The 143275-nt window shown below is 49.7% G+C and overlaps 1 protein-coding gene and 1 long non-coding RNA gene across 3 annotated transcripts; both read right to left on the bottom strand.

The window, feature by feature from the left end:
* Positions 1-9343: 9343 nt before the first annotated feature.
* On the bottom strand, positions 9344-11759 carry LOC122221386. The gene is made up of 2 exons (XR_006203179.1): positions 11687-11759; positions 9344-9543 (listed from the first exon to the last, which is right to left on the bottom strand). It is a non-coding gene; the product is annotated as an uncharacterized LOC122221386 (long non-coding RNA).
* A 14623-nt stretch (positions 11760-26382) lies between these two features.
* Positions 26383-68209, bottom strand: JDP2 (Jun dimerization protein 2). 2 transcript variants are annotated; one of them, XM_042943833.1, is made up of 4 exons: positions 68151-68209; positions 57878-58101; positions 37173-37277; positions 26383-30622 (listed from the first exon to the last, which is right to left on the bottom strand). In XM_042943833.1, the coding sequence occupies exons 1-4, from the start codon at positions 68155-68157 to the stop codon at positions 30437-30439; spliced, it is 522 nt and encodes a 173-aa protein (XP_042799767.1). In that variant the 5' UTR covers positions 68158-68209; the 3' UTR covers positions 26383-30436. The 2 variants fall into 2 exon arrangements, with proteins under 2 accessions (XP_042799767.1, XP_042799768.1); XM_042943834.1 differs by lacking the exon at positions 68151-68209 and adding an exon at positions 67057-67134.
* Positions 68210-143275: the final 75066 nt, after the last annotated feature.

Below are 143275 nucleotides of genomic sequence, written 5' to 3'. Positions count from 1 at the left end.
CACCTGCTTTGGCAATGTGGTGTAGCAGAGGGAGCCAAGAACTTAGAATCAGTCACCGGGGACCCAGTTCTGCCTCTGCCACCAGCTAGCTGTGTGACCTTGAGGGTGCCATCCGTCAGCTACATCTATGGGCTGCGGAAGCTCGATCTGCAGGGAGACGTTGGTGGAGCCTTAAAACTTGGAGCCTGTGAAAGTTTTTGTCTCCAACTCCTTGGAATTTCTGTAGAATATAAAGTTTGTGCCAGACAGTTCTTTTCCCCACCGCCTTGTTGTGAATTGTTTCAAGCTGAAAAATGCAATATGTACATTGGTTGAGAGCGTGAGCTTTGAGGCTGCAACTTGTCCATGCTCGGAGGTCTCTTCTCATTGTAGAATGATCTAGAATGGACTGACCGGCTGTTTCCTATGGCATCACAGGCTTTGCAAAAGGAGAAGGCCTTTGGTCCTTCCCACACCTGGGAGTGTATCAGCTCTGGAGGAAGCAAGTAACATCCGTGTTTTCCCAGCTACATCTGGACCCTGACTGGCATTATGGCACAAGGCTCTACAGTTCTGGAAAATTTGAGACGGCAGCCTCTATTGCTGGTACCAGGACGGTTGCCAAACTTGGAATTCTAATGTTAAATAAATCCCAATAATGATAACACGGGTCTGTTTGGACCATCGTGGGACTGGAAATCTTCCAACTTCCATTACTTTCATGTGCAAAGAAAGAGGAGAACAGAGGTCCTAAGTATTTTCAAATATCTTGAAGAGAAAGAGGGGTGCCGGGGTGGCTCGGTCGGTTAAGCGTTCGACTCTTGATTTCAGCTCAGGTCGTGATCTCGCGGTTTGTGAGCTCGAGCCCCCCCGCATCGGGCTCTGAGCTGGTGGCACGGGGCCTGCTTGGGATTCTCTCCCTCTCCCTCCCTCTCTCTGCCCCTCCCTCTCTCTCTTTCTCTCTCTCTTTCTCTTCCTCTCTCAAAAGAAATAAACTCTAAAAAATAAAGGAGGAAGAGGGGAAGTGGGAAGTGAAGAAGAAGGGGAAGGGACAGGAGGAGAAGAAATAGGTGATAGGGGAGAAGGGAGGTGGGAACGAAGAAGAAAACGACACCGAAGTCGGAGACAAAGAAAGCAATCGCTAACCCGTCTGGACGGAGCAGTGCCTCTAATACGGTACCAAGGCAACCTCACGCACCTGGGCCCTTGAACTGATGATGTCGCTGCTTTCTGGGCCCCTAGATAAAATCTCAAGGTGTGAAATGTCACACGTCAGCAAACCGGAGGAGCCTTGAAAGTCTACTCAAAGGGGTGCTACCTGATACCCTTGAGCTATCTCTTCTGTCCATCTCTGCACAGACTTAATTTGAAATCATGTTCAATGAAATCAAGAACGTTTTACTATAACCCCCCAAAAAAACAAGGTGTGGGGGAGGATGTAGATTCAGACAGACAGAATGGAATCACAGCTGTGCCACCCGTGAACTCTGTGACTTTGGGCAAATTAGTTCACGCTTCAGCACCTTTGTCCTGCCCACCTGGAAAGTAAGGATATTACCAGTGTAGACACCTTGCAGCCGATTGGAGGGTTCCGTGAGATTTTGCACTCGGTGCACTCGGGGGCAGGGCAGCTATTGCCACCGGTAACGGAACCACCGGCAACATCCTGTCTCTTTTGTCTGGAATTGACTGGGTGGCCCCAAGGGCAGGGCCCTGTCACGGTCATCACGGCACCCACGAGAGTGCCCGGCACAGTCCTGGCACACAGCATCCACCCGCTGGCCCGAACGGATGGAGCCCTGGACCAAACTGCCCACCCCCCCTTAAGGGCCTCCGATGTAGACTTTGAGGGGGTGAAGAGCAGTTATGTCATGTGACGCGTCCCAAGAGCAAACGTCCAGGGACCTCCCGGTTCCCTCCCCAGAGCCAAGAATGACAGAACTCCACGACTGGTCAGTTTTGCAGGCTGCGTTGCACTAATGGGGGAACTGAGCCCAAGAGAGGAGCCGGGCCTTGTCGGTGTGGACCGTCTTGAGTCTTTTTTTTTTTTTTAATTTTTTTTAACGTTTATTTCTTTTTGAGACAGAGAGAGACAGAGCATGAACGGGGGAGGGGCAGAGAGAGAGGGAGACACAGAATCGGAAGCAGGCTCCAGGCTCTGAGCCATCAGCCCAGAGCCCGACCGCGAGATCGTGACCTGAGCTGAAGTCGGACGCTCAACCGACTGAGCCACCCAGGTGCCCCGTCTTGAGTCTTAAAGTCTATATCGATATATTGTTTTCTTTTTCCCATTAGCCTCCTGGACATGCCTGCTCTCCCGCGGACCTTAGGTAGACAGGAAACGCAATTCAAACACCTGCAACACACATCAATCCTGGGAGACTCTGGCTCCGCGGCAGGCCCACTTTAAATCCGAAAGAGCCCCCAGCAGCCCCTGTTCCAGCTCAGCCTCTCGCCCCTGCAGAGATGCACCCAGCAGCACTTTCCCAACGCCGCCCCTTCTCTGCAGCATGAAATCCTGGTTCGCTTCTCCAAGAGCACAGAGCAAGCGGGCAGCTGCCCTGAGGGTCCCAGGAGCTTTAAGTTTTCCTTCTTAGATGATCACGGCAATGGGGAGAGAAGGTGGCGGAACCCGCATTTGAAGAAAGGCCACCTCAGCGTGTCCTGCCACTGTCCATTCCGGCCAGCAGAGGCCTCCGCTGCAACGAGGCCCCCCTCATGCCCAGCAAAATCTTCCCAGGTGGAAATGAACATGTGGGTGCCCTGTGCCCGCTAGGCGCAGAAGGGTGGGGCACGCGTGCACCTGCTAATGCCAGTCTTTAAGAGCTGATCACATAAGATAGTTCCCTGTGGCCGGACTTCGAGTAAGCAGTTCCAGTTTTCCTTCTCACGTTAACACATACAAAGAGTTGAAAACTGCTAATAGGGCAGAAGTACGTATAATGCAAACCAAAGAGATGCTTCTGGAAATAATAATCGCAGCTACCATTTGCTGAGCGCCTACTGTGTGCCAGGCTCTTTACAGTCATGACCTCATCGCAGGCTCCAGCCACCCCGCCAGGCGGGCGCTGACACAATCCTGCCGCCCAGATGAGGAGACCGGAACTTGCTTGACATCACACAATTGTCAAGGAAGAAAAAGAAAGTTAATACCATGAGTGCAGCAGAACTGTATTCAACGATGAAGACGGGATGGAGGAAGCCCAGAAAAATGAAAGCAGTTGGTTTGATGGGATGGTAAGGTCACGGGGATTTTTTTTCCTCCTTGGCAAACATGTCTGTTGTCTTCGTGAAGGGGCGTGCTGTCCTACGGGGTGGAGAAGTTGATGCGACCATCTCAGACGCGGCCGCGGGGAAGCCTGTGGGAAGGGGCTGTGCACCATCAGCCTGGTGATGAAGGCCCCGGCTGCCCATCACCCCTTCCCTCCAGGCCACCTACCCGCACTTTCTCAGCAGCTTTGTCGATTGCTGAGTCTGTACAGGGACAGTTTGGGGGAAACCCCTTCTCCAGCTCAGATTGGCTTTGGTTCTTTTTCAAACTTACTGCAAATTTGTTCCCTTGGAGCCTGGAACCTAGGGGGGTTTTTCCCTTCCCTTTTATGAATCAGCACAGAATTGGCCTGTGTGGGCCAGAGAAGCTTCTGGAATACAAATCTTGCGGAGGTCCTGGTGCTCTTCGGCCTACAGACTCTCCCTCCTGCCTCGGATTCACTGGCCAGGGGTTGCTTCAGCCAGGCTCCCAGCTGCCTCTGGTCTCCAGAAGCCTGGGCCCAGAGACAAGCTTCCCAGGCCCCTGATTCCAGAAGCAACATGCAAGGTTTCTATTATCCATTTGCATTCTGGCAGCAGGGAAACTGTGATCCTCCTCCCCACAAACTCAGCTTCCCCTGGGGCGTCGTGAGACATACGAGGGCCTTCTCTTCAAGAAGATTCCTTAGCCAAGTGATCCCAAAGTACATCCTCCCTTTCCACCCTCCCCCAGGCTCAAGGCCCCCCACCCCCAGAAACCCAATGCACTTGCCCTTGTTCAGGTAGCTGATGTAACACATTGCCCCTCTGAGGGTATTTTGTGTCATCGAACTCTCAGAGCCACCCAGGGTGTCTGGGTTCAATGAACCCATTTCATAGATGAGCTCATGGAGGCTCAGAACCATAAAGTAATGGGTCAAGGCCACCAGCCAGAGGCGCCAGGCGGGGATTCTTGCCCCATCACCATGCTGGACCATCCCCCTCTGTCTTGTTAAATTGGGTTTTTCATATAAGGGCAGTTGTATTGGGACTGTGGCTTTTGTTCATGGATGCTACCTTCTTCTTAACGCCAGGCTGTGGGAGGGGATTTATAGCACAGAAGAGGATAAGGAATGAGTCCGAGGGGCTGGAGCTGAAAAAGGGTCTGGGAACCCCAAGAAGAGGGGCCATGAGTTAATCACAGCCCCCTCCTCAATTCCCAATCTCCACTGTAGGCCAGCCACTGAGGGACAGTGACGGGGAAAAGACAAAAAAGATCAATATAAAAAATGCCAAATAGCGTCCTAAAATAAAGACTTGGCTTGTAAGGAAGAAACACTCATCTTGTTATTTCCAGAGTTATTGTCAATGATCTGATATCCCCTTGACTTGGTTTCTCTCTGTTACTTAAGTTTCTTTCTCTTACTGTATTCATTTTGTAAGCTACTGCAAAGTTTCTGGAGAAGTGGATAGGATAGAAACAGTAAACAAATGAATGCGATGCATTTTATCGTGATGGTGGTGGTTTGTTTCCTAGGTTCAAAACCAGCCCCTGTAGGGTACACATACTGGAACCGACAGGGAGGAGACGTCTGTGTGGGGTTCTCCTCCGGGGCAGGTGCAGAGACACAGACAACCTGTGACCACACTCAGTGTCTCGGTTCCACTCTTGAAGAACAGACACCCCAACCTCAACCTCAGAGGGCTTTCCAGCCCTGTTCCCGTCCATGGTTCTGAAACTCGGTGGTGACCACTCCCACCCACATCCTCTGCCCCCTCCGCCACTTGCCCCCATGCATCGTCCATTCAACAACCATTGAGCACCTGCCGTGTGCTAGGCTCCGTATAAAAATTGGGAATTCAGCTGTGATGGACACTGGCCGAATGCAGCCCACAGAATAACGGAAGAACAGGGGAGTTAATAATTCTGTGAAATGAATGCCACACGAGAGGACGTATGGAGGAGGGGCACCCAATCGAGACCTGAGGGGTCAAGATTTCCTACCAGGGGAATCAAAATTTAAACCAAGGCCACAAGAATGTTTAAGACTTAAGTCAGGTGTGGCAGAGACCGGCTGGCAAGGCGTATTTCCCCTGCCTTCAGACATAGGGCAAGACTACATTTCCCAGCCTCCCTTGTGACTGAGCTTATGGTAATGAACTATGGACAGAGTTGATAAGCACCACTTTCAAGCCTGGTTCATGTTCTTTGCTCCCTCACCAGCTTAATGCAGAGGACTCCAAAGCCCCAGGTGAGAACAGAACCACTAGATGGAAGGAACCTGGGTCTCTAAATCACCATGTGGAAGGCCCTCCCACCCAATGGGAAAGCCCTCATGAGTGACCACACACATGAGAAAAAGAAAGTTCTATTGTGGAAAGCCATGGAGTTTGGGGTTTGTGTTACAGCAACTGGTGGTCCCCTAATGTATAATCAAGTAGGAGTGAGAGAGTAGTCTAGAGAAAAATATTCACAAAACCAACCTACTGTTTGGAGATAGCAGTCAACCAAATAGACAGGAAAGAACAGAGGCTAGAGCCAAACTGATGGGATTGAACTCATGTTCTGTATTTCCTAGCTGTGTGGTCTTGGGTGAATCACTTAACCTCTCTGAATATCAATGTCCTCAATTGTGAAATGAAGATAATAACACCTTTCTCGAAGGGTTGCAGTGACTACTAAACAGTACCTAGAATGGTTCCTAATACATGGAAGGCTTCACAGATAATAAATCCCTTACTCCTAACTATATGCATTCTTAGAATGACATTTAACTAATAATATGCTTTGGTAGCTGGTAACAGTAACAATAATAATAAACACTGAGAACTAATTATGTTCCAGGAAATGACCTAATCATTCGTATGTATTAATTAATTCCATCCTTACAGCCCTACGAACGAGGCAGTACTTTGCCCCCAATCTTACAAAGGAGGAAACTGAAGCACAGAGATGTTAAGGGATGTGTTCAAGGTTAACAGCTGATAAGTGACAGAGCCTGGTAAATCCAGGCAGACATGGGTACAATTCCCATGCTACGGTTGAGAACAGAGAGGTAACACGATTTGCTTAAAGCCACACAGTCTCAAAGTGTCCCGGGCTGGGGGCCCTAGACACGGTACTTGTGATTCTGGTAGAGAGCAGAGCAGCATTCTCGGACCGTGAGAAGCACCTTCCTTTTGCAGGCAGGCTGGTGGCTTTGGTAGTAACGATGTTGACCAAAACCAGACTGCTTCGGTCAACTGTGGGAAAGTAGCAGGTGAGCACACTCCAGAGCCTGTCCAGTGATGATGAAACGCAGGCCCTCCAGCCGTGAAATTAAGGCTGAGGGGCTTTGGTTTTTACCAAAATGACATTTCCACGAGAGCCTTAACGTAAACTGGAGCAAACTTTATTGACTTTAAAAGGATATTCCATCTTGGGGGGGGGGGGGGGGGGGGGCGGGGAGAGAAGGAACAGTTCTTTTTTTCTTTTAATTTTTTTTTTTTTACATTTATCTATTTTTGATAGAGAGAGACAGAGCACAAGTGGGGGAGGGGCAGAGAGAGAAGGAGACACCGAATCTGAAGCGGGCTCCAGGCTGTCAGCACAGAGCCCGACGCGGGGCTCGAACTCACCAGCCGTGAGATCGTGACCCGAGACGAAGTTGGATGCCTAACCGACTGAGCCACCCAGGCGCCCCAGGAAGGAACAGTTCTAAGAGATGGAACTTCAGAGCGGGCAAACCTAAAGAAGTTAACTGCCCCCCAAGAAGTGGGGTGGGTTGTTGGACTTGCTGAAGTCCCACATGACCACCAGAGGGCAGCAAAGACATTGGTCAGAGAAGGCAGAGGCCCGCGTGAGGCTCTTCCAGGGATAGAAAGATGAGAGGTGAACAGGCGAAATGAGAAAGGGCGCCCTCATCACTCAAGGAGCATTTCCTAGACTCGGGATCCTCGCCATTTAAAGTAGAACCGGCTTTGAACTTGCTCTTCAGATCAGCTAACTAACGCAAGGTAATTGTAGAAAAATCAGAAAATACAGAAACATAGTCCAGCAAACCACTATAATGCCACCACCCAGAGAAAACTGCTGTGGCTTAACATTTTAATGACTATCTTTCTGGATAGATGTAGAAATCGATGTAGGTTTAGATGCAGAACAACCTATAGATTGACATTTTAAAAATTTTTTAAAATTTTTTTTAATTTTATTTTTGAGAATGCATGCACACACACACACACACACACACACACACAGAGGCATGAGTGGGGGAGAGGCAGAGAGACAGGGAGACAGAATCTGAAGCAGGCTCCAGGCACAGAGCCCGACGTGGGGCTCGAACTCAGGGACCATGAGATCATGACCTGAGCCAAAGTCAAATGCTTAACTGACTGAGTCACCCAGGCGCCCAGATTTACATATTTTTTGACTTCATGAAATTGATAGCAGTCAGTATATACATATTGGCGGCCCTTTTAAAAAAATTCAACAACAACAGCAGCAAAAATATGCGTGGCCATATATGTATGGCATTCTTTCGCCCAGCGTCTCTCACTCGCTCCAAGGCCAGTTCCCCTGCACCTACACAGGGGTCAGGGGATGGGCCCAGTGAGGGCTGGCTGGGCAGGAGCAGTGTGCTCTGAGGTCCACCGGCCCGTCTGCTAGGTCTTTCACAGCCCTGAAATCTTGGGGGAAGGGAGTTGTGGAGTTTTCTAGCTAAAAAAGCCTCCGTTCAGGGAGCAGGTGCTCAGAGTTCGTTGAATTTCATCAAAATGAGTCACACTGAAGGTGTGAAGGAGTGAGGTTTAAGGAGCTATCGCTTCCTGCTTCCACACCGCGCTTCATCACTTGCCCCAGACGGAGACACCGTGGTGGTGGGAGTCCAGGCAGGAGCCAGGGACATGTCTGTTCCCTCCGCATGCAAAGCCTCTACACCATTTCTTTGTCTTCGGGTGTGGTCACTCTCTCCGAAGAAAATCATCGCCTCCTTGCTCTGCAACCCCCTTGATCATTGTTAAACCGGCTTCACACCTGAGAAACCCACTGAAAGTGCAGTGGTGCTTGAATTGAGTCTTAAGGAAGACACAGGTGTTCCCCAGGTGAAGCGGGCGGGGGCCGGAAACTGCACCAGCTGGATTTATAAGCCACACTTTCATAATTCACAGCGCTAGATGGGACACCACTGATCCCCTGAGGGAATTCTCTTGGCATGTGCTTTGGAGTGAGACAAATCTAGTTTTGAATCGGCTTCATCACTTCCTACTTGGGTGTCCTTGAGCAAGTCACAGACCCTGGTTATTCTAGGGTACGGTCAAGGTGGTAGCGTTGGGCCCGTTGCGGAGGAAGCGCCACCGTTCAGCCTGGCCGGCGTGTAGGACGAGCCGGCAGAGCTGGAGGGGACCCGGAGGCCTGGCTTCAAGGAGGGAGCCTCGAGTGCCGCACCAGGATTAAGTAAGGGTTAAATCATGCAATGCTATGACATACGATCCGTTGTAACCGATCTCACAAGGGTGATGGTAAAAAGCAACAAAATGAATTTGAGCGAAGTCTTTGTCAACTGGAAATGTACGTCACTGGCATCGTTCTCGTGTATCTCGCTGACCGTGAAGGGCTCTCAGGTGCAGCCTGGAGGGTTTCCCACATGCCTCTTCATCCTGGTCATGCCCAAGCAGCACTCCCAGTGAGCAGCACTCTCAGCTCCACTGTGGTCACACTCGCAGCTCAAAGGGTGTTTCTTTTTTTTTTTTTTTATTTTTTCTTTTTAGCATTTATTTTTGAGAGACAGAGACAGAGCGTGAGCAGGGGAGGGGCAGAGAGAGAGAGGGAGACACAGAATGAGAAGCCGGCTCCAGTCTCCGAGCTGTCCGAACAGAGCCCGACGCGAGGCTTGAACCCACAAATCGGGAGATCATGACCTGAGCCCAAGTCGGACGCTTAACCACTGAGCCACCCAGGTACCCCTCAAAGGTGTTTCTTAACCTCTTTCTGGCACGCCTAAGAACAGCCACGCTGGGGTGGGGTGCAGAAGATAGACCAGTAGGAGGAAAGGTAAGATGGCCTTCGTCCCGGAAGGTGGGGACATCCCGGTGCTGAGTAGGGAGACAGTGGTCAGAGGCCAAATCTCCCCCGACCTCAGTGCACCCAGACACTCACCTGCTCGGTCCGTGTTGACCACTGAGCCGGAGCGTTTTGCTCACGCCTCTGCCGCAGTGGATGGTCCATCTGGCTTCCGTGCTAGTGTTGGGAGACAGCACGCACGACATGTGGGTTGCACACTGAATCCTGCCCCCGTCCCCAGCCAGTTCATCACGGTGGGCAAGCGATGTCAACATTCTGCGTCTCAGTGGCCTTGCCTGGAAGTGAAAATAATCTTATTTACTAATCCTTAGTTCATTAAGAGACTTAAACGAGATAAACAAGCACTTCCTACAGCTAAGCTCGAATTACTGTTACTAATAATAATTGTTTCCCTTTATATCTCTTCCACTGGATTCCTTAGGGGACCAGAATTCTATCATATTCCACATCCTATGATAAGCACATGGACAGTGCCTGGGGTTCATGATACTTTTTGGAGGCCATGAAAATATTTTAATTTCTTTGAAGATCCGAAGGAAAACTGAACATAACCCGGCCTGGGTTATAGTTGTCTTTATATCAATACACTTGTAAAAATATAATTAAAAAAATTTTTTTAATCTTTATTTATTTTTGAGAGAGAGAGAGAGACCGAGCGCACGCAGGAGAGGAACAGAGAGAGAGGGACACACAGAATCCGAAACAGGCTCCAGGCTCCGAGCTGTCAGCACAGAGCCCGACGCGGGGTTCGAACTCCTGAACCGTGAGATCATGACCTGAGCTGAAGTTGGATGCTTAACTGACTGAGCCACCCAGGCGCCCCTAAATTTTGAATCTATATTTGTAATGGGAGAAGGAACCACAAAGGCAAAATGCTTCGGGCCCTGCTGAGTCTCCACGCGGCCCTGAGCACAGGGGCTGGAAGTGAGGCAGATCCGGTGTGAGTTTCGGCCGCACCACTCGGCTAAGATCTTGGCCTAGAGAACGGTGCTTCATTTCCCTGAGCCTGACTTCTCCATCTGAAGAAAGGGCTATCTGATAAATCCTACCTCCTAGGTCATTGAATTCCACCCTCCCCTCCCTGTTTTTAATCACTCACTACATCTCTAATTAGGTATTCAATGCCTGTCTTTTCCCACTAAGCTGTCCGTTCCACAAGGGCAGGAATTGTATCTAACTTCGAGGTTCCTACACATAACCTCAACGATGTTTTAACTGTGTGCCCTCCGTTGTTCTAAATGCTTTCAGTGTGCGACATCAGTTATGAAGGGTGTGAAGGGTGTTAGCCCCATTTCACAGATGAAGAAACTAAGGCAAAGCGGTTACGTGAGTGGCCCCAAATCACACAGTAGGAAGTGTGTGCGTATGTTGTGGGGGGAGGTGTCAGGATTTGTACACCAGGCCCCGAGGAAGACGCCCTTCACTGTGGTTCTGATAAACCGAAATGAAGATTTATGTCTGAGTAGGTGGCTGTGAAATTGAGGAGGCGAGGGTCATTAGGGAGAAGCCTTCCCAGCAGACAAACATTTCCCATTCGTGAAGGGGGGAAAGTTAAGGTGGATTATCTGACCACATCAAGCACAACAGTGATTCTCCCCTACAACTGATGAAAGGCTCAGTCACCCTGGGAAGTCCGGTCAAGTCAGCTCCGTTCTCTCTAAAGTAGGGAAAATAACAAGCCCAGAGAGGGCTCCCCAGAGTTCAAGCTTTGTCCAGCCTCTTGCCGAATGGAACAGATGCCTCTCAACTCCCTGCCTGCTTGCTCTGTGCAGCTCTCATGCAGACAGAGGAATCGGGTTTTTATAACAATGTTTATATTATCCTCATAATGATTACTTTTATTTTTATTATATTTATCTTTTCTGATGACAAAATAAAAAACATCTTCATCTCAGAAAAATTGGAAAATTCTAATTCATAGGCACACAAAATAAGTGAAAGGCACTGATCACCTCACAACACAGGAATAATCTTATTTCATATTTTGACCTATTTGGGGCACCTGGGTGGCTCAGTCGGCTAAGAGTCTGACTCTTGGTTTTGGCTCAGGTCACGATCTCACAGTTCGTGAGATCGAGCCCCATGTTGGGGTCTGTGCAGACAACGTGGAGCCTGCTTGGGATTCTCTCTCTCCCCCCCCCTCTCTCTCTCTGACCCTCTTGCGCTCACACTCTCTCTCTCTTTCGCTCAAAATAAATAAACACTAAAAAAATATTTCGATATATTTCTTCCTGGTCTTTTTTTCATTGTGTATGAATGCATATTTCCCCCTGCAATATTGATATCATATATAATGCATGTTTTGTAAACATTTTGGTAAAAGCTTTAAGAAAAATAATCAATAAAATAATGACAAGTATTGTTACTATAATTAAAACATGTGAAATAAAACGTAAATTTGGGGTTAGCATTCCTTACTTCCTTCTAGATATCCACGGCTGTCGTCATGCACACGAAACAGGCAACAGGTTGTCCAAAGTGAGACCTTTGGCTCTTATTCTGTCTCAGGAATTTACAGACTTGATCTTGGTTGCTGCCACATGGGAGAAGAATCCCAGAAGTTCCATGGTGTAGCAGACACAAGTTAGCGGCTCAGCACACCCTTTTCCCTTTCCTTCTGCTGCCATAACTCGACTCTATTTCCCAGCCTCTCCATGATTAGTGTGACCACGGGACTGAATTCTGGCCAATGAAATGCAGGTGGAAAGGTGTATTAAGTATCTATTGCCGTGTAACAAATGATCCCAAAGGTTAACAGTTTAAAACCACGAACAATTATTATCTCACACAGCTTCTGAGAGTCGGGAACCCAGGAGGGGCTTCCCTAGACGGTTCCGGCTCAGGGTCTCTCTCTTACAAGGTTGCAGTCAGTCTATTGCTGGGGCTATAGTCTCTGAAGATCTGACTGACCTGGAGATTCTCCAGTGACTGCTGGCAGGGTGCTCTGGTTCGTCACCACTTGGGCTCCTTCACAGGCCTGCTGAAGACATGGCTTCCCTCAGACTGAAGGATCAGAGAGACAGAGAGACACAGAGAGAGAGAGACAGCACCTAGACGGAAGCTGTGTAGACTTTTTACAACCGAATGGTGAATCTGCCCATCACTTCTACATTCTATTTGTCAGAAGTGAGTAACCAAGTCCAGCCCACGTTCAAAAGGAAGAGAATTAGGCTCTACTTCTTTCTTTGGCGGGGGAGGGGGGAGTGGGCAGAGAGAGGAAGACACAGCATCTGAAGCAGGCTCCAGGCTCTGAGCTGTCAGGACAGAGCCTGATGTGGGGCTTGAACCCAAGAACTGTGAGATCATGATCCTGAGCCGAAGGGGGACGCTCAACGGACTGAGCCACCCTGGTGCCCCAAGGCTCTACATATTGATACCAAAGAATCTGTGGATATCTCTCAAAACCACCATAATCTGCTACACATCACTTGTGGCATCAAAACCCCTGTGCGGTGCTCCCCTCTCTCTCTCTTTCCCCATCTGCTGGCTGAATGGGAAGGCCTCTAAAATCCTAGAGGAGGAGAGGGCCACAAAAAAAGAAGGGACCTGGATCCCTAAGTGAGGACACAGAGGAGAGCTCCAGACTCTGCGGCCACAAGGGTTTTAAAAGAGGAGAACTGGGGACGCCCGGGTGGCTCAGTCGGTTAAGCGTCCGACTTCAGCTCAGGTCATGATCTCACGGCTTGTGGGTTTGAGCCCTGCATCAGGCTCTGCACTGACGGTGTGGAGCCTGCTTGGGATTCTCTCTCTCTCTCCCTCTCTCTCTCTCTCTGCCCCTGTCCCACTAGCCTTCTCTCTCTCCCAAAACAAATAAATAAACATTAAAAAAAAATATGAAAGAGGAAAATTGAACTCTTCCTAAATTTAGCCATTGAGATGTGGACATAACCTGTTTGAGCACCTAAGTAGCACCTAATGTAGGAGATTTGTTTTATTTCCTTAGGCTTTGCCTGTAGGTGTATGTTCAATGAGATAACGGTCTTCTTTCAAAAAAATAGAATCACCTTGGAGAAATGATCCCTTTCACTGTGCAGAGAGCCCTGATCCCAGAGAGTAGTAATCGCATCCTTTGTGGCTTGGAGAGAGACGGTAAGAGACCCAAGGCACGGAAACCCAGGGGACAGTCGGGTACCAGAGCAGGTGCAGAGAAACGAAGAGAAAGACAGTTTAGGAGGTCTGCAGTGAGTACAGCGAAACCCTAATAGGAATGTGAGTGTCTGAGCACAGCGTTACCACGGAGCACGTCCCCACCCTCCTAAAATACATAAAAAAGAAGGCAGGAGAGACAGATCAAGAGCAAAGGGAAGTGATTTGTCCACATCCTCATTTGAGAGAATGTATGCTATGGAAATAAATACACGAATACACAAAGGCACATATATATGAGGTTATTCACTGTGGCCAGGTTTATAATAGCAGGTGAGGGACGGCGGTAGGGGGGCTGGGGACTTAAATACCCATCAGTAGGGGAATGGCTGAAGAGAGGACGTACCATGGTGCGTTGTGCGGGTTCATTCTAGCAGGCCTGGATTTGGCACGAGCTGATTTACCGAAAGAAAAGATGTTCATACGTATTGCAGACCCCTGGTCAAGGCATCACGGGCGCTGATCAATAGTGTAATTTTATTACCATGGGCCCGAGGAGTTTCGGGATGGTTTTTATCAGCTTGTCAGCTGTGCTTGTTTTTATTTTTACTTTTTTCGGCATTATTTACTGATAACAGTGAAATTAATGATCAGTACCTGGTGTTGGAGAGACCCCTGGAGGTCTCTGCAGCTGGGGCTGGTAACACAGAAAGAAATATGTCCGTATGGCTGGCAGAGAATGAGAAGCCCATGTGGAAACGCCAGGTGGGGCTTCCTAGTTCTAAGGTGTTCTGTGACACATCTGTGACCCAAAAGAGAAGGAGCATCCGTGTGGCTCTTACAGGGGAGGGCAATTGATGCGCATACCTGGCCTGTCTGGGGACCCCTGCGGTTTTGCTTTACTGCTTGCAAGGATTTTCCTGCAATAAACTGCTGATTTGCAAGCATCGTCAGTTGGGTTCTAGTGAATCTTCTTTGCAATCAAACTCCACCCGAGGGTCACTGGTAGTGCCCATAGGACGTGACGGTAAACAGCCACGGTTTCCGAGAAAGGGTTAGATCTACGGCCTGGAGAGAGGCCCGTAACGTAAAGTGAAATAAGCAAGTTGCAAACTAATATAGGATGTAAAACGTGACTTCATTTTTATTTTTTTAATGTGTGGTGTTGTAGCTAGCTACATACCGAAACACGTAGAAATTGAGGGGGAAGAATCAGGAAGCATGCGCACCAGATAATAAACAATGGCTGGGCACCTGGGTGGCTCTGTTGGTTGAGTGTCTGACTCTTGGTTTCAGCTCAGGTCATGATCCCAGGGTCATGGGATCGAGCCCTGCGTCGGGCTCCATGCTGAATATGGAGCCTGCTTGAAATTCTCTCTCTCTCTCCCTCTGCTCCTCTCCCCTGCTCACACTCTCTCTCTCTCTCTCTAAAATAATACATTAATTTATTAAACAATGGTTCCTTATTGGGGATGTGTAGAGTGGGGGAATGAAATGAGCCGTAATGTCTACTTCTTACTTTATGTGATTTTCTTTAAAGGTAGAATTATACATTTTTTTAAATTAATAGACCTTTAAAAAAAACTTTCAAGTATGCAGAAAAGTCGAGCAGAAGGTACAGACTATATTCCCTCTTCCCCCCACGCCATACCTCCTCCCCAACAGTTTCCACCATTATTAATCTCTCGCATTAGTTTAGTGCATCTATTACAATTGATAAACCAACCTTATTATTATTTTTTTTAACGTTTATTTATTTTTGAGACAGAGAGAGACAGAGCATGAACGGGGGAGGAGCAGAGAGAGAGGGAGACACAGAATCGGAAGCAGGCTCCAGGCTCCGGGCCATCAGCCCAGAGCCCGATGCGGGGCTCGAACTCACGGACCGTGAGATCGTGACCTGAGCTGAAGTCGGACGCTTAACCGACTGAGCCACCCAGGCGCCCCCCAACCTTATTATTAATTAAAGTCTGTCACTTACATGAGAGTTCGCCCTGTGTTATACAGAGCTATGGGTTTTGACAAATGTGCAATGTTATCTATGCACCGTTTTCCACCATTTCAGCATCATGAGGATAGTTCCCCACCCTAATAACCCCCTGTGCCCCCACCTCTTCATCCCTCCCTCCCCCCTCCCCTCCCCCCACCCAGGCAACCACTAATTCTTTACTTTTCCTATACTTTTGCCTTTTCCAGAATGTCATATAACGGAAACAACATGCGACCCAGCCCTTGCACACTGGCTTCTTTCACTCAGTGACATGCATTCAAAGTTCCTCCAGGTCTTTTCATGGCTTCACAGCTCATTGCTTTGTGTTGTGAGAAAATATCCCATCATCCGGATGGACCACAATTTGCTTATCCATTTACCCGTTGGAGGACATCTTGGTTACTTTCCATTTTTGGCAGTCGTGAAGAAAGCCGCTATAAACTTTGGGGTGGACATAAGTTTTCAACTCGTTTGGGTAGATATTAAGGAGTGCAGTTGCTGGGTTGTGGGGTATGTTCAGCTTTGTAAGAAACCGTCAAACTCTCTTCCAGAGACTCACCGGTCTGCACTCCCACCAGCAGTGAATGACAGTTCTTGCTCCATATCGCCGTCAGGATTTGGTGGGATCAGTATTTTGGATTTCGGCATCTAATAGATGTGTAGTGGTATCTCAGTGTTTTAAACTGGGATTCCCCAGTGACATACGATGTTGGCATCTTCTATGGTTGTTTGCTATCTGTATATCTTCTTGGATGAGGTGTCAGTTCAAATCTTTTGTCCCTTTAAAAAAAATGTTTTTAATGTTTTATTTATCCTTGAGAGAGAGAGAGAGAGAGAGAGAGAGGGCATGAGCAGGGGAGAGGCAGAGCAAGAGAGGGACGCAGGATCCAAAATAGGCTCCAGGCTCCGAGCTGTCAGCACAGAGCCCGAAGTTGGGCTTGAACTCACAAGCAGGGAGATCATGACCTGAGCTGAAGTCGGACGCTCAACCGACTGAGCCACCCAGATGCCCCTTGTCCATTTTTAAAATAGTTTTTGTGTGTGTGTTATAGTTGAGTTTTGAGAGTTCTTTGTACATTTTGGATACAAGTCCTTTTTCAGGTATGTGTTTTGCAAATATTTTCTCCCAGTTTGTGGCTTGTCTTTTTGTTCTCTTCAATTATAGATTCTTTAAACACTTTTTTGTGTGTTTTCCAAGTAAATGTTTAAGTAAAGAAGATGAAGGTGAACGGGAATGACTTTAGCCCCCTGGAGTTCTAGGAGTTCTAGTACTAATTCCTAGAGAGGAGGAATTGGCCACAAAGTGAAATCCACACCTATGTATTATACAGGAAAGCTTGGTGTGCGAGCATAATTCGTTTCGGAAGCATGCTTGTAATCCAAAGCACTTGTATATCAAAGCATATTTCCCAATAGGAAATAATGGAAACTCAGATGATTCATTCCAAAACCCCAAAACGTTCACATAAAAATGATTATAATACTGTGATATAATACAAAATAATCAAGAAAATACAAAATATACATTAACCTGCACTTACCTTTGAAAACCTTCGTGGCTGGTGCGAGGGAGACGAGAGAGGAGGGTTTTTGTGTAGGACAACTTTCACTATCCCTAACAGAATCACAGCTATCTATTGGCTCAACAGAATCTTCCGCATGGGACCATTTAAAAAAATTTTTTTTTAAGATTTATCCATTTCTCAGAGACAGAGAGACAGAGCGTGAGCAGGGGAGAGGCAGAGAGAGAGAGGGAGACACAGAATCTGAAACAGGCTCCAGGCTCTGAGCTGTCCGCACAGAACCCGATGCGGGGCTTGAACTCTCGGACCGCGAGATCATGACCTGAGCCGAAGTCGGACGCTTAGCCCACTGAGCCACCCAGGTGCGCCTGCATGGGACCATTTTTACGCTCACATGGATAGTGATTACAGTACAGTATAAATAAACTCTTGTATACTGTATCCGATGTAACTGGCAGTAAGGCAGCAAAGGGTCTAGATCTGCAAGCAACTTGACCTAGAATGAAGCAGGGCTTTCCTAAGCTCACTCTTGTATGGAAAAGCAAAGGACTGTCCCTGGGTGCTTTGAAGTGACTAAAAATACACTAGTGCCAGTTGTGGGCACCTTCCAACGTTCTGAAAAGTCACTGATTTCTGCCAAACACCGTGGCCTGAGACCGAGCATCTGACCGTGGGAGGCCATCACCCACAATCTCTCAGAGAGAGAGAGAGAGAGAGAGAGAAGAACCATTGGCTCAGTTGTGATCATGTGACATTCGGCATCTTGTACTGCTCGCATCGCAAGGCATCACTCGTTTCTCAAGTTGAAATTTGTTAGAAATGTTTCCTCGTCTTGCGGAGCACTCACAGAACAAGTGACTCATAATCCAAGGTCTTGCCATACTTGTAAACAGTTTTCGTACCAATGTAACTCAATTATTAAATCCCATGAATTGTTTACGATGAAAGAAAACCCCATTTTTGTAAGGCCTAGTGAAAGGACAGCAGTCCAGTATGGAGCAGGGGCAGAAACTGTGGACTCCAGGGGACCCGCGTGGGCCATCTGCTCCTCGGTGGGGAGCCCAGTCAGTGATGGAGGCCAACCCCAGGGGGCTGCGGGACCCCCATCTACCTGATGCAGAGTGGGGTACCTGACCAGCGCCGCAGATCTGTGCCCCCAGAAAGTGAAAGTTTTTCGAGATCTTATTTCATGAGACCCACAGCGGTGACCTTGGACTCACCCCCTCCCCCCTTCCCTTTCTAATGAGGGAAGGGAAGTCTCTAGAGCACGGGCCAGGAGCTGCTTCAGAAATGCAAAAGTTCAGCTACTTGAAGGGAATGCGTTTGAAGGAAGTCTCTCCTGTGCCTTCAAAGAGGAGCAGAGCTTTTTCAGAAACCCTGTATAAAGGCGGAGTTCAGAAGCTCTGGGCCCTGGGCCCTGAGGAGGCTTCTTCCCAGGCGGTGTAATGCAAATCCGGCTTAATGGAAGGGTGGACTGAGTCTTTATTTCAAGCAAAGAAAGGCAGAGGAAGGAGAATAATAATACCCTTCATATTTGGGCTATAAATACCACAGTACTAAGGCTGGAAGGGAAGGATGTAGGGTCTGCAGGGAGCTTGAATCTGCTGTATTTGTCAGGGTTCGTCGGGGTTTCTTCTCACGGGGAAGAACCATGGAAGCTGGAATTGAGTGCAGTTAATGGGCACCAATTAGAAAAGCCTCCAAGGGGCGCCTGGGTGGCTCAGTCGGTTAAGCGTCCGACTTCAGCTCAGGTCACGATCTCGCGGCCGGTGAGTTCGAGCCCCGCGTCGGGCTCTGGGCTGATGGCTCAGAGCCTGGAGCCTGCTTCCGGTTCTGTGTCTCCTTCTCTCTCTGCCCCTCCCCCGTTCATGCTCTGTCTCTCTCTGTCTCAAAAATAAATAAATGTTAAAAAAAATTAAAAAAAAAAAAAAAAAAAGAAAAGCCTCCAAGGACACAGCCACCACCGCAGGGCAGCCCGTTGGCCACCTAAGAGAGGCAATGACAAGATGGCTGAGAAGAAGGCTGCCTGGGTGGCTCAGTCAGTTAAGCGTCAGACTTCGGCTCAGGTCAAGATCTCAGGGTTCATGAGTTTGATCTCTGAGTCAGGCTCTGTGATGACAGCTCGGAGCCTGGAGCCTGCTTCGGATTCTGTGTCTCCCTCTCTCTCTGCCCCTGTGCTGCTCGTGCTCTGTCTCTCTCTCTCTCTCAAAAACAAATAAACATTAAAAAATTTAAAAAAGAATAAAACATTTTTAAAAATTAAAAAAAAAAAAAAGATGGCTGAGAAGAAAGTGCTCATGGACCCTCAGCTTGAGGGTCAGGGTAGCTGTCAGAGATCAAAATACTGACCTGAGAGCTACTTTGGGGGAGGAAAATGATAAGATGGCCATTGAACCTTGGTGTATGCCCAGCCAAAATGGGGTTTTATTTTCCCTCAGGAGGAAAGGGCGCAGCTCGAGGGTCATCCAGACTGAGATGGACTCTCCCTACCTGTTATTCTGTCTCCCCAAGGAACGGGGGCCTCTTTACAGGCCGGGCTTTTGTGTGAGGTCTATATTTGTCTTCCAGCCTGGCTCGGTAAACGTTACTTGGATTGAACCCCGTGGTGCTAACTGCCTCAGTTTCCTCATCAGTAAAACGGGACTTAAAGCTGTAACACCCACGAGAGCACGTATCTCTCCTTTCGTCCATTGGTGAACATGCCATCTGCTACAAGGGTGGAGAGATGTCTATGTATTTATTTATTTTTATCTTTTTTTTTTTGAGAGAGAGAGCATGGAGGGCGAGGGGGCAGAGGGAGAAGGAGAGAGAATCTTAAGCAGGCTCCACACTCAGCGCGGAGCCTGACGCAGGACTCGATCCCACGACCCTGGGATCATGACCTGAGCTGAAATCAAGAGTCGGACACTCAACCAACTGAGCTGCCCAGGCATCCCAGCAATGTCTTTTCTACAGCCAAGTCACACGAGTCTGTGAGCCTTTATAATCATTACCTGAGCTTTAACTCAAAAAAAACAAAAAAAAAAAACTGTACCGGGATATGAAAATTAAAGTTTGACTGAAACACCAAAGCACAAGAGACGTGAAGCCACATCGCCACATCAGCATGTTCAGGCTTTAGAAGTTTTCAAGAGTGGGTTCCATGATGACTGAACCCTTCTCCAGCTGGAGGGCATGAAAAGGGTTCCAGATGTGGAGAGCTGGGGAGAGCATTTACGGCACCATTTCTTTGGCTAGAGGTGTTGGGGTGTGAAGTTCCTCGCCCTCTGCCAGGCAGGAAGGAGGGGACGCTGCCCCGTTCCCTAGGACCAAGTGAGGGGAAGCCGCCATGGGACCCCATGAAGAAGGGGCCGTGCTAGGCCAGGTCTATATGCCCTGAGCGTCTCTGGGGCAGGGCATGACCGGGAGCTTCCCAAGACCGGTGTGGGCTGGTGTAGCTTGCCTGGGTCTGCCAGGTAAGGCCATCTAGAAAACGCTGGGATGTACCAGAAAGAAGCTAGAGGTAAGACAGTCTTCTGGGCCTGAGGAGAGTGAAACATCTGTCCTAGGGGCGCCTGGGTGGCGCAGTCGGTTAAGCGTCCGACTTCAGCCAGGTCACGATCTCACAGTCCGTGAGTTCGAGCCCCGCGTCAGGCTCTGGGCTGACGGCTCGGAGCCTGGAGCCTGTTTCCGATTCTGTGTCTCCCTCTCTCTCTGCCCCTCCCCCGTTCATGCTCTGTCTCTCTCTGTCCCAAAAATAAATAAAAAAACGTTGAAAAAAAAAATAAAAAATAAAAAAAAAAAGAAACATCTGTCCAGGTGGATGGTCATGCGGGGGAGAGGTCCCTGGAGACAGACACCTCGGAAGGACCCAGAAAAGAACTAACGTAAGAATCAGCTTTAAAATTTGCTAGGACTGGCATGCCCAAAGCCAGCTTAGAACTCTAACGGTCCAAGGGCATTAGGCCATTCCCACCCCCTTCAGCACTGCTCCTAACCTCCTGTTCCATCCCCAGGAGGGGCCAGAGACTGGCCAGTCAGCTCAGGGTAGAGGAAGAGAGAAGAGACACCCAGTTCTCCCTCTGGCTGCAGGCTGTCAGCCTGTAGCGGGCCTGTGCTGGCGACGGGAGGAGATGTGAACATCAAAACTTTGGGGTTTTGGTTTTATCTTAGACTGGACCTCCTAATTAACAGATGGAGACTTAGAAGGACACAGGGCCATCTCTTACCAGAGAGGGAACACAAGGGTCCCAGGTCTGCTAGAAGGCAAGGCAAGGTGATCCTCACTGGGTTACATTTCACAGGGACTGTGGGAGATAACACCTAAAATTATATTTTAATTTATTAAATGCACATGGGCTGTGCATTCAAAATAACCAGCACCCGGGGTTCCGGGTGGCTGAGCGTCCGACTTCGGCTCAGGTCATGATCTCGCGGTTCATGGGTTCGAGCCCCATGTCGGGCTGACGGCTCGGAGCCTGGAGCCTGCTTCAGACTCTGTGTCTCCCTCTCTCTCTGCCCCTCCCCAGCTGGTGCTCTGTCTGTCTCTCTCTCAAAAACAAATAAACATGAAAAACAACAACCACAAAACAGCCAACACCTTACGCACCGTGGAAACCTCTAGCTCCACTGGGTGATATGGTGGCAGAGCATATGTTGACCCGGTTCTAGAGGCAGACCAGTTTGTGCCACGTCTGTACCCACTCAAGACTGGCAGCTTTCCGAGTCACTGAGAAATGCGTTGGAGCAAATATTCCCAAGTGAGATGTAGAGGTTTCCTCCAAGATCCAAAGAGGTTCCCTAGGTCCGGGGCCTCTTTCTCAGTGGTGGGGTGCAAGGTGCAGTTACCTGTCCTTTGTCTGGAAGGGGCTGCTTTGGAATGCCCCAGAGCACAGGACCCTACAAACTCCACCCATGTGGCAGGCACCTGAACCCTCATGGTGTTTTTCTGGTGCTCATGCGCCTCCCTAGGGCATCCAGAGCTCGGGCCACTTCCTGCCCTGCAGGTCTTATGAGCCTCACGCCATCAGTATCATGTGAGCAGTTGGGTTCTATGGGGAGGCACAAAGATCAAACCTCTTGAAGATCATCTTCTGAAGGGGAGCTGGAGAGTTGATACGCCCCCTGGCCAGACAGCGAATGCTCTCTCTGCCTCCTTCGTGGTAAAAGTGAGCTGCTTTTGATTCTCTTTAGCGATGGGAATTCAGAAGAATGCATCTACCAGTTAATAGCTGCTTACCAAACGCCAGGGGGCTGTGTCATCTACTCTAACAACGCTAACACATCAAACGTGGCACGGAGTATCAGTTAAGTTTGCAGTAGCCCCCCACTGTCCCCCACAATCTGTCTGGTCTTCACAGGGACCAGAGAAATGAGTAAATCCCACAGGAATAGGCTAGGGGCCTCGGCCACCACCTTTCGCCCTTTACGTCTTCAAAGATGGCGCGATTCCCTGCAGTGGCTCCTAGGACATAGTGTCATTTCTGATTCACTAACTTGGAGGGGGGGGGGGTGGGACAGTTTCAGGCACTTTCACTCAGCTTTTCCTATCAAAATGCTCTTATCCATCAGACGCTGGGTAAAGAGCTACAGGGAAGGTCTGTGGGCCCACTGAACCCACTGACAGGCAGACCCTGGCCAGAATACCTTCGATCTCCTGGCCTGACTGAACCCATCTCTAGCCAGAGGAGCATCTAGCATTGCAGATGCTCTGGCATCACTGTCACCACATACCCGGAGTGCTAATGGGGAAATTGGATGCAACGGGCCTCGAAAGACGTGAGAATTCCCCTTTCCCTAGTGACTCGTTACCCTTTAGGAGGGTTCCCGAATGTTTTACTGAGTATGGGTTATGGTGATGCAGGTTTCTCCACAAGGAAACACACCTGCCCTTCAGTCCGTGGATTCCAGCTCTGTGAACTGACTGAGATCTAGAAAGTGGATGAGGAGCCTTGCCGTCCATGATGCCAGCTACTAGCCTTCTGGCTTCTACCATTCTGGAACTCCATAATCCCCACGGATGCTAGGGAGCCCCAGTTCTACGGCAGGATCTCGTCCTGTCAACCCTGACCCATTCAGAGCTTCTCCAGGATGCTAGTGGCCTCGTTGCTCAGGTGAACATTCCTCTGGCCCTCCTGAGGAGCATGGTCAGGTGATGGGGCCTCCAGCCTCACATAACAAACCCATTTGAACATGGCCTCCTCCCCGGACCTTCTGAGCCCTTCCTTAATTCTCTGCCAAGGCCATTTCAGCATCTCTACCTCGCTTACTGTAGGTTCAGGCCATGAGGAAGCTTCAAGGAGCATGACCGGCAGTGTCCTAAGGAAAACTCCGGGTGTCGGTGTCATGGCTTTGAGCCCGGAGTCACAAGCAAGTGCTCCCCCGGACAACGCTCCCCTTTCCAGACCCACACCCAGGGTTGGTCCACCACCCTCAGGGCGCAATCATTCCCATACGCCTCCGCTGGTGCCTGTGAATCCATTATCAGCCAGGTCCTGTAGTTCCTTCCGCAAATAAGTAAGTAATCTCTTTGTGGAGCGGTGACTAGTTCTCCTACTCAGACTGTCCTGATACGGGATCCTGTCTCTCCGCCTGGTGGTATCGACTGTGGCAGAGGGGGATCCTGACGCTAAACATCGTGCTACAGGGTCCCTGCTTCGGGTGCAACCTCACAGGGTCTCCAAGCACAGGGAGGCTGCTCCACTCTAGGAGGGGCTTCAAGGGTTTCGTGTACTCAGATGCGCCCATTCCAGATCCTTCTTCCCTTTAGGACACTGACTTTGTTTTTCATTATTTATTTATTTATTTATTTTTAAAAATTTAATGCTTATTTATTTTTGAGAGAGAGAGACAGACAGACAGACAGAGAGACAGGGTGTGAGAGTGGGGGAAAGGCAGAGAGAGAGAGGGAGACATAGGATCCGAAGCAGGCTTCAGGCTCCGAGCTGTCAGCACAGAGCCCGACGCGGGGCTCACACTTGTGAACCACGAGATCATGACCTAAGCCAAAGTCGGACGCTTAACCGACTGAGCCACCCGGGCGCCCCTGACTTTATTTTATTTTCTTAAGTTTATTTATTTATTTTGAGACAGAGAGAGAGCGTGGGAGGGGCAGAGAGAGAATCCCAAGAAGGCTCTGCACGGTGAACGCAGAGCCCGACTGGGGCGGGGCTTGACCTCAGGAACCATAAGATCGTGACCTGAGCCGAAATCAACAGCAGGACACTTAGCCAACTGAGCCACCCAGGCACCCGTCTGCAGGTCACTTCTACAGGTCTTGCTTCATCCTGCAAGACCTTTTGAGGAGCCTCAGGAAACACATCCTAGAACTCTCCGCCTGAAGGATGAGAGGAGAAAGCATCTATCCATTGTCCCCTCCCCCCAACTAGTCAATGGAGACCCTACAGGCATCGACTCCCCTAAGTTTCCACGTTGCATATGTGAATGCCGAGGGGATCACCAGGGATGTCTCCCAGGACAGGAAGTGGGAAGATATACGATGTGACCGTCGGGGAGAGGGGGAAGCATCCGTTTGTACCTGTGTGAGGTTGTTCACACCTGTTCAGTCCTGGTCATGCGATAGAACTGGAGTCTGAGGATTTTATTTATTTATTTTTAAACATTGACTTTTTTTTTTTTTAATTTTTAAAATGTTTCTTTACTCTTGAGAGAGAGAGAGCAGGGAAGGGGCAGAGAGGGAGGGAGACAGAGGATCCGAAGCCGGCTCTGTGCTGATAGCAGCAAGCCCGATGCGGGGCTCGAACTCACAAACCGCGAGATCATGACCGGAGCTGAAGTTGGACATGTAACCAACTGAGCCAGTCGGGCACCTTGGAGTTTGAGGATTTTAAATGGGGCCCAAAACAGGTGCCCAGTACCATCCACCCGGGTGAGTACCGTCCTTCAGAGCAGCAGAGGCTCATACTTAAATGTTAGCTTCACTGCAAGTGGTCCAAAGCATTACTACTCATTTCTTCAGGAATTACCCTCAAAACAGTACAGAAACCAATCAAGAGGGACACCTGGCTGGCATAGTTGGTAGAGCACGTGACTCTTCCTCTCAGGGTCATGAGTTCAAGCCCACATTGGCATAGAGCCTACTTAAAAAAAGAAAGAAAGAAAGAAAGAAAGAAAGAGAGAGAGAAAGAAACTCAGTGTCTTACATATTTAAACTTTTAAGCCAAAACAGTATGCCCAGCTTAATTAACATTGTCATTAACCATAATTTAGCTGCTCCCAAGAAAGATGATTTGCCGGTACGGAGAAGAAGCTCTTGCCAAAATTACAGAAATGTAGCATAAAGGAGTAGGACCGGCATCGATCTCATTACTTCAGGCTTAGTCCCACCTTAGACGCATACGTGTGTGTGTCTGTGTATCTTCGTGTGTATCTGAGTGCTGTGTTTGTCTGTGTCTATGTTGTATCACATATCTGTGAGTATATCTGTGACTTTGTGTGTGTGTGTGTATGCGTGTGTGTGTGTTGTGCGTGTTGACCATCTGCTCCGTGCCGACCACAGAGAAGGCCCCGAGCGGAGACTCTGTCCTCGCGACGCTTCCGGGGAAAACAGCCTACCTGGCTAGGGAGTGAGGAAGCCGCAAGAACCTCCAACTCTTAAACTCCTCTTGAAGTAGGTGGAGTAATGGCCTCCCAAAGATGGAACCTGTGAATATATTATGTCACACGGCAAGGGGGAATTAAGCTTGCATATGAAACTTAAGTTGCAAATCAGCTGACCTTAAAATAAGATTATCCTTCTTAGCCAGGTGGGCCCAATATAATCACAAGGGTCCTTAAAAAATGAACGGAAGGAGGCAGAAGAGTTGGTGTCAGAGTGATGTGATGTGAGAAAGACTCAAGCAGCCACTGCTGGCTTTAAAGATGGAAGGAGCCACGAACCAAGGAATGTGGGCAGCCTTCATAACTTAGGGCTAGAAAATAGATTTTCCCCTATCAGAGCCTGCCGACACCTCTATTTAACCCAGCGAGACCCATTTCGGACTTCTGATCTCTAGAACTTCAAGATATCAAAATTTGTGTTGCTTTAAGCCACTAAAACTATGGTAATTTGTTACGGTAACAACAGGAAATGAATATGCCTGGGAAAATTGCATTCACGTCTTTCAAATGCTCCACCTTTGCTTTGCTTCTAGTCTTAGCTTAAAGGTGCAGGGGATTGCATTTGACGTAGGGGTTGGCTTGTGAAGTCAACATTTAAGGAGAAAATATGGAGTCCATATTAACCTTGAAAATGCCTGTAATTGCTCATTTTGTGGAGAGAAGGGGCCACTGAAAAGAGCCGATCAACATTCTCCAAGGTGCCCTCACCCTTAGGCGCCCTCACCCCAGGGCTTGGGCCTACTGATCACAAGGGCCAGCTAAACAAATCACACCCTTTGAATTGTCTCTTTCTCTCCCTCCAGGCATTTAATTAATTTGCACCAATTCAAAGAGCATATGCTGTAACTCCATTGCAATTTCAGATTTTGTTCCTATTTCCTGAGTTTGCTAAGGGAAGAATGAAAAAAGAAAACTTATTTGTGCTGTGGCTTGTTCTTTTTTTATTATGAAATATAACAAACATACAGAAGAGCGTGAGGAGTATCACCCACCTCTGGCAAATTGCAACATCGTTTTTCCACACTGGATTCGGATTTTTAAAAGGAAACGAAATGTTACACATACAGTTGAAACCCAATGTCCTTCTTAGCCTTGCAGATGCTGCCTTCGACCCCCTTCCCCACCCCACCCCACCCCCATCCCCAGGAGCTTTCCCCATTACTGATTTTGATATTTGATTTTGATAGCAGTCCTGTGCAGGCTTTGATACCTCTATTATGCAATTCTGTGCATACCCGTAAACACTAAAATATCAGCTCACATATCAAGAAAGATTCTATAAATGGTACACTGCATATATCCTTCTGCAACTTGCCCTCCTCTCCTCCAGCTCAGCACCGCGTTCCTGAGATTTATCCACAGCAGTACCTGTAGCCCTCGTTCATTCTTTGAAGCTGCTGAATAATATTTGATTTCCTAAACATACATTTCTGTTCATCTGCTTTTCTGGTCATAAGTATTTAGGTTGTTTCTAGTTTCTCTTTATTACCAACAGAGATGCAGTGAACATTCTGGTCCATTTCTTTGGGCCCCTGTACTAGAGTCCCTCCAAGGTGTCTACTTAGGAGGGAAACTGCTGGGTCCAAGCATGTGTTCAGCCTTAGAATCACCGGTAATTGCCAAATTGCTTTACACAGGAGTCACACTGATTTCCCACTAGTGGCAAATGCAAGTTCCCTTTAATTCGTGTCCTGACCAACGTGTACTAGTTTCTGCCCATCTGATTGCAAATGGGTCTTGTTCTTCTTGTAGGTTGCACAGCGGATGCTCATAGCCACCCTGGGGCAGAGGTGGCGCAGGCCTTCCTTGTGACCCCCTGGCAGAAAGGCATAGGGAGCCCCAGGGAGGGGATGCTGAACCCAACACAGATGACTGTGGCCACGTAGGAGCCTAACGAACCTAGGAATCTCAGATTCCAGCATTCGTCCCTATGGGAACTGAATACAAGGCCAGAAGGCAAACCGGCTCCTGGCTAGGCGGTAGAAGATTGAATCCTGAACCTATTTGCCTTTTAAGTATGTCTTCTGTACGTACACTTGGAGCCGGGTGTCTGGGGGTTAGGGATACTCATTGTGTGCCGTCTCATCCAGCCCCTGCACGAGTTCTGGCGACTGAGGCCACACCACAAACACGGAGCATTTCCCCTCAGGGGGAGGCCCAGCCAACATCTTGGCCCTGACACCCTACTGGACTGTGACCTTGGGCAAGTTACATCTTCTTGGTGCCTCAGTTTTCTGGTCTATACCATGGGGATGGTGGCACCTACCTCCTGGCAAGGTCATATGGACTGGCCGCGGCCACACGTCTGAAGTGCCAGGCACAAAGATAACATGCAAACGTTAGCTATCACGAGGAAGGCTGTGATGGTGACTTCTTGCTGCCCACAGGAGGTAGCAGTGGTCCCGAAGAAGAAACTCCAAGGGCAGGCTCAGCACAGCACAAGTCACTGATTCTGGGAGACAGCCCATCCGCAGAGGCTAAGGAGGACTCTTCTGGAGGTATAGGCTCGCGGCACCCAAGCACAGGACCAAAGGCACCGTGGCCAGCGGCATGCAGTTGTCCTGCAGGGAGGCTGCGGGGTCATTTGAGGGGCCCTTGGAAGCCCACGTCTCTGTTTTCTCTTGGCTTGAAAAATATCAAAGGATTATGGCCCGAGGGTTTACCGTGTGCTGCCATGGCTGCCTATGAGCCGACCATCCCTGCTTCTGAGGCAGAGCTCGGGGGTTCCACACCAAGCGTGTCGGGTGGAGGGGACCTGAGATGGGTAGGTAAGGGGCCAAAGTCGCGTCCGTGACCTGTTCTCATTTCTGTCCGTTTCAGCAGTCCTCGTCCACGGTTTGGGAAGCAACCCAAGGTCACTGCTGTCCTTGACCCGAAGGCTCATCATCGACAACTAATGATTTAGCCCCAGTGATGGGACAGAGGACACACGATTAGAAGGCAGAAGAGCAGCGTCCAGTTCCTAGTTGCACCTCTGTTTTGCTAGGTGAACTTGAATCTTTAGAAGCCTCGGCTTGCACGGCTCTGCGGTGGAGCTAAGGACACCTGCCCCATCCACCTCACAGAGCTGTAATACCAAGTGAGACAGCGTGCACCAAAGGACCTGGGACATGCTGTGTGCCACATAAATGGCAGTTACGGTGTATCACACTGAGCTGTTCCTGCTGCGTGGGTTCGGTGCTCAGCCATGCAGGTGAGGGCAAGTCGAGTTAGCCACACCCTCTCTGCTGGGTCAAGCCCGCATCTGCCGGGATCACTGGTCTGCTCGGGGATCACAGCACAGCCTGGAACTCTAGCCAGGCCCCCCTAGAACTAAATGTTACCCATGGCCCCACAGGCTCTCTCTTCTAATCAGGTGAGACATCCAACCCCAGCCGATAATCAACAATCACGCAGCAAGCTGGCGACGGGTGGAGAGTCATGGCTCTTGGAGGCCAAGTTTAAACGCCAGCTCTGCCCCTCCCTAGCTGGGTAATGTTGGACAAGCCACTTACCCTCTCTGAGCCTCGGTTAAGTCGTTTATACAATGGGGGCAAAGATGCCTACTTCACGCTGTCAAGAGTGAATGAAACTATGTGTGCTTGTCACATAGGAGGTCAACGAATGGGGGCTGCAAGGATTTAGCACAACTGTTAGCTCCACGAGCACAGGGCCTACCTAGATTTGTTTTATGCCTGGTGACCACTCGGCGCCTTGTGGAGCGCCTGGCCCACGCAGGACGGGCACTCAATCCACTTGGGGAGTGAGTGAATGAACGAAGGGAGTACCGCGGACTTCTTGAACCCCTCGAGCCTGAACTTCCTCATCTGTAAAATGGGCATATAAACACTCACCTGGGAGGGCTGTCGTGAAAACCAAGAGCCGCCAGCCGATGCGCGAAACATCCTCGGACACCGCACAGCGGGAGGCCCGCCGAGCGGGCCTCGCACCCCATTCCCTGGGCAGACACCACAAGAGGCGGCTGAGTAAGTAAGAGTAACGTTTACTGAGCGATACAGGACTGAGTACTGTGAAGGATTTACCAGGATGGAAACGCACCCCATGCCCGCCCCTGCCACCCCGACACCCAGAGACTACTACAGTACTTAGGAGTTACACACGACGGCCATAACTGCTGGATATCTGTTCGTAACAAACAAACCATAGCATATTTATACTATATCACATCGAGTGATTATAGAAATCCATATATATATTGCTTGTATAAAATCTTTTTTTTTTGTAAAAAATATTAAAAAAAAAAAAAAAAAAAAAAGAAAGTATAAAAAAACATGTGCAGTTGAAAAGCCCTGCCAGGACAGCCAGTCTGTAAACATTCAGTGAGTATGTGCTTTGGAAGGGCGCCCGCGCCTCGTGCCCACAGCAGACTCCAGCGGGGCCGTTGAGGGCGCGCCCCGGCTGCCGCTCCCGGGCAAGGCCGCGCTGGACCCACGGGGGCAGGTACGGCTGGGCCCCACGTGGCGCCCGCTCCAGCCTCGCATCAGGGTCAGGGGGGGCAGGGCTGGGGGCAGGCAGGCTGTGGTCCCACTCAGTTCCATCCCCAGCCGCATGTTTGTTTGCAACTCATGGCTTTTCCTGGCTGCTCCGAGGTCCCTCGGTGGGTGCCCTGGCGGAGAGGCCATTTGGTTGGGTGTCTCTCTGGCCGGGGGCCTCTGTCCTGCCTCCTTCCAGCTGGGCCCCAGGCAGGACAGCCCCACCGTGGGTCTACTTTGGTCTCAGCGCTTGGTCCTTCTAGGTTTCGTCAGCCCGTTCTTCCCCTTGTGTGGCTGATGTGAGTTTCACAAAAAAGCCCGGCCAGCGCTGGCTGTGCTGAGCCTCATTGTAAAGTTTGTCATGCAGCAAGGAAGGGCCCTCTGGGACCCCTCGTCCTCCCCCCTCTTCCCAAATCCTCCTCCTCCTCCTCCTCCTCCTCCTCCTCCTCCTCCTCCTCCTCCTCCTCCTCTTCCGCCTCTTCCTTCTCCCAGCCCATGGTCACTTCTTCTCTAGCTGCTCCAACAGCGGGTTCCCTTCTGATTCGGGGGTCTTGACACTGTCCGTCCGGACGATGCAGGTGGGGCGATGCCGGTTCAGCATCAGAATGAGCTGCTGTCGCTCCTGCTTCAGCTCCTCGATCTGGGTCTTCAGCTCCGCATTCATGAGTTCCAGCCGCTCAGATTCCTGTGCACAAAAACAGGGACAGGGCTGTAAGCTCTCACTGGGGACCGGCACTGCCTCTGGGGAGGTACAAGGCACTCCCAGCTGGCATTTGCCTGTTTTCTGCCTGCCAGCCTCCCACTGGAAGAGGCACAGGACCTGCTATTGAGCCCCCAGGGTCCCTGACTTTCTGCAGCAGTGGCCGTCACCCCTCTGACACTGGCCTGTGTCAAAGCGGGAAGGACCCAGGTTATATTCTGGGGCCAGCCTGGCTCATGTCCCACCTCCCTCCTCTCACTCAATCCACTCCAGCCACGGCGACTTCCTTGTAGTCGCTCAAATATGCCAACACTCTCCTGCCTCCGGGCTCTTGCCCAGGAAACAAAGGGTGGGAGAGGAATAGGGACCCAGTGGAACTAGAGCAGGTGCACGCAGGGTCCACAGGGGGTGGGAGGGGGCCTGCGGCTGGCAGTGCAGCGGCAAAGCGCTTTGATGTGTGATGTGTAAATGTACATTGGGGCTATGCTGGCCTGCGGGATCACTAAGCCCAGCGTGCTCATGTCATTCCTCCCCAAACGAGTACTTCCTATCAGTCCATAATCATTGAAACAGCCTCTTCGTTATCCCCTGTTATCTAGAAGCTTTGCCCACTGGGAGGCGATCAACTGTCACCCTTCTGGATCCAAAATAAAGTTTCCAGTAGACCTCAAGTGAGATTCCCAATGAACTTCCAGCTCAGTTGGAGAGACTCCAGGGAAAAGAAGGAAGGAATGCTGGTGATTCTCTCTTGGGGAGGGCGGTGTGGGGGGGGGCGGGGTTGTGGGTTCAGAGTGTGGATGGATAGGCGATGAGCAGACCAATTCAGGGCTTAGGGGTCAAAGCGGTAAGACAGGAAGGCTTCGCCAGACTGTGTCTGAGAACTTACAACCCGGTCGAGAGTTGGGATTTACTCAAGGGCCAGCAAAGTTTCGGACCCAGTGGCTCTCGACTCAGAGCGATTTCGCCTGCCAGGAGACATTTGACAGCGTTCGGAGACAGTTTTGGTTGTCCCCCCCCGGGGAGGGTGGGTGCTACGGTGTCTAGTGGGTAGAGGCTAGGTATGCTCCTAAACCTCTTGCAATGCCCAGGGCGGCCCCGCAACAAGAACTCTCTAGACAAAATGTCAACAGGGCCGCAGTTGGGCAACCCGTACCAGGCCAAGAACAAGCTGCGGTTGCAATCGCGCATGTGACAAAGGAGCTGGGTGACACTGGCTTGGGTCTGTGGGCTTGCCCCTCCGCCGGCGGGGCCAGGCTGGGCAGCCTCCTGCGGGGAGGCACCCCAGGCCGCCGTCCTCCTCATACCGGCTGGCCCGACTGAACTGCCACTTGGTCTGTCTCGGTGGTAACAGCACAAGCACCTGGGGAGCTCAGAACTGCTAAGATGGGCAGTCCTCGGGACCAGACACTGGTCCTCGGGACCAGACTCCTCACTGAAGGAGAACGGCCCCCCAAAAAGGAAAAAAGCGCTCTGGGGGAAAACATTAAAAAGCAGCTATGGTGGTTTGGACCCAAGGAGGTGTGTGGATTCACACTCATTCATCATAGGAATGGGTGGCTCGGTCAGTTAAGCACCTGACTTGACTTCAGCTCAGGTCACGGTCTCACAGGTCAGGAGTTCAAGCCCCGCGTTGGGCTCTGCTCTGACAGGGAGGAGCCTGCCTGGGATTCTTTCTCTCCCTCTCTCTCTGCCCCTCCCCTGCTCGTGCCACCACACCCCCCCCCCCAAAATGATAGACATTTTAAAAAGTTATTAAAATGTTAAAGTATATCATGGAATATCCTGCACTCAGACCGGCTGGCTGTCAGAAGGTAAGTGACTGCTTTTTAGTTTTATTTCCTTCTGTTTTCTTGGGTGGTGCTACATGTTTATTTATCGTGTAAGTAGAAGTTGACTTCAGAAGAACCATGATCATAGAAGTTGTCTGTGGTTTTATAACAGCAGTTAACCTGATCTGTTTTGCTAATTAATTGAGAAATGTGGGCTAGGATCTTCACATGTTAATTATGAAGTGAATAACTCTGCTTGCATTTTTGTTTATAGTTTTGCCTTCTGGTAGATATTTATTGCCCTAGAGAAAATGAAACCATTCGTTGTTTCCCAATAGATTGCAAGCGAGTGAACATTCTGTCTCTTCCACTAGGCTGACCAAAGGCAGGAGAAAAAATACAGGGCGAGGGGCTGGGTGTCCTGGTATTTCATCCTGGCTGTGTGACCTTGGCCAACTCAATTCCTTTCTCAAGGCCTCAGTCTCTTCCCAGAGAATATGATTGGCCTAGAGGACTTTAAGCATTAAGATTCTCTGATTTTAGGGGTGCTTGGGGGGCTCAGTCGGTCGGGCATCCCTTTGGCTCAGGTCATGATCTCGCAGTCTGTGAGTTCAAGCCCCACGTCAGGCTCTGCGCTGACAGCTCAAAGCTTGGAGCCTACTTCAGGTTCTGTCTCCCTCTCTCTCTACGGGTCCCCCACTCACACTCTGTCTCTCTCTTTCAAAAATAAAATAAAAACATAAAAAAAAAAGATTCTCTGATTTTATCTTTTAAAAAGTTACCCTAGGGGCGCCTGGGTGGCTCAGTCAGTTAAGTGTCCGACTTCGGCTCAAGTCATGATCGTGTGGTTTGTGAGTTCGAGCCCCGAGTCAGGCTCTGTGCTGACAGCTGGGAGCCCGGAGCCTGCTTCAGATTCTGTGTCTCCTTCTCTCTCTGCCCCTCCCCCCGCTGTGCTCACTTGCGCTCTCTCTCTCTCTCTCTCTCTCTCTCAACAATTAAAAAAAAAAGTTACCCTAATACACTTAAAATAGAGTTCTATTTCCCAATGTTTTTTGTAAGTATTGGGAAGAAGGCTGATGGCCTCTTCAGAGCCCAAAAGGCCTGTCTGAACTAAAATCCTACCTCTGCCACTTCAGCTATGTCACTGTGAACCATATTCCCCATGTCCCTGAGCCTGGGCAACCTGAACAGCATGCTGGGCAGTAGAGGAAGCCCTGGGTTCTAGTCCTGCCTCAGCTGCTGCAGAATCTTGAGCAAACGTTCATCCCTCTGAGTCTCAGAATCCTCGTCAGGGGAGTGGGGGCTGCTTCGCCTCCCCTCCAGGGTCACCATCTCCTTGTGACCATCAAGGAGGGAATGGCCATGAAGAGTGCAGAGTGCCATGGGAGTGTGAGATGGGCTTCCTGCTACCAAAGCCCAGAGAATGAACCGGCATTAGGCACGGCAGGTGCGGCAGGTACAGAGGCCGGCGTTACAGAAGGGAGAAGCATAGGGACGCTGCTCCTGACTGCAGAGAGAGGAGCTGCTGAGGTAGCCCTGGCTGCCTCAGGAACTCGGCTGGTCCAGGCAGGTGAACTCGGAGATGCTCTAAGAGTCTCCCAGGGTGCATCTAGATGTCCAGGGGTCAAGGATGGGAGAGTGACTTTTTACATCATATATACGTGTGTGTGTGTGTGTGTGTGTACACACACATATCCTTTTGTACCTCTGAGCCTTATAAATATGTTACCTGTTCAAAAATAAATTATAAGGGAGCCCTTCATGTCTGTGGGCACTGGCTATCAACACAGCTATCTGCATCCATGTCCTAAACCTCTGTTACCAAGGCCAGAGGGGAAGAGAGCAGCACGGGCGGAGAGGGAGACTGGGCTTGAGTCCAGACTGAGCTGCCTAAACCCCCCTCCTAGACCCCGAGGCCACCAGGGACAGCATGACAGCCATGTAACCGGTCTTCCCGCTGCCCCAATCAGGATCAGCTTACATGGCTAGGACCTGGGGTCTGCCTGCCTGTCCATTCTCCCCCGTGTACTCTAAACTCCAGCCACACTGACATTCTTTTCAATTCCTTAATCACATCCTTAAACACCTCTTGCCTCTGGCCTTTGCTTGCCCTGTTCCTGCTAACCCCTCCACCCTGTCCATCTGGTTAGCTCCTACTCCTCTGTCTCAATGAGCAGTCTTCCCTCAGCCTAGACTAGGATAGGGCCTCTCAGTGTGCTCTCACACCAGGCTTGCCCAACATAAGGCACAGGGTGCATTACCATTCCCCATTTTCTATCTGCTGTCCTCCTGCCTGCTGTGCAGCGGGTACTCACTAAACACTTATGGGATGGATGGATGGATGGATGGATGGACAGATGGATGGACGGAAGGATGGATGGTCAAAGGAATGAATAAATCCCCGCTCTACTACTTGTTGGTAGTGTGACCTTGGACAGATAACTTGACCTCTTCTGAGATATAGGTCAGTCTCTAAAATGGGGGTAGACGGGGCACCCGGGTGGCTCAGTCGGTTGAGCGTCCGACTTCGGCTCAGGTCATGATCTCACGGTTCGTGAGTTCGAGCCCCGCGTCGGGCTCTGTGCTGACAGCTCGGGGCCTGGAGCCTGCTTTGGACTCTGTGTCTCCCTCTCTCTCTGCCCTTCCCATGCTCATGCTCTGTCTCTTTCTGTCTCTCAATAATAAAGAAATGTTAAAAAAATATATAAAAAATAAATAAAATGGGGCTAGCCGATGTTTATCTCCCTGAAATGTTATAAGATTAAATGAGGCATGTGGCAATCCTGCATACAGTTGGTGCTCAGCAAATGTTTCTGGAATGTGACGAGCAGCTAGCACCATTCATTTGGCACTTTCACTGCCGCGGTGTGTGTTCGCTGGGCATATATCTTGCCTGCTAACTGGCTGACAATCCCTTGAAGGCAGGGAACTTGTCTGTTCCCTGCCATGCCTCACCCAGCACTGCAGGCACTCTGGGCTGGAAATGAGGTGTGGGACACGCCATCCATCTTAAATGCCCGTGTGAGACCCGTGTCTTAGAAACTCCTTGAAAACTTACAGCCCAGTGTCGGTCTACCGTCTCTTCCGAGGAGGCTCTCAGCTCTAGGAGTCTGACTCCCACCTGGAATGGCCATCCCCCTGCCTTAGACGATCAGAGCCCCCAGGTGGACACACAGCCCCACACTGTCTACACCTGTGACCCCAGATTTTCTCTCTGCCTGCTGCAAGCATGAGAAGAGACCCATATATACCCCGGCATCAGAGAAAACCAGGGCCGAGTTAGCTAGTCTTCAGCTCCCACCAGAGAGACTGTGTCTGCTCCTTCCTGTGTGTCCCCCAGTGCTCCTAGCACAGTGCTGGGCATTTAGTACCTGCATGAAAATGCTTGCCAACAAATCGACGAGTGAAAGAATGAACAAATGAATGAACAAATGAATGACTGAACGAACAAATGAACTGGAGCTAGCATAGAGCAGTGTTAAGAACAAATGCTTTGAGGGGAGCCTGAGTGGCTCAGTCGGTTAAGCGGCCGACTTCAGCTCAGGTCATGATCTCGCGGTCCGTGAGTTCGAGCCCCGCGTCGGGCTCTGTGCTGACAGCTCGGAGCCTGGAGCCTGTTTCGGATTCTGTGTCTCCCTCTCGCTGACCCTCCCCTGTTCATGCTCTGTCTCTCTCTGTCTCAAAAATAAATAAAAACGTTAAAAAAAAAAAAGAACAAATGCTTTGAAGTTAGCCTCGGGCTGGAATCTCAGCTCTACCACTTAGTTGCTGAGGGCCCTGGGCAAGTAACTTAACCTCACCATGCCTTAGTTTCCCCATCTGTAGAAAGAAAATAATGAGGGTACCTACCTCATACAGTTATCGTGCCAACACAGAGATAACATACAGCAGTCCACACACTGCCCAACTTTACAAATGTTAGCAACGCCGTTAACTGTTGCATGCTATAGAACAGAATGGGGCCCACGGTATTATTATCGTTATATATGGTTACAGTTATCATTTAGTAATGAACAAGTGATCCAGAATGCGGAGGCTGGAGACTACCAGCTTGGACTGATTAGCTTTCTGGTCATGTCCCTTCACTGCCATCTACCATTTTTGAGAAGCAGCAAAGGCCTAAGAGATGGGACTCAGGGGAGAAAGAACAAACACCCTGCTTGGCACCTTCCAAATGGAAGGTCGGGGACGGGCTCTGAGGGTGGGGGTGGGGGTGGGGGGTAGGCTCTGCTGGCCTTTGGGTGCAGAGCTGACCTCTGGTCCCTGGAGGCAGCAGCTCGGGGGTCGTGTTCAGTGGGGCTGAGGCCAGCCAGATGGGACGCAGGGCTGGAAGAGCCTCTGTCCACCGCTCACACGCGGGGCATGGTGCCGTCACCTACGTCGTTAGCATCCACCCTAGACAACTTTGGCAGCCACCAGGCCTTTGAAGCGGGGACCGCTTCGCAGTCCTGGGCCATCTGGGCCAATAAGCACCAGCGTCTGACCTGGTAGAGGGGAGCTGGCTCCTCCCACCTTCTCTGGCAGTCAGGGACATCTGGGTGGGCCGGACCCGCTCCCGGCTGCCCTTGGTTATCTTGGTTCAGGGAAAGGGCACTGGATGGAAGGCAGGCCAGAACAGGGGGTTGCGGCTGCTTGGGCAGACGGCCAGCAGGCACACACTGATTCCGTGGGCTTTGGTGACGACACACGTCTCCTGGCCCACGAGTGCACAAGCCCGCTCGGAAGGACGAGACAGGTGCCCCGCCCTGGCCAGCTGCCCTGCTCACCCGCTGCAGGAACTCCGTCCGCTCCTTCTTCTTGTTCCGGCATCGGGCTGCCGCCACTTTGTTCTTCTCCCGGCGCCTTTTCCTTCGCTCCTCTTCTTCATCTAGCTGTGAGGGCACAGAGCCGCGGATTAGACATCCAGGCGGGCCTGGAGCACCGCTTCCCTCCTGACACAGACGGCAGATGGACAATGTCCCCCGCAGTGAGGGAGCTATCCCTGTCTGCCAGCCCACTGGCTTCCCTGCTGGTGGGTCGGAAACGCTTCCCAGCCAGCCCACGGATCCTCTTAGAGCAGGTGGGCAAACCTGGGAGGGGTCGGTGTCCCAGGAGGGCCGGGCCGCCTGGGTTCTGCCAGAGTTCAGGAGGCACCAAGCCCGGCAAGTCTATTCACACGGAGGTGACACCCAGCGGGTGGTGACGGCCCCGTTCTCTTGCCCAGCCCAAGCCTTCTGGGCACTATTTTCCAGGCCAGTGGTTCCCAGGCACTCCTTTAAAAAATGCCTTGGGCATGGACATAGATTTCACATTCTACCCCCACACACTTCCGCCTCCCCGAGGTACCTTCGCCCTGCCTCTTGGTCCTTCCAGACGCTCTGATCTACCTCCTGGTGCTAGTAAACAGCCCCCCCCTCGCCCCCCTATCTCTCCTCACCCGGGTTTGGTCCTTTTCGCTGCTTCTGCAGGTTGTCCCCCACGATACCCCCCCTGTATCCCAGGATGCCAGGGCTCCCCCAAGTGCCCTGCACGGACACAAGCAGAGGGGCCTCCCGAGTCTCCGGGTTTGCTTGCTTCTCCCCCAGGATACATTAGAAAATTCACCACGCATAAAATAGGGCCCATTAAGTGGGAAGGGAGAAACTCACTGCCCACCAGCCCTGACCCCAGCAGGATCACTTCGCGGTGGTGCCTCTTGCTGTCTGTTAGCTACCAGGAGAATCCGGAGGACACACAGGACCAGCTGGGCCGGGGGACAGCCTGGAGTCAGAGGCCACTAGAGAAGTCATTGGATTGCCCTGGCCTTGCCAACTCTCTCACTTCTTGAGCCAGTGGGGGTGAATCTGGCAGCCTGAGGCCTGGAACAAGGTCTCAGCTGAGAGGGCTCCAGGCCAGGAAAATAAACACCCTCTCTGTGCACTCCCAGCATGCTCTAGGAGCTTAGGACCGAGGGCCTGGCCGGAGACCAGCACCCACGGCCATCGGCACAGGTCCTGGTAATACAACCTTCTCCTTCTCCACCACCTCTGAGTTTCTCCCTGACCTGCCCCACCCCTCCTGGGAGGCTGGCTGGAGAGGCAGCTTGTCAACACAGCCACACCCAAGCACCTCCCGGCCCCTTGGCCTCCCTTGAAATAGAACCAGAAGTGACAGCACCTCTGGCTGACCCGTATCTGGGAAAATAGAAACCTGGACAAAATTGATTCCACCCAACCTCAACCTCACCCCCACCAGGGCCGAGGTAACCGTGACGACAGGCAGAGGGAAGGAACTGGAGGAAGTGGCCGGCAGTGCAATCTCCCCTCGGCCAGGAGGGTTTGCCCACAAACTGCCAAGGTGATGTGTGCAACCTGGGCACTGCCGGGCTCGCGGGGCCCGGAGCAACCCCGGCTTCTGGCAGAGCAGCCGTTTCCTGGGAGACGCCACCTCTGTCCTCCGAGACCCAGCTCCCTGCCCCAGCCCTGCACAAAGCCTCGGGCAAACGGAAGCTGCACCATCCGGTTGCAGATGCGAAGAGGCTCAACTGGGCCAGGCCGATGGCCGTGCTGGGGGCTTTCCAGCCCCCCTGTCCAGCTTTATCCGTCCCCTCCAGCCATCGCCTTCTCCCCACATATCTCCCCCTTCTCCAAGCCAGCTGGGCCCTCCTGAGATAACCTTCCTCTCCTCCTTGGGAGACTCTTATTCAACCTTTGAGAGCAAATGTCACCACCTCCAGGAAGGCACTTTTGACTCCCCAGACAGAATCGGCTGCTTTTCCTGTGCTGCTACAGGACTTGGAGTCCTCTGCTTTCAGGGTCTCTATCGTATCCCATCATAGTTCTCTGTGTATGCAGGTATCTGTGTTCCCTGCTGAAGGATGGGGGACCCGAGCATCCCCAACACCTGGATAGCACTTAATAGGGGGCTCAGCAAATGTCAGCCACATGAATGAGTGAAATAAACGATTCCAGGGAAAGGTGGCACAGGCTTGGATTCTGTGATTATAAAAGCAAGCTATTGCCTATGTTTGCCTCTGCATAAGCTTTTCCCCAGTGCCAATAAGGGGCCTTTGCTGCCAGGGATGGTCTCTTCTGTCTGTCTGCAGGAGCCCAGCAAAGCGTGGGGGTTGTATCCTGTCTTCCCCAGAAGCACAATGACCAAAGACAGAGTCGCGGCCGGGGGCAGGCCCCCCCCGGTGGCTGTGGCAGGTCCGCAGGAATCCCGAACAGGCACGGACACACTCCAGGCTGTGCACTGAAGCCTAAACACCCCCTAAAGTTCCACAGCCATCAGCGGCCTCCACGCCCGTCCCCAGGCCTCTCCTGCCCCCACGCTCCACCTCAGCTGACATCTCCCAATAAGGCAAGAAATGGCCCCAAAGCCCCATTACCACACCTTCCCCAGTGACACTGTGCTACATGTTCCCCAAATCCTCCTGCCGCCACGTAAGAGCCGCCTGAGGAGTTCTGGAAACCAGCTGCTGGAGTCCCGCCAGAAAGAAGAGGGGGGCTGGGCAGTGCCCCTCAGCCCTCTCATCCCCACGGGCCAACTGTGGCCCAGGCCTGGGCGCTCTGTGTCCCCTGCCTGGGACACCTCCCGGCCCCCACCCCCACCCCCCGCCGCTAGCCTCCTCCAGTTCCTTCTCTCACCACAGTCCCAAGGCTGCTGCCCCCGCTCCTTGACGTTCCCGAGTCTCTAAAACATTTGGCCATGAGGGGGTGAGACGGCAGAGTGTTGTCGCCACACACAGCGGGGACGTCTAAAACCGGAACCCCAAAATGGGGCATGATGATTTGTTGCTGCAGACGCAGTTGGAAGAACAAGAATGTTTGAGGAGGAGGCTGCTTGACGCCCAATACATTTAAAGACCCATGAGATGAAGGCCTGCTCTCAAACATAGCTCTGGCTCTGTTTTCCCCCAGTTCCCAGGAAGCCCTGGGGCAAAGCTGGCCGTGCACTGGGGGGGGGGAGGGAGGGGGAGCCCTGTGCCACACTTCACATTGGAGGGACAGGCTAGGGGGCTCACGGCCAAGGGGGGCCTCCGGTCGAGCAGTCCCTCCTCAGATGGCCCGTTCCCAAGGCCCTGCTTGTGAGCCCCCGGCCACAGCTGACTGGAGCAGGTGCGAACAGCTGACCAGGAGGGGCTGTATTCACTGAGCTTGGACCGCTGGACTGAGGGACCAGCGGCCTCAGCCACGTGTCCAGAGAAGAGGAGCAATCAGGCTGCGATGCTTGCAGATGGGCAGAAGAAACCAAAGACGGTGCGGCGGGAAGGAAACAAACCCTCAGCTACGGAGGGGAGTCAGAGAGACAAAAAGAAGGAATGGCAGACAGAGAGAAAAGCAGGGCCTGGGCCAGGGTGCCGCCAGTGAGGTGCCCAGGACACGCACCTAAGGAGACACTCACTCCAGAGCTCACGCAGGGGCAGGGTCGGCACCCAAGACCGACTGCCTCCTTAAATGCTGTGCGCTGGGCGTCTGGCTCACCTCACCCTGGTCCAGGCCCTGAAAAACAGAGGGAGCTCCAGGCTGAGAAGGTGAAGCGGAGACAGAGAAGAAAGAGAGAGCAGAGAGAGACAAAGATGGGTGGAGAGAGACAGAGAGGCGGCGCCATTAGAAAGAGAAACACCCAGAGGCATGAACAGAGGTCAGTGGTTAAGACAGGCCAAGTGAACAGACTGAAAGCACACACCGGGAAGAAACTATCTCAATCCTCCTGATTCCACCACTGGAGGGGCCTAGGATTCCTGCGCCTTGAGTCTGTGATGCATACCCCTGAGTCTATCCTGAAAAATTCTTCCTCTGGCCTGGAGGGAGTTTGAGAAGGTTTCTGCCTCTTGCAACTGAAAGATGCCCGTGTCTCACAAAGAGCTTGAGCAAACAGAGGTGGTTCGTCTTGGTACGTATCCAGTCCTCTGGACTAGGGGTCTCAGGTTAAATGGCTTCAGTGAGCCGAGGACAGTCCTATTACCCTCCCCACTTTACACATGACAAAACTAAAGATATCAAGGCTGCGCAGAAGGTCAGTGGCAGCTTGAAATCCGGGCCTTTTGGCCCCAGGGCCCAAGAGCCTCCTGCTCTTTGAAGGGCTGCTGGTCTATGTGTGCCCACACACATATGGTAATACGCCCCCTGTCCTTTCAGCTCTGGCCTGGTGATGGGATTGTGAGTAGCAACAGAAGCTTCTGACTCTGACGACAATGACCGTGTTGTTTTTCCCTATTCGGGTCTTTTAAAATAAAAACAATTTATTGCCCAAGTAACACTGAATGTGTAACATTAAAGCTGACTGGTTTACGGGGGCCGGTGGGGGGGGGGGGTTGCGCCTGGGTGGCTCGGTCGGTTAAGCATCTGACTCTTGGTTTTGGCTCAGGTCATGATCTCACGGTTTGTGGGATCGAGCCCCGCATCAGACTCTGCACTGACAGTGCAGAGCCTGCTTGGGATTCTCTCTCTCCCTCTCTCTCTGCCCCTCCCCTGATCACGTGTATGTACTCTCTCTCTCTCTCTCTCTCTCTCTCTCAAAAATAAATAAACGCTTAAAAAAAAAAGCTGACTGGTTTATGGGAGGGGCTTCCTCCACACCTCTCCTGCAGGCAGCGTGGCTTTCACATGGTGGCAACCTCCTCCCAGATTTGATTTTGAATTCTGATATTTCACAAGCATTTCCAACAAGATATCTTGTGGGACCCACAAAGAGATAAGATGAGAAAGACTAATGATACTTGTTAACCTGAGGCACTGAAACTACGGACACTCTTACATGGACAAAGCAATATAAAGGCAAGAGCAATAAAGCTGGTGACAGGCAGAAGTTGGGGGAGGGAACCCAGGACAAACCCCCAGCACTCACCAGAGCAGAGAAGGTCTGAAAGGCTTTATCTTGCACTAAGGACGCAAGCAGGGACGCAGAGAACCAGGCTCAGCTGAGACACGTGGCATCAGGGTCGTCAGCACGCACTTTGGGGTCTAAGAGGCCTATGTGGTCTGAGAGGAGCACCGACTGTGTGCTCCTGGGCAAGTCCCTTGGCCTCTCTGAGCCTCTGCTCCCCACCTGTGTGGGGAAGGCACCGAGCCCTGCCGCACAAGGCTATAACAGGACTAAGTGCCAATCTCGAGCCTGGGACATAGGAAGCGTGCTGTAAGTGCCAGATCCTGGGCCTGCCTTCCCAGGTGAGGCAGAAAGCAAGCTTGGGGCACGCCCAGCCTCCCCCAAGGGCAGAATCTGGCACAGGAGACCTGGGCCGGAGGGCAGGCTGGGGGTGCCTCAAGGCACACGAGTTGTCAATGAGCAGGCCCGGAGCAACAGCGGCCTGGCAGCCTCAAAATCTAGCCCTGGCCAGGCCCACCAGGGTCCCCACCCCGCCCCCCCCTCCCCAGGAGCCACACTGCACGGAGGAGCCACATTTCAACACCAGGGACCCATGAGCACCCTGGGAAGTAAACACCCAAATACCAAACATACCAGACATTCCCCCACATAAACACGGCTGCGCTGAGCCCCGGGGCTGCGGTTCCACACCACTCCCCTGTCCAGCCACGCATCAGCAAAGTAGGGCAGTCCAGGGGCAAGACGTCCACAAGCCAGCCGGGCCAGGCCTACAACCCCAAGGGGAAGAAGGAGGAAACCCCAGGGGCCTCTGTCCAACACCCCTCCTGCCCCCATGCACCCTGCAGGGGCCAGGCCTTCCCCATCAGCATCTCCCTAGGGCTGAGCTGTTGGCAGCCGTTCCCCCTCTAGCCCTGTCTTCTCCGGCAAGCCCCCCCTCTCTAAACAACCATGGCCTGGACCTCAGCTGTGAAATACTTGGGCAGTTTCAGTGAGCAGTGGGCAGAGCTGTAAGACAAAATTCAAGCCAAATGGTCAGTCTAAGGCTCGAGTTGCAAACTCAAGTCACTTCCTGGGGCCAAGCAAGTAACGTTAGCAAGGGAAGGGGGCTGGATGGGGCTGTGGCCTGCAGAAGGGACCCCCCAGCCGGCCTCACTTGAGCGGCACAGACTCAGCATTGCCAAATCTTCCAAGTTTTCAAGCCTAACTGAACATACGGGGTTTTAAGTAAAATCTCCCAATTTTTAACATTGGCAACAAATTCCACCTTGGAAAGGACACTTCGTGGGCCACACATCTGTGGGCTGCACCAGCCCATGGGCGGCTGATTTATGACCCCAGCAAGTGACAGACCCTGGCAGGGTTGATCATCAGACACCTAGTTCTAGTCACCTAGATGCCCTATTCTGTGACCGTGGGCCAATCAATTCATCTCTCCCATCTTGTGGCTCATCTTTGATAAACACAATAGCTCCTACTTCTCACTAACCTTCAAACGCCCTTGCAAGGTGGGCTTCATTTTACAGTTGAGGAAACAAGGTGACGTGTCTGCCAGAAGTCGCCAGGCCAAGAACAGACAGGGGTTCAACTCCATTACATCATGCTGCCTTCCAACAGTGGGCTGGACTAAACTCTCCCCCAAGTTCTGTCTAGCTCTGACATCCCTGGGTTTCTTTTCACCCAACCTTCTAAGAGCAATGTTGGCTTGATTGAGGGGAGAGGGAGGGGGTTGTGGGGAGGACATCTTTTCCCTTTTAAGGAGTTTCAGAAATAGTCGGTTCACAGACTCTTAGAGCCAGAAAGGAGAAGCCCCTAGGCCAACTCTTGGATTTTACACATGAGGAAACTGAGTCCTGGGAAGGAAGTGGATTGCTCCCAGGCTCACACTTGAAGGCAGGGCCTGGGTCACTGCTGAGTCAGCCTCCCTGGGCCTTTGGGCTCCACCTGACTTCCTCTTTCTGGAGTTTTCTATGCTCTGGATGAACAGCACTAACCTCGTCTGTCCCCCTCCTACTTCTCTGACCTCTCCTTTTCTGTCTCTTGCCCAGGACCCTCTTCCTGTCCCTTTCAGGCCAATGTCTCCTGGGGTCCTATCCTTGACCTGCTGCTTTTCTCGCTCTATGTGTACTGCCTATGGTTTATCATTTTCCTCTACCTATGTGGTTTCAACTACCTTTATATATGAAAGCCAAACAGTTCTTTATGATCAGGACAAAACATCTAGCTGCCAGCTGGATGTTCAGTCTGGATGTCCCTCAGCCCTTCAAAGTCTTTATCCTCAACTGGCTACTTCCTGTCTCTTCTCCACCCCAGGCTGGCACCACCCGTTCACTGGACTTAGACACGCAGCCCTCTTCCAACCTGTCCTTCTCTTTATCTCTTATTTTGACTCTTCAGGCCATCCAGTTCTACATCCTAAATCCTCCTGATATCTGCTCCCCACTCGCCATCCCCATTCCAGGCTTCTTTCTACCTCCTGACCCTACATGACCATTCTCTATCTCAGCCATCGAAGGGATCTTTCTAAAACACAAATCTGATCCAGTTACTTACTCCTCATTACCTTCAGGAGAGAGCTCAAGCTCCTTCATGTGTCACGCGAGGGTGCCTGTGACTTGGCCCCATGTGTTGTGGTCTTTGCTCCCGTCCATCCAACCCTACACTCCATGTTCCTGCAACCCTGAGCCTCTCATATCCCACACTTACTTGGCCACATGCCTTTGCCCCTGCTGTTTCCTTGGCTTGCTCTCACCCTCTGCATTCAGCTCAAGCATCACCACCTACAGGAAGGCCTCCGTGGTTCTCATCGCTTCCAGGCTGGGGAGGTGTCCCTTTGCTCTGGGCTCCCATAGAACTCTGAGCTTATCATGGCCCCCACTGTGCTGTATTGCTGTATTCTGTCCTCAGTTTCTGCCCCCTCCACTAAACTGGGAGTTCCATGAGAGCAGAAATCTGTGTCTTGTTGATTTTTTTAATTGTTTTTAATGTTTATTTATTTTTGAGAGAGAGAGAGAGACCACAAGGGCAGAGAGAGAGGGAGACACAGAATCCAAAGCAGGCTTCAGGTTCCATGCTGTCAGCCCAGAGCCTGATGCGGGCTCAAACTCACGAACCGTGAGATCATGACCTGAGCTGAAGTCGGACACTTAACCAACTGAGCCACCCGGGCACCCCTGTGTCTTGGCAATTTTGTGTGTGTTCTGTACCTTGCCGAGTTTGCAGCCACCCGGAGTGCTCAATAAATGTGTGCTAAAGGGAGGCCTGATCCACAGAGCTGGTGACCTGGGCAAGACTCCTGACTCCCAGCCTGGTGTGGAGGACCAGGACTTCACTCCAGATGCCCCCCAAGGCCAGGGTATGATCAAACACATTCCCCTATGAACAAACCCACATAGTGGAAGCCGTGCTCACTCAAAGCATCACACCAGCCCAGCCAACCAACGGGTGAAGGCTCTGAACAACAGCTGCCAGAGGCAATGGCTTCACCTGCCAAGATGATTCACTCAGCTCTGGTGACTGGGGGCACAGGTGGGTGGGCAATTGCTCAGTGCACTCAGCATCTACTGGAAATGGTGGGGAGTGGTAGGGCTGTAAGCCAAGCCCCATCCTGAGGTTCCAGAACTGAGAAGACGTAGAGATCCCAGCACCTTGCGGCATCCACAGGCCAGGAAGCTCAAGTTCAGAGAAGAGGAGTAAGTCGGCCTTGGTCCCTGGTCAGATGGTGGCAGGACCAATCCGAATACCACTGCTTCCTGGAACACCTTCTAGAAGCAGGGGACATGTTCTTTATGAACTGAAAGCTTGATGCAGTTGCCATTGTCGGGCATCAGAACCTCCCGGGGTGGGGGGGGGGGCGGTGGGGAGGGCGGGTGGAGGGGGGGTGGGGAGGGCGGGAATCTATCTGAACCAACTTCTCTGTCTCCACACATCTCAGCAAGACAAAGCATTCCTCTGACCTTGGCCCTCCCAGCCCCCCTGTCCTCAGTAAGAACCTTTTCCTGCGTTAAGAGAACCCATAAAACAATAGGCTGCTGAGGCATAGGGCTGGTTTATATGAGCAGAATAGGGAAGGGCCATTCTCTCAGAAAGCAGTGGAGAACAGCCGTTTCCACTGCTAAGAAAAGACAGCATTGTGTTTGGAACAAAGCCTGAAAAAGCCGGCTGGGCAGGGTGACACCCATTTCTGTACGGTCCTGCTAAGGAAGGAGTGAACACTGTTACTGCGAAAGCGAGGCCAGGAGACGTAGGAAAAATCACCTTGGCCAGGACGGAAAGTCTAACATTGAAGAGAAAAGGGCTGATGATTGCCGGGAAATCCTTTTGCTGGAGAAGAGCTATTTGAAGAATGATGGCTTTTGTTGAAATATGTCTATTTCAGGCCTGTTTCATATTTATGGTTTGGTGAGGTTTAGTTTCCCACTAGGCAATCAGTCAATTTTCTTGCCCAATTGACATTTGATTCAAAAGATGAGAAAGGGAGAGGAATAGTGGCCCCCACAAGGCTCTCCCCACCTCTGAAAGACTGGGAAGAAGAAGAAGATATCTGGGAAGGGAAATCAATTTTCTCAAAAAGAGTTAATAATTCTTTAACAATAGCAGTGTAATATGCCTTGATTACACTGGGGCAAAAGAAAAAAAAAATCAAAACAAAACAAAACACCAAAAGACAGAGACAAGAGATCCTGCAAAATGACTATCTACAATTAAATGAAAATGCAGTTGTTGCAAAGAATATTCATGAACAGGGCTGTTCTAAAAGTCCCGAGTTGGCCAAAGCAGAAGAACATTTCAAGTGCCATCATCCTATTAAAGCCTTGAAAGTCATTTGTCTTTCATCATGAAGGTGAAAAACAAGGTCTTTGGCTTAATTATTCTCCACCAGTGCAGTTCAGTTTAATCTGTATGCCGGGTGTGCAGCTAAAACACAGATTTCAGCCAATTTCTTTCAGGCATAAGGCACAGATAACAGACAAATCGCTGAGCAGAACGGCGACCTCTATTTCGTGGGTACTGAACTCCCACTAATAAAAATCCCACCCAGGTGACACGGCCAGATGAATTCACAGCCAGGGATACCTGGCCTGGAGGACGGAAGGGTTTCACCATGAGTGATTTATGTAATGAAATGGAAGCAATAAAATTTGAGAGATGGGGAAGGGAAGGCTTCGCAACTCCCAGGCAGGTGGAGGTGTGGGTGGGGGTGGGGTGGAGGTGGAGAGCTCCCCCCCACCCAAGTTCTCAGACCAGGGCGGCTGAGAACTCCAGCCAGCTACGGTGATGAATAGCTTATCTGATTCTCCCTTCAAAAACTATAAAGGAACCGGCCTATTGACAAGCTCCGCAGCTTAATTAATTGGGAAGTCCCTTAGGGTGTGAATGCTGGCAGCCGGGAGGATCTCAATACCTGGAAATAACTGGTTTGGAAATGTTTGCTGACTCAGATTGCAACCTTGCCTTACACAGAGTCAAGTACCACACACATTACTTAATAGCTGATGGCATGCAACTCCCTCCAGAAAGTTTGAGATAGGTTTGGGAAAAAACGTGGTTTTAGACCCCTCATAGGTATTCTCAGAGAGAATCATTGCCAGTCAGGGCTGGAAGGGACTTTGCAGATCATCCAGACTTGCACAGAGCATCGGAATACCCTGGAGGGATTGTTACATCCCAGATTTCTGGACTCCGCCCTCTAGAGCATCCGCTTCAGTAGTCTCAGGGTGACACCCAAGACCTTGCACTTCTAAGGTGCTCCCAGATGCTGCTGCCACTGCTCTGCAGACCCCGCTTTGGTATACACCAAAGTAAACCAGTGGATTTCAGATCGGTTTCAGCAGCAGGAGTCTATTGTTCAAATGATACCACAATATACTAAACAGATAAAGGTGGTACGTTATTAAGGGGCTCCCATGGTATCACAGCCTTATTAGAGCCATAGGTGTGCTGTGATTGGTTTAAACCTTTAACTCAGAGGTTATAGAGAACAGTTTCTGACAGCCTCAGGATCCAAATTATTCCCATCTCGTGTTTTCCTCATACACAGTAGTTACAAATGGTGTGTGTGTGTGTGTGTGTGTGTGTGTGTGTGTGTGTGAATATGTACATATGTCTATAACATTTTATCAGCTTGTCCTGCACTCTCAGGATGTCTATCAGTTAAAGAAAAGTAGCAGAAAAGGCTTTGTTCTGAAGTCTACCCAAAATAGATTGACCTGGCCATAGGCATCACCCTGGAAGTGCTCCCCAAGGTGTTATATTTGATAACTAATAGGTAGGAGCATGTGTGTGGATCTTGCTTTAAAAAAAAAAAAAACAGAATAAAATTATACTTGAAACATGACTTAGCCTCTCTGAGCCTCAGTTGTCTCACAACTAGTAGCATTCATAACACCTACCTGTATGGTTATTAAACAGATCAAGAGATAATGTCTACAAACACAGTTTGCAAACTATAAAGTGCATTGCTCGCATAAGTCTTCTATCCTGAACCCAGATGTCCTCAGTCCTTCAAAGACCTGGGCCAGTTTAGACGGTACCAAAGGTTTCAACCAATGGCTAAAAGCTAGAAACACCTGCTGGCCCCACCCAGACCAGCTGAATCAGAATCTCTGGGCTGCACATCAATATTTTTTTAAACACTCTCCAGAGGACTCTAATGAGTAGCCAGGATTACTCCATATTTCCTCCTGAGTTCCATACAAAACCCTGCCAGATTGCTCTCATTGCTTCTGGATGGCCACTAGCAATAAAAAGGAAAGAAGAGAAAATGTCCCTAACCAGATCCTGACTTTTTCATTACCTCTGGCTTAAAAGGGGGTTTTAATCACTATAGCTACTAATTCTGGAGCCCTGATACATGCCGGGTGACTTACATGATTATGCCTTTGAATCCTCTCCACACTTATGTGATGTAGATATTATTCTTCCCCGTTTTAAAAACAGCTTTATTGAGATAAAATTCACACATACCAGACAATTCGCCCTCTTAAAGTACACAACTCAGTGGCTTTTAGTATATTCACAAAGTTGTGCGACTATCACCACAATAAATTTTAGAGCATTTTCACTACCTCCAAAAGAAAGCCCACGCCCCTTAGTGGACCCCTCCACCTCTCCCATCTGCCCTAGCCCCTGTCACCAGGGAAGTGGTTCTCCTTCCTGTCTCTATGAATTTGCCTTTTCTAGACATTTCATATCAATGGAATCCTGCAGTATGTCCTCCTTTGTAAATGGCTTCTTCCATGAAACATGTTTTCAAGGTTCATCCATGTTGTAGCCAAGTATCAGCATTTCGTTCCTTTTTATGGCTAAATAATATTCCACTGTATACATATATCATATTTCATTTACCCATTCATCAATCGATAGACATTTGGGTTGTTTCCACTTTTGAGATGTTATGAATAATACTGCTGTGAGCATTCGTGTACAAGTTTTTGCATGGACATGTGCTTCTTTCTATTGGGTATATATCTGGGAGTGGAATTAGCCTTTGGAGGACTGTTTCTAAACTGGTTGCACTATTTTAGATTTCCACCAGGAGTGTATGAGGATTACAACTTCCCCACATTGTCACCAATATTTATTATTTTTCTTTTCTATAACAGTCATCCTAGTGGGTATCTCAGTGGTTTTGATTTGCGTTTCTTTGATGGCTACTGATGCTGAGCATCTTTCCATATGCTTTTTAGCCATTCATAGATCTTCTCTGGAGAAATGTGCATTGCCCATTTTTATTATTGACTTGTAATAGCTCTTTACATATTCTATGAGTCCCTTATCAGATCTATAATGTGCAAAAATTTGCTGTCATTCTATGGGCTGTATTTTGACTTTGTGTCCTTTGAAGCACAAAAGTTTTTAATTTTGATGATGTCAAATTTATCTACTTTTTATTTTGTGGCTTGTGGTTTTAGTGTCCTATCTAAGAAATCATTGCTCATGAAGATTATCAGCTGCTTTCTTCTAAGAGTTTTATAATATTAGCTCTTATATTAAGTTTTGGATCCATTTTGAGTTAATTTTTGTATATGGTGTGAGATAGGGGGTCTGTCTCCCTCATTTTCACAAGGGAGGAAACAGAAGCTTAAATGTCTAGTAAACTCTTCAGAGCCAAAGTGTTCCAATGCAGCACTCCTGCTTTGCCACATGCTTCCAAAGAGCCCGAGTTTTTTATTGGCTGGGGGAGGGACAGGAAGGAGGCCATGGAAGTAAACTCTGCAGGAGCTTCCCACCCAGAACATGCACAGGCACTGTGCTTAGCAAAGGGGAACCCTGCAGCCACAGCCATGGAGCAAAGCACAACGGGCCCCAGCCTCAAGGGGTCGCTAAACCCAGACGAGGCCTGCAACTTGACTCCCAGCACCTCTACAGCCAGCCAGAATCTGCCTGTAAGCCCCAGGTCTCAGAGCTCCAACATCAGGTCAAGTTGTCTTCTGCCTTGGGGCACAGAAAGGAGAGAGGCTTGGCTGGTGCCAGAGTGGCTCAGCCAGCAGAGCTCACCAGTGAGATGACCCAGTTTCCCAACTCTGAGTCCATGCCGGTGACCTGGGGACACCAAAGGGAGATGGCCAGCATTGACAGAAGAGGCCACTTTGTATGGCTGCTAAAAAACTGATGGTTCACAGGAATCTAGCAATGACCTTAACACCACAGGAAACAAGATAAGGGGTCACACAAAGCAGCTTAGGGGAAAACAGAGGGTTGAAGGGCAATGGTAACTAAAATTTGGCTGCACGAACAACCAGAAACAGGTCTGCTGGCTTCCCTGAAACCCAGATCAAAGGCACAACACACTGGAAAGGCCAATGCTGTCAGAATTTGCAGTGTGATTCACAACACACAAACTCAGCCCCTAGAAAAGGCAATTTACCATCATATCATGCTGGAGTCAAGGTCATCTTTTTACACAGTGCTTCACTTAATCTTCATGATGCAACTCGATGAGTGTCAGTTTCCTCCTTTGATAGATGAGGAAACTGACGCTCAGAAAGATAGCTGACTTACTTGTCCAAGGTCATGGTGGGAGTGAGCGAAGAAGAACCCAGATTTTGAACCCAGGAGCTTGAACCCCAGTCCAGAGCTCTTCCCAGGCCCCAGACATGCCCCCTCTGGTTAGGATGCTAGGTTGATGCCCTGCACCCCTGACACCTGGGGTCTCTAGACATTCAGGCCACCCACCACCTCCACGGGCAAAATACCCTCAAGGGAATGAAAGCCCAAGGAACGGTGTTGGAATCAACTGTAAAAACTAACTTCAATAACTGTCACGTTGGAAAAGTGAACCACATTCATGTCTCACATTTGTTGTGTATCTCACTGAGTGCCAGGCATTATGCAAGACCTTTTACCTGCATTAGTTCATTTAACCATCCCATCAGCACTAAGAGGTACGAATATTATCCCCATCTTAAGACAGAGAATCTAAGAAGGCAGCACAGGACTCCCTGAACTTTGTAGAGGTGTCTGATTTCCAAGAACACACAGATCCAGCCATGTCCCCACCACCATGTCTCTAAGGGGCCCTGTCCTCGAACGACAGTGGATGTGACCAGCCTATGATGTTAAATAAGAGTGTCACAAGGCTTGTGAAGGCTTGGGGGTACCACATCAAGTAAGACTCAGTAACACGGGGGCCAAGGTTAAATACACCTAGAGCTGCCTTTAGGGATCACTCACTCTCCCTCAAATTAAACTATTAAAGGAAATTTAAAAAAGCTAACAGCTTTTGAAAATGCACTAAGAAAGTGACGGCACTAAAGTGGAAACTCAGTCTTTCAAAGATGAGCTGGGAGATTCTGTTCCAAGAAGGGACAGATTGGTTCTCTCTGCCAAACAAGTATGAGACAGAAAAAGTGTCTGAGTCAGGGGGAAGAAGGCCAATGCTATTTCAAAGAGTCACAAATTAAAAACCAATTATGCAAAGCTTGCTAAAAAATGTCAGTGGGCTGCCTTTATGTTTTAAATCACTAAAAACACAAGCATGCTTACGCCAACATTTACCCAGCACATCAGATGATTTGGGGCAACTTTGTATGCTCAGGCTAAACATGGGCGAACGTTTTGGTGAACAAACTCTGGGGCGACCACCCGTGGCTGAGAATGAGCACATCTTCCAGGACCACCCTACAGTCCACGGACGCCAATTCACAGTTCATCAAAGGAAGGGGCTCCTGGGTGGCTCAGTCGGTTGAGCGTCCGACTTCAGCTCAGGTCATGATCTCACGGTCTGTGGGTTCGAGCCCCGCGTCGGGCTCTGTGCTGACAGCTCAGAGCCTGGAGACTGCTTCGATCCTGTGTCTCTCTCTCTCTCTCTGCCCCTCCCCTGCTCTCACTTTGTCTCACTCTGTCTCTCAACAATAAATAAATGTAAAAAAAAAAAAAATTTTAACACAGTTCATCAAAGGTGAAAAACCCTAAATGTTCTTTAGGGCCCCCGGAGAAGCTGGAAAATGACCAGTGTGAAAGTCACAAATGCCTAAGCCTCTCCTGCTCTGAAGATGACAAGGACACAGACCCAGTCAGCATGGAATCTGTGCTGGAAAGGCAGTCTGTGACGGGATGTGCACACTGATTCCTCCAGGTGAAGCCCTCGGAATTCTCCCTGAAGAGGATTGGCAGAGCTTGAGGAGAGGTATTAAACAGTGAAAATCAGGTTCCCAAATGCAGCCCAGGAATCTCTGAGCCTATGAAATATACAGATTCCCTGGACTCCGCCCTCATAGTTTCTGAGTGCATGGGCCCCGGGGGTGGGGTCTAGAAATCTGTATTTATAAAAAGTTTTCCAAGCGGTTTTGATGATTAACCAAGTTTGGGGAATAGTTGGTTTGATGTTCATTGTGTTTTTTTCTTTTCTGCCTGAAGTTGCTTGAGTTCAGAAATAGAAAAACAAATGGACGACACTCAGAGATAAGAATTAGGAGATGCAGAAATCAAGGGACAGAAAGTTTAAGTGACTTGCAAAGTTGGCATAGCTGATTAGTGTTTAAACCAACAAGCATGTATCAAACATACAGTCTGGGGCACCTGGGTGGCTCCGTCGGTTAAGCGTCTGACTTCGGCTCAGGTCATGATCTCACGGTTTGTGAGTTTGAGCCCCACATCGGGCTCTGTGCTGACAGCTCAGAGCCTGGAGCCTGCTTTGGACTCTGTGTCTCCCTCTCTCTGTGCCCCTCCCCCACTTGCTCTCTCTCTCTCTCTCTCTCAAAAATAGTGAATAAACATTAAAAAAATTTAAAAAAACATACAATCTGTGCAAGGCATACTGCACAGTCTGGTGGAAATAAAAGGAAACATAAGATGTCATCTCTGTCTTTGGGACCTAAACACAAGACACGCACGCAAAAGCAGGCTGTGTGTGAGGCAACAGGGAGTGGTGGGGACTGCAGCAAGCTAAAGGCTATGTGCAAATACAGTGAGCACTTGCTACTCAGCTCCAGCTTCTCGGTGCACATAAGGGTGTGGGCCTAGAGTGGCCAGATATTCTGGTTTTTTTAAAGGAGCCAGAAAGTCCACATTTCCTGGCTTTTAAATATAGCAACTCATTCAATTCAAAAAAAGAAAAAAAAGCCAGAAAGAAAACCGCACTGTTAGGGGCCAAACGAGATTCATCTGTAGGCTGACTCCTGCCCATGGAATGACACTTTGCAGACTCTTTCCTAAAAGGTTATCCAATCCAACCTCCCTTGAACTTGAGTCCTCTCTAGAGCCCTGCAGAGTGGCAAAGAGGGTAAGGGATCCCATCTAGCAGGTGGTTAAGTGAGTGCTTGGTGTGTGTGTGTGTGTGTGTGTGTGTGTGCACGAGTGCGTGCACAAGGGTGGGGTTTCTGGCCTCCCTGCCTTCCCTACTAAAAATGCATTCCAGGTGCAGAGGCAGGGTGTGGCCACAGAAGCGCACTCAGAGATGCCCTGGGACGGGCCAAGATCTTCAGGCCAGTAGGGTCTGGTGGGTTGAAGAGTTTGGCTGGGAGGGGCTACAGAACGGAAAGTAAAAGAAGGAAAACTCTGGAGAAAGCTAGAGAGCACACTGTCTTGAAAAGGAACATAGGAAAGGAAAGGCGAGAAGAAGCATCGGTTCTAAACATCCCATAACCCGGAAGGCGACATCCCCAGATCCCCCAGCCAGACAGCAGAATGAGCCCTCTGGCCACTCTCCATCTGCTTGCTCCGCTGAGTTTCTCTTCACAATACTCACCACTACCTGACCTTTTGTATTATATATGACTTTGCTTATGTGCATTTCCGGATGCCCCCCACTATGCTATACAGCTCCAAGAGAAGGGGGCTTTGTTTATGGTTCAGTTCCTAGTGCCCGGCACATAGTAGTTGCTTAGCAAATATCTGCTCAACAAATGGACTTCAGCCAAGCCCTTGGCACCGAAACAGTTTAAGTGTCAACCACATAATAATAACAACCTCGGCACAAAGCACTTTATCATTTACAAAACCTGTCCTTTAACTTAATTCCTCCAATTTCCTTTTACCAAACTGCTTCGTGTGTTTGGCCGTGGCCAAGAGAACGCGGCCTCTGCAAGGTGGATTGCCTGAGAGCCAGCTCGGACAGAACCACCTGCACAGAGCGGCTAGGCCAGCCCTCTCCCCCCCAGGGCCTGGGAGACGATGCGGCTGCAGAAGTGCGGGGCTCAGCAATAATTGGGCCATGTCATCAAATGATCGAGTGTTCCGGGGCCAGGTTCATCCGGCCTCCCCAGCCCGACAGAGTGCTGATTAGAAGTGTGTAAGGAAGAGAGCTGGTGGGGGGGCAACATAGCTCTGGCTCTAAAGTCAGACTGCTGGGGCTGATTTCCCAGCTGCATGCATGACCTTGGACCTCACTGAGTCTCGCCAACCTCATCCATATTTCGGGCATAAACCGCAAAAGTAACAGTAATTACTTCAAAGGGTTCTTGTGCAGGTTCAATGAGATACTTCGCAAAAAGCGCTCAGAACTGTACCTGGTGCGCGTCTCAGTGCAACCGGGTCAGGGTCCTGTCAGCAGCAGTGTCACTACCACGTAACCATGTGACCCTGAATGACTTGACCTCCCCCCACCCCCACCTCCCGCACCTCAAATTCCTCTTCTTTAACCCCGTGGTCGGGATCGGGTAAGGAGGAATAAACAAGATCGTGTATGTTCAGCACTTAGCACAGGGCCCGGTGCATCTTAAATGCTTTAATGGTGAGCTAGTATCTTATTATTAGCCAAGAAACTTCTACCAGTCTAAAATGCCAGTGTGAGAATCCACCAAAGACAGTTTGCCATATGCAAATAAATCTGCGGGACCAAAGGTTCTCCAGCTGCGACTTTCTCTCCCCACCTGCTTTGTTCTCTAGTTGCTCTAAGAATGGCCCTCCCCCAACCTTCGGTCTGACCTAGGAAGCGTTTGGAGGTCAGTTCCCAGTGCAGGGCTGACCTCGCTCCGCGCCAGCTCAGTCTGCTCTGTTCCATCTGCCTCTTCGCCCCCACGATGCTGCAGTCTGACAGCGGGGGAGGGGACATGCAAATACGCCCTAAAAACGGCTTGTTATTTTCACGGCCTGGGTGGTGCGCGTTTGTGGATGCCTGTGATGCCTGTGAAGACCGCACGTCACTGTCAGGTACGGGGCATATGCCACCAATCTGGGGGAGGCTGTGAAATGTAAAAATACCCAACCCAAATAAAGCCCTTTTCCAAAGGAAAAGGAAAAGTTCCTCCAGCGCCCTTTGCAGAAAGGGAAGGGCGGTAACTGGGCCTTGGGGCAAATCCCCGCTGGGCCAGCCCCTGAACCAAGCCACCTGGCTCTTCATTGGTCCCCCAGCCTCAGCACCCCAGTGAAACGGCTCAGCTGCTGGTTTTAAATGGCACTTATACTGTGGAACGACCCAGAAACGGATGCTTTCAAGTTATGAGCCTGGGAAAGTGAATAGCAAAAGACCAAAGACAAGGGCCCCCCCATAAAGAAAACAGAACCTAAATAAGCCAGGAAGTGCTATTAACAGCACTGCTGATTTACAAAATCGACTCAGAAGAATATAATTACCGTCAACTTTCATCTGGTACTTAACAGTCTTTAATGGGCACCTACAATGCACCAAATGCAGGTGTCTCCGGTGCAAATGTCTACAGCAGGGGGGGCAAGCAGTTAAGGTAAATGAAGGCAGCTGGTGGTAACAAAAGCAAAACCAACAGTGTAAACAAAATCAAGAACAATAGGGAGGTGTGGGGGTCTGTGGCAAACGGAGGGGAGGAGAGGGGAGGAGAGGGAAGGAGAGGGGAGGAGAGGGGAGGAGAGGGGAGGAGAGGGGAGGGAAGGGGAGGGGAGGGGAGGGGTGAGGCAGGGCTTTCCATTCCATGTAGCTGTTGCCATGCCAGAACGGGGTACAGTGTGACCAGATCTCCCAATTTTTTAATCAAAGATTAAAATCCAAATTTTCAAGTGAAATGTTGGTTCAAGTTTCTTTTAAAACACTGCACGGGCCAAATAAAACACCTCCAAGAGCCAGATACAGCCCGCAAATGGCCAGTTTGCCCCTGCTGACCAAGCCCCCAGCAGCCCCTCTTTGCAATTTTTATGGTACTCGTGGGGATGGTGGGGGGAGCAGAGCAGTAGCTGTATAAGAAACCCAAGGCAGTACCCGGACACCTTTCCCCACTCAAGAATCCCCCTCTCCGGAAAGGCCAGCCCTCAGCTCCAGGCTACAGGATGGAACCACATCCAGGGGCCCCTCTGCTTACGAATGAGCACCTATGCTTAGCAGCTTCCGTGCCCGCCCCACCCTGCCCCTACCCCCTCTCCACCTCCCGCCACCAGCTCTTTCTCGCTTCCAGGTTGGCAGCCATTCTGTCCAATTTCTCTGCAGAAATGGCACAGGCTGGGGACCTTACTGGGGCAGGTCTTTGGACAAACTGCCAGCCCTGGGGAAGTGGCTGGGGGCGTGCACAGCACTGATGCTCACCCACGCTGGGGACTTCTGCTTCTCACCAGTCCCCAGGGAAATGCTGCTCTTCTGCAAGGAAAGGCTCATGGGAGCTGCAGCCTCAAGGGACCTGGGGAGGGAGTGCTTCACACGCGGGTCCTCTGCAAACACCATTTAGGGCGCATGATGCTGAGTGACCGAGGCCATGCCCATCTCTGGCAGCTGCTTTGGGAAGGGCCGCCACACCACCCTTCCCCAAGTGCCTATGTTCAACTCCAGCCTAGGGCCAAGAGGAGTAGAAACAACGATGTGACCGACAACAATAATTTTTAAAGCTAATCCACGATTGGCATTCTCGTGTATCCTTTTCAAAGCATGTGCATGTTTCCACGATCTCCCCTGACCCTCCCAACATCCCAGAGAGATTGCCAATATATTATTATTTATTATTGTTATTATCAATCGCCCTTCCTTTGCCCCTGCAACAAACAGACGCAGGTTCGGCATCCTGCCCTGGCCCAGAGCTTCCCAAATTTTAACATGTCCGTGAATCCTCCGGGGCGGGGGCAGGAAGCTTGTTAAAACACAGATTCTGATGTAGCAGTTCTGGAGTGGGGCCTGAGATGCTGCATCTCTAACAAGCTTCAGGGGGACATAGGACATACTGGTCCTCAGAGCCCACACCGAACAGCAATGCTTCGGTCACTCAGCGAATGTTGGGGCTAGACCTGGGGCTCTGGCCCAGGCACCCTACCCTTGGATTCTGCCTGGGGGATTACAAGGCTCGCTCACCTCACTTTTCACGGGTTGGGGCCTCTTGCCCAGTTTCACCTCCAGAAAGTGCAAAGGGGTGATCATGGCCCCAATGTTGCGGATGTCGGCGTACTTCAGCTCCTCCGCTGTCAGGGCCGAGCTGGGGAGTCCGGTCAGGGGGCCGAGCCCTGGCAGAGAGCCCGCAGTCACGGAAGGGTCTGGAATCTGCCCAGGCATCATAGCAGGAGGAGCGGCAGCCCAGCCTGGAGTGGGTTCGAGAAGATCAGGACACGTGCTGTCAGCCAGGTGAGAGGTCCCATGAGGGGCTTAAGCCCCCATGCCTTGCCAGGCCCTCTTCCTTTCTTTCACTAATGTTCTTCTAAACCCCTTCCCCACCCAGTCATTCCTCCTGCCCTTAAGTTCATTCTGTCACAGAGGGAAACGCTGATCAGTTAACTCCCAGCAACATTATTTTTGGCACTGAAGGCAATGCTTAACCCAGGCATAGGTCACACTGATTCAGTATGTGCTATGTGCTCGGCAATGCGGTAATCCCATGAGACACAGTCAGACCCATTACGCAGAGGCAGAAGCCAAGGCTGAGAAAGATAACTTGCTCAAGACCGTACACAGTTAAAACTGGGGTAGCTGGGATTTAAACCGCAGCATGCTGCCTCCAAGGAAAATGGATTATAACGGTGAGATTTCAAGCACCTTCGCACCTGTTTGAGAGGGAGCTATTTTTGGTCTGGCACGGTGCCTCCCCTCAAATCACACATCCCATTCTGCATACTTGTTAAGACACCCTGAATATGAAATGAAGCAAATCAGAGCTAAAGGTAAGTGTGTGTGTGAGTGTGTGCATGTGGCATCTATGAGGAAGATACTGAGGCAAAGAGATGAAATTCATTAGCGTGTGTTTTCCCAGTGGCACCCGGGACCAGAAAAGTCCTCCCCGGTCTCTTCGTTCTCAAAGCAAACACATATTGTGGCTCTGCCAGGCCCAGAAGGTGTGCAAGGGAAGAAAGATTCGGGCATGAAAGAAAGACATAACTTAGGTCAATACCAAGGGAATTCTTATTTCTTCCTTCTCTCTGCTGGGAGAAGGTTGCGAGTAAGAAACAGTCACTTCAGGGTGTGGATGGCAGTGAAGAAAGCATGTCTGCCAAGAAAGTCAGACTCATCTGGTCCCCCATAGGGCTCGTATCCATCCATCCATCCATCCATCCATCCACCCATCCATCCATCCACCCATCCAATTGTTGACCACCTAGGAGCCAGGAAGCACTGAGAATATGCAGATCAAATGTGCACAGCCTTATAAATCACAAATCTGCTCCTAGATTCCAGGAAGAACCTCTCCCCCTTCCCAACCTCTGCATAGGGCTGTAAAATCAAAACCCCGACTGTCCTGGAAATCCTGGGGGAGATTTGACCTATCTTTCCATCTCCATCAGTCTCTTCCCATGAAGAAGGAGGTATTTCTCGAGACAGGGGAGATGTGACATCCACTGCATGCACTTCTCTGTTGGCCACAATTCTCACGTGGCCACGCTGCCTTGGGCTCTCTGCCTCCCGCAAGAGTGGCCCTCGGGGACAACCCACGATCCCTTGTTCCCGTTCAGGTTGCTGGGTCTAAACTGTGGGAGAGGGGCTCACCAGGGAGCCCCTTCTGGCCACAAGTGCACCCCACATTCTCCATCTCTGTTTTGCTTTCAAGGTGAAATTTGGTTCCCTATCCAACCCCGTGTCTCTTTCTCAATAGGTTCTGCACTCTGAAGGGGAAAAGCATGTGAGGGATTTGTACCCTCTAACCACAAAGGCTTTCACTGGACATCACTTTCTTTAAAGTGGACAGGGGACCTACCATTTTGCCCTCAGCACACCAGCCACATCTGCCTATAAGGCCGATTGTACAGAGTTCCCTGCCTAGCACCCAAGTTCACATTTGGTGCCCCAGGCCCTACATCTGTGTTCCACCCGCTCTGCCTCCCACACCCTCCCATACCGGGCGGGGGGTGGGGGGGCACCCTCAGCCCTGCCTTCCCATCCCACACCTTTCTGCCCTCCTTAGCACCTAGGGTCCCCCAGGCCGTCTCAGAAAAGGATCTGAGACTCATTCGCATCAAGTTATAGTCTTAGAGCTGGAAGAGGCCCTGTGCTTATCTAAACCACATCCTCATTTTGCACATGAGGAAATTAAGGCTCAGAGAAGTTAAACAACTTGCCCAAGGTCACACAGGGGAAAAGCCAGGGCTGGTCTCCTGGTCCCTGGGTTTTAGAACCAAAGCTTTCTCACCCTGTCCTTTCTGTTTCCCCTCCTGGCATTCAAGAGAGATTAATGCAGAAGGAATGACATTTTAATGGTGGGTTTTGAGACACTAGCCCCTAGTGGAGGATTGCTCTCTTGCACAGAAGACCCTCTATCCTGCCTTCTTCAGTGCAGATCCAGGTTTAGGAAGCTCCCTGAACACCCTCCTGGGTGGGAGCCCAGACATGGACATGGCCCCTCAGACATCTTGCTTGTGGTGTGTCAGTGTACTGTGACCTTCCCTAAACCTGAGCCGGACTGAAGTCACCCTCGCCCCCGCCCCCAGAGGCAGGTCTGCAATGCAGAGAAGGTGGCAGCTTCCTACCCCAGGAGGCAGCTCTGGGGTGGAGTGGATCAGCTTGCATGTCTCCCGGGGCCCCCTCCAGGGAAAATACGAAAGGGGCCAATGTAAGGACTCATTCCTATGCGGCAAAAATGATGCCTGGGCCCAGCCATGTGGACACCTCACAGGCAGAGGGGAGTGATTTCAGGCCACCGGAGCCGGCCTGACAAAAGAAACTCACATCTCCTTTTCAGGAGAGGAGCAGACCTTACAAAATCCCCTCTGCCAGACCTGAACTGATGCCACAAGGAGTCAGTGGCTCCTAAAAGGATGCTCGATTACAGAAAGGCTAATCAACAAATACTTACTGAATTAATAAATAAATGAAAATGAATGAATGAACAAATGATTAAAAAAAAATTCACGGCGGGGCAAACTTCTGTGAGTGGGGTAAGGATCTGTCTCTGGGAGTTTAGATGTTCGTTATCCACCTCCAGATTATTTGTTCCCACAGTAGACCCCAAGAAAAATACTCCAGAGGCTTCTGTATGTTTCCCCGCCTAAGCCATCTTGGGAAGAGACGCAAGCCAGACCCCACTCTATTCCGGGAATGATAGTCTCTGCTTGCAGCTTCTGTTTATTTTCATACAGATGGTATAAATGAGACACTAACAAATGATCCCAAAATATAATGGATTCTTTGCTACTGTGGAACCCCCTCGGAGGGGCAACCACCCCCTGGGAGCAGCAGCCCCATAAATTCTTGCCATTCCTGCTCCCCTGTGAACCCATCCCAGTGACAAGCCTCACTCTGAGGCTCAGACACCAGGCTTTCCTCTGCAGAAGCAAACATCCCCCTCTCTCTCCTCCCCCCCCCCCACAAGGGTGCCCCTAAATGCTCAGATACAAACCACAAAGTCCTTAACACATGCCATTCCTAGGAGACAATCACAACAGCTGACATTCACCAGCACGAAATCATCCTACAGGGCTCTGGGGGTGGGGGTGGGGGGCGCAGGAGCAGGAGGGGCTCCCTTTCAGAATCGAGTCTTCACTAACTGGAAAGAGCCGGCTGACGATCCAAGGTTGAAAGGCAGCTTTGGCGATTTGAAAAATAAAACAATTCAATGTGATTTAGGGATCTATAAAAATGGGGGGGGGGGGGCAGTGGCAAGGAACCAGCAACAGCCAGGAGGAATTTACCCACTTCAAGGAAGACATAGGAAAGATGACAAGAGGTGAAATCATCTCCCAAACTGCTTGTTCCATACGGAAACAATTTAGGAGGAAAAGGAGAACTATGCACTCAAAGCTTTGGGGGAAGAACCCAGAGTTTTTTTCCCTTCAGGGCCCCGGAGGTCGGAAAGGAAGATAAACACCCTCCAAGTCTCTGTTAGTAACTGGGATGCATAAATAAAGAGCAGGCTCTACATGTCTGCAGAAGACCAAAACGGGAAAATGGGGCTTGACCTCAAAAGACAGGGCCTAGAATCCCAAATGATTTTGGCAATTTGGGACATTGACCAGGAACAACTTGGAAACTAGCCAATAAAGGAAAGCTGGGTAATGCACAGATCGGGGATGACACTGGCAAGGGAGGCATGAATAAGACAGAACGTGTCCAGGAAGTCACAGTAGACCCTAAGCTGCTCCGGAGCCTAAGATCTGGGGAGGTGTGAGGCAGCTCCCTTAAAAGCGGGCGTGGAAGAAATAGGGACCCGATGGGTCCAAGAGGCAAGAACCTAAAGCAAAGATCTGACAGCTGTATCCCCCTGTTCTGACTTACTCAGGGTCTTGTAGGAGCACAGGGTGGGGCGCTGCCTTGTACAAGCCCAAGAAAAGCCACAACACACTTCAATCCCAGAAAATGGGCCCTGTTGGAAGATGCTAACATGGAGGGTCATTTCAGCCAAAAGAAGGAAAAGCAGAGGTAGCCTAAGTTTTCCTCTCTTGTCTTCTTCTCTTGTTTCCTATATGTAAATGTGTAAGATATCATTGATTTAATGGAAACATCTACAAGTAAATAATAGTCTTGCTTTGAAGGGTCATGCTCATAACGGGCTATTCTTGTTAAAAAGTGTCCAATCATCATCATCTTCATCCAGAATGGCAAAGACAGATGAAAGGCGGTAGGGGGTAAGTTAAGAGAAAGTTAGGATCTGCACCATGGACTCTCTGCCCACAGAAATAAAAGTTTAAGGGAGGCTCTAAAGTCCCTGGGCCTCTTTGAGAAGGGCAGCCCCCCTCCAGGCAAACAGCTGGCCTGGGCTGGCATCGGGAGCCCGGGATGGGCGCACAATGAGTGCAGAGGACCCGAGGCTGCAAGGCTCAGCACCGAGAGAAAGTGGAGATGAGTGGGGGCAGGCCAAGGAGCAAGGGAGCTCAGGGGTCAGGCCCCAGGAACCCCAGTGGGGTTAGAAGTCAAGAGCAGGTAGCCAGCACCTGAGAATCAGCAAGAGGGGGTAAGAGGTCTTGGGAGCCAGAGTCTGGGAAGATTCCCAGGAGGAAAATGTGGAGGACAGAAGTCCACGGCCAGGAAGGGGAGGGGGGTTGCAGACGGAAAGGTTCCAGGCCAGTGGTCACAAAACGTAGTACTAACTACCGTGAATCTCGGAGAGTTAAATACCAGACCTGTGCTGGGAGCTAAGGAATCATCTGGAATGATCTGTCTCCTGGAATCTGAAATGAGGTGGGTAAATCAGTTTCCAAAAGATAAGCCGATCCAGAAGGCAAGGAACGAAAGGATGGAGAAATCTCTAAGACTAAGAATGGGGCGGCTGCACAAGTGTCTCCGACCCCTGTCTCAGCTCTGCAGGCAGGAGAGCGAGGCACGTTCGGAAGAGGAACTTGGGAGCACATGCGAGAGCGAATCCCAGGTCTGCCCCTTACTAGCTGTGTGACCCTGGGAGAGTTCCCTAACCCACATCTCACTTTCCTCAGCTGTAAAGTGGGAATAACAAATAACACTATTTGGCCTGTAAGGCGGAGGAGAGGATTAAATTAGTTAATACTTGGAAAGTACCTGGAACAACGCCTGCACCTAGTGAGCGTGAAGTCAGCGTAGCCATGAAGGCCTTCCTTCCTGGAGGAACCCTAGTGTTGGGTGACCCGTCGACATCCCTTCCGCACATTTCCCACCTAGCACTGATCTCCCTTTCCTAGGGCTGTGAAAAAGATTCTTCCCCAGAGGATTCTCTGCTGTCCCACTTTCCAGCTGTAAACTCCAAGGGGCAAGACCATCCTGCATCCAGGCCATTACTGCAACAGAGAAACAGAGGAGGGCAGATCAATGCTGGGTACAGAGGGGCAGAGATGAGGCAGAATACATGTCTCTCTGCCTTGGCTTCTCCTGAAGTTTCCTCCAGAGGCCAGAACACAGCTGCCTACATCGCTGGCAAGGGACCACCAGTGTGTTCCCCCAGAAGCAGAGGGCCAGCATCTTCTGTGTCCTTCAATCTATGGTATCCCTATGCTGCTTAGAAGGGGACAGACCTTAGATCCTCACAAGAAGAGAATGAGGGGAGGCAGCGATCAGAGGAAGCCAGCCGCATGGCACACACTAGCATGAGCGATCCTCGCAAGGCCATCCGGGCCCATAGAGGAAACCGGAACCTCTCCCCGCAGGAAAGATTCTTCCCTGGAGACCAGAGAAATGCTTCCGACGAGGCCGCGCCTGTAAACACAGCTTTCTCCCCTGCCTAATGTAGGTGCTCAATAAATACATGGTAAGGCATTTCTGCCAAGATCCTTATCCCAAACAGCAAAGAGCTGGGAAGGTACTACCACTGGACAAGCCTTCTATCCTCTCTTCCCGCCTCACCCCATGTGCGTTCATTGGCGTCGGTAGTTCATAGTATGATACATAACACAGACGCGCACATGGCGGGTGACAAATTCTTGGCCCTTAAAAAAAATGCCACTGGCCAACTAAAGTTTTGGAAATGGAGCTCCACAAATGGAATCCTATGGGCTGCAGCAAGAAAACAGACAAAAACAAAAAAAACCAACAACAACAAAAACCCAGAATGGGGGGCTCTCGCTGGGCCTCCCACAGCCGGCAAATGAGTGTAAAGAAACACAGACTGAAAATTCCAACCTTGGGTCGCTAAGGCATTTGTCTCTGCGGAGCTTCGAGAGGCCAAACCACACACACACACACACACACACACACACACACACACACACAAGAGTGCACACACGCACACACACACACACACACACGCACACACACACAGGCACACAGAGCTTGGCAGCCCGTAAGTTCCAGAGCTGGTAACACAAGCCACGGAACCGACTGCCAAGACAAGCAACAGAACGAGCCAGGCCCAGTTTCATTGGCCACCATACGCTGCATATGGCCCGGGACGCAGCCAAAACAGTGTTCTCACCCTCCTCAAAGGCATAGGAGACCCTCTGTTTTCAAACACACCTCCACAGAGCCTTAATTAAAGGAAAATGGAAAAATAATGTGCCTGCTGCTCTCCCCCTGCCTATATAGGTATGCACACACACATACCCGTACACACTCACTCTATTTTTCTCTTCCTCTCATTTCGGTTTCAAACATAATTCATTCACATGGAAAAAAGCAAACTGCATCCTGCAGCAGAAAAGCAGAAAAGAATGTAGCTTGCCCTCAGCCCTGGCTCTGGCTGCTCAAGTTGAGCTGGGGCAGAATGAATACTGAGCAGGCCAACCTGGAATGGCACCCGCCCCTCTCTTCCAGGGCCGAGCTGGAAACAGAGACACGGGGGAGAGAGGCAGCCCACTGCAACACCAGCAGCCCCACGACAAACAAACGAGCCCCAGAGAGCCCAGCCCTTCGAACCCTCGCAAGGATTCTGCAGGTTGGAAAAGATGCCCACAGGTCTTGCAAACAGGTGGGGCAGACAACAGACCCTGGGCTGCGGGGCATTGAGTGAGTAGAGAGATCCTTGTCCAAATCCTGCCTTAGGGGACCCTGTTAGCACTTATCAACACATCTCCTTGGAGGTGGCTGCCACCAACCTAGGAGGAAAGTCAGAGGCCCCAACGTCCATGCCTTCCAACAGCCCTTCAAATCTCACAGCACCCAGCTCTTCAGGAAGATTCTGGAGCTGCTGGTAGCTCTGAACCAAGGCCAAAGAAGAAGAGGAACAGAAGAGTCTTTCAGAAATCTGTCCTCCCTGTTTTAAACAAGGCAAAACCTTCACCAGCCAGAGGCACGAGAATAGATCTTGCTTCTCTTCCCCGGTCCTCAGGTTTATATAAAGGCAGAGCCCAGTGAGCCATGCTCACTCACACCTGATACCTGGTTAAACTCTCCCCTAGAAACCTGCAAAGGAAGATAAGGCATCCATCCAAGCTGCAGCCAGATTTGCTGGAAAGATGAAAGCAATGGGAGGTGTTTTAAAAAACCCTCAGGGGAGGGAGGTGGGGGGGGCAGGGAGGGAGATGATTTGGGAACACAGTTCAGAGCAAGGGCTTAAAGGACAAGCAGGCATCCAATCATGCTTTAACGCTTCAGGTCGGATGCTCCTCAACCTCAGACCCTGAGGACAGACCACCAAGATTTAGACCTGAGTACACACATCCACACGGTCTGCAAGCCCTTTTGGGAGAGACCTGAGCACATCTGCCCTGAGCACATGTGCTCAGGTCATAGAACCAGGCCCCGGACGCCAGTCGGGAGAGACTTACACTGAGCAAGGGTCAGGCAACTTTGTAATGGGAGCTGACCCAAGGGGTCAGTTGAGTTCCTCTTCCACCAACCTCTATCTCCAGTCGCTAGGATGGCCCATCCATCCCTGCAGAAAAGCCAAGGACTCCCACCTTCCCAGCCCCTCCCACTAAGCCCGGGTCTGCCACCCCGGGGTCCGGGGATCCAGGCCCTGTGGCCCAATCCCTCAACCTCCTTTGAGGGGCGGGGCAGAAGAGACTCTTCTGGGCTGGGCAGGAGAGGAGGGGCAGGTTACCTAGCAGACTTGCCTCCTTATGTAACCTGGCTTGGGAGCCAGGGGCAGCCCAAAGGGGCCCCGGGCCGCCCCCAGGCTCGCTCCCCACCCAGAACCCGGGAGCAGTGGCCCCGAGAGAACCCTCTTCCTTGGATCGAGAGCCCCAGCCCCTGTCCAGGCACTCAGAGAGCCGCGCTTCCCCCCAGGGAGGGGGGTGGGGGCCGGCACGACTTGCCAGCAGGTCCCTGTCATCCCTCCACCACCAGCACCCTGCACCTCCCTGGCCTTTCGGCCTCCATCTGCACCCCCACCTCCCGTCTCCCCCGGGCACTTCTCTCCCCACTCACCCGCGTTCCCCGCCGCCCGAGGGGAGCACCTCCCGGCAAACGCACCGGGAAGGAGCGCGCGGGAGGGAGGCGGAGGCAGCGCCCAGGCTGCCCCGGGAGCGGACGGAGCCTCCCGTCCCAGGGCGGGAACCAAAGGCGGCCGCCGGCTCCCCGGCACCGGGCGGGAGGGGCCCGTGCTGCAGCGCCCCCCGCCGGGACCGCTGGCGGGCCGGGGGCCGCGGGAGCCTCCCCGCCCCGGCCCGCGCGTGGGGGCGGCCGTCCCAGGTGCCCGCGGCCGGCGCGCCCCTCCCGCCCCGCCCCGCCCCGCCCGGCCCGGCGCCCCCGGCGCGCGCCCTCGCACCCACCGTGCACTAGCCGCGGGCGGAGGCGGCGCCCCCGGGGCCGGGGCCCGGCTGCAGGCGCCGTGCCCACGCAGCGCCGCTGCCGCCCGGCCGCCGAGCTCCGCCCGGTGCCCAGGCCCGTCCCGGCCCGGGAGCCGCCGCGGCGCCAGCCCCGCCGCCGCTGCAGCGTCCGCCGCCGCCAGCGCCCCCCGTCGCGGCCGCCGAGCGTCCCTCCCGCAGGCTGTGGCGGGCGGCGGGACGGGTTGCATCAGCCCCGGCTATATAGCGGCCCCTGGGCGGCGGGGAGGGGTCGGGAATGCGGAACCCGCCGAGCTGCCAGCTCCAGACGTCAGAGGGGGACGGAGAGGAAGGGAAGGAGGGGACAGGGAGGAGGGGGTGTGGATCCGGCGCCTCACACCCACTGACCTTCACCTCCCCCGCCGCCCCGGGCGCCCTCCTCCCGCCGCTCCTCGCGCTCCTCTCCCCGCGGGGGCAGCGGCGGCCCGGGCTCCCGCGCGTCCCCCGGCGCCCACCCCGCGGGGAAGCAGGACGCGGCGGGCGGTTATGTAAGAGCATCCCCGTGCACAGCCGCTTCCACCCCGCGACCCACGCCGCCGCTCGGGAGAGGGAAGCGAGAAGGCGCCGCGGCGGGACCGGCCCCCAAGCTCCTGGAGGCACCCGCAGCCTGCGTGGAACCATCTTCCTCGGTCCTCAGCGCTTTTCCCCAGACCCACGGGGGGTTTCAGCACGTTTTCATCCTTGGACACTGCACGACTGGGGGCGTGAGGGAAGGATCTCGCGAGCCGCTTTTATTTTGCGGTGAAGGATGGGCAGAGGATCGTCCCCACCTACTAGCCCACCGGGCCACCGCCGCAGGCGCCCTTCGCCCCCCCCCCCCCGCCCCCCCCCGCCGGGTGGCTCGCTGAGGGAGGCTGCCCTCCTCTGGGGCTGCGAGCCCACCGCTTTCTCTGGGGCTGCACCGGCTGACCCCTAGGCTTTCCGGCCCACTCCAGAGGGCTTCTTTCGGCTCAGGGCCACTCCCGTGAGCAGACCCAGCCCTCGGCCGACCCCAGATGGCCTCTCCCCCATAACGACTTCCACTACCAACTTACTCCCACCTTTCATCCTCCTAGAGTGGTAGATGGTTAATGGCGACTCCAGAGGAAATGCGTCCTCCACGGTGCCCTCCAGTATGTAAAGGCACAGAGACACAGAGCCCTCGTGCGCACGTGTGGCTCCTGAGGCCTTGGCACCATGGTTGGCATCTCCTACCTCCAGACCCCCTGGGTGCCCAGCCTACCTTTCTGCCTAAGCCAGATAGGAGTGACAGTGTTTATATTCAGTAACCTTCAGCCTCCTTCCCAGAGTGATGTCAGGCCATCACCCAGAGAAGAAAGGAAGTGAAAGAAAAAGTTCATGCCTTCTTGGAGCGGAGATGCTCAGAGTGAAAGAAACAACAAGACTCAAGACAGATGGGAGCAGAGGAGCAAAACCCAATGAGCGAGTCTCTTCAGTAGGAGTACAGTCAGATTTTATTCTCCTTACTTCCCAGTGCAGCGAAATCTTTCTGGGTGAGAGGGAAAGACGGATCAAGCGCCCAGGACATTGACTGACCATTTTCAGTTTTCACCTCCACCATCGGCTCCCTCCCTCAAAACGTTGAAGTTAACAAGTAAAAACAAAGTAAGGTCCTAAAAGAACACACAACGGAAAACGAGTAGTAATCTGATAGTCTTGTGGAAGAACATGACTCTGAGCCCCAGTAAGGCCAACTACACCTTTACTAGGGCATAAAGATCAAAGCTGGGTACTATGAAACTGCCTTATGATGTTTCCCCCATGAGACTGAGGTCTGGACGTTTATATGGAAGAAAACATTGAACAGGGGCAATGTTACTTTACGCGTCTTCGCCTGGGACTTGGAAAATACTAAACTGATCTATGAGTGGGGACTAATAATTAGTGTGTGTGGTAAGAGCAAGTCCTCTCCAGGGCCTGCTTTGGACATGGCTAGGCCACCGGCAGTCCTGCTGGGCTTTTGCTTCCCCCCACAAATTAAATATACTACAGGGTGGCACTGAGGGGGGTCTTTTGCCCCCTCCAACTCCTGTTAATATCCATTAGGTTTTCTCCATTATCATCTGCATTTTTTCAACTGTATATAGAATGCCATGTAAACACAGCTTCAAGCCCTCCCTTCCAGCACATTGCCCCCTCCCTGGTCTGTCTACATAGTCATTGCCTCTGGAAGGAGCTAGAGGCAGAGGCCACAGACTGGCTCATTTATGGAGACATTGGCCTGCTTCTCCCTGCCCTGCCATTGGCTCTTAGGGACAGACAAGAGACCCAGCCTCAGAATTTTGAGTTTGAATTTAGCTTTCCTATCCCTTGCAACTAAGAAAGTCCTGACTGATACACCCCAGCCCTGGCACACAGGCTGACTGAGATTGCCACATATCTTAAGTGAGTCTGATGAGGCTAGGAATTTTGAGGACCTTCTGGGAAGAAAAGCTGCCAGAAGCTTGACTTGAAACTGCCGGGGGGGGGGGGGGGGGGGTCTACTGAGAGTGAAGCTAATGCAAAGAAGAGTAGAGTATAGCCAAGCAAGAGAGGGAGAGACCTATCAAGCTCAGATGGCATTCCCAGCCATGCCTGATGCCATCCCTCCCTCTGGAGTTTTTAGCTGTAGCAATCAGTGAATTACATCCTACCTAAAGCAGTTTGAATTCACATTTCCTGTTACGACAGTCCTTAACTTTTAGTGGTTCAACTTAGGATTTTTCAGCGTTACAATGGCGCAAATATATGTATTCAGTAGAATCCGCAGTTTGAATTTTGATCTTTTCTGGGATATGCATGCGATACCCTTTCGTGATGCTGGGCAGTGACAGGTGACAACAGCTCCAAGTCAGCCACGCGATCACGAGGGTGAGCAGCCAATACACCGACAACCATTGTTGTACCCACACGACCATTCTGGTTTTCACTCTCAGTACAGGGTTCAACAGATTACCTGAGCTATCCAACACTTCTTATTAAGTAGGCTTTGTGTTAGATAACTTTGCCCAACTGTAGGTGATCTGAACACATTTAAGCTGGGCTAGGCTAAGCCATGCTGTTCAGTGAGTTAGGGGTGTCAAATGCATTTTCAACGTTTGATATTGTCAAATTATGATGACGTTCTCGGGATGCAAGCCCACTGTAAGTCAAAGAAGATCTGCAGTTGCAACTAGAAAAATCCTGGTTAACACCCGGAGTTTTGCATCTCTGACTTATTTAGCTAACCACATTTGAAAGCTTAATGGACATCGATGACTCCCAAGCTCTTTGCCAACGTGAAAAAGTGAATTGGCAAGGTAAAATCATGAATTTCCCCAGACCGGTTTCTCCAATATTAAAGAAGGATGCGATAGTTCTGAATAATCAACCGATCAACTAGCCTCCTTATACTATACTAGTGAGTTTAAGACGTGATTCCTCATTTGTCCCCACCTCCTACCTAGTTAGGAGAACGGTCTTCAACACTAACAAACAGCAAGACTGAGAGTAACAAAGGCCCAGTATGTGACAAGGGCGGTAAGCGCTGTAGGAGTTCCGACAGGATCGCTGCTCCGCAGAAAAATCATCCGCTAATTGTTCCATTCAAACTGTGCATGCCAAAAATTGCAAACTAGTACCTGGCAGGCTGAATTTGGTTTTGCTGCCTCAACCATACATTCTTTTTTTTTTTTTTTTTTTTAAACCTATCAAAGAGGGGTGCCTGGGTGGCTCAGTCAGTTGAGCGTCCGGCTTCGGCTCAGGTCATGATCTCCGGGTTCGTGAGTTCAAACCCCACGTCCAGCTCTGTGCTGACAGCTCGGAACCTGGAGCTTGCTTCAGATTCTGTGTCTTCTCCTCTCTCTGCCCCTCCCCTGCTCATGCTCTGTTTCTATCTCTCAAGAATAATAAATAAACTAAAAAAAAATTTTTTTTAAATAAAAATAAAATAAAATAAAATAAACCTATCAAAGATTTCACACAAAAATCTAGATTTTTAACTTCTCTTGAAAAAAAATTAGTCAGGCATCATTTATTTATTTACTTTTACATTTTCTTATTGTTGATAGACAGAGACAGAGCACAAGTGGGGGAGGGGCAGAGAGAGAAGGAGACACAGAAGCCGAAGCAGGATCCAGGCTCGGAGCTGTCGGCACAGAGCCCTACGCCGCAGGGCTCGAACTCACAAACCCCGAGATCGTGACCTGAGCCCAAGTCGGACGCTTAACCGACTGAGCCACCCAGGTGCCCCAGTGAGGCATCATTTAATAGTGAAGATGAAATAGGTTAGGTGGCAGTAACAAACATCCCCCAAAACTCAGTGGCTTCACACAAGAAAGGCTTCTTTTTTTACCCACCCAAGTCACATCAAGGTGACTGTCCAGGGCAGAAGTCCCATAGGTAATGGCTCAGTATTACACCGCCATATCAACAAGTGTATCCATGGCCACAGTGGCAGGGAAAGAGAGAGAGAGGTAGAGAGGGCCGGCCATGTACCAGCAGTTAAACCTTTCCTCCTGGAGTGAAATATGTCACTTTAGCTTACATTGGTCAAAGCAAGTCACATGACCACTTTTAATTTCGAAGAGGTAAGGAAGCTCAGTCCTCCCAGGTACCATGGAGAAGGGAACCATGAATTGGTGAATATCTGTCATCTGCCACAACGTGCACTCCTTAATGGCAACAGTGGGTTGCAGCCCACTAGAAGCTGCCCCTTCGAGATGGGACTTAAACACCCTCCTTTGACATAGTCTCCAATCAGCCTGCCAGATCATTTACAAGACCTGCTGGGCTCCTAGGGGCATTTGATTTTGCAGTTCCTGGTATAGACAAAGCCAATTTCAATATTAATCTTTCCTGGTCCCTGGTGATCCATGGAATTATCACAATTTTTTCAAAAAGTTGTTTGTTTTTTTTTTTTTTTAATTTGCTAATCTTAAAGAAATGCCACCAAAAATTCTTAGGTGAAGGGCAGGAGGATATTATAAAATCAAACAATTTGTATATTCTGAAAATTACAGAGACCTATTTATGATGGTTCTTTCCTACTGCTCTTGCCTCGTTTAATCAAACACCTACCAGGAGAGACCAGGAAGAATGAGCCTCTTACTCCCCTTCCTAGGGTTGGAGAAGAAATTACATGGTAGTGATTTGGGGGAGTGATTTGGTTTAAAGTTTTAAAAGAAGGGCACCTGGGTGGCTCAGCCTGGTCAAGCGACTTGATTTCAGCTCAGGTTGTGATCCTACGGTTTTGTGAGTTCGAGCCCCGCATCAGGCTCTGTGCTGACAGTATGGGGCCTGCTTAGGATTCTCTGTCTTCCTGTCTCTCTGCCCCTCCCCTACTTGCACTGTCTCTGTCTCTCTCAAAATAAATAAATAAACTTAAGAAAATAAAAAATAAAGTTTTAAAAGATACATATGATATATTAAAATATATGGCATATGATAAAATAGAAAATATACATTTTCTATATATTATTAAAATATATATTATCATATATATGACATTTTTAATGTGATATATATTTTTTCAGGTATTTAAAATTTTTTTTAATTTATTTACTTATTTTGAGAGAGAGAGAGAGAGAGAGAGAGAGAGCACATGAGCAGGGAAGGGGCAGAGAGAGAGGGAGAGAGAGAGAATCCCAAGCAGGCTCCATGCTGTCAGCGCAGAGCCTGATGTGGGGCTCAAAATCATGAACCCGTGAGATCATGACCTGAGCCAAAGTCAAGAGCTGGAGGCTTAATCAACTAAACCAGGTGCCCCTGCCTTTTTTTTTTTAAGGCTGAAATACTTGAGAAGAAAACTTGAGTTGAGAATGAGAAGGCTTTCCTTCCAATAACTACCAATGAGAATTTTACAAAACAAAAGGTATGTCTAAAGGTTTAATAATAAATTGGCACCCACAGAAATGCAGCCATCCCCGGGGAAACTTTCTCTGGAATCTAACACAATAAGTCTTTGGAAGATGAAGAGATAGTAAGTTCTCTGGTTAAAATGCTGGGCCAGGTAGAATTAGGGAGAAAAGTGTAGTGGATGTATGCTGTTCTCTTCAGCATTCCTTTTTTATGAGACCCACTACTGTCCTTCTCCCTGTGGCCCTTTGAAAGGTCTCAATCCTGGTGCCCTATCATCCCTCCCACCAAGTGTGGGTATGTGACCAGAGTTGGCCAATTAGAGTAGTCCATTTTCAAAGCTATGGTGATTGGTTCAGAGATGGGCACATGATCCAAACAGGGCCAATCAGAGTCTTCCCTGAGATTTGATATCAAACGTTAAGGAAAAGGGGCACTCCCTTCCTTTAAAACACCAGCGTGAGAAGGTAGTTTGTGGTTATTGGTGGCCATTTTTCCTGTCATGGGAGAAGAACCTGACTGAGAATAGAATCAACACAGAAGAAAAGACAGCCAATACATATAAAGAGAGAAACAGCTATGAGATCATCATTTGAGTCCCTGAACCTAACATGCCATGAGAACATGCTGAATTAGTCTTTGGACCGCACAGTGATGGAATCAATACATCCCCTTTCTCTTGCTTGCTAAGATAGTTTAAGGTGGATTTTCTGACACTTGCCACTAAAAAAAAAAAAAAAACCTGAAAAATACGTGAATAAAATAGGCCAAAGTCAAGCTTGTAAAGGACAGCTGAACTGACACTATGGAATTTTATCTGCTTACTATTCCTGCCTCATCCATCAAATACCACTCAACTGTCTGAGACTAAATACAGAACTGCACTGATCTGCCTTCTGACAGCTCAGGGTTCCATTAGTCATTTAAATAATTTAGTCAGACAACCTTGTTTGAATGTTTGCTATGAGCCACACACCATTTGCCATTCTGTTTGAGGTGGCAAAGCAAAAAGAAGGTATCATCCCTGCCTAGAGGGATGACAGGCTAGAGGCCCGGGAAGATCAAACTGGGGGATGTCACGTGAAAGTCATTCATACCTAGGTGCTCCCTGAAATTAACACCACGACTGTAGGTGGAATCACCAAACTTCTTTAGATCAAAGATGACTGTTAAAAATACTAAATTTCAAATGGCGGGTGATTAACAGATTTTGAGTCAATGAATGAGTAAACACAAGCTGGCCGATGACTCCATCTTAGGAGATGCCAATAATGAACACACTAGAGAAATAAGAGGAAGCAAAAAAGTTAGCAAACAGTGCTGCGGAAGATAGAAGAAAGGAAGGCACAGACATAGAGTCACAAAACCTCAAGGTTCCTCAAATTCCCTCTCCATTAACAACAGGGGTGGGCTTCCCACTGCCAGGGAAGCCAAAATGGGTTGTCAGTATGGTCAAATTTTTAAAAGAATTTTTTTTAATTCTTTTTTTTAAAGAAAAATCAGATCTGAGATGAGTCTGTTGCATTTATTCGGATCTGAAAGGTACATTATAACCTTAGAGATGTATATTCAAGAAGCTTCAAGCGATTTTTAAAAGGGGGAGTTTCAGGGTGCCTGGGTGGCTCAGTCAGTTAAGCATTTGACTTTGGCTCAGATGATGATCTCGCAGTTTGTGAGTTTGAGCCCCACGTTGGACTCTGTGCTGACAGCTCGGAGCCTGGAGCCTGTTTCAGATTCTGTGTCTCTCCATCTCTCGGCCCCTCCCCTGCTCATGCTCTGTGTCTCTGTCTGTCAATAATAAATAAATGTTAAAAATTTTTTTAAAAAGGAGATAAAAGGGGGAGTTTCGGGGCACCTCAGTGACTCGGTGGCTAAGCATCTGACTCTTGATTTCAGCTCACATCATGATCTTACGGTTTGTGGGTTTGAGCCCCACGTCAGGCTCTGCGCAGACAGTGAGGAGACTGCTTGGGATTCTCTCTCTGCCTCTCTATCTCTTTCAAAATAAATAAATAAATTTAAAAAAAATAGAAGAGGGAGTTTAACCTGAAAGTAAACATGCTACAAAGATGTTTCCACCTAGCACCCACATAATACTGCTTTGAGAAGGATTGAAGACCCTTCTCCATTCTTTCCTTCCTTCTTAATCCCTGCCCCCTTTGCTCCCAGAAGGTGTTACTATGGATTGGTCAGACCCTCAGTAAAATATTTGGACCTCAGTTCCCTCCTCTGTTAAGTGGGGATCATAATGGTGCCTACATCAGAGGGTTGGTGTGAGATTAAATGTGATACTTACAGGGGCGCCTGGGTGGCTCAGTCGGTTAAGCGGCCGACTTCGGCTCAGGTCATGATCTCGCGGTCTGTGAGTTCCAGCCCTGCGGCGTCGGGCTCTGTGCTGACAGCTCAGATCCTGGAGCCTGTTTCAGATTCTGGGTCTCCCTCTCTCTCTCTGCCCCTCCCCTGCTCACTCTCTGTCTCAAAAGTAAACAAACATTAAAAAAAGACAACACCTAACATTTTTAAATGTTTATTTATTTTTGAGAGAGAGAGAGAGAGAGAACATGAACAGGGGAGGGGCAGAGAGAGAGAGGGAGAGAGAGAATTTCAAGCAGGCTCTGCACCGTCAGCACGGAACCCGATGTGGAGCTCGACGTGGGGCTTGAGGCGGGGCTCGAACTCGCAGAGATCATGACCTGAGCCAAAGTCGGACTCTCAACTGACTGAGTCACCCAGGTGCCCCTTACATTTTTAAAACTTCAGTAGCACCTACCATATACTGAGCTTATGGGTTGGCATTCCATTCAGTGATGGGCGGGGGCTGGGAAATCATTTCTTTTGTATCTCCAATAATGTCAAAAGTTGTCAGGGCTCTTGGCCCTTAAAGAAAAGTCATTGAACAGGTGCCTGCCGAGCAGAATGCAATGACCAGCCCCTCCTGGTGCATCCCACACTGGTAGAATAGTAAAGTGACAGAGGAGCCATATTTTATGGGTGAGGAAACTGAGGCCCACATTGAAGACACAGATCTAGCTGAACAAAAGTTACGGTGGGAATAATTCTCAGGACGCTTTTTATGCTACGTGTTTTAAAACAACCACCGAGAAAAAGTTATTTTAGCAAATGTTTATTAAAGGCAAAAAAAAAAAAAAAAAAAAAAGTCCCCGAGGTTTTCTGTGGGAGGTGGTGTTTCCTCTTACACTCAACAATTTGGTGGTGTGGTGGAGAGAGGTGTGGGAAGGAGCCAAGGGGGCCCAATGACTGGGCTGTTGTGTGGGCCCAGCGAGTGGGGGAGGGGTGGGATTTTCACTTCTAGGAAAGCTCTTCCAGCTCCAGGTAATCCAGGCCACGTTTTGATGCCTGCTTTCGAAGCACAGGGCCCTGAGTTAGCCCAAAAGTGCTTTCCAGAGAGCAGCACACCCCCAGCCCAGGTACTGAGCTGGGGGAGTCCCCAGGCCAGAATCACAGAAACTCACCAGGGACCAAAAAAGTTTCCCACACCGAGAACCTAGCAGGGAATCTGCCGGCCTTGGGCCATCCAGGATAAGACATTTCCAATGAGAACTTACTTCTGCACCGGGAGAAATCTCTGGGCTGGCCTCAGGACAAGGCTCTGAGGGAGGCCAAGCTGTGTCCCCGCAGAGGGAAGCCTCTGGACAAGGGCTTCTTTGGTAGCCCTGACCAGGCTCACAGGCTCCCTTTCAGGTTTTATGCCCACATTTCCCTCCCCTCGCCTCCACCAGTGTTTCTCTATCTCTTAAATACACCTCCCTAATCTTCTCCTTCCTCTTTTTTAAAGCCTGCCTTTCCTTTCAAATACTTCCTCAAAATGCCAGCTTGCTGTTTTTGTGCCCTCCCCTCCAAGAGCCTTCCCCAAGAGCTCTGGCTGAAAGTACACTTCAGACCACAGGGCCCGACTTTCACTCACCCATTCATTCATTCGTTCATTCATTCATTCAACAAATACTGGGTTATCGATACCTACAGGGCCGTAGCAACACAATTATGCACAAGACTGGCCCAGTTCTTTGGTGAATGAATAATTAGATAATTAACTAAATGATTGCAAGTATGCAAGGGGGAATTAAGGGGCGTTAGGAGACCGACAGAGAAACATCAGAATCAACCTTCCTCAACTTGTCAGCAATTCATCCCAGCAGGTTGGTGGCCCCAGCCTGCCCCACTCACTGGCACAGGGGCAAGTGTCCTTTAAAAAGCCTTCCTGGAGACTTGTTCCTTCTTCCCGTAGGCCAAAGATTCAGTGCTCCAGGGGATGTCCTCCGACTCCACTGCCCAGCCCCAACTCTCTCAGACGCGTTCACTGTCTTACTGTCTCAGTTTGTCATCCATGGCCATAGGTGTGGTTTTCAGCTACTTACCTTGTCTTTGAAGGTTAATGCATCATGCGGGGTGCCTGGGTGCCTTAGCTGGTTACGCGTTCTACTCTTGATTTTGGCTCAGGTCATGGTCTCATGGTTCCTGAGTTCAAGCCCCACGTCAGGCTCTGTGCTGACAACTTGGAGCCTGCTTGGGATTCTTTCTCTCTCCCACTCTCTCTGCCCCTCCTGTGCACTCTCATTCTCTCTCTCTCTCTCTCTCTCTCTCTCTGTCTCAAAATAAGTAAAATAAACTTAAAAAAAAAAAGTTTAATGCATCATGCGAGGCAATAAAGCATACTGGTAAAGAGTGTGGACTCCCGAACCGGACTCTCCCTGTTTGCATCCTGTCTTTGAAGCATACTAGCTGTGGAGCCTTGGACAAGTTACTTAACCTCTCTGTGTTCAATTTCATCATCATTAAAATAGGGTGGATGTGGGCGCCTGGGTGGCTCAGTCAGTTGAGCATCCGACTTCGGCTCCGGTCATGATCTCACTGCTTGTGGGTTTGAGCCCCTCGTCGGGCTCTGTGCTGACAGCTCAGAGCCTGGAGCCTGCTTTGGATTCTGTGTCCCTCTCTCTCTCTGCCCCTCCTTCGCTCATGCTCTGTCTCTCTCTCAAGAATAAATAAAACATAAAAAATAAAACAAAATAAATAAAATAGGGTGGATGTAATAATGACTAGTTCATAAAGGTATTATAAAGGTTTAAATATATAAATATACAAAGAGTTACTCCCGGGAAAGCTCTTGGAACAGTGCTTAAAACAAGGAAGGACTCAGGAAGAGAGCTCTTGAATGCTAGAGTTTGGATCTCCCCTGACAAGGTATCCAGTCTTGGCTCCTGGAACCCAGCCTGGATCAGAGTCTCAGGCTGCCGCTTGCCTGGGAGGAGAGGCTGGAACTTTTTTAAAGAGACAAGATATTGGCAGCAATGAAGGCTGCCCAGAAGTTAAATAGACAAGGGCGCTAACGCCAACTGGATGTGCAATACGTTCACCTCGATTCCCTAATACCAGGAGCCACTCCAACCATTCATTGCTGGAACCAGGAGAAGGAAACCCAGAGATCTGGTTTTGAGGAAGGCTCACGTACCCTACTAGCTTCTTACGTGGCCCTAGACAAAGATAATTTCTATGCTTCCATTCCATTGTTTATGGCAGAGGACAATATTTGTAGAATCGCGGAGTTTGAAGTAAAGTTGACCTGGGGCACCTGGGTGGCTCAGGTCATGATCTCATAGTTTGTGGGTTCGAGCCCTGCGGTTGGCTCTGTGCTGACAGCTCAGAGCCTGGAGCCTGCTTTGGATTCTGTGTCTCCCTCTCTCTCGGCCCTTCCTCCCCTCAAAAATAAATAAACAGAAAGAAAGAAAGAAAGAAAGAAAGAAAGAAAGAAAGAAAGAGAAAGAAAGAAAAGCTGACCTTAGAGAGTCCATATTATTAAGCCCCTTATTTTCCATCTAAAGAAATTGAGACCCAGAAACATCATGTAACATGGGCAACGGGCTAGATTTGAATCCCGGCCCCGAGATTTACTCTGTTTTCTGAGATTCATTATACTCTTAGGTAAAGTGGAGGTAGGAATTTCTACTGCGTAGGATCACCATGAGGAAGAGCTAAAGGAGGCCACGAATGGGGCACCTAACCCGTGGTCTGCTTATGGTTGGGTAGGTGCTCATAAGGGCATTTCCCAGGGTCACATGGCTTGTTGGTAATTCTTTCCTTACCTTCTTTCCTGGGTGGACAAAAGAATAAAGCACAGCAAAATGACTCACTCTGGAAATCGAAATTCTGTGTGATCGTTCTGTGCTGTTAATGTTACCCTCCAATTAAGATTCCCGGCCACATTTGGGAAGCTGGCCAGGGTACCAGGAACTAAGAGGTTAGTGTCCACGGGTAAAAACTTAATTTCTGATTATTGGAAGTTTCTTATTTGGGATGGGGCCTCTCAGAGAAGAAAGGGTTTTTCCAAGCCACGGTGCTTAGTAATCATGGTCTCACAGAGAAAGCTCACTTAAAAAGGGCATCGTTGCCTGTCACCCCTTTTCCCCGCTGTTGCTGAAGCATCAGGGTAATGTGCCTGCTTGGTCGGGGGGCTTGGCTCTCGGCCTCCTCTGAGAGCAGCCGTGACCACAATGCTCCCCTCGGCCCAGCCACTCAGGCACAGCCAGCCCGGACACCTGCATCCTCTCCCCCAGGGTGGGGAAGCTCCCGGCCTCTGGCCAGTGTGCAACTGCTGCTGAGGGCTATCAAACGACAGCCCCGGCCTTGGTGCCATCCAGAGAGGAGCCAAGGCCCACAGACCCAGACCCAAAAGACGTTAGCCAGGCGCTCTTTAAAAAGAGACCATGAGCAAGTAAAGTAGGACTCAAAAGAAAATGAGTCCAGTGGAAATATAGAGCTCTGCCCATCAGAGAAAGAAGATAGTTTCTTCCCTACTCAGTTTGTAAGGTTTACTCAAATCAGTTTCTTAGACCTCCCCTCACATCCCATTGGCCAAACTGAGTCACATGCCTACCTCTAGACCAATCTCCGGCCAGGGTGCTGGGATGATCACAATTGGCTTAGTCCTTTGGAGAAGGCTTCATTACCTCAACAAAATAAATTGGGGCTCAGCCCCACACCGGGGATGAAGGAAGTGGGTTGTCAGAGGTGGAACTGGTGAGTCCTACTCCAGCCACCTGTTCACATCCATCAAAGGGAGAGAATGGTAAAACGTAGAGGATTGGATGTGGCTTTGAAGCTGAAGAGCTGGGTCTCAAATTAAGCCTCTTACCGAGTGAAAAACCTTAAGTGGGACTCAGCCTCTGAGAGCCTCAGATTCCCCTAACAAGGCTGCTGTGAAGTTCAAATAAGGTAGTTTAATGTTCATGTAAGCCCTTGGTAGACTTTAACATCCAACACTGTAGAATGTCCTGTATCATGGGTATCATTGTTAGTGAAAGTGGGGTGACACGAATAAATCTTCTAGGGAGGGGAGAGTGTAGTTGCCTATTGGGGGAGCTCACTCCTTGGTCTTTTTTTTTTTCAATGTTTATTTTTAAGAAAGAGACAGAGCATGAGTGGGGGAGGGGCAGAGAGAGAGGGAGACACAGAACCAAAGTAGGTTCCAGGCTCTGAGCTGTCAGCACAGAGCCCGACGCGGGGCTCGAACTCACGAACTGTGAGATCATGACCTGAGCCGAAGTCAGACGCTCAACCGACTGAGCCACCCAGGCACCCCCACTCCATGGTCTCTACAGGCCGTGACCAAGTGACCGTTTTTGGCCAAGGTCAACTATAATGCCTGTTCTTAATTATATTAATACCTGGGTCATTCTTGATCTGTAAGCAATTCATATCATTTAAGATTGTTAGGGCCTAAAAAGAATATGTCCTTTTTTAAAAACAATCTTAAATCGAAATGGAAACTACTCGTATTGATGTGTATATGCATAAATTCAAAACGCAATAATGCCATTAGAACTATTTGGGAGAATGTCCAATAAGTATTGAATGCATTTTAAGTATGCCACAAAATATCCAAGCTCATCTTTGGTTGAGGAACTCATCTCTCACAGCCCATGGCGCTCAAGGCTGGGTGCTATAGGCAAAAGGGTAAGATCACCTGAAGCTTGAGCATCAATCTTAGTTTAATCCAGCAGCTTTCTTCCCCAGAGTGACACCAGAAACGACAATGCCTGGCTGGTGAAGGAGAGAATGGGGACTGCGGGATCTGCCAGGTCACTTAGGCAAATGAGACATTAAGGTATCACTGCTTTTTCTGCCGGATTCAGTGGCATGGTCCCATCAAGAGGCATTTTCTCTGGGCCTCAGAACATGTGTGGGCTTGAAGTTCTGGCTCTGAAATAGATCTTCCACCCCAACATACAGCAGAGAGAAGTCGTCCCACCAGGCATCTGATTGTTTATCTTAAGTGCAAGGGATTGCTACAGTCAAAAGGTAGTGAGCGTCAACCAATTGATTGGAATCAGCTCTTTAACCAATTGATTGGTTCACTTTTTAAACAGTAGCTAATAGTGATTGAGCACTTACCCCATGTCAAGCATCGTGCTAAATGCTTTCGATTTATTAATTCATGTAATCCTCGTAAAAACCCATGAAGCAGGCCCCGCTATTACCCCCATTTTACAGATGAGGAAACTGAGGCACAGAATGTTTGGCTAACTTGCTGTTGGCCACAGCTAGTTAGGCAGAACCAGGACTCAAACTCCAATAATTGAGCTCCGAAACCTGTGATCTTAACCATACACTATTTGGCGTTCGGTTTGTTTTTGTTTCTGACTTCTTATAGACTTTATGTTTTAGAATGGGTTTAGGTTCACAGCAAAATTGAGCAGAAGGTACAGAGGTTTCCCACTTACAGTTGACCCTTGAACAATTCGGGGGTCAGAGGCACTGACCCATAAACATTCCCATGCAGGCTTTTGTGTAGACAAAAGTTTCCAACTCATTTGGGCAAATGCGGAGGACTGCAATTGTTGGATTGTATGGTAAGACTATGTTTACCTTTGTAAGAAACAGCCAAACTACACATGCACCCCAGTGTTTATAGCAGCACTATCGATGACAGCCAAAGTATGGAAAGGGCCCAAATGTCCGTCGATGGATGAACGGATAAAGAAAATGCGGCGTATATATATACAATGGAGTATTACTCGGCAACCAAAAAGGATGAAATCTTGCCATTTACAACTACGTGGATGGAACTAGAGGGTATTATGCTAAGTGAAATTAGTCCGAGAAAGACAAGTATCATATGACTTCACTCATATGAGGACTTTCACAGAAGTAACATAAAAACAGGGAGGGGGACAAAACAGAAGAGACTCTTAAATACAGAGAGCAAACTGTGGGTTGCTGGAGGGGGTAGGGGTGGGGGGATGGGCTAAATGGGCACGGGGCATCAAGGAGGACACTTGTTGGAACCGGCACTGGGGGTTATAGGTAGGGGATAAATCCCTGGATTCTGTTTCTGAAATCATTACTGTGCTCTGTGCGAACTAACTTGGATGTCAGTTTAAAAAAGGGAGGGGCGCCTGGGTGGCTCGGTCGGTTAAGCGTCCGACCTCAGCTCAGGTCATGATCTCACGGTCCGTAAGTTCGAGCCCCGCGTCGGGCTCTGGGCTGACAGCTCAGAGCCTGGAGCCTGTTTCGGATTCTGTGTCTCCCTCTCTCTCTGCCCCTCCCCTGTTTATGCTCTGTCTCTCTCTGTCTCAAAAATAAATAAACATTAAAAAAAAAATTTTTTTTTTAAATAAAAAAAAATAAAAAATAAAATAAAAAAGGGAAAGAACCAGCCAAACTGTCTTCCAAAGTGGCATTACCATCTTTGCATTCCCATCGGCCGTGAATGAGAGTTCCCACCGCTCCACCTCCTGGCCAGCGTTCAGTGTCATCGGTGTTTTGGATCTGGGCCATTCTGACAGGTGTAACGTGGTATCTCATTGTTGTTTTAGTCTGCAATTTGCACTCATATGTGATGTGGGGCATCTTTCCATATGCTTAGTTATCGTCTGTGTGTCTTCTTTGGTGAGTTGTCTATTCAGGTCTTTTGCTTATTTTTTTTCAATTTTTTTTTTAATGTTTTATTTAGTTTTGAGACAGAGAGAGACAGAGTGTGAGCAAGGGAGGGGCAGAGAGAGCGAGACACAGAATCCAAAACAGGCTCCGGGTGCTGAGCCGTCAGCCCAGAGCCCGACGCGGGGCTCGAACCCACGAACCGCGAGATCATGACCTGAGCCGGAGTCGGACGCTTAACCGACTGAGCCACCCAGGCGCCCCACTTATTTTTCAATTGAGTTGACAGCCTTCTTTTTTTGTTGAGTTTTACACTACAACGATGTGAGGGACGCATTTATGGATCCATCCTGAAATCATCCAGTCCATTCCCCTCATTTTACGGTGTAAAAGTGAAGACTCAGAGAAGCTCAGTTGGGGCCAAACTGGAGCCAGAGCCCAGGCGCGCGCCACTAGGAAGTTTCCTTTGTGAGCATTTAGCCCCCCAAGGGCAGCGGTCACACCTGACCGGCTGTCTGTTCTCCACATGGTGCCTGGCACACATTCAGTGAAGGTTTGTGGGAGGAAGGAAGGAATGGCTTTCCTTTGGCATTGGCCAGAGAGGGAGAGAAGAGAATTAACATTCTAGATCATCCACAGGCAGTGGTGGGGGCAGAGGTCGGGCCAGAGGGTCATCCTAACCTTGGCCGCGTATCAGCCTCACCTGCAGAGCTTGTTAACAACTGGATGCCCGAGCCCCATCCCCGGGTATTCTGATTCCGTACGTTATTCTTACATATGTTGTTTTCCATACATTATTCTATCAGCGTTGACGGTCTCCCGGATCCTGAGCTAGGCCCGTTATGTGAATCATCCTATTTAATCCTTCTTTCTGCAATCCTATGATGTGGGCCCTATTACCGTCTTCACTCTGCAAATGACGACACTATGGATCAGAAAGGTTAAGGGACTCGCTGAGGGTCACACAGCTAGTATGTGCTGGAGCTGTCGTGCAAATGAAAACAATCTAGCTGTGTCAGAATTGCTAGCCACCCGCTCTGTCTTGCACATGCATGTGCCTGTGCACACATGCACTGAGGTCTCTACACTCAACCCTGGGCAAACTGTATGTTTTGAGCCCCTGAGAGCTATAAGGCAGGGACACGGGACCCCGGCAGGCAGCCATGAGACACTCTTCACAAGCGTGTGCCTGTAAGGAAACCCTTGTAGGAGCCCCGAGCGCCTTAGGAGAGGCCCAGAGTTCCAGCGTCAGCTCCATCAAAAAAGCTGAGATCCATAGATGCCCATCCCCTCGTGCTAGTTTGCACGCTGTTCGGAGAAGAACCTTTTATTTTTCTGTATTTTATTTTTTCTGTCCTCTTTTCTTGTATTATTCCACACGTTAAATAAATTTTTCGTCGAAGTGTAACAGAGAGGCATAAACACGCACGGAGCCTAAGTGTGCAACTCAACACATGTTTACAAGATGTGCGTGCCTGCGAATCGTCTCCACTTATTTTGGGTTACAGCAGCTTTAGGTGTCGCCAGTTACCTTGAGGGGTTTCGCTGAAGATTTTTAAGTGAGTTTCATATCACAGATCAATGTCCTTTTACAAAAGGGACATTTACAAAATCAAGAGGAAGAAAGAAACAAAGAAACAAAGAAAGACACAAGAGAAGGCAACAGAGCATTACAAATCTAAAAAGACTGGAAATCGCTGCGTTGCTATTTTAAGCCAAATTTGAACTTTTTAGGAGGCAAGTTGATATTTATTCCAGATAATTAAATCCTGGGAAGGGTGCCTTTTACACATTTTCTCTGCGGGGCATGCCGTGCAAGATGGCAGCAAAACGGAGGGCCCCTCTTCCTGGGTCGTGTTTATATTTCCTCTGGCTACGTTTATCCGTCTCCCTGTATGTATCCGCTCCCTCCCCTGCCATGTCTGCTCACAGGACTCAGACTGAGAGGCGGTGTGCTAACACTTCCAGGATGGGATCCACAGTCACACAACCTGGGCTCGATTCCAGGTCCCCCCGCGGCCTGGCTCCATGACCCCAGACAAGCCACTTACCCTCCCTGAACCCAGAACATTGCTGCCCTCCCTGCAGCATGAGTTCTCATGTGGCTGTGGTAAGGGTAAATGAGGCATGTCAAGTGCTTCTCACAATGCCTGGCGTGTGGATCAACTATTGCATCGTCCTTGGGAGGATAACCTGCATCCTATTTCCCGGAAAATACGCAGAGAAAGAGAGTGGTCAACACGCATCCAGTACCAAAGCAGCGGGGAAGGGAGCCAGCCAAGGGGAGTTCAAGGAACATTCCTCCTCCTATCAGGGGACATTTGTCGCCTGCCTTCAGGCCTTGACTCAGAATGTTGAGCGGGCACTTTTATGCGTGCCATTCAGCAAAGAGACTTCGGTGCCAAGCCAGAAATAAAAATATTGATTCTTAAGGTCGAGTTCTGGAAGCCCAAGGTGTTAAAGCCAAAAATGTTCTGGTCCCTTCATCTAGAGGGTCTCTCCGCCCAGGCTAAATCAACGCTGTCAGCCAGGAAGTTATCAGCTTGCCTTCAGAGACACCCAGATCCTTGTGAGATTGGCTCAGGGAGAGGTTGCCATGACAACCTGGAGGGCTAGGTCGGCTGGTAGACTTGAACCCCCTCCCCCGCCCCACACATATGTGCACACACCGCATTCTCAGACCCACCTCGGAAGGACCTGGCTCTCTGAGCCGCAGAAGTTGGGTCCCATGGTCAGGAGCAAGCACAAGGGCCTGCTGCTGCCTGTCCACGAATCGCTCGGAGCACAGGACTCCTGGAAGCCTTATTAGACTATACTTGGCGGGGATGAAAGTGCTCTCAGAATAATGACCTGCCCCAAGTAGCTTGCTGGAAATGACCAGCCCCAAGGTCCCTGGGAATCAGGTAGAGAGCTAACCTCGGGCTCATCAGAGCCCCGGGGGAAAGAGTCCTGGGCCAATCAAACGCTTTTTATTCTGCCCCTCTCCTCCCTGCCCCCAGGTCTCCCTCGTGACCTCTCGCAGGACTGGTCCATTGAACTTTCCCTACTCCAGTATCATCAAGGTTTAGGGGATTATACTTCCCTGGTGCTTTTTGCCTTTTAACAGAGATGCTTGAAAATGGAAATGCTTTCAGCCTCAAGGGGCAAGTCTTTTAATGGGGACTCTTTGGGCTCCCTGGGAGAGGCGGTGGGGAGTAGAAAGTAAGAGGGAGGTGGTTGCAGAACTGGATGTGAATCACCCTTACCAAAAAGACTAAAGTTCAGGTTGCAAGTCCCAACAGGGTTGGGTCTAAGTTCTCCCCGTATGGACCCTGGGTAGGAGCCTCAGTTTTCAAGTCTGTAAACCGGACTCATAATGCTTAAGTCATATTACTGTTAGCGCAGAGCCTGGCACAATGTCTCAAGTCCTCAAAGCAGGACCAAGAAGACTGTCGTCCCCCCCACCCCCCGCCCCAGCCAAAGATAGGGTTGCTTCTGACAGTGTGGGTTTGGGCTGGGTGTTTACCACTACCAATACATCCAGCTATCAGGGTTAGAACACGGTGGAAGAGGGACTGGAAAGAGGGAACAAATGAACCAACGCTCTGATGCAGTTTGAGTTGATAAATTTAGTTTTTCCTCTCAGTAGGGGAGACTGAGAAAACACGACGGCACGAGGCACTCAGGGCAGTGAAGAGAGAGAGAGGGTGCCCCAAGGGTCAGAGAGAGGGAAGCCAGTGAGGGCCCCCTGCCCGGTCACTGCTTAGCCTGGGGAACCCCTGAGATACTAGCACCGCTGAGCAAAATGCGTGAGCTGTGGACAAAGCACCTGTTCTTCTCTGCGGCGGCCGGTTTTAATGTTAGCGATGGGTGGCCCTCTATCCCACAAAGCGGTCACCTGCTGCTCTAACTACGACAGGTTGACTTTTTATGAAGCTAGTGTAGCTGCTGGACCCAAAGGATGCTGAGCTAGAAGGACCCTAGTCAATCCGGGGGACATCTGGATTGGAGACAAATCCCCAGTGCCCCCACCTCAGCAGCACCCGGCTGACTCTTCTCTTCGGGACAGCAGTGGTTTGGAGCAGAGGGACCAGTGCCCACCCCACCAGCTCTCCCACGCCAGTTGGGTGACCGGGCGATTCACACAGACCTTGAGCCTTTGTTGCCTCCTCTGTGCAATGACAGAATGGATTGTGAGGTTAAATGTCATACACATGGATGAACTAGTATAATAACCTGGGACGTAAAGATGATCCGGAAATGCTAACTTCCTTCTTTGACAAGCCAAAGAATAGACTCGCTCTACCTTTCTCTCCTCCCTACCCCCTTGCCAACAGCCACAGAGACATATCAGGCCTGCTACCAACGGCAAATAACAAAAAAATCTATCTAACAAAGGACTAAATAGGCACTCATTTTCCTTAAAGAAGAAGTCCAGAGATAAGTAGCCACTGGTTTGGGTTCTGTGGCTCGACAACGTCCGGACTGTTGTCTCTTTGATTCTGTCGGCCTTTCTCTCATGGTTAAAACATGGCTACTGTAGCTCCAAGCATCACAGCTCAATTCCAGGCAGGAACAACAGAGAAGGGGGCAGCACCAGCTGTTGAGTTCTTTTTATGAGAAAGGGGAAATTTTCCCAGAAAACCCCAGCAGACGTCTCACGGGTATGACTATGCCGTATGGTCACATCTATGTACTTGGGAGGCCGGGAAAGCAAGCCAGCCTTCACGGCGGAGGCAGACAAGGAAGAAAGAAAGAAGTGAAGAAATGGCGGTTGAGTAAGCCAACCCACAGTGTCGACCACAACTGGCCATCTGGTTACATACAATGTTTCGTGTACTTATTCAACAAGTGACTATTGAATATCTACCGTGCCCCGAGCTGGGTGCTGGAGATGAGGAAAATCAGAGTTGCTGCTAAGGGGTGATGAGCGTTTGGCAACACTACGTGCAGGGGGTGGTGGGAGCACCAGATCTGTGGGGAGGGGTAAAGAGGACTCCCTGCACAGGTGCTCCCAATGCTTAGGAGTAAGCCAGGTATTTGGAGAGGAGAGAGGCGGGCAGGCTGTCCATGCAGCGTTCCATCCAGGCAGAAGGACCCGCATGTGCAAAGTCCCAACAGCAAGAGAGATCATGGAGGGCATTCAGGGAGTAAGCCGAAAGAAGTTTCCCAAGGCCACCAAAGTTTATTCAACCAAGAAACATCAAAAGTAAGGCTCACAGATGTGAAGTGAGTCAAGTTGACTACAGGACCATGAAGCTATGGTCCGCCAGTCCCTTCTGACCGGGAGAGAAAGCCCCTCAGCCTCTTCAAACAAAGCCTGGGGAGCTGTGAGGACAAACTCGGCTACTCATCTGGTGTAGTTTTTTGGGAAAGGATTAATCTACACCAGGCCAGCCGGGTCCTGCATTCAGGGCGGGGGCTCTGCCTTCCCTAGAATCACTGACCGGAGGTCCTAGCACCTGCTGTGCCCTCCACCTGGAACTCCCCTCTCCCACGCCCTCCTCGCCCTTGAGGTTGTAGTTCTGGCCACAGACCCCACCACCACCATCACTCTGAAACACGTCAACTCATGAGCCATCCATGCGCCAGGGACCTCTGCCTTGTAGCCGTCACCACAGTTGTGACTTTACATCATTTGTATGGTTTTTGAGAAAAACGAATGGCTGTCTCTCCTGGTAGACTGTGAGGTCTATGGAGGCAGCTGCCGAGGCTGGTTTTGCCCACTGCTCTTCCCCTAATGCTAGCGTTGTGCCTGGCGCATAATAGGAGCTTAATAAACATTCAGAGCTGGACCATATCAAACGGACAATATTCAGCCATTTTTGACCTGTAGAATGGCAGTTTCACAGGATTCACCCTAATATTAATTGAATGGATGAATACATTTCATTTTTTCTATGCACTGTTTGCTGCAGCATGGAGTTCAGTGCTCAGAGGGTCCGCCTTGGGCCTGTTCCAAGGGTGGGTTTTCCTGAAGTTATAAAGAGCTGAGTATCTGGTCCCTGGTCACGGTCTAAGCTTAAGTGGTGGTCTCCACACTTCAGTGTGCATTGGAAGTAGATTCTGATTCAGTAGCTTTGGGGTGGGCCCCAAGATTTTGCATTTATAACAGGCTCCCACGTGATGCCCATGGGGAGGCAGCCAGAAGGAAGGAGGCCAAAACGCAGACTTAGGACTGATTGTTTGAAAGTCCTCGGGGCGCCTGGGTGGCTCGGTCGGTTAGGCGTCCGACTTCGGCTCAGGTCATGATCTCGCGGTCCGTGAGTTCGAGCCCCGCGTCGGGCTCTGTGCTGACAGCTCAGAGCCTGGAGCCTGTTTCAGATTCTGTGTCTCCCTCTCTCTGACCCTCCCCCGTTCATGCTCTGTCTCTCTCTGTCTCAAAAATAAAATTAAAAAACGTTAAAAAAAAAATTTGAAAGTCCTCTGTGCCACCCCAAGGAGCCCCCTGCTAAGCTTCCTCTCTCTTTTCTTTTTAGCCAATGCAAAACTCAGAAATTCACTTGAAATGAAAGGGGACTCCGGGTCACCACCTGTTATCCCCGTTGTGTAGAGCAGAAGCTGAGCAGCTATCGTGTATAAATGAACTTTCCAGATCATTGAAACTTAGCCCTCCAGGTGCCCAAGCTCTTTTTCTTTTAACTGTCATTGATGGAACTGTTTCTACTGTGATTAAATGCTACCTTGCCTTCTCAAGCCGAGTAAAGTGGACAAAACCTAACTCCTGCTATCTTTTCTTCCTTCTTTTAAAAAATTGCTGGTGAAATATATCATATACATACGAAGAAAACATGCGTATACAGTTTAAAGGATAAATCAGGTAGATACCAATAGACCCACCACCCAGATAAGAAAAATAATATTACTGTAGTAACTCAGGAGGTAAGCAAGACAGCAATTTATACCTTAACCCTGTCCTTGCTTTCCTTTATTTTCTTACCACATATGAATGTAGCCCCAAACAATATAATTGGCTTTGTCTGTTCTTCAGCTTCATATAACTTGAACCCTACTTATGTATTTTGTTGTGAGTAGTTCCTTCTGTTGAACATCTAACATTGTGTTTTTTAGTTTTGTGCGTGTTGCCGTGCGTGGCTATAGTTTGTTCATTTTCTCTGCTGTACAATATTCCATTGCAGACCATATCAGTGCATTTATTCATTCTACTGCCTGATGGATATCTGAGGGATTTTGAATACTATTTCAAACAGTGCTGCCGTGAGTTTTCTGGCTCTGTGTCTTCCATGACCATGTACAAAGGTTCTTTCTATACAGATCTTCCTCAACTTCCAAAGGGGTTATGTGCAGATAAGCCCATCGTAAAGACGAACATATGATAAATGGAAAACGCACCGAACCCTCCTAACCTACCAAGCATCATAGCTTAGCCTGGTCTCGAGTGTGCTCAGAACACTCCCATTAGCTTATAGTTGGGCAGAATTATCTAACACAAAGCCTGTTTTATAACAAAGTGTTGAATATCTCAAGTAATGTATTGAATACGGTACCCAAGTGGAAACACAGAACGGCTGCAAGTGTTATCAATTGTTTTTCCTTGGGATTGCGCAACTCACTGAGAGCCGCTGCCCAGTATCAGGAGAGAGTATCGTGCCACAGATGCTAGCCCAGGAAGAGATCACAATTCAAAATTCAAAGTACGATTTCCTCAGAGTGTATGTGGCTTTCAAACCATCATACATCGAACTACCGTAAGTTGAACTACCGTAAGTCAGGACTGCCTCTATGTAGTAGGAGAGGAACTGCGGGGTCAAGGATTCTGTTCGTGCTGGGCTTCACCTGGTGCTGCCACACCAGTTCCCTATGTGGTCATTCTCCCACCAGCAGATACTGGCCCACTTTTTACATTTTTCCTAACTTTCCGTGATGCTCAGGGTTTTCACGAATAGCACTGTCTTGGTCCGTTTGGGCTGCCATAACAAAATACCAAGGACTGGGTGGTTTATAAAAACAGAAACTTATGTCTCATCTGAAGGTCAACCTCCGGGCAGCCTCCCCCTCCCCTTCTTTTATTTCATTTTTTTAAATTTGTTTATTTTGAGATAGCACAAGCAAGGGAGGGGCAGACAGAGGGAAGAGAAATCCCAAGCAGGCTCCGTGCTGTCAGCACAGAGCCCGATGCAGGGCTTGAACTCACGAACCATGAGATCATGACCTGTGCTGAAATCAAGAGTCAGATGTTTAACCGACAGAGCCGCTCAGGCACCCCCGCCTCGCCCTCTCCTTCTAAGGTGCTTTTTCACATATGCTCCAGAATGGAAAGTTCTTCACCCAAATTTTCTCTGGAATTGTGTCTACACAAAGACTAATACTCACTCCGAAGGCGGGTCTGACTGGCTTGCTTCTGCGTAAATAACATAAACTGCGAGGGATGAATTCAATGACATTTATTTTGGCTGTGAACGCTCTTTTTTGTTTCGTCTTGAAGGTTTGTTTCCTCATCAGCTCTTGGTTTTTGTTTATTTTTGCTCCTTTTCTGTTTCCTGAAAGTGTCCCAAATAATTGAGGTTGCCGTATAAATCTCCTCTGGAAAAGTGAAACGCTACTGCTCTTTGAATATGCTTCTAATTTAATTTTATATTAAATGTAATTAAATTCATATTTAATTTTGGCTTCTGGTATGCTCATGGCTTCAACTAGCAGATGGCACATATCCTTGTGACAAGAGGCACCAAATATTCAAAAGAACCTAATTCTGCCCCCACCAGAGGCATCTTTAGAAGCAAGTGTGCTGGAAAAATCTGACTTTTAAATGAAATTCATGCTTCTCGTTGAGTCTGAGTTAACACATTACAGACGCATCGATGGACTCCTTTGATGGCAAAAACCAACATTCTTGGTGAACTCTTACTGCTAAACAGTATTTTGACAGGGCTAAGACTGTGGGTTACTGACCAACGCTGACAGAGGTGAACAGAGAGGGAATTTATTAACAGAGTATTGGATAATTTCTTGGAAGAGCCAGCCTGAAACCGTGCAGCCAAGAACAGTACCCACAGTCATAAGGCAGGGCTGGCCTAGTGAGGACTTGCCTGCCCTCACCAAGCGCAGGGCCTCACTGTAGGAACTCTAGCTCCCTGCTGAGGCTGCCTTGACCAGAGAGCCTTTCCTGGGTACATCCTGGTATATGCTGTGCCTTAGCTGCAGGATGGGCTGAGAAGACAAATACATTATTTACCCTTGGGTTCCACACTACATAATAGAAAACTCGGAATAGTTGTGGCTTGATCAAAATAGAAATTTAGTTCATTCTGTATAAATAGTTTGAAGGCAAAAAGTGCAAGGTTACTGTTGAAGCTCCTTTGACTGCCTTTGTATGCTTCCTTACGGACAAATGTGGCTACTTGAGCGCCGGCCATCAAGTCCACATTCCAGGTACCAGGAAAGAGAAAGAATGACCGCCCCCCCCTCCCTTTACAACCACTTCCTGGAAATCGCACACATGGCTTACATCTCAATGGTTGACACTTGATCGTTGGGCCACACGTAGCCGAAAAGAGTCTGAGAAATGTGGTCTCTGATCCAGGTAGCCATGTCCCCAGGTGAAAATTGGGGGTTCTCTTACTAAAGAAGAGAATGGATATCACAGGAGATGCCTGGTGCCATCTGCCATAGCAAATTCTTAGCATTTTCGTCCTCTGTCCTGGGATGTGAGCTCTGTTCCCTACCAAGTCTCATAAAAGTGTGTGTGTGTGTGTGTGTGTGTGTGTGTACATGCACAGGCACATGCACATGCATGCACATGCCCACACAGTAAGGGGATATTTCCCAAGCACAGAAAGGGGGTTCGGAAGCTAGACAACCAAAAAGAATAAACGGAGAACACAAAATGGCCGGCAGTCCATTACCGCTACCCTTGCTGTAACTATGGGAAGCTACGTGAGTCGCATCACATTGCAGCCTTTGAACGAAGTCATTTGCCAGAGGAAGACTGGGACGTGGAGGAAAAGACATTTGGAGGCACGGCTGGAAATAGAGGCATCCGTGCCAGGCAAATCTTTTATTTTCTCACGGGTCTGTGGGACCAAGGCAAGAATTCAAATAAAGACCCACATACTGTACATCTAAATATTTACAAGCTATTAGTCAGGCTAGCAAATTGTTTAATAAAAGATGTCTTATCCTCCTACCCTACCCTCACAAATGTACCCTTGTCAACTTCTGGAAGGCCAAGAGCGAATTTAGAATTGTCAGACTGCTCACGCCAGAATGTGGCAGCACAGGGACAGGCAGTCCCAGATCAGGGCCAGTCTCACTTTTGTTCCTACCCTCGGTGAGGGGCCTGTCCCCCTGCATGTTCCTAACACCAGCCCGCACCTCCACCCTCTGTCCAAGTGCCCCAAGCGGCCACCTCTGGGCTACTGGCTGCACAAGCCACCCTCGGGAGGACAGATCGTGGTGACAGGCCCACATGGGCCCTGGAAGCAGGCGTGGGCCTTGTGGGCAGAGATTCTAGGGTCCCGAGGACCAGAGGAGCGAGGTTTAGACCAGGGTGGGTGTGAGCCTGGGCCTTGGTCTGGTTGGGCCTCTCCTGGTCCTGAGGATGTCTCACTCCAGGGATGCAGAGGGGCCAGGCAGGGATCTCCAAAGGTCAGGGCTCTCTTCCCTGCCTCTCGGGGTTGTACTAAGTCATACAGTCACGCTGGCCCAGGAAGCCTCTCCATAAAGTGAATTCAGAATAACGAAAAGTTATTTTGAGAGTTTTCCCTGTTTGATCTGGGGACTGGAGATTGCCTCTGGATTACAGACTACGGGAGAGGATTTCTTTAGCTGTGACTCTGCACTGGGGACACGATTCAGCACTAAATGTATGTCTCCTCACCTCCGGAAACAAACCCAAACTAAAACACCACAACCAAATTAGAACAAAACAGGAATCCCTCTTCCGCCCTTGACACGCTCAGACTGTTTCTCTCTGCTTCCTCCTGCTCTGACACCCTCCAATCAGGCTCTCTCCCATCATCCTCCTGCTTTTCCCTGCTCGCTTTCTTCCCTCCACCCTCCTTCTCTGGCTCGAGTCTTAATCCCTGCCATAGCGACAGGGAAAACAACATAACAGTGGGGCAGATGAGAGCTGAATTTCAGAGCCCCGCTAGGAAGTGTGGGCTACCGGGACCAGGAATTTCCATAATGATACACACCAGGGCAAGAGCTTGGAATCTTGGAGAGGCGATGAGGAAAACTTGGGGGTTGGAGGAATGAGGGACATCCCAGGAGCCCAGTGGAGGTCGATGGAAAAGGGAGGGATGGTGCCCTGCAAAGTTGGTAAAAAAAAATTAATCTTGTTCCCTCAAAGGCCGTACAGCCTAGGACCACCCCCAAATGCAGTCAACACTCTATGGGATGAATTATTAGCCGAGGGAGGCACGGTGGGGCGCAGACATCAGGAAAACCGAAATCCCTCTTCAGAAAGGAGCTAACGTGTTCCGATCCCGGGAAGCGGAACCCTGGCCTGGCAGGACGGTAAGGGGTTAACACTCCCAGGGCACGGAAACCGGGCTGGATTGGGAGAGTGTGGCCCTGAACTTGATTTATTTTAGAAGCACGGCAGGCCAACGAATGTACTTCTGGCTGCAAGACTCGACAGGTGAGAAAAGAGAAAGGAAGGAGGCCTGGCTTCTGCTTCCTGGAAAGGGGGTGTTGTTTCTGATCTCCCGGGGAGCACACACACTCCTCTCGTAAATGTATATGAGGCCTGATTCCTTGGCTCACTCTTGTTCCTAGTGGCTGCCTCCCCGGCGTTCTGGCCCTCGGGCCGCCAGCACCTGCCAACAACAAGGAAGCCGGGTATCATGGCTGCAGCCTTTGGAGACTACTTATGAAAGAGATGACTCAGCCCTGGGGGCAGGGGGACGGCGCAGCAAACACCCAGCTCAGCAAGAACTGGTGTGCTATCAACTCGATCCAGTTCGGCACTGACCAAGTGCCAAGCCTGTGCCACATCCTGGAGATGGGGAGACAGCGAGGCATGATGGGGAGAGGGCAGGCATGCCCACAGGGAACCGGAATCAGAGGCATGAACCCTACAAGGGAGGAGACCGAAGGGTCTGGCGGTGGAAGCGATTTCACGGGGGTTCGTCGATGGAGGCAGAAGGAGGAAGGACTGTCTCCGTTCCCACAGTCAGGTGAAGAGGCTGAGTCTGCCTGCCCTCGCGGCCTCTTATCCAGTCAGCCCAGCTTCTGTCACCTGAGTGGCCCTCACACTTGCCCCTCTTCTCCTGTCTTGGCTCAGGTCCTCACTTCTGGCCTTGGTCTAGGGTCTGCACTCGGCATCCCAAGACCACGTCCTACAACAGCGGGCTCATCAGCTCACGCCCTGCTTGAAAACCTTCTACGGGAAGAGAGGCAGCAAATGAGGCTGTAAGGGGGCCGGAAACCGAAGTGCAATTATGGTCATAGAAATACACAGGTCTCTGCGGTTGACAGGTGGAAGAAAGGAAAACAGAAGCTACAAAGCAGCAGGAGATGAGCACCTGAAAGGAATGACCAAATAGAGGCGTAAAAGAAGCCAAAAAAAAAAGTCACCAAAAAAAACCACACCTATTTTCTTCCCCCTTATAAATAATTATATGAGGTAAAGTTTGCAGGAACCATTTAAGATTACTTACAATAGTAATATCTGCCCATGTGAGTCTTTAATAAGCACGTGATGTCAAAAGAAAGAAAGAAAGAAAGGAAGAAAGAAAGGAAGAAAGAAAGAAAGAAAAAGAAAAAAGGAAAAAAACCTTCTATGCTTTCCCCCTGCCCCTAGAATAAAGGCTAAGCCCCAAGGTCTCTCACACTGTGCCTAAACCAGCCCAAGCCCTAGGAGTAGAGTTTGGTAAGTTTGGTTCAATGGCTCAACCATGCCATCACAGCCCCAGCTTCCTTCTGGATGTTCCCTCTGCCCTCCACGGTGTTGTCTTCATCCTTCAGCAGGCTTCTCTCACGGTGTCAAAACGGCTGCAACAATTCCTGGCCTCACACCTGCACTCCACGTCATGTAGAAGGAGAGAGAGAGAGAGCTTCTTTCCCTGAAGCTGCCAGCAAAGCCTTCTCCATTCTCTTGGGTTAGAATTGGGCTCATCCTTAGGCAAGAAGGGATTTTTGTGGATGAGTCTATCCTGGGACTATTCACCTCACTTCTAGGGCTAGGACGGAATCAACTTCCTCAGAAGTATGTGGGAAGTGTAGGGAGGGTGGATGCCCAAAGGCAAATGGGGTAGGTACCAAGAGGAAATGGATGTTGAGGGGGCCACCACAGTGTCCACTGTAGCACCCTTCGAATCCCCTCAAATCCCACCCAGCTATGTCCTACTCCCAAACATGTCGTGTTCTCCAATGTCTATAAACCTTTCTGCACATGCTGTACCTTCCACTCAGGATGCCTTTTCATTCCTCTTGCTCAGTGAACACCTACTCGTTTTTTAGCCCTGCCCACCATCACCTTTAGATACCCTGATCACCCTATGGACAGAATCCAGGTTCTTATTCACTCTCAGCATAATGCAATACTTGGCACCCAATAGGTGCTCGATAAATGCTTGTTGACTGAGTGTTGCTGATGGGACAGTAGCATTTCCAAAGTCTACAACGAGGGACTGGTGTGCCTTCAAACTCTCGCCCTCTCGGTGCCTAAATTGTAACGAACGTCAGCAGAGTTGTACTATGCACAGCAACCACGAGGAGATGATAGAAACTCCGAGAAGCTCAGGTAAAGGATCGTTGAAGGCAGGAGTTTGTCCAAGGGTCTCCAGTGTCATCCAAGAGAGAGGGCTCCCCCAGGGCTGGCGGGAATGTTCTTAAATGGAAAGGGCCATGAGAGCCTGATCCATTAATCTTCCAACCACTTAGATTATCCTACTGGGAAGAGTTTGCAACAGTCAGCAGACCCAGGCACTCCCATCTGGCTGGCAATTACAGTCTCGTTAGCTCTTAATAAATTGGCTTTCCGGTTTACCATCCGAATCTGCATTTCCTTAGTGTGAATTGATCTGAGACCAAAACAACCAGCTGATTCTCGATATATGCCCTCTGTCTCTTCTTTGGTCACAGAATCCTCAAATTTTAGCTGGTCACGTGGTTACTTAAACCACAGCCTATGCTTCTCAGGATCCCTTGCAGCTAGTAGGGCCATCCGACTAAATTCTGGCCAAAGGCATGTAGGTAAAAAGTAATATATGTGAAACTCCTTAGAGTATCATTAATAAAGGGTTTTCTTCTCCTTCCTTTTTCCCTTCCTGCTGGCTGGAATGTGGATGCCCTGGCTGCAGCTGAAGCAGTCATCTTGGCCTGTTGAGGAATTTGGAAACAAAGCCCGGCATGGTGGGACAACAAGATGTGAGATAAAAGCAGCAAGAAAGGAGCCTGGGTTGAAGACTACCCTTAACGCCCTACATAAGTATTTATACAAGAGAGATGCATTCCTGTGTTGTTTTAAGTCACTTTTGACATTAGCAGTCACCCCGAATTCTAGCCTCATACAATCCCCTGGAGCTGTCCTGTCCTGTACAGGTGGCTACTGAGCCCTTGAAATGTGGCTAGTACAGGGGCGCCCGGGGGGCTCAGTCGGTTAAGCGTCCGACTTCGGCTCAGGTCACGATCTCGCGGTCCGTGAGTTTGAGCCCCGCGTCGGGCTCTGTGCTGACTGCTCAGAGCCTGGAGACTGTTTCGGATCCTGTGTCTCCCTCTCTCTCTGACCCTCCCCCGTTCATGCTCTGTCTCTCTCTGTCTCAAAAATAAATAAACGTTTAAAAAAAAAAAAATGTGGCTAGTACAAAGTGAGAAGTCCACACTGCGTTTTGACCTCATACCGGAAAAAAAGAATGTGAAGTACCGAGTGCTTGTTGAAATGGTAACATTTTTTTTATCTAAAAAAAAAATTTTTTTTTTAACGTTTATTTATTATTGAGAGACAGAGACACAGAGCATGAGCAGGGGAGGGCCCGAGAGAGGGAGAGACACAGAATCCGAAGCAGGCTCCAGGCTCCGAGCTGTCAGCACAGAGCCTGACGCGGGGCTCGAACTCACAGACCGCAAGATCATGACCCAAGCCGAAGTCGGTCGCTCAACCGACGGAGCCACCCAGGCGCCCCTGAAATGGTAACATTTTAAATATACTGGGTTAATCCACCCTTTTTACTTTTTAAAATATTACCTCTAGACAATTTTAAATTACACGTATGGCTCAGCCATGTTTCTGTGGGATGGTGCTTCCCCGGCATTAGTCACCTTTGTCTGAACTGATAATATCAAACTATTGAACCACGTAAAGCTGAGAGATGATCAGAAACTGAGCCCATACTCACTCACCAAGGCCCAGACGTTAACTTTGTGCTGGCTTTGTCATCTGTCGGTCTGTCTTCTGCTCAGGGCATCCCATCACCCCATTTGCTGAACTCCCTTATCTGCAACGAGAGCAGATGTTAAGCTTGGCCCGGAGCATGGCTAGGCCTGGAAGGAATGAGATGAGAAAACAGGAGGTGATCAGAAAATTTCAAAGACATGACTCTGGGATCCAGGCTGTGGTACGTGGCTAAATGTTCCCACCAGTTTATCGTTCTAGTAGCTGCTTCAGGTTAGCCGGTGCCAGCCGTGTTTTCCTGTATGCGTCTGGCTCTCCAGATTGCAGGGCACTGATTTGCTCCGCAACCCCAATTCTCTGGCCAGTTCAAGAAAAGTCATGGATTTTCAGTTTGGCCAGTTCAAGAAAAGTCACGGATTTTCAGTTTGTACAGCCTTTTCTTGTTGTAGGGACAGGAATGACAGAACCCATGCTTTTTACGTGCCACAGCTGCATCTAGGATTCTATTGCATGGTGGGGTTTTTTTGGATTAAATTCAAAATTCATAATAGTCCCAGCCTGCTTGGCATGGGTTCCAGTCAGCCAGTATACAAGATCATAAGGACAACAGGGCCCAATGGTAGGTACCCTAAGTCATGTTCTAAATACTCCTTTAAACAAAGCGAAGAAGCATGCTTACATTTTTTAAACCCACCAAAATGATTTAAATTTAAGTTTGGGCACCCAAGTTTTAACCCTTCTGAACAACTCATCCCTCTGGGGTTCCAAATAATTGAGGTCTTATTACACAGACTCAAAATAACTGAGTGAAGAGCTTCTAAATCAGGTTGAAGGCTTCCTTTCTTTTCCTTAGTTATTGTCTAAGAAACTCTAATTTAGAAATGTATGCATGAATCATGTTCTATGTTAATGACCCCTGGGCCAAACTCGTCCTGGTGCCAGGAGATTGGGCCTCAGTCCCCTACTTTGGGAACAGGCGCCCGGCTCCTACTCTGACCTGGAAATCTGCTCAGGTCCTTCTGTCTCTAACAGGCAAAGCTGGCCTCTCAGAATTCCCTCACGTCCTCTGGGAGCTGGGATTGCTAAAGCAGAGTTACCATAGCTAATGTGCTAATGAATTCACGAAGCCGCCTAGCGGAATGAGGTTATAGGGAGGTGTAGGGAAAGTTCCTTTCTCTGTTTGTTTAAAAAAAAAAAAAAAAAAAAAAGGCTTTTTGTGAGTGAGTACACACACACACACACACACACACACACACATACATACACACACACACATACCCTAGGCCTCTAACCTGGAAAAAACTTTCCCTTCCAACTGCCCCAAATTACTCAAGGTGATTTTCCCACCTCTGAGAGCTCAGAGTTGTCAGGTTCTGGCCTGATTCTGCTCTTCCCCTTCTGGGATCCAATTCCCTTTCTCAAAACGCAGGTTTCTTTATTGGTCTCATTTGCATGGCGTTCCTCCCTTTTGACATCAGTGCCTTCTCTCTTCTCGTAGACTGAAAGCCTGGCAAGAGGGGGGCCCGTGTCTTATTCTTATTGACTCTTGTATCTTCCACAAACCTCATTCAAACGCTCAACAAATGTTTATTGTTTTGACTTACTCCTCCAATAATAATAATAGCAACCACGTATAGAGCCTTTACTATATTCTAGGCACTCCACGTGGACTAGTTCATTTACCCCTCCCAGCCAACCCTAACGTCACCCCCACTTTAGGGAATACCGGTAGACAAATTGGTTAAGTATCTGTCCCCGGGTCACAGAGCCGGTAAACCATGGTGGAGCTGAGATTTGAACCCAGATCTTTATCTGGCTCCATCGACTATTTCCTAAACGATTTGGCTACATTGCCCCATGCGACGTACAGAAAGACCTTGAAAGGGCTTATCAGCGTAGTCCCCCAAAAGCTATTCTTGGCTGTCATAGCCACAGAACCACAGGCAAGGCTTAACTTTCCGCTGGGTGTTTGCAGCTCTGTCTCCTGAACGAGCTCCGTGGTGTTGCTCCCAGCCGGGCGGCCCTTGCATCGCTGGGAAGGCCTAGGACTGTGTGGAAGGCATCGTGGGGATGAGAAGCTGCAGCTGATTCCTTTTCAAATTTGTGATCCAGCGGGGAAGAAAGCAGACTTACGACACTCGCAGAGCAACGACATTGTCATGGTTAATCGTATGTGTCAACTTGACTGGGCCATGGGATGCCCAGAGAGCTGGTTAAACATTATTTCTGGAAGTGCCTGTGAGAGTGTTTCTGCATGAGATTAGCATTTAAATTGGCGCACTCAGTAAAACAGATTGCTCTCTCCAGTGCGGGTGGACATCATTTAATCCAGCGGGGGCTTGAACAGAACAAAAAGTGGAGAAAAGATGCATTTGCCCTTTTTTTTCCTGCCTGTCTGAGTTGGGACACTGGTATTCTTCCGCCCTTGAACTGGGCTTTGCAACATTGGCTCCCCTCATTCTCAGGACTTTCTGACTCCAGCTGGAATTATACCCCATTTCCTTGAGTCTCCAGATCGTGGTTTTGTAGAATGATGTGGGGAGAAGCAGGACACCTTTGTTTTAGCGGCCACCATCATCTGTTGGTCCTTTTCTTTTTTTTTTTTTTAAGTTTATTTATTTATTTTTGAGACAGAGAGAGAAAGAGTGAGCAGGAGAGGGGCAGAGAGACAGAGGGAGACAGAATGCCAAGCAGACTCCACACTGTCGGTGCAGAGCCTGATGTGAAGCTCCAACCCACGAACCGTGAGATCATGACCTGAGCCAAAATCGAGAGTCAGATGCTTGTGGGGCACCTGGGTGGCTCAGTCGGTTGAGCGCCCGACTTCAGCTCAGGTCGTGATCTCGCGGCTCGTGAGTTCAAGCCCCCGGTTGGGCTCTGTGCTGACAGCTCAGAGCCTGGAGTCTGCTTCAGATTCTTTGTCTTCCTCTCTCTCTCTCTGCCCCTCCCCTGCTCACCCTCTGTCTCTCTCCCTCTCTCAAAAATAAACATTGACAACCAAAAAAAAGTCAGATGCTTAACCGACTGAGCCACTCACGCACCCCCATCTGTTGGTTCTTTAGAGTTAAGTGCCTTTTGTCCTTGTCGTGAAGTGTACACATTTCCCAAAGAAAAGTCATGTGTCGTGTAAGCAAAAAGACCTTTTGATATGGAGTGGGGAGACCTGCAGTCTAGCCCCATCCCAGTCACTATCTCTGTAGATAACAGAGATCCCCAATCCCCGGTTCCCCTCTGAAATAAAAGGGTTGGACTGGCTATCTCTGAGGACCTTTCCAGCTACAAGAACCTGCAGTCTTTCATTATAGGTAGGCTCCCTGGACAGCCTTCCTCTGGGATCTTTGGATCCCAGATCCAAATGGCAGATGGCACCAAAGCCCAACCAGAAGACTTTCACAGATCTGAGTTTAAATCATCTCTGCCATAACTTTTACCGGCTCTATGACCTGTGGGCAGTTATTTAACCAACATGCACACCAGTTTCCCCATCGCCTGAGCCCTAGTTTTCGCCAAGCCGGCTCTGGCCAAGGGCAAGGAGAACCTGGGCCTGTGGATTCTGCCACAGCCCCAGAGCTCCACATTAGCAAAGCTTTGTTTTGGAAAGGTTCAGGGAGAAATTTATTGATACAAGCTGGAAGTTGGTTGGTCACATTAAGAACTCAGCTTCCCCCTTCCCTTGGTCCCACTGGCTACAAAAGGAGCTTTGTCTGCCGTGGGGCAGCCAGTCCAGGATGTGACCACCAGACAGAACTCAACTTTAATAGGCTTCAGTGTCTGCTCAGAAACACACAACTCCAAGCTTCTGCACCTCCGGCCCCCTGCATCAATCCGGGTCTGGCCTGGCTCTGAACGGTAGGACCTGGGATGAACACCAGCTTGGGCCATCCATCCCGTGCCTCCCATGCTTATCCTGAATATGAACAGAAATGGCTGGGAACACAGCCGGGCGAGTGGAGGGATTTTCCTTTCTCTGTGGTTCCCTCGAAGGTACTGTTACAACAGCTGCCCAGGATCTTGCCCAGGTCAGGAGAGAGAGTGGTGCATGAATGGGATGGGTAGAACCCTGTCCTCAGAGGCCGCATCATCTTCTCTTCCACCCTCTCTCAACCTCCTGCCTCACCTGGTGACCGATCAGCCTCCATCACACCTGAGGGCTAAACTGTGAGATAGAGAAAAATCTGTCTCAGGCACCCCCCTACTCTGCGGATCCTCTTCCCCTCAGGCCCCTCGGGACCTTCACACTCTCCTCTTACACCATTCCAGCCCACGTACCCAACCCTCTACTCGCCTTCAGATACTCCAGTATCCTGCTATCAGGTAGAGCTCATTGTTGGAAAGTGATCTTAAATCATAGTGCGCTTGGGCTCCTGGCCGGCTCAGTCGGTTGAGCATCCGACTGCAGCTCAGGTCACGATCTCACGGTTCCTGAAGTCGAGCCCCCCGCATCAGGCTCTGTGCTGACAGTTCAGTGCCTGGAGCCTGCTTTGGATTCTGTGTCTCCATCTCTCTCTGCCCCCCACTCTCAAAAATAAGTAAACCTTAAAACATTTTTAAATCAAACTAAGCTAGTCGTGATTTCCCTGTGGGCAGGGATCATGTCTCTTCCCCCTGCGTCCCCAAGCCCTCCACAATGCCTGGCACACCAGAGTCATCTAATACATTTGAGTGAGTGAGGGAGTGAATGCGTGCTAACGTTACCAAATGAAACTTAATGTGATACCCCTCCCAGAGGTATGTGCATTTTGTCCCTCTAAATCCCAGCGGAAGAGACATTTGATGACAGAACACTTTCCCACGGCCATCAGACCTCACCCAATAGGTGGCTGCCCTAAAGGTAACATTTGTGGGGTGGGGGTAGGGAGGGGCTGTTTGGGGCGGGGGTGGGGGGGAAGCTACACTGGCAGGAGAGAGGAAGGAAGCAGTAGTTAGTTTTTGGCTCTCTGGAAACATTGCCTAGAGGCATCCTGGATTCTGCCCAGCCGGCAAAAAGAGGATTATTCAACACTGTGGCTGCCCCAGCTGCAGAGAGAAATTGAAAGAGTTTGGTCCGTCCATAGGCAGCCGGCCAAGTCTGTGGCCACAACAACTCTAATAGCCAGTGGAAAGGGGTAAAAGCCAGAGGAGAGAGTGGGATTGTGCAGAGCTGAGATCAGGGCAGGATGTATGGCAGAGGGAGCCCTTGAGAAGGGAAATGGGTTTGTGCACACAGACACTATGCCTAGAAAGCCTTTCCAGGCGGGGTCAAGGCCTGATGGCTGCAAGACACAGGTGTGCTGGAGTAGAGCTTGGCAGGGCATAAGGTCCGGGAAGAGAATAATAGGAAATAAATTTGAAAAGGTCAATTGGGATCCAATTATGGAGGGCCTTGGGACATGCTAAAGAGTTTGAACTTTCTTCCACAGGCAATGGGAGCCCTTTAAGATCTCTTAGCAAAAAAAAAAAAAAAAAGTAACTTAATTAGGAAAATAAACCAAAATTTGCTCAGCACCGAAGATAGGGCACGCGACCAGTGTTATCATATATAATCCTCACGGTGATTCCGTGACGTAGGTGACATAATCCCCATCTTGTAGTTAAGGAAATTGCAGTACAAAATGGTTAGGGACTTGCCCAAGTCACACAGCTAAATCCTCATGCAATTACTTGATATTTCCTTCTTGTGCATGCCTTGTGGATAAGGGAAGTGAAAATGTACTCCAACGAAACCAGAATGAACATAAAAGAACAAAAGGGCAATGTGAAAATACAAGAAATGGTGGAATTAACCAAAGGGTCCGATGGAAAGAAAAAAAATCCCAGAATGATAGCTGTTTAGCAAGCCTCAAAAGAAATTGGTCTCCAATAAAATACCAATGGGTTTCAAAGAGAAAATCTTTTAGAAGATTATAATGGATCCCAAAAAACAAATAAAATGAGTAAAAAGCTAGATAATATTTGGGACATGAGGGCAAAGACCTAGCTTTCTTTGCCCAAGCAGAAACAAGAAAGTAAGAAAGAAAAAACAAAAAATAAACAAACAAAACACTCTGGGAAAAGCAAACCAAAAAATAAAAAAGTCACGATCCAAAAATGAAACAACAAAAGGGGTAAGATGACTTTGAGCAGATGATGGCACATAAAACAAGAATATCTATTTGATCTTGGGGCTAAGAACATTGTCCCTTGAGTGACACAGTTGTCTTCCCTTGGACACACGGAGAAAGAAGAAATACAATCATAGACCATCACCAGGCCCTATGACAGTTACGCACACAAATGCATTACTCTGGTTGCTATGCGCAGGTCTTCACTTTTTAAAATGGACCACGGGGGCGCCTGGGTGGCTCAGTCGGTTAAGCGTCCGACTTCAGCTCAGGTCACGATCTCGCGGTCCGTGAGTTCAAGCCCCGCGTCGGGCTCTGGGGCGATGGCTCGGAGCCTGGAGCCTGCTTCCGATTCTGTGTCTCCCTCTCTCTCTGCCCCTCCCCCGTTCATGCTCTGTCTCTCTCTGTCTCAAAAATAAGTAAAACGTTAAAAAAAAAAAAAATGGACCACGAACAAAGAAGGGAAAGTTTCACTATGATTTTTGGACAGGATATAACATGACTACGCTTGACAATGTAGAAATTAGAAAACAGCTGATAGAAGCACTTAGCAACCTAAGTGTCCATCCGTAGATGAATGGATAAAGAAGGTGTGGGAGATACATGCACAATGGCATATTAGCCATAAAAAAGAATAACATCTTGCCATTTGTGACAACATGGATGGACCGGGAGGATAGGATGCTAAGTGAAATAAGGCAGACGGAGAAAGACAAATACCATATGATTTCACTTTGTATGAAATCTAAAAAACAGACAAATGAGCGAACAAAACAAAACAAAAGCAGACTCACAGATACAGCACACAAACTGGTGATTGCCAGAGGGGAGGAGGGTGAGGGGATGGGCGATATGGGTGAAGAGAATTAGGAAGAACAGACTTCCAGTTATAAATTAAATACATCGCAGAAACAAAAAGTACAGCATAGGGAATATAGTTAATAATACCATAGTAACTTTGTGTAATGACAGATGGTAACCAGACCTATTGTGGTGATCATTTCATAATGTGTAGAAATATCAAATCACTACCTTGTACTCCTGAAACTAATATAGTGTTGTATGTCGATTATAACTCAGTAAAAATTAGCTGAGGGGTGCCTGGGTGGCTCAGCTGGTTAAGCACCCTCTTGGTTTCAGCTCAGGGCACGATCTTGCTGTTCGTGAGTTCGAGCCCTGCATCAGGCTCTGTACTGACAGTGTGGAGCCTGCTTGGGATTTTCTCTCTCTCTCTCTCTGTCTGTCTCTCTCTCTCTGCCCTTCCCCGACTCTCTCTCTCACAAAATAAGTAAACTTAAAAAACAAAAGCAAGAAATTAGCTGAGAGGGCAGGAGGGGAGGAGGACAGGGTGGTGATGCTGATGTCCTACTTTATGGGGTAACGAGTCAAGTACAACCAAGAGCTGATGAAACAGAGTCATCAGGAGAGGAGCTAGAAATGGCGACCGTATCCATTAGAATTCAAGGAAAAAGGAGTTGTTAGGGTGACTAGACCTTACGCGGTTATAGGAGCTGCTTCAGTGGTATACGTGAGCCCACCGCCTCTGTGCCCGGTGTTGGGCCGGAGGTCAGTAGCACTGACAGTGGAGAGGAAGAGATAGAGGTGAGGAAGAGGAAGAACCCCCTGGAACCCACAAGGGCAACCAGAAATCCACATCTGTCTCTGTGCCTCCCGTCTCCGCGGTGTGGGTGAGCTTCTGGATAAGCAGGTGCCCCCCTCATGGCGCTGCGTGTGCACCTGGCCCAGGACACAGAAGGGCAGAAGGGGGAGAATGAGAAGGCACTGGAAGAGCCCCGGGCAGCGCGCCAACGAGGTGAGCCGGGTGGCGGTGACGGCATGCAAGCCGCGGCCGCATCTGGCCCAACGCCAACCCTCCGTGAGCAGAAATGGCTACTGCTTCGTTCCTGCCTTCCAGTTTTTGCACAAACGTCCCTCCTAGCTAACCTTGACTTGGAGCCACCTCGGGGACGGAATGTGGGGGGATGTAGTTCTTATTCAGTTAGGTTGACACAGTACAAATTGATATGCTCTGAAAAACTCCAAGAGGGACTCGGGTGATGGTTGCAGGGTGGCTTCCCTGGAAGGGGACACCAGGCTGGTTTGGGGTGCATGATGTTTATCAGGATGGACGCCCGTGAAAAGAAGGGGAAAGAAAAAAAAATAGACAGAGGGAGAAGTCAACTGTGATGCAGACCAACCCGGCGCGAGCACTGGAGTGAGAGTATTCACTGTGAGAGCCCCCGTTTGGGGTGAATGGCCTTGCTCCCTCTCTGTGCTCGGTCGCTGGAGGCAGGCTGCCCCAGAAAGGGTGTGACCCGGGGCCAGGTGGCTCTCGGTACCTCTGAGGCTGGCCCTGCATGAGCTGGCAGCTGGTGGCCATCTGCTGACCACACTCCCCACAGCTGGGCAGCAAGTCCGTTTTTGAAAGGAGGTCTGGACGGTGCTTTTCCATGTCCCCCCAAGTGTACATACGAGCTAAGTCCTGCTTTATCAGAGCAGGGAGACAGCACATAATGTCCCCCCAGGGTCCACCAGAACACAGCAGAATTGGCGTATGACCTAGAGAAAGGAAGGTATACTGGCCGAACCCAAAACCAAAGCAGTTAAAAGCCATAGCCTCTGAGAGGCAAGACCGCATTCAAGGAATGGAATGGAAATCTGTTTTTAACTATAGGCCCTTCTCTACCCTTTTATTTTTTTCTAACCATGTGCATGGAGTTCTTCGATTAAATATGTGTAAAGTTTTAAAAAATTCTTGTCTCTCTGATTCCAAAGCCACATCCCAGAGTCATGCCCCAAGCAGGCCTATTTGGAGGGGACAGACAGAACCTTCATTTTCTCCAGGGGAGGCAGGCAGCTGTGAGCGCCTGGCCCGGGCTTGGCATGTGATGCCTGGTCCATCCATTCCCAGGGCGGGAAGCTGGCCAACTCCTTCATCTCGTGCCCCAAATGGACAAGCGCCCAGCCCCAGAGTCAGGGGAAATACCAGCCCTTGCATTGTGCCGGATCGGGAGCCTCTCCCTTTCCACTGGCGAGCCGCTGGGTTTGCGATCGCTGAGAACAGGGGTGCCCTTTGGCATATCCGGGCCCCTCCCGAGCTTTAACATCTTTGATTCAAACTCCAAGCAGCAGAACCCGGCACGCAGAGAATGCCAGCAGCCAGGTTGGTGCAGGAGGATGGGCTTGTCCAGAGTGAAGTACTCCTCAAATTCTAGCTGAACCGGTGATTCATGTAGGAGGGTCAGTGTGCCAGGTGATGGCCCTTCTTATTAAAAAAAAAAAAAAAAATTGATTTATGAATGGAATACAAGTATAGCACAGAAAGTTAGGAGAATAAAGACAAGTTGGTCTAACTCCACCACCCTAACACAGTCATTGCCTGTTTGCTGTATTTCCTCTCACTTCCTTCTCTGCGTCTGGTTTCTTTTAACCTGGTTGTCATCACATTGTATGTAAATTTTGACCCTTGCGTCTTCTGCGAAATATATATCATACGCATTTTCTGTATTGTTGCCTGGGCTCCAGACCTATCATTTTATTTTTTCTTATTTTCTTTTTTTAACGTTTATCTATTTTGGGGACAGAGAGAGACAGAGCATGAACGGGGGAGGGGCAGAGAGAGAGGGAGACACAGAATCGGAAGCAGTCTCCAGGCTCTGAGCCGTCAGCCCAGAGCCTGACGCGGGGCTCGAACCCACGGACCGCGAGATCGTGACCTGAGCTGAAGTCGGACGCTTAACCGACTGAGCCACCCAGGCGCCCCTTTTCTTATTTTTTTAAGTTTATTTATTTATTTTGAGAGAAAGAGAGGGACAGCATGAGTGGGGGAGGGGCAGAGAGAGAAGGCGAGAGAGAGGATCCCAAGCAGGCTCTGTGCCCCAGCGCAGACCCCAACACGGGGCTCGAACCCACGAAGCCATGAGATCGTGACCTGAGCCGAAACCAAGAATCGGACGTTTAACCGACCGAGCCACCCAGGCGCCCTCGGAACTATCATTCTGACTAGCCGCACGATCTGAGGTCAGGGATTTTGTTCCAGAACCTAGTAAGTCACACAGGACCCTGGCGCACGGTAGAAAATGAATACACGTATCTTTTCGATGAACGGAATGGGTGGACTGGGCCGTAATTTGTTTCACTTTTCTCCGACTGTGAGGTATTTAAGGAATCTGTTTCTAATTTTTCAAACACGTTGTCTTTATTGCTTTCATGGACGTCCTTCCTTTTTCCCTTGTTCATTCAGTTTCCCCTCCAAAGCCCTGAACTCTGCCCTTTGCCTGCCTCTCCCGAATCACTCGGTCCTTCACATACCCTAAGTCAGCCAGGTGTGTGCTGAGCGAGCCCCGTGCTCGCTTCCGTGAGAAAAGGCAGATCGTGCTGACGGGTGGGTCGCGCAGTGGGAACCGGGGCCATGTGAGCGGCGCCCCCCGTGTACTTCGGAGTCCGCGTGCCCTGTCGACACCGCTGTCACCATCAAGTACCCTTCGTCTTGAAAGAGTGGCCCAGACCCTACCAGTTGTTTCGTCTCGGTGCTTATGCTTTTCGTCTGAATTTAAACATTCAAACATCATGAGCACGAAACATAAACACTCAACGCGCCGTGGCATTTTCATGAGGTTCCACTGGGTTCAGTGCGTTCCATTACTTACAATTGTGTAAAAGCTTTTTGACCCAGATCACTTCCTTAGGTCTGGCCCGTTAACAGCCAAGACAAACTTTGTGTTTTCTGAGCACTTTCGAGGTTGGGGAGAATTATTCTGGGCAGATGGTGAGCCCGGAGGGCCCCCCCCTCACCCCAGCTCTGATTAGCTAGGCCAGCAGTTTAACTGAGCCACTCAAAAACTCTCAAAGAGGAAAGCGCCCTCCGTTTCCCATCATCTGCCCCCGTGCACCAACTCCCCCCATCCAAACAGCTCACCACATATCCTCTGAGCATGCTAGGCACACACCTGCCTCTTTCCTTTGTTCCGCTAGTCTAGCTCACGTACCTCTTTATCAAGAGCTCCCTGAATTTCCCCGAACAAAAATCAGTCCCTTTTATCTCTATAACCCCAAAGCACTCTTTATATACAGATCAAATCACTTGTACATTGCATGTATCACGATCAGTTGGGCATAAATGTGTCATCCTACCTAGAGTAAGTTTCGCCAAATCGTATACACTCCATGCTTACCACAGTACCTGGGAAATAATGAGGGTTAAGTGAATGAGTGACCCTTAGAAAGGGAGACTTGTGTCTTACTTATCACCATACACAGCTGGTGCCCAATGTATGCACAAACCCTGGCATAGAGTTGGTGTTCAATGAATGGAGCTTGACTGACTTAACCTGAACTTAACTAAAGAGAAGTGCAACCAGGCACAGCCAAGACAGGCCCCAGAAGGCATGACTCACCCGGTGCCAACCCCATTCCCGTTACACCAATGGGATTTTCAGAGTCTGTCGATCCCATGTGGCCTAGCGGGCCATCTTCCCGGCAGATGCGAGGCTCCTGGGACAGTTGGCAAAGATTGTCATGAGCTGGGGGCAACCACACTGCACGTTGGGCTCCCACCCCTTTTCTCTCACCATACTCCCTCCCAGGGCTCGACTCTGGTTCCCAACCTCTGTCCACTGACTCAGCCCCTCAACAGGAAATTACTGGATCGCTTTGTATTTGGTGCTCCTTGTGTGCTAAGGACAGGGCTTGTCACTAAGGTAGAGCAGTCAACTAGACGGGTAAGGTCGCTGCCCACACGGCACATAACGCCTAGCAGGGGACCACACTAAGGTGAGTGACCCCAAAGTGACCTGCTCGGGCGTTTCTGTCACCCTGAGTGTAGTGTCTGCCTTCAGGACACCAGGCACTTCACCCTCAGTGTATCTTCTCTCCTGAACTGGGATTCGGAGAAAGTGAGTACGAGTCCACCACCCAAGTCCCAGACCTGCCCCTGCCCGCCATGAGCGTATCGTTTCTCCTCTCCACACTTGTCCCTCATCTGTAAAATGACGTCAGGGACAACACCTGTTCTGCCTGCCTTTCAGGGTTAGATGAGGACTAACAAGATATGTGAAAGGGCTGCGTAAGCTGTAAAGCCATAAATCTCATTACTGTTAGAGTTAAGATTATTATTCCTGTCTAACACTTCCTCCTAATTTTCCCTCTGATCGTCCGTGGTGCCAACGTTCTCCCAGTCCCCAAGCCTAAGGAGAGCTGTTGTTTCTATCTTTCCGTACTTTTTCTCCCCTTCCTCAGACACCCCAGCTCCTTTCCCCCGTGGGCAGTGCGTTCTATGGGGCACACATTTCCGGACTCGCAGGCCTCCATCCACAGTGTTTGGCTCAGAGACGGGCACATGACCTAAGCCCGCTCGTTGGAGTCCTTCTGGGCTTTTCTCACTAAAGATATGAAAGAAAATTGTCCCCTTCTGCTGAGAGAGTATAATTCTGTGGCTCGGGCAGCCACACACACCATCATGTGGTGTCAAGAGGAGGAGAAAGAGAAACACTATCCCAGATCAAGCTCTTCCTAAAGCCAGCTCTATCCCCGGACTTCCAAGACAGCCAAATAAAGATAAACTCTCCTCGGGGCGCCTGGGTGACTCAGTCGGTTAAGCGTCCGACTTCAGCTCAGGTCACGCTCTTGCGGTTTGTGAGTTCGAGGCCCACGTCGGGCTCTGTGCCGACAGCTCGGAGCCTGGAGCCTGCCTCGGATTCTGTGCCCCCCTCTTTTTTTTGCCCCACCCCTGCTGGTGCTTTGTCTCTCTCTGTCTTTCAAAACTGAATAAACATTTTTAAAAAATGTTTTTTTTTTAAAGATAAACTCTCTTTTACTTAAGCTGCATTGAGTTGGGTTTCTAGCACTTAAAAATGGAAGATTCCTGAACAATGCAAGACTCCAAAGTTAGGTAGTGTGTTCTATTTGTCCTTCAAGTCCCAACATTTGATCTATTAGAACTTGTACCAAAGTCCCTTCCGCTACGTGTTTCCCCCACTGTCCCGGACAGGTTCCCTTTGTCTCACACCTTGGGGTGGCCTGGTGGGGAGAGCTGTGAGATTAGAGCCAGACAGAGCTGGCATGAATTCTCCTTGACTTACTCATCAGGCATGTGATCTTGGGCTTCTCTGGCCCTCAGGATCCTCATCTGCAGAGTGGGACAAATAACCCCTACTATGGATGGCTGCTGTATGAAAACTTGTCCATGAGGGTCCCACAGAGGCTCAGTAAGACGTACCTATTATTGCCATAATAATACGGTGGCCTCCTAGCTGTGTCAGTAGGAGAGGTAATACATTCATCCTGTTTTCAGCTGGGACCTTATTAACTTTCTCATCTCAAACATAAACACATGACGATAGCTCCGTCTGGGAAGAGGCCCAGACAGCTGAGGCTAGAACAAGAGATAAATGATGCTTAGGCAGGGGTGGTCCCAGCACCAAGGAGAGGGGTCCTGGGTCACAAAGTCCCAGCCACCACAGCAGCCGACCAGAGGCGAGTGCCCGGCCAGGGAGAAGTCCTGCCAGGTCAGGACAGGGCCAGGATCAAGGAGAGTCCTCTGCTGGTGACGTCGAGGGTGGGGTCAGGGCCGAGGAACTTAGTATTCAGGAATGACTCTGAGTGTGTAGTTTGTAGGCAGTCTGCAAAACCCCAGACTCGGAGCCCACGCTTTCTTTCCTCTTCTTGACCACCGGTCTGGCTTATTGTTCCCGAAGGGAATAGAACTAGGAGTCTGGTGCCCGGATTCCAACCTCATTTGCAGTTGGTGAGCTCTGTGACCTTGGAAAGCGGCCTGCCCTCTCTGGGCCTTGGTGCCCTCCCTATAGAGGAGGATGGAAAGGGGTGGCAGATGTTCTCTGAGGTCCCTGAGAGAGCTAACATTCCAAGTCCAGGCTGCCCTCGAGCCCTAAGGGGTTAATCAGGCTGGACATGGCCCCTACTACCCTCGACTGCACCAAAGGCTTTATTTTTTTTTCCAGGGTGCCCAAGGCAGGGCATGGGGAGCGGGCAGCCTCCCAGTTTCTGCAGATATTTATCCTGAGAGAAGCGATGGGGTGTATGCTGAAGGTGGGTGACCCTGGGACCCTCTCCCCACTGGACTCTCCAGCACTGGACAGTGCTGCCTCTGTGACACCTCCACGTGGAGAAAGGTGAACCAGGAGCTAGGGGGTGAGCGTCCCCGCTTAACAGCTTTCCATTTGTTTACCAAAAAAATATTGTTCCACCATAAAAATTCCCAAAATAGTTCCTTCCCTGGCCAGACTGACTGGCGGGCGCCCAGCTTGGGAGCCCAGCCTCGCTGGAGACAGGCTCTCAGGGAGGTGAAAGTCGCTGGGAAGGTTGGGGGCTCCCATCTGAGGACCACCAGCCCCATACATCCTGTGGGGAGGGACCCAGAGGGTTAGAGCCACAGAGTCGTCTCTCTGGGGGCTCTGGGCAGCGATGGGATTTCCCCCCCAAAGGCTCGGCAAGTTTCCTTTCAGCTAAGAAGGGTACCCTCTGCTCTAGGGGGAGAGCGAGCGGTCTCCTCAGCTGGAGGTGCGAACAAACACTTTGCTCCCTGCTGGAACATTCTCTCCCTCACTATTCTGGCTAGCAGTCTTCTCATCCTATAGCTCTCAACTCAAATGGCAGTTTTTAAGAGAGCCGTCCCTTAAAGCCCTCTCCCCAGAATGACCCAAATTAGGGCCTCGGCTACACAGTCTCCTAGGATTCTTCTTTTTCTTCTTTTCCCCTTTGGAGCACCTACCATGGTTTGTACTTAACAAACATCGGGATCTTTCCCAGTCTGTAAGGTTCCTGGGCAGAGCACCGTGGTGCCTCATACATAGCAGGTATTCAATAAATATCATTCCCATTTACAGACTATTTCAATAACTTGCTTGAAGCTCAGAAAGGCCCAATAACTTGTCCAACATCGTGCGTTCTACGAGTGCCAGAAGTGAGGTTTGAACCCAGGTCTGCCTGACTCCAGAACCCACATCTTAACTCCACTGACCCGCTCCACACGATCAGCAAGGCTGGACAAGTCACTGGCTGAGAGGGCACCGAGCAGCCATGACTGTGTCTTCTCTGTCACCTTGTTCCCGCTTCCAGAACAGGGAAGAGGGAAGGTGTGTGGGCTGCCCCCAAGAAGACTGGATCCTTGGATCCTTATCCCACACGCCCCACATCTCACAGATGCTTCATAACCATGTGTTGGGTGTTCGGTGAATGTTCCCTCTGCCCGGGCCCCCAGACATCTCTCGGTGACATACCAGTCTTGTGGACACCTGTTTCTATTTGGGGATGAGGGAGTGAACCAGAGGGGTACCTAGAAAGGATTCAGTTCCATACCTCCAACCTATCTCTCCTCCTGCCCTCCGCCCCAACCCAACAAGAGCAGGACCCCAGTTAGGAAAGTGACCCACGTTGAAAAGTTGTCCTCACAGAAGACTGTTGCTGCAGCATCCCAGAGCTTCTAGGCTGGGCTCCCAAGCAAATGAGGGCAGGAACCTTCAGCACCCTCCTAAAAATCCCTGCTTTTGTAATCGGACCCACCCCATTCCTACCACCCCATACCTTCTGGCTTTCTCAATCCTAGGCGCAGTGGCAATAAATTCATATTAGAATTTAATACATGACATTTAATTTATTAAATAAGTCTACCTTAAAATATAATGCTGATTTTGTTGATCTACAGGATGCAATCTGGGTAAATATAATGGATTGCCTTACAACCCCAGGTTTAAGATAAGCCCTCACACCACATTGTGGGAAGAGAAAGAGAGAGAGAGAGAGAGAGAGAGAAGAGTGCAGATGTTTCCTCAGGTCCCATTCCGCTCGGTGAGTATAGGCTCCACAAGGTGAGGAACAAGAGGGCAGATATTTCCTCAGTGACTGGCTTCGGTTCTCACTCGACCCCTGAAGTGGATTCTGATTGTAAATATGTGCATCTTTTCATGCATCTTGGCCCCTGAATGCAAAGCAATTAGTGTGTGATGCACAAAGCCGTGTATACCCTACCTTAATAGGGGAGTTATCTTCCAAAATAATTTTACTGGGCATGTCTTTCTTCTTTACATACTGACTCTAGAATCTGCCGCCACTGGGCACCCAACCATATTGTCATTCACATCTGTTGTGGGGAAACTTGATCTTAGATCTAAACAGGAGAAAAACAACCTTCTGGAATCCCACCACTATCCATTTCAGAGGGTCTTTTCTTAAGGCAAATGCATACAAATGAGTATTTATTATATCCTTATCTCATAAAGAAAAAAAAACGGGAAACAAGATCGCCTTTTGAAATTTACAAGTTGTGATTTTTTTTTTTCAAAGTCTTTTCTTTAAGGACACAGGGGACTTGATTCTCTCCTTTTCAAACTCCCCTCCATACTCTGGGCCAATTTTTTTGCACTATTAATATTTGTACCAGAAAATCTCCTTGACACCTTCAATTCAAAGCAGGTAAGAGTCAGAATCAGTCCCAATGGAAAAGGGGCCAAACTAATGAGGCCTAATCTTTTCTTTCTTTCCAATTTGGCTTCCAGTTGGTCCTGGAGGGGAAGCAAACCCACGAAGACTGAATCACTTCCATAAATGACACGACTGTTCTGCTCACCTCTAGGATACTGAGCTGTACCCAGTACTTGAACCATCTGTGAACAGGTAGGCTCATTACCATTCCCTCCTGTGACCAGACAACACAAGGAGAAACAGAAGGGATATTTAGACTGAGAGAGACCCATTGAACAATGTGGGTGTTAGGGGTGACCACCCCCCACACGGTTGAAAATCAGCATATAACCTTGAATTCCCCAAAACTTACCTATGAATAGCCTACTGTTGACCGGACGCCTTACTGATAACATGAACAGTCAAATATCACATTATTTTGTATGTTATACGTATTACATACTGTATCTTTACAATAAAGTAAGCTAGAGAAAACATTATTAAGAGAATCATAAGGAAGAGAAAATACATTTATAGTAGTGCACTGTATTTATCTGGGAAAAAAAAAAAGCCATGCATATACGTGAACGCATAGAGTTCCAACCTATGTTGTTCAAGGGTCATCTATATTTAGAAAATAAATACCCTTCTTTGCCCCATTCAAACCATTTTTAGCTTCAGCTTGTTTCTCTTCCCAGCGGAGAAGGAAGATAATTTGAAGAGCAACAAGGTTCAGTGTTGAGTGCTAACTAAGAAAAAAAATGTTCAACACACTACGTATTTTTTAAGGGCCTGGTCCCATTTCACTTTGCTCTCCTCACTACTTGGTGGTTGCACATCTAGTCCAAGATTGGCTGAGGATTTGCAAAATCCGTGGTTTTGATTAAGTATTTGGACTTTGATCTTTGAATGGAATTAACCTGAAAAAGAAAAGAGTACTGCTTCGATGAAAGAAATCACCAGTCTCTTGCTCCCCTGAGTGTAGAGGTACTTCCATGCTATGGCCAAATGACTACTAAGGAATTTAATAATTACCTTTCCAGTTAGAATGGCACATATTCACCGCACAGATTCAAGAATTTGTTTAAAAATGCAACTATAAATAGTGCAGGTACTTCCAGAGTTTCTAACATCAGTCTTGCAAATTTCCTGTGCTTATGAATAGGCTGTTGTTCAAGCCACCCAACCACAGTCAGCAAATGGACTCGCGTGAGCTAATGCCCCTTCACCACCTTTGTATTTATTTAACCATCTTGTTCCCAAAATAATTCAAGATGAATACACGCAAGATACATGCAAGACAATGAAGGCAAAACAATAGGTGTGTAAGGAAATTAAAGAAAAGAAGGAAACAAGAAAAAAAGATGGAGATACTCACAGCAAGCTTTTAGCTCTGTAGGTTGGGAGAAGTTCTGTACACTTGCTCAAGATTGCTTGAAATTTTAATATAAGCAATAAAAAAGGAGACATGGTCAGTTATATGATCTCTAGCATCCACAAAATGAAATCCAGGTATTTAGGAGAAAAACAACTATTCCTAGAACAAAGACCTAGGAGAAATTTCTTCCACAGCTGCTTATAAAGAATGTTGTATTCCTTATAAGGAGCTCCATAATGGGACAAAGAGCTCCATAATTTTGTCTCTTAAAACATCCCTCAATGTAGGCAGACAGCTTCTTAAGAAATCTGAATTTTTTAAAAGCATTTCCGCTGGAGACCAAAAGCACGTGGTTCAGAGCCACAGCTAATGTGATTCTTGGATAGATTTTAAGAACTAAAAGAATCGACGAACTTTATGACCTTCAGGCCATCCTCATCAAACCTCATTTCTCTAACCCAAGCATTCGCAAGCACCGTGAGCACGATGAATTTATGGTCGCTTTCTCCCCCACCAGCACTCATGAGGCCGGGCAAACATTGTTCTATCTGCTTTCACGTGAACCAAGCCAGGCGTAGGGTCAGTGTCGCTGGTGGACAGGGCAGGGAAGTGACTTCACCTCATCCCACCATCCCCTTTCTTCTCTTACTGGGAAGACTTGAAGTGTCGATATCTCCCCTTTTCTTCCTTTGCCATTCAAGGCCTATTTGAGCGCATCTCAGGATAGCTTCTCACACAGAACTGCCTTTAGACAAGTGAGACTCATGCCCCACTCAAAGTCTCCCAAGTCCCACTCTCTTGCCCCGGACCCTATATCTTCTTTTTTGGATGCTCTCCAATCCCTCTATCCACCCCCTCCCCTGTCCTGTTCTCACTCCCCAAATGTATGGTGGTAACCAGATGTCCCAAAGGGCTCTGGACTTCGTGTCTATCAAGTTGTTCTGGGCTTCTGGCTGGGTTCAGGTTTCAGAAAGACATCAGGGAAAGAGGATCACTCCTACTGGCTAGCAGGACTGCATGGGATTTAGCTGCCAGAATGGTGCTGACACGCTGATTTGGGGTGACTCATTCCCATCAGACACTGGGAGAGGTCAGGCCCTGGGCTACCACTGACCCTTGGGCTTGAGCCATGTGAGTGGGTTGTGCATTAGCTCTCTCCTCCTCCCCTTCCCCCCCAAAAATCAGTGCCAGGGGACCCATGCACTGTAGGGTGTCCCCGCTCACATACACGGGCAGTTCATTTGCCCACTTTCTTCTATCTCCTCTCTAGTCTCTCAAGAGGGAAAATGCCCTAAACGTGCCTGATCAACTTAAGCAGTGGGGCTAACAATATCTTGGAGAAGGAAGAAAAAGTCTAAAAGCCAAGTTAACCATATTAAAAAATCAGGACCATCACTCCCAAAGCCCATATGTAAAGGTCCCATCCAGAACCCTCACAAAGTCTTCATCTGTCTCCACGTCTAATAAAACCACTCACCCCTACCACCAACATTCATGATAATTAAAAAGGAATTCTTATTTGGTTTTATAGCTTTTCTATTTAAGCACTGATGGTGAAAAAGTAGTGTTTCATACTTACATTAATTCCAAACGGGCAGCATTTCAACTATATATGAAGTTAAACAAGTTTCGAGGATTAACGAAACCACATAGCCATATATAATGTTGTTTTTAATGAGAAAATATATTCCCAGTTCCCATAACCACTTTATAATTGAACTTCTGGTATAGACATTTGGGTGCTTTCTAACCAGTATTGCCTGCACATGCAAAAAAGCAAGACTTGGGAACACTCACCACCACTGGCAATGACTTATGCCCGAGCATCTAAGGAAGATTCTTCTGTAAATGATTCTTCCAAAAGATGGTCACTTCTAGAAGAAACGAGTTCTTCCAGAAATTCACTTGAGATTTCTGATGCGACAAAAACTATTACCGCAAAAATTTCTTTATAGTGTGCATGCACGTGCCCACACACAACCACACGGATGCACACACACCACCCCCCACCGCCAAAGATTTCCGAGATGTGGGAGTTGGATCAGGTGTTAAAGTAAAACAGATTCAGGTTCTGTGATATTGACATTTGTACAGGGGCTGTAACGTCCCTCCAGGGAAGTGACACAGGCATGGGGGAAAGTTGTATTCTTTTTTTTTTTTTTTCAGGCTCCTGGGAATATTTAAACCTCTTACCAAAAAAAAAAAAAAAAAAAAAAAAAAAAAAAATATATATATATATATATATATATATATATATATATATATTGCTTGTACTTTTGATCATGAAAATACAGGCCTTTATCTGCACGGCATTGAATTACTATTGATGGGTCAAGTATAAAAAGGGAGCAGAAGAGCAGGGAACTAAGAGACAGGCATCCCCAGTTCCAGACCAGCTCTTCCACCGGCTGTGTGACCCAAGGCTATGGTGGTTGGAAACCCTCTTGGAAACTCTCAGTCTGCTGCTCTGGGAAAGGGCAGGGGGAGGCCAGATTCATGTCAAAGAGTTCCCCATGCTGAACGCCCAGGAGTTGGCCTCTCGGCCGGCCCCGAGCCATTGTGAGCTGTCGTCGTGACGGCTCAGTCCAAGGCTGGGCACCTCGGACCAGTCTCTTAGACAAGAAGGGAATCCAGCTGCCACTTAGGCAAAGGCCTGCACCCTCTCGCCTCACTCCTCCTGCTCCAGACCGGCGGTGGCCTTCTGTGTCCACAAACCCGCAGAGTTTCGTGCTGCTGAGGATAAACAGAGTGATGTCGCTGCCCTGCAACTCTGGAGGATCGGCTGATGGTGTCATAACAAAAGGCAGAAGAAAACTCAGGAAGCTTGTCCAAACCACACAGCAAATCCACGGCGTGATGATCCCCACTGCAGGGCGAGCTGAAGGCATTTACTGAGACTGATGATTCTCTCTTTTGTCACCTGCCAGCGCTGTCCTCCTGGAGGCCCGACAGCTTCCACCTCCTGGAGCAGCTAACGCTGGGCGGCCCCTAAGAAGGTTTGCTGGCTGTGGTGTTGGCCACAGAGCAGTCAGAAAAAACCCCTTGTAGGTACTGGTGTTCGTGGAACCAAAAGGCAGCCTCCAGGATTAAATAGGAAGAGAGGGGAGCTGTGTGAGGTGGCGTGGATGGGGGGGGGGGGGGGTTGTGGGTCCTCTGGATGAACTGAGTTACATTTCCACAATTCTAATAAGCCATGGATGTGTTTCTGCCACATACCAGGCCACACCAGGGCTAAGAACACAGAACTAGGGGCGCCGGGGTGGCTCAGTCAGTTAAGCGTCCGACTTTGGCTCAGGTCATGATCTCACAGTTCATGGGTTCGAGCCCCGCATCGGGCTCTGTGCTGACAGCTCAGAGCCTGGAGCCTGCTTCACGTTCTGTGTCTCCCTCTCTCTCTACCCCTCCTCTGCTCATGCTCTGTCTCTCTCTGTCTCAAAAATAAACATGAGAAAAATTAAAAAAAAAAAAAAAAAAGAACACAGAACTAGGCCTACATCTGAGGCCAAACAAACTACTCTGCCCTGGACTATAAACCCCAAGAGGGCCAGGGTTTGGTCTGTCTTACCCACTGTTGTGGGCATAGCATCGCCTCCAAGAAGTCTTCAATAAGTGTCTGTTGTACGTTTGTTAATTAACCAGAAAGCAAGTAGCATCTGCATGAGAGGAAGTCTATTTTAAATGAACAGTGAATGGGGAGCATCGGGCCAGAGCAAAGGACACTACCACAGTCATGATTGAGAAGGAAGTGGAAAAAGGAGTCCTTTTTATGGCAGGTCAGTGTTGCCTTCCCAGAACCATAAACATTCACCCCAGAAATCTTACGAGCCACCTTAGGCTGCTGTTGGCCCCCAGGAGCTCTAAATACATTATATAGTATGTAAGCCATCAGCTCTTGGGGTGTGACAATTTCCCATATTCTGGAAAGGCCCAGCCTAGGAAAGGAGCCCCTCACCAGCCGAGGGCTGGGCAGTTCACTCCAGTTGTCCTTGGGGCAACTTCTGGCCAGGCCTGAGCCCTCGTTCTCCCTGAACCCGAGGCAGTGGAGGGCAGCCGCAAGAGTGGAGGAGACGAGGAGAAGCCCAAAAAACTTCCCTTTATCCACTCCAAGCTGTCGCCCAACCCCACTGTCCTGAGTACATCCTCCCCAGGGTCAACAGGGGGCAGGGACAGAAGTCCCCCCAGCTCATCCGTGGATGGTTCTCTCCTCTTTGGCTTGTTGCTACTTTCTGGAAAGAAGGTTCTGGGAGCTGTGATTGTCCTGTACCCTTAGAGACTCACACACCGAGAGAGGTGTGAAGGTGCTGGCATCAGCTGGTGCCGGTCACGGCAAGCAAGCACGCTGAACCCCCAGCCTTGTGAATCTCACAGCCTGTGAAGGCTGGTTGGTCCGGCCTTAGGGCTTCTCACACCTAAGTCCTGCTAGGAGGCTGCCAGGAAAGGGTGTAGGGGAGACATATCTACTTCACTATCTCCTGAAATGGGTTCCAGGGCCCAGTGTGGGCAAACCATAGACCTTTGAGGATTCAATGAGATAATGCACGGGCAGAACTCAGCACAGCGCTTGGGAAACAGGCATGCATTCAATAAATATTTATTAGCAGTTACCGTGTGCCAAGTACTGTTCTAGGCACTAGGGATGCAACTCTGATCTAAGTAAAATCCTGTTCCTCTGGAGCTTCCATTTCACTAAGAGAAGCAGATACTACAAAAACGATATCCGTCACATGCCATGGGAAATATAAAGTAGGGTGAGGGGCTGAGAGGCTTCTGTCTAGGTAACTACCAGCACACCCAGCGTTAAGAAGGCTGAGACTAGAGTAGGACACCCTCTAGGACAAGTGGCTGTGCCTTAACGCAAGGTGGGAGGTGACGGGGAGGGGAGGAGGAGGTGGGTGATCGTTATCCGTTCCTCTACAGAAAGAGGGTTTGGTAGAGTTCGGATGAACTTTCCAGAAGCCCTTCCCTCACCAGCTGAAAAGGAGTCCTTGGTTGTCCTGAAACGCTTCCTATTAAAGGTGGTCTCCAGATGCCTTAAACCAACACGGCAATCCCCTATGTGTAGGGAGGGGAGGAGGCTCCTCCCCCAACAGCAGTATTGCCCAGGTGCTGCCTCAGTTTCCCCAGGATGATCAGTCCTTGGAAGTCTAAAAACCAAACCATTCAGATCAAGTTCTCAATCTGGCACTTGCTGACATGTGTCCTTGAATGGGGAGATTACTTAATCTCTGTGAGCCTGTTTTCTCTTCTGCAGTGGGGACATTAGTACCAGTGCCTATCCTGTGAGGTGTCCATGAGGATAATGAAATGTGATAATCCAGGAAAGCCCTTGGCACAGAGCCTGGAGCGTATAATGGCCTCAAAATATTTGCTACAGGGGCGTCTGGGTGGCTCAGTTGGTTAAACGTCTGACTTCAGCTCAGGTTATGATCTCACGGGGTCGTGAGTTCGAGCCCCACGTTGGGCTCCACGCTGACAGCGTAAAGCCTGCCTGGGATTCTCTCTCTGCCTCTTCTCCACTCGTGCACGTGCTCCCTTTCTCTCTCTCTCTCTCTCTCTCTCTCTCTCAAAATAAATAAATAAACTTTTAAAAAAATGTTTGCTACCAACTCCGGGCCCCATACGTCATCTCACTGTATACCAGACCCTTGAGCTTTTAACCTCTCCGGTGCCAAGGTGGCTGTAGCTGTGAGATTTTCCAGCTCCTACCCAAGAAGCTGAGATCCAAAGACCCACTAGCAGTACATCCCTGTACTAGAGGAATAGGAAAACATATTGGAGAACCAGACAGAGACCCTTACCCTCCTGGAAAGGCACTGACCCTCAAGAACACCAGCTGGTTTTGCCATCTAGCTTCTATTCATGCTTTTTTCGAGAATAGCTCCCTGATTCCCCCCCTGGAGAACCTGCTCCCACACTCCCAGTCCCAACACTTCAGGTGGAAACTCCTCCAGGCTCCACGGTGGGACACGTGACCTGGGTCTCAACCAACCAGCACATTCCATTCTCTTCGTCACAAGGATTGCTCCAAGGACTGATCATGGCCGCACAAGAACTAGTGAGTGCAGGCCTAGACCTTGGCCTGTGGGAGAACGTGTGTTCTTTCTGCTGCTTTCCTGCTGAATCAAACCTCAGAAGATGTGAATTAAAGCCAATGTAGGTTTCTTCTTCCGTAAAATCAGCGTGTCTCAACTACTGAATCTTATTTTTTTAAAGCATATTTATTTATTTTGAGAGAGAGAGAGAGAGAGAGAGAGAGAGAGGGAGAGAGCAGAGGAGGGGAGAGAGAGGGGGACAGGGAGAGAATCCCAAGCAGACTCCATACTGTCAGCGCAGAGCCCGACCTAGGACTCGAACTCACAAGCCGTGAGATCATGACCTGAGCTGAAAACAAGAGTCAGATGCTTAGCCAACTGAGCCACCCAGGCACCCCTCTACTACTGTGCAATTTTAAATAAGGAATACAATCCCCGAGCCAAAGGATCATTTGCTACAATATGTGTGAACGCCTTTCGCACACAGCAAAGTTAGACGCAAAACGTCAATTAATGATATTATTATTTCCAACCCTCCTAAAGTCAGGCTGTGAGATGAGTCTAAGCTACCATTTACTGACTCTCTTCCTCTGCATCACGTGGTTCACATACATGACTGGGTGTTACTGAATGTGATAGCACCAATGGTCCTTTGGGGTAGGAATTATTTAAGGCCCATTTTATGGATGAAGAAACTGAGGCTTATTCCTTTCAGATGTGCCCAAACCCACACGGTCAGGGCACCGTGCAACAGCTTTGCTTTGTGTTACACACTCATTTGACTGGAGGAACCGTAGCATATAACTCATGTAGCCTCCCAAGACCTGACCAGATTCCGGGTACAAGATGAGGTCACGTTAGCACCTTTACCCAAAGTTAGCCGAGTCCTGGCCCCTTTCTGCTCACAGGAACCTCACGCTACCCATCTTTTGTCCTTCTCTCTCTCCTACCCCAGACACCTGTATGAAAAAGCAACTCCCCATTCCCTGTCTCCTGGTGTGAATCACTCCAAGGGATTCCAGGTTTCAGAGATGGTTGGTTTCTCTTCTCAGCCCCTCCCTGCCTCCCCCTCACACTGTGACTTTCCTCTCAGTTCGTCTTAGTCCGTGGAGAAGTAAGGCACTTTCTGGCTCCCTGCAGTATATGAAGTATAATCCCTCTGGTATCTTCCTCCACCCTTAGCCTTGAGTGTCTCTCTAGGCAGCTCCTACCGTTCTGGCCACACTCTTCCTCCTGTCATCTGTTGACTCTGGAAAACCACAAAGATTCTGTGCTGGACCCCCTTCTATTCTCCCTTCACAGGCTCTTCCTCAAGTAAATCACTCCTCTCCGGCCTCAGTGACCACTTCTGTGAGGACAGGTTCTAACCAAATCTCACGCCTCTTTTCAACTTCCCATTGAACTTCCATTTGGATATATATCCCCGTCACCTCAAAGCCTTCATGCCGAGAAGGGGTCCAAAACCTCCCTGACGATCAGCTCTCTCTCTTCCAACCCTCTACATCTGTGGGCATGTCTGTCTGCTGCCAGCTTATGGGAGGACAATCACAGCCAGGACTCTCCCCTTACTGGTGATGCTGGTTTCCTCTCTCTCCCTCCCCAGATTCAAATGAGGTGTTTTGTTTTCTGTTTTGTTTTGTTTTCAGATGAGGTGTTTTGTAATAGGGTAGCCAATGGCCACTCTGTAGCAATCCGACATCTCAGTGACTTCACGCGGTATCGGCTTATTTCTCACTCTTGCTCCAGACCAGTGAGAAACCAAGGGTGAGGAACTCTGTCCCACACAACAACCCAGGGACCCAAGCCCCCTTCACCCCAGTGGCTCTGTCACCTCCTGTGGCCTTGGAGTCCTCCACTGCATCCTCAGCATCCCGCTAGCAAGTGAGAGACAAAAGGGAGTGGGATTCGTCACAGGAGATCTTTTAGGGGCCAAGCCTAGGGTCCCACATTCCATTGGTCAGAGCTCACTCAAGCCCCCACCTCACTGCAAGAGAGAATGGGAATATAGCCTAGATACGTGGCCAGGAGGAGAGAATGTGGGGTTGGTGAGCACACAGCTGTAGCCTAAGAGTAAAGGCTCTCACCTTACCACCTCCAGCCCCAACTGCTATGGTTGCTGCTGAATATATCTTCTTGGAATCCCTCTCTCCAATGTATAATGCACACTGCCTCCATGGTATTTAATCTTAGTGGAAAAACGAAGCATGTTTTGCCAGCCATGGGTTCAGGAAACTCTTTCCCTGTTCTTCACCGCCTATAAAATCCAATTCAGTGCGATAAATATTTTTTTAGCATCTCCTGTGCACCAGATTCTGAGACCACCTCAGTGAGCAAGCTATGTCCTTTCCCTGAAGGAAGTCACTTCCCATCCCTAAGAGGCAGTAGTCAAATTATAAGAAGGAAACAAAAAAGGCCCAATCTTTTGACCAAGGGAAGTTGACGTCCATTGTTTCTGCTTACCCGGTATGCACTCCCCTTTACTCTGGCAACGGCACTCTGTTCTTCCATTGGGGAATCTCTTAGCTTGGGTTTCTGCAAGAAGCAGACTCTGGGTGAGCAGATTCGAGGGTGAGTGGTTTACTTAGGAGGCCATCTCAGGAAACACCAGCAAGCAAGCAGGAAAAAGTGAGGGAGGCAAGGGAACTTAATCCCACTGGGGAATTCTGAACCTCGGAGAACATGAACCTCGGGGCTTTCCCACCCAAGAGACAAGAGGGCTGGAGTGTGTATATACCAACTCCATCACTCATTGGTTGAGGGCTGCTCCTAAGAGGTGTTAATTCCCTGGCACTTCTGGCCAGTCTTGAACGTGTGAAGGTGGACCCTGGTGGTCACGGAAAGCCCTCAGGCAAAGAGAAGCAGATGTCAGCTGGAAATTGAACCAACATCTACTGAAATGGGAAGGGCCAAAGGAATAAGGATGAGGCACCAACAGCATCTGTGACAGTGACCACCCTTCCCATATGGTCACTGGTCAGTGAGAGACCCTGTATTCCCCTGGTATTAGTTATGGTTCTGATGGGGGTAGGGAGTGGTTGCTCATGACCCAGGAGAGCCAATCCACAAGACTCAGTCCTGAGAATTCTGAGAATTCTGCTAGAAATGTTGGGCAAGAGATTGCTGAACCAAGATGATGTAAGCCTGGAGTTGCCAGGAGCCACCACATGAAGAAGGCCTGCTGGAAAGTGAAACTAACACGGATGAACCCAGAGCTGAGGCCTGACAACATCCAGCCACGTCTCAAACTCATACCTTGGGCTTTTTAATTGGACGAAACAACAAATTCCCCTTACCTTAAGTCAATTTGAATTGGATTTCTACCACTGGAAATGAAAAGTAGTCCTGACTAAATACATGGGGCAATCGAGATTCTCCAAAGCAGGGTCCCAGTTCAAGATTCTATTGCTATATCTCCCACAATTCTTCTACTCACCCCTGCACTGCTTCTAGGCTTATAACTGACCATTCCTCCCACGGATCGTGTTGACATACATACTTTGTACCCACTCTGAACAATGTTCACCTCATCCCCACCACCAGGACTGTCTGTCTAAAATCCTACCCGGTTTTCAAGGCCAAGTTAGGGTCGTGCACTCTCCAAAAAGCCATCCTGACTACCCAAACCGCAGCTCTCCTCTGAGCAACTTCATTGCCATTGTCTGCACCATCCGTTTGGTGCTTTTCATAACATGGCTATTTCCATAAGGGTGAAGTGAGTCTATTTTTCCTGGCTCCCCCATCAAGACCAGCAGCCATGTGTTTAACTGTTTATGTCTTTCATAATGCCCGACATGGACTAGTATTGTAGGGTGCAAAGCAACACCCTGGTGATTCAAATCCCTTTTTGGAAGTATCTTAAAAATAAATGGATGGTGAGGACAGTTGGCTGTGTGAAGAATCTAGAACACAAGCATTTCTTACTTCTCCATTTTGCCAAAGACCAACTGAGTATAATTCTACAGAGGGAGGCCCACTTCTCCCACACTGTGGGGCACTTTTCTCACGCTGCCTTTTCCTGAGTGTCCCAGGCCACAGCTCGCAGACCCTTGCAGCCGATCCCTCCCATTCCTCGCTCTTTGAAAGGCTTTGTTATAATCTCTCCATGTTTTAAGGATATTCACGTTGATTGTGCGTGTGCTTGCCTGTGAGTGTGCATGTGTGTGTGTGTGTGCATGTGTGTGTGTGTGTGTGCGTGCATAGGCATTTCTCAGCCTCCCTTCCTGCTGGGTACAGACACGTGGCTTACATTTTGCCATTTCGATGCATACACATGGGACTTCGATTTGGAACAGGAGGGGTGCAAGCAAATATTTTGTGGGCCCAACAGGTTTGCCAGGCTGGAGGGCAGCAGCTTCCTACCAACCCAATCCTGCAGTGTGGCTCTGGGAGGTGTTCGTAGAGGTTCAGCCTAGAGCCCGCTCCTCCAGCCCTTCTAACAATTCTGCGAGCTTCCCAGTGTCCTCAGCTACATCCCTCCCTGCCCAGAGCAGCTACGGTGATCTCCGTTGCCTGCAACTGTGCACGCCAGCTGATGCAACCTCGATGGCTTTCCCCACATCCCACGCATGTATCAAAGTGATGCGGCCTCGTCTGGCCGATGGCCGGCTTCAGTTCTTCCAGAGATCAGAATCCCTGGAGCATTTGGATTTATCTGCTATTTCACTCTTGGAAAGAAGAGAAAGGGGGTGAGCAGCGAAACCAGATGGCCCTGGAAAATCTGCCCAGGTTCCTGGCATTCCGGAGGCTTTTCCTAGTGTGAGTGGGGATTCTCCCACTCACCCAAAAGGTGACTGTTAGTTGACTGGAAGGTTTAGCTAAACGAACGTAAGACCACTGTGTGTCTCCTACAGTTTTTATGGCATCAGAGAGTCAAGAGTTAAAAAAAAAAAAAAAAGTGGAGGGGGAACCCCACCTCCCTTTCCCAGTGTGAGGCTGCCTCTGGCTCTACTCGCCAAGTTCCTCTGGTTCGGTTTCCTCTTGCTGGCTTCTGACTCAGCTAATTTTCCCCTTCTTTGGGCCTCTTGAAGACCTTTCTCAGCTCTCTCACCCCTGCTCCTGCATGGCTGCCTAAATCATATTTTCCCCCTGGAGTGCCTGGTAACTTCCCAATAAAACTTGACCATGTCTGCGAGGTCTGGGAGTCTGGGGCTGGGTTGGGCTGGGCTTCATCCTCCGTAAATGCCCTTTCTCTCCTCCCTGACCCTGAATTCTAAGGAAAACCTTTCCTCCCCCTGCTTTGCACTCTCTACTCCAGCTGGCTCCAGACGAGGTCAAGAATTCCCCAATCGGCAAGATGGGCTGCCTGTGTAAACTTTATGGCTTCTTTGAGGGGTGCTGCCGGGACGAGGGTAACAGGCCATGGGGATTCCTCAATTCTTCTACTGCAGAAGCACGTGCATGCATGTGGCCACCAAAGATGCTCCACAGAAATTCTCACCATCGCCCTCCTAGTTATTCATTCACTAACATTTATTCCCTGGAGAAACTGTTCTGGAGTGAAACCCTAAAAGAGGGCAGGTCCGGGATGGCTTGCCAGGGTCTGTCATAGATAGGCTTTTGTAGACAAGTCCTGGCCAACAGCTTAAGGGGAAACAAGGTCTCAGGAGGCCCCTGGCTGTCTGATCATGTGACCCCTTGGCTTCGTTACAAGGACGTCCTGTTCCTCTTGGAGTGATGGCTCTATTGGGGAAGTGACTGTGTCATATCTGGGACAGGAAAAAAAGCTATTTCAAGTCCTGAAGTAATCGCTCACTCAGTTAGTGCAGCCTTTTCAGGAACTGCCTGGACAGTGGAGAAAGACCAGTCCTGAGGGAGGGTAACCAGAAGCCAAGGTTGCTATGGCAAAGGCAGACCACCCTGGAGGGAGAAGAGGAGACAGACTTGCCACATCACTCCTCAGCTGAGACACATTTCTGGAGGGCCATGAAGTGATGAATCAATACACATGACCCCCAAACCAAGATGCAGAGGCCTCTCCACACTTCTAGGTCCAGGGAAGGATGGGAATGTCCTCATGCTCACAACATCCTTGGGTTTCAAAAGCATATGGAGCAGCAGGCTGGCACCTGAGGGCTGGGAAGGTCTCTTCTGGACTGGTTAGTGTCCCCTGTGTGCAATGAGAGACTCAAAAAGCCCCATGGGTATATTTTCTTCAGGAATCCTGGGAGTTAGACCCAAAACTTAATCATTTCCTTAACGCTAGGGTAGAATGAGGGAAACACGGGTTACATTCAGAAAGTTCACGGGCCCACACCTAATGACCAGTCAGTGGTTTGGCCACCACTCTTTTGGAAACTAAAAGGGGGAAAGGCTGTATTTCTGGAAAGATAAGCTATGTTTTCAGTTTCATGCATTTGTCTGAACACTGTAGGTGCTCGACACGTATTTATTGGAGGAATGGGGTCGTGTTTACGTGTAGCATTTTTATGTTAGTCTACGTTCTCAATTTCCTTGAGAACAGAGGCCCATACATCTATGAGTCTCAGGGTGGTAGAAAGATTCTGAGTCTAGATTTCACTTCTCAACAATCAATTTATCAATCAGGTTAATTTGCTTCACGGGCCTGATAAATAAAAAAATAGAAGCAGTGAAAGGGAGAAGTGATTTACTACAAGTCTATAGAGCTCTTGGTTTACCTCCAGGAAACTCTGGCCTCACCCAAGGGGTCTCTACATTATCATGCAAAATCAAGAATAACATTGCTCTCAGAAATTCCAGGGCAGCTGCCATTTTGAGCATCTAGGTTGGAGATGGTAGATATTTGGTATGATTGCTAACGCTTTGTATCCTGTGCCCATGACAGACATCACTAATCAATCATTATAACTCTATACCTAGAGGCCTTCTCAGCACCGCATTCCAAGCAGCCACAACCAATCAACTAGAATTCACATAGAAAAAGAAATCAACTTGTCATCCTTATTCCAGCCCATGATGGTTTATGATACGTTTGTATCCTAAATCTATCTGGAAATTCTCACGGTACTCTTTATAATGACAGTGAACACCAAAATTACAGAATTACAGATCTGAAAGGGACCTTAGAGATCATCTAGTTTAATTCAAAAGACACGATGAGCCTAGAGCATCTTATACGGCAAAGTGGGCCACTGAAGTCCAGAGAGGTTAAGCAACTTGCCCAAGCTTAGAGTTAACACCTTAAATGTTAACAAGCTTAAATGCTAACATCATTAACAATCCCTTATGTCTGTACAGGGCTTCAGAGATGAAACAGTACTTTTACCTGAAACATCTCATATGATCCTTAATTCATTCACCCAATAAATATTTATTGAATTCCTACTGTGTTCCATTGTACTATGCTGGAGATCAGAAAATCGGCACTTAGCGGGGCCTGGGTGGCTCAGTCGGATAAGTGTCCAACTCTTGGTTTGGGTTCAGGTCACGATCTCAGGTTACGATCTCATGCTTTGTGAGTTTGAGCCCGATGTCAGGCTCTGTGCTATCAGCTCAGAGCTGCTTCACATTCTCTCTCTCTTTCTGTCTGCCTCTCCCCTGCTCACGTGCACACTTGCACTCTCGGTCTCCCCAAAAATAAACATTTTTTTTTTAAAAAAAAACCAGCAGTTAGTAAAGAAAAAGGAAAAACGGGTTTGATTCATTTGTTATAGTTATGTGGGGAGCCTTAAAATAATCCCATGACCTGGGCAAGACAGACACTACCCTCCTCAGTCTTTTAGGTACTAGTGGGGATGAGAGTTAAGAGAGAACATGACCCTGATTAAAAAAATGGTAGCTCTGGGATTCACACGATCCCTCAAGTTGCCACTTTTGAGTGAAGTCACTGCTCGGTGACATGCAGGGACCAACTTTGCAGACCCATCAATCATTTCTTAATCTACTCTCTCCCCCATTTCAGAATGCACAGGTTATGAGGAGACGGTCCTGGATCTACCTCTCTATTCAGGAAAAGGTGGTGAATTCTCCTGCCTGTCTGAACAATTTCGAAGGGGCTTTTTTTCTGCAGACCCGTGACCTCTGGCCCTGCAGCCCACATGGAGTGGCGAGGAGCACAGACATGGGAATGCAGAGTCCTGGATCCTGTCCCCCTTTATGGCTCCAACCAGCTAGCTCATCTTGGACAAGTCACATTGTCTCTCTAGGCCTCAGTTTCCGCATCTATAAGGAAAATAGGTTGAGTCACAAGATCACTAAGCCTCCTTCCCCTGACATCTGACAATTCTGCCCGCCCAAGGAAGAGACAAGCTGCTCAGCCATATTTCACCTGCTTTGACCAGACATCGTATGTCACAGCTGTCTCTGCAGCCCAGACCCACCAAGCAAACAGCAGCCTCACGAAAGGTAGCGAGGTCTAGCAAAGCCCAAAGTCCCAAGGTGTAACTAATCATGGATCCAACTGATCACGAAGCAATCAATTCCTCCTCACACGACATGGTTTCTTCTTCCTTTGCACAACGATAGCGATATGATCAAAGGTGAAGCCTCATACGGAAATGCTTTGAAAATATTAAGATGCACCCATCAACAAGGGGGAAAAAACGCTGACCTAAGTCAGCTTTTTGTTTTGGAAAATAGCATTTTGACAGAGACCTGTAAGGCTAAAGACAAAAAGAACTTTACGAAAAACACTGTATTCTCATTAGAAATTGTTTTCGCAGGGATATGGATTAGTGATTCTGAAACTACATGTACAGTAAGGGGAACAAATAAGTGTAGGAGTTGTAGACAATGGGAGCCCATTTGGCATTGTCAGAGTAAGAAGGGACAGTGAGGAAAGGCAGGAGGCCAGGACAAACCCAGTGGTGCTGGATTCAAGTTGGAGGTATCGGCGTGAACTCGTTTTTATTTACATATATAGAGAGACAGGTGTAGAAATGTCGATATGTGCCTATACATCGGCTACTCTACATTCATATGCTTCCTAAAGCAATGACCCAGTAGCAAAGAACATACCCAGCGCTCAGAACTTGGTTTCCAAATACCATCTTCCCAATAAAGGAATCAGGGCTCCCTGGAGAGAAAGAGCTGATTTTAACGCAGGGAAAAGAGCCTGAAGCGTTGTATAGTGTCAGAAGGTAAGGTAATGGGAAACCAAATGGAAGCATGTCAAAAAGACACAGGAACCAACCCGAAAGAGATCCTAATGACCAGAGCTAGAACAATTTGAGCAACAATTTGAAAAGGTACTGGATTATAACTCAAATGATAAAATCGATGTCCCTGAATCCATCCTGATATAAACAAATAATTTAATAAATAAGTAAATTACCGGGAAGAGACAAATCTTTATAGAGGAATTCCAAATTATAGATGTAGATTCTCCCCCCTCCAGGGAGTGGGGTTTCAGTTCCCTCCCTCTGAGTATAAGCTGGACTTAGTGATTCACTTCCAATCCGTAGCATCTAGAAAGGGGAAAACAGTAACTTTACAGTGGAGAAAACTGGCAAAGCCATCCACCCATGTGATCAAGGTTAACCTCACCATTGATTAGTCATGTTGATATCACATACTTCCTGATATAGGGTGGAAAGCAAGGGCACTTTGCCTCTGTGGTATACCTCCAGAAAATCCATAACTCGGGTCTAATCATGAGAAAACTTCAGAGAAGCCTAAATCGGAGGACATTCAATAAAATACCTAAAAATGTCAAGGTCGTGGAAAATAAGGAACAACAGAGAAAGCTTCACCGATCACAGGAGACATGGTGCGGTATGGTATCCTGAAACAGAAAAGGGACATTAGTGGAAAACAGGGGGGAATCCAAATAAAGTCTGTAGTTTAGTTCACGGTGTTACACCCTCGTTAATTTCTTAGTTAAGTAACCCAGGGAAATGTTATCTGTAAGAAAGGGTCATTACACCTGCATTTAGAGGTAAGGCTGGAATTCTAGACCACTAACTGCAGGGTGCCACAGATGTGACAGTGGCCAGGGACCAGATACGCCACTGTTTGGAACCAATTCAGAGAGAGGACCCAGGTAAAGGGAGAGAGGCAAGCTACTGCCAATGAGGGTGGGCTGTGGAAAGCTGTCTGAGGCCTTCCTAGACCGAGTGATTTCTCAGTGACATTAACAAGCTTCCTGCAAGAAACCACTTGTGTTCCCTCCCTCCGTTCTTACCTCTAGGCAGTCATTCTATGGGAAGCTGTTTCTCTGAAAGGGGCCCGGGTTGTGATCAGAATCTATTGTCAGAGAGACAGACATTTCCTTCTCCCACGCGAATGCCAGGCGGGGGTTGGTGCCAAACGGTCACAGGACCCTCATTTTCTGCAACAGTGATTGCTTTGTGCGAAGGGGGCAAGATGCCAGGGCAACTGCTGGGGAAACTGCCTGCTGCCCAGCATTGCAGGGCCCCAAACGTTTGGGGAATTTCAGACCGAGGCCAGGGGAAGAAAGAGAACTTGACCGCGTGATCCCCGCCATCTCCTGGGAGTACTTGCCAGGGAGAGAATGGTGAGACACTGCTCATTCCTGACGTGCAGATGAAGTGGCAACACCGGTGGCCCGTGAGCAGAGTCCGCCCAGAAGGGACAACGTCTGAAGCTGAGGGTCCTCCAGAAAGCGTCACCGGGTTAGCCGAGCTTTTCGGGTGGAGGGGTTAATTCATTTAACTGCTTAACTTCCGTAATTTGGTTCTGATAGAGATCTTTTTAAAGCTCGTTCGTTACTCGCTCCCCCTGCCTCATTAAGCAGAGCTTACAAAATATAAATTAACCTTTCCTGGGTAGTCGAAGGCGGTCGTGATGAACACCAGTTATGCCATGGGGCTGAGACACAGAAGTGCATTCAGCGTTTGGGACGTTTGCTGAATGGGTGGTGATCTCAGCAATGGCCCTGAAAGTTGCTTTTCTAAAAGAATCCCTGACATCAGCTTGTTTTTCCTGCAGAAAAGTGCAATGCGTGTTCCCTCTTCTTCACAAAGGCAAAACAGAACATTGGCCCCAGAAGTTGTGTGACCTCGGCCAAGTGATGTCATCTCTTAGTGGCTCAGATTCTTCATCTATAAAATCAGGAATAATGTCATGAAATTCGATTATGCATGTTTAGAACACGCATGAGAAGCATTAGAACAATGCTAAGAACAGTGTCCACTCATCACGTGAGGAGAATTCAATGTGTTCATTATTCCTATTCGCTGATGAAGACAAGTCCTCAGATCCGGTCTATTCAGTCTATACATCCCTTTTGCTGTGTGCTCACCAACATCAGCTAGCTGATGGGACGCCACGGCCCTGGACCACCCCTGGCTTCATGTGGCCACCTGTCCTGCTGATTCTAACCAATGCGGCTCACCTCCAGCCCGTGCCTTGTCTAGTACGAAAGGGCAGAAAGACATTTCCCCGCATCAGGGTCCTCACTGGTCCACAGGCCCTCTTGCAATCCATCCTGCGACGTCCCGGAAGGAAGCGCCCTGCAAATGTGCGCTGGGGACAGCGGCAACAGGCTGATTGGCCATTAAACAACTGTGATGTCTGGGAGAGGAACAGAGTCGCAGGTCGGGGCTCTGGGCGCTTTCCCCCTGGATTGGAGGATGGGTGCAGATGGATCTAGAAAGCCCCCTCGGGAAGCAGGGGGAGGGCCCAGGACTTCAGGATTTGCGGGCACTAGTTTTGGGTGGGGGGGGGCGGTGCTTGGAGCGGGTCAGAGCAGTCGGGGTACCGGCTGGCCAGTCCCGATCACGATCACCCTTTCCACCAAAGACCTCGAGAAACACTTTCTCGGGCCTCGACGTTCGTCTTCCCACCGGGGATTTCACTCGCAGCGCTCCCAGCTGGGAGGAAGTCGGGCAGGACCGCACCCTCGGCAGCCTCGCCCTGCGCCCTGCGCCTTGCGCCCCGGGCCGGGCCCTGCCCCCGCCCCGGAGGCTCCTCCACTCTCCCCGCCATTCACTGATTTACCGAACCCCGAGGACCCGCTGCTTCCCCAGGTCATCCCCGCGCTGCCCCCGCCGCCCAGCAGGGGTGCGGGTAGGCAAAACCGGGGAGGCCGCTCTCCGCCCGCTACAGGGCGCAGGAGCGCGGTTCCCACCCGACCCTGGGCACAGGCCGGAGCCCCGCGCAGACCCAAGACTGGGGAGACTGGTGCCCCGCAGTACCCCTCCCACGCGAGGATCAACCCCTGCATTTCTGCGGCCTTCCGAGTTCTCCCCTGCTTTGGCGGATGCCATCCTGCAGACGCACCCGCACCCCCCCCCCCCCCCCCGCACCCCCCGCACCTGCCCGACTCTGCCAAGGTCTGGAAGGAGCTTGCCCTACCCTCACTGCCGGAGCCCTGCCCTCTGTGTTTGGTACCGCCCTCTTTCCTTGTAAATACGGCCGAGCCTGCATACCTGCCCCTACCCTCGCTCCACCAACAGTAACTCAATGAAGGGGTGAGCAGGGGGCCAGGCAGGTTTGGGGGCGCCCCTCTCCTGGAAACCTGCGATCATTTTTGCCCTCCCCTTCCTCTTTTTCTTTCTCAATATCAGTCCCTCTGCTCCCACCTCCTTCGGTCTCCGTTCCCTGCCCTATCCCTTCTTCTGGCTTGCTCTCCTTTGGCTGGCTGCCTGCTGCCTGCCAGAAACGCCCAGGAGAGCTGAGAGGGCTCCCTTGGTCCCCCCAGAGCTTCTCCCGGCCTTCAATCTAGCTCCTTCTCCACTTGGCTTGGCCCATGTGGTCTTTTTTTTTTTTTTTTTTAATGTTTTTATTTATTTTTGAGACAGAGAGAGACAGAGCATGAGCAGGGGAGGGGCAGAGAGAGAGGGAGACACAGAATCTGAAGCAGGCTCCAGGCTCCGAGCCGTCTGCACAGAGCCCGATGCAGGGCTCGAACCCATGAACCCTGAGATCACGACCTGAGCCGAAGTCCGATCCTTAACCGACTGAGCCACCCAGGTACCCCAACCCATGCGGTCTTTTTTAAGGAATCTGGTCTAGGGGTGCCTGGGTGGCTCGGTGGGTTAAGCATCAGACTTGATTTGAGCTCAGGTCATGATCTCACGGTTTGTGAGTCGGAGTCCAGGTTGCACAGCCTGCTTGGGATTTTCTCTCCCTCTTTCAGCCTCTCTCTCTCAAAATAAACAAATAAACTTTTAGAAAGTAAAGGAATCTGGCCTACCCCAACCTGAACATCCAGAACTGCTATCTGAAGTGCACCTCTGAATGGTCATAGGATTTTCTGGCTTTATCAAACACCCCCCCCCCCCAATGTTTTCAAATGTCACCTGATGGGGCACCTGGGTGGCTCAGTTGATTAAGCATCTGACTTCGGCTCAGGTCATGATCTCAGGTCATGATCTCACAGTTCGTGGACTTGAGCCCCTCATTGGGCTCTGTGCTGACAGCTCAGAGCCTGGAGCCTGGAGCCTGCTTCAGATTCTGTGCCCCCTCTTTCTCTGCCCCTCCCCTACTCGCTCGCTGTCTCTCTCTCTCAAAAATGAATAAAAACATTTAAAAAAATTTTTAAATGTCACCTTATGAATTAATGTTCATTTTGTTGGGTATGATAATGATAATGCAGTCCTATTTTTAAGTCACTATCTATTAGAGATATATTTGTTGAAGTATTTCCAGATGAAATGTTCGACGGGAGGGGAGCAAGCTGGTGAGGGCACGGATAGGAGGGAATAACCTCCAGCTGCAGTTTCCTGAGATTCACTGATGGGTCCATGAGGGTTCGTTATATACCCCATTGTCTACTTTCTCCTTCATAGAAAGTTAAAAAAAAAAAAAATAGTGCTCTGGCAATCAAAAGAGAGAGAAATGAGTAAATAAAGAAAGGCAGAATGCTAATAATTCTTGAAGCAGGGTGATGAATACATGTGGGTTCGTAGCATTATTTTCTCTACTTTTTTGATATATTTGAAAACTTTCATGATAAAAAAAAATCTTAAACATTTGAAAAGATGTCATCTTATCATGGACACTTCAACTGTGTAAATCTGCCTCCTGCCCTTAGCACGCACTGCCTGCATGTTGGCAACAGGTGTTTCCTCAAAGTCTTCATGGATCTGCTGCCTTCTCTCTCAGATGAGCACACTGAAATGCTCCAGAAAATGCCCCAAGGACTTCCTTGGCTGGGCAGTGCTGCTTTTATATCTCCATGGCTTTGCACATGCTGTTCCTTCCATCTGAACCACCCTTTCCTGACCCACCTACCTCTTACTTAGCCTTGGCCCCTCTTCTGTCAAGCTTTCTATGATGTTCCCAGGCTTTGAGCCCCTACTGAACCTTGTACATGCCTCTGTGTTATACCATTTACCTTGAATTCCAATATTCGCTTATATGCCTGGCTTAGACTTTTAGACTTTTAGGTACTCAAGAGCAGAGATTTTTTTTTTTATGTTTATTTATTCATTTTGAGAGAGAGAGAGAGAGAGTATGTGAGCAGGGGAGGGGGGAAGAGAGAGGGAGAGAGAGAATCCCAAGCAGACTCCAAGCTATCACCAAAGGGCCCAACATGAAGTCAATCCCATGAGCTGTGAGATCATGACCTGAGCCAAAATCAAGAGTTGGACACTTACCCGACTGAGGCGCCCAAGCGCTCCAAGAACAGAGATCATTCTTTATTCGACGTTCCATCAACATGACTTCAAATACCATCTGTATACTCATGACTCCCAAATTATTTTCATGAGCCAGATTCTCTTAAGCACCAAAGCCATAGATGCAAGTCCAGATGCCCCTGAACTTCTCCCCTTGGAGGTACTAGGCCCCCAAAAATCAGTGAATCCCAAACTGAACATGTTCTCTTGCCCCAAAACTTACTCCTCCTGTTATCCCTAGCAGGTGGACGGGGCCACTCTCCATCAGTCACTGAACCCACACATCTGAACTTCGCCCTGTACCTCTCCTCCCCTTCACCTCCACACCTGGCCAACTTCCGTTTTTCTATCAGGCTTAGCTTAATCGTCACTTCCTCCTTGAACCTCCAAGTCTAGGTACGGGACTCTTACTGAGAACTTCTTTACCACCCTATGAAATGGCACTTGGCACCGAATGTTAGTTGCCTCGTCTTCCCCACCGGCCGGTGAAGCTAGGGCCCATGCCTGTCTTGGCCACAGCCATCTCCCCAGCACCTGACGCAGGGCTCGCATGTAGGACATTTAACCCATATTCACCCAGTAGTAAACTTTGTATTCATGGGACCTAGCACATAGCTCAAAAAATATTTGTCGAATGAATGAATGAATGAATGATTTTACAGCCCCTAAAGTCAAACAAGCAAAAGAATTGGGTTCTAAAAAGCAGCCCGTGGCTGCTCCTGAGTGGCTCAGTCAATTAAGCATCTGACTCTTGACTTCAGCTCAGGTCATGGTCTCATGGTTCATGAGTTTGAGCCCCCACGTCGGGCTCTACACCGACAGCGCTGATATCTGGGAGCCTGCTTAGGATTCTGTCTCCCTCTCACTCTGCCCCTCCCCTGCACGTGCACACGCTCTCTCTCAAAAATAAATAAACACTTCGTAAAAATAAATAAAAAATGAATAAAAAGCAGCCCAATGCTCATAAACAGCATTGAATCATGAAACTATGCTCCCAGGAAACTTTTTTTTAATGTTTATTTTTGAGAGAGAGAGAGAGAGAGAGAGAGAGCAGGTGGGGGAGGGGCAGAGAGAGAGGGACAGAGGATCTGAAGGTGCAACAGAGAGCAGAGAGCCTGACTCGGGGCTCGAACTCACGAAACCACCAGATCATGACCTGAGCCGAAGTTGAGCGCACGCAGGCGCCCCCCCCCAGGAAACTTTAGACAAATTAGCACATCCACTCCTCAAGGCTGCCCTACACCAAAGGTCAACTATTTTACTTAAATGAGTCTTTAGGCCCTCTTCTCGTAGTGAACTATTAGAAATAACCGAGGCACTAGGAGGGTGAAATCTCCCCATTTTAGTGACATACTCAGCTGGGGAAACTAAACACGCATGTTGAAAAATCGAAAGCCAGATCCTGACTCTGCCCCTCCCTCACTTCCTTCATGTTTAACTTTTCCTCCCTATTACCTTCCAGGACCGTAGAAAGACTGGCTGAAGGCTGTAAAACAGAAGCTATGTAAATAAGGGAAGCATCTGAAGCTCCGGTGCCATTTAAGGCCACAGCTGTCCCGCAAAAGCCACGGGGGCTGCTGTTGAGTCAGGTGGCTGGGAGGGCCGACGAGGGGGGGGCCGAGGGGCCCCTCTCCTTAGCTGTCAGATGCCTGCGGGGGCACTGAGGCCCTTCAGCTTCTCTATTTGTCATTTGCAGCAGGGCCAAATGCTCGGGTCTCTGGGGACCCGGCGAGGCTGCTGTAATTTTTCCCAAGGGTTTCAGCTCAATCTGGGTGAAACCTTGAGAAACCAAGAGGGAAAGAGCCCTCAGTCAGATGCAATTCAAGGCAGCGAAGATTTATCGGGCATGCACATACATGAGTCCTTGGAAGGAATACTAAAGAAGTCTATGTCCCCGATGGTGCCCTCAAGGGGCTGAGCCCCGTGGAAAAAATACAGAGCGAAGCACGTGAGGAAAAAAACCAGGGGACGCAGAGGCAGCATGTCATCAAGTGCCACATTACGCGGTTCAGGCTTTGCAAGCATCAAAGACGCAAAAGAGTAATGTGACCAGGAGAAAGCAAGGAGGGCCTCGTTGTACTATCTGATGTCGGATGCCCGCTCGGGGCCAAGTAGCATATATATTAGCGCTTGGTCTTTACAAACCTCATGAGATAGGCTCCGAGAGGCTAAATAACTTGCCCAAGGTGACAGCTGGTGAATGGCGGGCCCAGGGTTCTAACTCTAACCTCAAAGCCTGTGTTCCCGACCACCACACATATATGGCCTCAGAAAGGGTACTGTTTATTATGACTGAGACCCTGAGCTGACACCTTCACACATACCGTTTTTTTTTCACCGTCACGCTATCCCGAGGAGGGGAGGTATTACCACTCCTGCCTGACACACGGAAAAACTGAGGCTCACAGAAGTTAATGTGCCCCAGGGGAGGGGGAGGACCGGGAGACCCCGTAATTGCCATGCCATGCAAGCTAATTCAGATAACTTGTGCATATCCATTCTCCACCCCACCCCCACCCCTGATTTTTATTCGAGCCACAAAGATTCTAGAAACACAAAGGCACCATTTTAGGAGTTGGGCACATTCAGATACTGTGGATGATGAGCTGTCTTTCTTTTTTTTTTTTTTTTTTAAACGTTTTTTATTTATTTTTGGGACAGAGAGAGACAGAGCATGAACGGGGGAGGGGCAGAGAGAGAGGGAGACACAGAATCGGAAACAGGCTCCAGGCTCCGAGCCATCAGCCCAGAGCCTGACGCAGGGCTCGAACTCACAGACCGCGAGATCGTGAGATCGTGACCTGGCTGAAGTCGGACGCTTAACCGACTGCGCCACCCAGGCGCCCCATGATGAGCTGTCTTTCAAATACGAATTGATAAGCAGTCTTTTTGCAGCTCAGTAATCCGCCCCGGGAAGGAAGCACAGCCCCACGGGGACTCACTATCCCACCAGGTCCACACTGGCAAGTATCACCATGAAATATGACGGCTGAGCCTTTGGAAAGCACGCTTTGTATCACGCACTGTTGCAGTTCCTTGACGGTTTCCGACCGCCACCAACTTCTGTTGATCGCTTCAAACACCGCCATATCCCCGGGCACAGTGCCAACCCTTCTCTCCACGAATCCCGTTTTGTGGATGAGGAAACTGAGGGTCAGGGAGGCTAAGTGACTTGCTCCAGATCATGCAACTGGTCAGTTGCAGAGCCAGATTTCCTGCCCCCGAGGCCAGAACCTGAGCTTCCATCATTCTCAGTGACGGTTTGCGCCTGAATGGACAGTAAGGCTCTTCTTCAATTTTTGAAAAACTTAAAGATGCAAAGGTGCCCTTTGTTGATACAAAAATGCACAAAGGGGTATTTGTCCATCTCGTTGACAACCTTTGTAATTTTTGATGAGTAAGCTAATCTCTCTCTGTAATCTCAAGCCCTGTAAAACATGGGTAACATGGCTTCCACACCCTAAGGCTGTTATGCGGACTAGGTGAGATAGCATATAAAATGCCTAACATCAGGGGCGCCTGGGTGCCACAGTCAGTTAAGCATCCGACTTCGGCTCAGGTCATGATCTCACGGTTTGTGAGTTCAAGCCCTGCGTCGGGCTCTGTGCTGACAGCTCGGAGCCCAGAGCCTGCTTCCTATTCTGTGTCTCCCTCTCTCTCTGCTCCTCCCCTGCTCACACGCTGTCTCTCTCTCAAAAATAAATAAAGATTTTAAGGGATTAGAAAAAAAAAAAAAAAAGATACAACGCCTAACATCATGCCTGGCATATTGCCAGCACTCCATAAATGATACTTATTAGCAGTGGCGATATTTATTGTCTACTGTTTCCCAAGCCTTATGCTGTGTGTTATAAACAGTGTTTAAAATAAGATTCTGACATCATATATGGAAGATACATACATACATATATATGTATATGATTGGAAGTATACGGGCGAGCAGTCTAGAGTGACATAAACCAAAAGAGTAACAGTAATTATAGGAGGTTTTCATTTCCTTCTGCATCTGTATACATTTCCCCAGTTTTTCTATAAAAACCATGAATGGATTGCTTTTGTAATCAAAATAAAGAAAATCTTGGGAAATCCATTGGAAGTGCATTTCATTTTGGAGTGAGAGGAACACCGTATGTCAAAGAAGCCATGAAAGTTTGAAACATTTTAAAAGGTGTACTAGCTTAAAAGCCCCAGGAGGGAAGAAGTAGCTTTTCCCCACAAAGCTGAGCAAACCCAGCTGGCTTCGCCAGCAGTTGCCATGACCCCTGGTTCTAGAACAAGACACTTAGGATGGGAAGAGGAAGGCTCTCCCGTGGCAACCGCGCATCTGGTGGCTGAAATCTCTTTAGTTGTTCTGAGGCCAAGCCCTGCCGGACCCGGCGCCCTCCTGCATCCTGTCACCCCTTCACCCTGACGCGTGCATCCTTCCCGGGTGGGTGGCCACCTCTCACACCGATGCAAGTGCAGCAGCAGCAGCGAGTGGCCGTCTGCAGCTCTCCTCGCCTGGAAAGGCAGGTCCAGCTGCTGAGGGAGGTCCCACCTGGGCCGGCTAGATAGCAGCTTCCATGGACACCAAGGATAGCCTCTGAGAAGGGGAGCTAAGAGAAAAGGACGTGGCAGAGCAGCGCGGGGTGGGGAGGGAAGGGGTCCTGCGGCCGGAGTGCTTCTGCTCCCCAAGGAATCTCCCATTCGATCCTCACCATGGACTGGGGTTGGGAGGGGGAGGGTAACTGGGAACTCGATCTCGCAGACGGAGTGTTGGGAAGTTCAGAGCCTCGCTCAAGTGCTACAACTAGTGTGAAGCGAAGCACGCACTGTTTCAGGCGACACCAGAGCAAATGTTGCAAGAGCGGTGAGGGCTGTGGCAGATGGCGGGGGGGGGGGGGGGGCGGCGAAAACAGGGCCAGCTTTTCAGCTCCGGGTTGGGGGGCGGAGGGGGGGGGGGCAGCTGTGCCGTGCCTGAATGCGGGACCCACCATGGCCAACCGGGTCTTCTGGCTGTTTTGTGAAATGTCTCGGTTTCTGAATGTTGGATTCTTTTGAAAAGTGAACTAAGATGAAAGCATCTGAGTGCCAGCCAGAACGCTCCTCCAGGCCGGGTGTGGCCGGCCAACTTGTACCCTCGGCCTCAGGGGTCGCCTGGGTCGCCCAGCCTGCCCGGTCATGCCATTTGCGCGCGCTGTGACCAGGGGGTTTCAGGCTCCCCTGGAGAAGAGGGGACACTTCCCATTGGGCCGGTAACCCCAGAGAAATGAGAAAAATATCCGGGTTTTCAGATTACCGGTGCCAGAAGATGGGCTAGGACCAAATTAGCCAGGAGAGCAGGGAGCTGGATTTGGTATCTAGGTCTCTCTGACCACAGCCCCTTTATTGTTGTAGGCAGAGCCGGTCAGCAGAAATTGCTTCAGGGATGACGATACATCCACTTATACCCGGCGAGATCCTGGGGATAAAGTCAGGAACAGAACAGAAAGAATCCTGCTGCATAGAGTTTACAGCTGAGAGAGGGGAGGCCAAAAATAACCAAGGGCGTGCTCCCCGGGGGGGGGGGGGGGGAAGGCCCAGGAAGAAAAGTTAAGCAAGCTAAGGCAGACACAGCACAATGAAGGCCACACTGGTCATGAAGACCTTCTTGATCAGGTGAGATATGGACAGAGACCCGACTTCATCGAAAGCCATGTGGGTTTCTGGGGAAGAGCAGGCCAGGAGCAGTAGGTGCAGAAGCCCTGAGGCGTGGGGACATGTGATGCAGGAGGGAGCCCTGAGTCAGTATGTCTGGGGCAGAAAGGAGAATACAAGGAGACGAGGTCGGAGGAGGTAAGCAGAGGGAGGAGCGTGCTCCGTCATGTAGGACCACGTTGGCTCTGGTCAGGACAGGTCCTAGGGATGAGACAGGAATGAGATCTGCCCTCAGCCCTCAAAGCTTGCAGCTTGACCCCGTGACCACTGTATCCTGCTCCGATCCACCTGTATATTCCTGGCATCCAGAATTCTCCTCACATCCCCATTGGCCTTGGTGCCATTTGGCTGCAGGAGGGATGCTTCAGGGAACCCACTCAGCACAGGGCCACTCTCTGGATCCGGATCGAGAGACAGCGAGAAGGGAAAGCATGTGCTGGCTGCCCACCCACCGTAGGATCGGACATGCGAGACTCCGTGGTGAAATGCGCACCCCCACTTCACAGGCTGACACGGGGACAAGAACCATTACCTTCCATTAGGTCCCAGAAGTCCTTTTGTGGCCGCGTATTCGTGCAACAGGAATGTATTGAGTGACTGCTGAGCACTGAGTCCTGACTAGGACTTGAGTAGCCACACGTGAAGGGGACGACCATCCCCACCACAGAGCCCCCAGGGCCGAGGGGATACCGACGAGCAAATGGGCCACGCGAGCACAGCAGGTAAGTTCGGCGATGGGGGCGGAACAGGAGACACTGGGCCGGGTGTGCTGGCAAATGTTTGACGCCTGGCTCTCTGGAAAACTATGCGTGGGTTTATGAATTTTACTGCTATAAAGGATGCACAGCACACAATATGCCAATAATAACAAAACATACCGTACTCTTTATTGTAAGCTTCGTACAACCAAAATGGGTTTTCGCAGGATGCTTTTGTTGATTTTTGCTAACACTGGGGTCTGGAGCCAATCTATCGTTGGAACTGATGAACAGGTGTGGTTCCAACAGAGTATTTGCTGATATTCTTGTTTATGCTAATAAGAAAGACAGAACTGAGATAAAAAAGGTATGTTGGGATTTCACTTATTTGTCAGTGAC

The sequence above is a fragment of the Panthera leo genome, chromosome B3, assembly GCF_018350215.1.
Source record: "Panthera leo isolate Ple1 chromosome B3, P.leo_Ple1_pat1.1, whole genome shotgun sequence".
Taxonomy (NCBI): domain Eukaryota; kingdom Metazoa; phylum Chordata; class Mammalia; order Carnivora; family Felidae; genus Panthera; species Panthera leo.
The sequence above is the reverse complement of the archived record's forward strand: the minus strand, read 5'-3'. Positions and strand labels throughout refer to the sequence as shown.

What these genes read in the sequence shown, in the direction of transcription:
- JDP2 (XM_042943833.1), bottom strand. An exon ending in CCCAACCCGTGAAAAGTGAG is followed by an intron (nt 37,278 to 57,877) that starts GTGAGCGAGCCT and finishes GTGCCCTCACAG; the next exon opens with CTAGATGAAGAAGAGGAGCG. An exon ending in GGACGGAGTTCCTGCAGCGG is followed by an intron (nt 30,623 to 37,172) that starts GTGAGCAGGGCA and finishes TTTTGTGCACAG; the next exon opens with GAATCTGAGCGGCTGGAACT.